We start from the raw sequence: 139,409 nt of genomic DNA, 5'->3' as shown, positions 1-139,409 counted from the left end.
GCCTGCACAAAAACAGTCTCCTTAAAACAGATTTACCACCTATTCGGAGTGCTTAAGGTATGTTGGTATTTGTTTCCCAGGATGCAACGGGTACGAACCTCCAGTCAAGCACAGGCTGGAAATTCCGGCGAACCACAACAGTGAACTCAATTAGAGAAAGACGAAGAAGAATGAAGGAAAAACAATTGTGTTTTATGCTCGTTTTTGCCAATTAAAAAAAAACAAAAGTGAAGGTGCCTTTTTATACTCAAGGGAGGATGTAACAGCTTTTGTATTGAATTTTCGAATTCAATACATTTTAATTAATTGTTATAACAGCCAAATCAATTTAATGAATTGATTTCAATATTGAATAAAAAAAAACGTGGCTGTTACCAATTCTTTGAATTCACATGAACTGTTACAGTAAAAAAAAATTCAAAAGGAATTAAAAACGTGCCTTGCTTGCATGGATGATTTTGGGCTGACATTCGTGTACGCAGGACGCGCGGGCGCACACGAGTTCAACCAAATCGGGCTTGGATTCGCACCACCCCCTGCGCACGCGCGTGTGGAGAGAGCCTCTATCTTTATAATTCTTACTCATGCATGGTTAAGTGTTTATATTTAAACACTAATTCCTATGCTTCTTTTTCCCATGTGGGATAAGACTCATTTCCTTTCAAATTTTCAACTTCAAGGGTGAACTTTGAGAGACAATTTCTCATTCACCCAAGCACTATTTTGAGAAAATAAAATTATACTATTGAAGTATTAACGAAGTAGAATTCGAACCTCACAATATTTTTCACATTTGTTAAGTGAGACCCACTCAAAATGTGCTCTCAAAATAGCATGTTATGCTATTTTTTCAACAAATGCCTCACTGACAATACCATCAGGCCTGTAAATATGGCCAATGTGCACACACCCCCTATGGAAACTAAAACCACCAATACCCAAACCATCCCTCTCCCATGTGGCAAAATTGTCCATAAGGCAGCAATATAAGCTGCCGCCATTAATGATATCGACAGCCACATCAATTTGTGCATCATTGCCAATAATTTCATTAGCGATTTTCGTCCAACAGGAATATTGCTAACTAGTAAAATCACTATGCCTAGGGACATGAACAATGCCAAGATGTTGCAGACCATGAACACCTTAAAGGATGTCTGCTTACCCATAATGCTTTTCCCAGTGTCCTGCTCATATCCCCCCGGGGGATTTATTGTATGAAAAACAAACCAATGAGATAACAAATTAAACAGTAGCTAACCAACGAAAACCAGCTTTTGGAAATTTCAAATGAAATAACAGAAAGCAAAATCAGAAGAGAGATGAAACCAAAACGATAAAAATAAATGGAACCCGAGGCCTGCACAAGACAGTCTCCTTAAAACAGATTTACCACCTCTTCGGAGTGCTTAAGGTCTGCTGGTATCTGTTTCCCAGGCTGCAACGGGTACGATTTTCCAGTCAAGCACAGGCTGGAAATTCCGGCAAACCACAACAGCGAACTCGATTAGAGAAAGACGAAGAAGGATGAAGGAAAAAATAAGTGTGCTTTGTGCTGGTTTTTTCAGGTGTCCTAAAAACAGAAGAGGAGATGCTTTTTATAATCATGTGAGGATCTAACAGCTCATTTGTATTGAATTTCCGAATTCAATATGTTTCATTTAATTGTTATAACAGCCAAATCAATTTAATGAATTGATTTCAAAATTGAATTAAAAAAAACGTGAATAATTGTAAAAGCTGTTACTAATTCTTTGAATTCACATGAACTGTTACAATAAAAAAATTCAAAAGGAATTAAAAATAGGCCTAGCTTGCATGGATGATTTTGGGCTGACATTCGCGTACGCAGGACGCGTGGGCGCACACGAGTTCAACCAAATCGGTCTTGGATTCGCACCCCCCCTATGCACGCGCGTGTGGAGAGAGCCTCCATCCTTATAATTCTTACCCATGCATGGTTAAATGTTTATATTTAAACACTAATTCCTAGCCTTCTTTTTTCCATGTGGGATAAGTCTCATTTCCTTTCAAATTTCCAACTTCAAGGGTGAACTTTGAGAAACAATTTCTCATTCACCCAAGCATCATTTTGAGAAAATAAGATTATACTTTTGAAGTATGAACGGAGTAGAATTTGAATCTCACAATATTTTTCACTTTCGTTAAGTGGGACCCACTCAAAATGTGCCCTCAAAATAGCATGTTATGCTATTTTTTCAACATTTATGCCAGCTGCAAACGTCACTGTGGCTATTAAAACTGCCACAACTATAATTGTTTTAAGTGCATTTCTTAAATCCTCCTTTTCGACTTCGATATGCTTTTCCAGGTTACTTAGGTGCCAGTGGGGGTGATTTCCGGACGAAGATTTAGGTACTTTTTTAGGCATTGAAAATCTTATGCTCTGGCCGGTATCATCTAGGGGTTGAATTTGAATATCTGGGGACACTAGTGGCAACTGATCACAATTCTTAGCTCTTGCTTCTTGTAATGCGGATACAATTAGAAAAGCATCTCTATTACTTGCATCACGCTCAACTATATCTAGAGCAGTGAAACCATTTCGATTTATTGCATTTACTTGTACGCCAAGCTTCAGTAAGTATATGACCATCTACGTCAAGCCAAAAGACAGAGGGAAGCAAAAGAGAGAGAGGAGAAAAAAGAAAAAGAAAACATTAATTTCAGCTATAGAGTCGACTTGAATGCCAAATTCTTCAATGAAATACGGCTAGAACTAAGAACTTACACTAGTAAACTTTCCGGCAGTTGCGAGATGCAAGATGGTGTTGCCATCATTATCTGGCGTGTTCACAAGTTTTGTCATGAGAATCTAGTGCAATCATCAATGAAAGCACATAAACCAACAAAGTATTGGCTCCACTGGCAATGGAGTCCCCTTAAGTGGCTTGACTGGGTTTGCTCCCCAGTTCGAGTCGTAGGGAAGTCGCCTTTGTTGGGAGAACATGTGCCTCTTGGTTCGAGCGGAGACTTCTAGTCTGGGTTGTGGTACGGGCTTAAAGGTGCCTCCCACAGTTGGGGCCCTCCCCAGGATACCTCGTGGTCAAAAAAAAAAAAAAAAAAATCAATGAAAGCACATAAAATCTAAAGTTTTGATTGGAATTAACTAGGGCAAGACCCCATAAATCACAATGAACTTTTTGTAATGGAAATTCTGATATTTTATTAGACAAATTAAATAGAAGTTTACAACTTTTTCCTAATTGACATGAAGCACAAATACTAGGTATTTTATTCAAACTAAAAAAGTTGATCTCCTTCCTTGATTTTAAAATACGTAAAACTTCAAGACTTGGATGTCCAAGCCGTTTGTACCAAAGTTCTATTGTATTAAAATTTCCTTTTATTGCATTTAATGCTTTCTGATTGCTTTCCTCCAAAACTTAGAGATTGCTGCTTCTACTGCCTTTCGCCAGCACCTTGTTCTGTTTATTCTTAACAATAAAGCCGTTAGCATCAAATTCAAGAGAACAAGGAAAATCATTAGTAAGTTGGGCCACAAAGAGTAAATTCTTTTTCAATTGAGGGACAACAAGTACATCTTTTAGTAATAAAGGGCCATATTTAGTTTTTATAGAAATGTTTCCAATATGTGATATATCAAGTTTTTGTCTGTTACTTACAAAAATCTTATCATGGCCTTTATAATAAAAATTTTGTCGAGTTTACCTGGATCATTGACCATGTGTGCAGAAGCCCCCAAGTCCACATACAAATGTTGATTGTTTGATTTATTGAAGTTCATCGCAGCAAGGGCTTGTGGCACTTCTTCTTGATCCAAATATTCATATCGGCTCCAACATACAGCAGCACTGTGGGCCTTTTTTCCACATATTTGGCAAATAATTATGTCTTCTTTTTCTTGATGGTTGGCAATGCTTTTTGGAGCAGTTTGAGCATTTGAGGCAGTTTGTCTTTTTCAAGAATTAATGACTTTGTTTTTGTTTTGATATGAATGGCTTCCATTTTTGTTTGGGCCCCCACCATTTTGCACAAAACCTCTTCCACGACCACCGTTTCTACCTCCTCTTTGGTTTCTTCCCCTTCCTCTAGCACCAAAGAACGCCTGATTTTGATTAACAAGCGTAACATCTTCTTGTTTTTGTACCATTATGGTTTGTTCATGATTCTGAAGGGCAAGGATGAAGTGCTTTAAAGTTGGATATGGAGGCTTAGTTAGCATGGCAGTCTTGAAATCCGCGTACTTAGGCCCGATTGTGTAAGTTGGAAGACTTTGTCTTCATCAGAAATTGGTTTCTCAATTGCTGTCAAGTTGTCGCACAATGATTTGAATTTCTTAAGAAATTCTTCGAGCTTGGTATTTCCCTTTTTAAGGGAGTAGAGGCTATCCTTCAACCAAGATTCTTGTTCCTTGGTGGTTGGAAGCATCTGCTCTTCAATGGAGAGCCATACTTCACAAGCGGTTTGGCCTTCTACAATCAAGCTCAGAACATCTTCAACCATCATCCCTCTAAGCCATGTCATCAATAATCCATCATTATTCATCCATTGGATAAATTCCGGATTTATTATTTCTTTCCCATCTTGTGTAACCATCTTCGTTGGAGTCTTGTCTTTTGCAATATGATGCTCCATCTCAGGGCTTTTGATTAAAGGAAGGACTTGAGACTTCCATAGAAGATAATTATTTGATGTGAGTTTAATAGAAACATGACTGGCACATTGATGAAAGGATTGAATGGTGAGTTTTGGTTCTGCAAAATTTTCAGCCATCTGCTCTGATACCATAAAAGATAATTTGATATAGATTAAATAGCTGAAGGAAAATATTATTTCTTCTTCACTTCTTTTCTTTAGATGATCCTATACAATTTATACAATGATAAGGAGGTATTTTAGAACTATGTTAGGACTTGACATAGGAGAATTTCCTATTATATCCACGAAGATTGTGATTTGAGAAAGTTTAGGCTAAAACTAATACTAGCCGTTGTTGTTAAGTCTTGAACTTGGTAAGCCTTTAGCTGGAAAATTTATTCCTTCCTTTTGTAGAGTTCATGATTGCCTTGCTGTCATTGTCTTGATTGTGGTTGATTTGAAATTGATTCTTATCACGGTTTAAAAATACAAATTATTAAACCTAACAAGTACCACCACCAAGTTAGCAAAAAGTACCTAAATGCCCAGCTGAAGCTGCAACATGGAGAGAGGTGGTCATGCGTGCTTGTGGATAAATAGTCCCGAGCTGTTATTCACATTCCCAGTTGGGAATTGGATCCAATCCAACCTTGCAGAAAGAGAGCACTCTGTTTTCAAAATGGATTAGTGCCAGGTACTTAACTGCGGTCATGTACCCTTTGGTAGCATTTGTAACTCGTAACTGATACCGTACAAAATGGCTTTCATTTTTGCTATAACTTACATTAAAATACATAAAAGACTGAAAAGTGCACGGGACTGGACTACCCAGCATGCTATCTGATAATATTAACGATACGTAAGTTAGCAATGCTCAAGAAGTCACTGAATCCCAGTACATCCCTTATACATCTAGTACAGAGCGTAAACTGCTTCGTAAGAGTTATCAAATTCCGAATCACTAGATTCGTAGCTCTCTTTCTGCATCATCTGCCTCTCTGCAACCAGGCTAGTGCTACTATCAGGGATTCCATATTTATCTAAGATTTTCCTTGATTTCCTTATTCTAAGCAAATGCCTCACTGACAATGCCATCAGCCCTGCAAATATGGCCAATGTGCACACTCCCCCTACGGAAACTAAAACCACCAACTCCCAAACCATCCCTCTCCCATGTGGCATAATTGTCCATAAGGCAGCAACATAAGCTGCCGCCATTAATGATATAGACAGCCACATCAATTTGTGCATCACCGCCAATAATTTCATTAGTGATTTTCGTCCAACATGAATATTGCTAACTAGTAAAATCACTATGCCTAGGGACAGGAACAATGCCAAGATGTTGCAGACCATGAACACCTTAAAGGAGATTTGCTTACCCACAATGCTTTTCCCAGTAACTTGGTTATATCCCCCTGGGGGATTTATGCCAGCTGCAAACGTCACTGTGGCTATTAAAACTGCCACAACAATAATTGTTTTACGTGCATTTCTTAAACCCTCCTTTTCGACTTCAATCTGCTTTTCCAGGTTACTTAGGTGCCAGTGGGGGTGATTTCCGGACGAATATTTAGGTACTTTTTTAGGCATTGAAAATCTTATGCTCTGGCTGGTATCATCTAGGGGTTGAATTTGAATATCTGGGGACACTGGTGGCAACTGATCACAATTCTTAGCTCCTGCTTCTTGTAATGCGGATACTATTAGAAAAGCATCTCTATTACTTGCATCACGCTCAACTATATCTAGAGCAGTGAAACCATTCCGATTTATTGCATTTACTTGTACGCCAAGCTTCAGTAAGTATATGACCATCTACGTCAAGCCAAAAGACAGAGGGAAGCAAAAGAGAGAGAGGAGAAAAAAGAAAAAGAAAACATTAATTTCAGCTATAGAGTCGACCTGAATGCCAAATTCTTCAATGAAATACGGCTAGAACTAAGAACTTACACTAGTAAACTTTCCGGCAGTTGCGAGATGTAAGATTGTGTTGCCATCATTATCTGGCGTGTTCACAAGTTTTGTGGTGTTCAAAGTCTCCATCAAGTGCTTTACGGCTTCATATTGATTGTTCTTGACTCCAAGATGCAGAACTGTCTCTCCGTGTAATGTTCTAATCTCAGAGGACTCAAGGTTCACAGAGAGTATTTCGTCAATAATGTTTACCCTGCCTTTGATGGTAGCCCAATGCAGTGGTGTTCGACCTTCATTGTCTTGCGAAGAAGAAAGGTCAGGATCCATCTTTAGCAGCTCTCTGGTTATCTCTAGATGGCCTTTGCTGCTACACAGGGTCAACGGTGTACGGCCGTTGGGGTCTTTTTTCCATGTGAATTCTGGCCGCGCCTCTAGAAGTTCGTTCACAATTTCTACAAGGTATGCATGATAGGAACTCGGTCATGGCTACTAGAAAAGCCAAGATGCCAAATTTTGACGGCGATGCGGATATCAATACGGTACAACAACAGCTAAATAACGTCGGTGATGCCTAAATTGATAACTGTTTAACAAAGGGAATGACTCTTTCTATGTTTTAATCGTGTTCAATTTTTACTTAATTTAGCTTTATATGGTGTTTGATTAAAGGATCGTTTCATATTTTAGATCACTATCATGTAACATACTTGGAAGTTAAAAGAGAAGTTTATGGATGCCTGTATAGAAGACTTTTCACGTATCTTTGTAGTAAGTATATTTTCTTAAAATTGTTGTGGACAACGACTTCTGAAATGGTAAATGATCATAGTATAATGTTGTTTAGTACAGCGGCTTCCCCTCCCCATAAAAAATCTCCTCCATTTTTTAAGTCTTTTCAATATTGAAACCTAAATTTTCATTCCTCACTCCAATACAAGAAATATTATGTATAATATTGTGTAAAACTTATACTGTGGTAAGAAAAATTTTCTTTGTGTAATGAAAAACAAAAATATGAATTGAAGAGGTCTTATATCAAATAATGTTGAATTAAAACTATGTACTCTTTAAAACACATCCAAAGGAAAAAGAGTATTGATATTTAAATCGAAGATTCTAACACGCTAACAACAAACAACTATAAAATCATATAGGGTTATAGGATTAAGTTAGAAATCAGCATTCTTTTTCATTTAACACTAACAACATTATACGATTTTACCATTATTTCTATTGCGATTATGTCTCCCTTAGGACTCTTTTTTTGGGGGGGGGGGGGGGGGGAGATTGAAGAAGAGTAACACGTGAGAAGACATAGAGGCCCACCGTTAGATTTATTTGGTCAAACTTTGGTATAAAAATACAAATTATTAAACCTAACAGTTACCACCACGAAGTTAGCAAAAGTACCTAAATGCCCAGCTGAAGCTGCAACATGAAGAGAAGTGGTCAATCCATCATCCATCTCGAGCAGCGACACCGATGGATAGTTGAGCAGCTGCTTGACAACATCAAGCCTCCCTCTCTCACACGCCACATAAAGCGCACTCTCCTTGTTTCTATTCATCTTGTGAACCACCCAAGAATCAGTCTCCAGAAAGAGCCTCACAATGTGTAGCCTCCCTTCTCTGCATGCTTCATGCACTGGAGTCTCCAATTTTTCATTCGTTGCCGCCAACATCTCCGGACACAACTTCAAAATCTCCAACGCCAACTCTTCGTGCCCATAACGTGCTGCTAAGTGTAGGACTGTGTTCAAAGATCCAGGAACAGTTTGTTTGATTATTTCCTCATCTTTTTGAACCAGATTCAGAAAATTTGGTGTCTCCCCTTTGAGTACGGTCTCAAAGAGGCGTTCGTCCATTTCTCAATAACAGAAGTTGCAGCTAGCGAGCTACCGGGAATTGGGTTGATGAGAGGAGAATTTAAATATTTAATTATAAAGAGACAGCAAGGCTTTGTTTTGACTTCGACAGACTACGAAATTTCCCTGTCATTGCATAGGCACTAGTAGTGGGGTCTTTTTAGATTTCTCCGAAAAACAAATAACTTTAATATCTAAACAGGAAAAATCAAAATTTCAGGCTTGACTACTGAGTCACTGTTCGCAATTGAGACGCGAACAAATGAGAGGAGGCACCATGAAATTTCTCCATGATTGCACACGTTTTAATTTAGGAGTCATCTTAATTTTGTCATGATCCAACCTAAACCTAACAAGATATCATCCACTTTGGGCCTTAACAAAAGCTGCATGGTTTTGTTTTCAAGGTGTCCATACATCCCAAAACGCGTCTTGCCAATTAAGGTGTGGATCACCCCTTATAAAATCAGCATCTCTCTCATGTTTTGCCGATGTGGGATTCACCTAGGATGTTACATTTCGCTCAAGAGGATACGAGGAGCTGCTCTGATACCATAATGTCATGACCCAACCTAAACCTGGCAAGATATTGTCTGCTTTGGGCCTTAATAAGACCCGCATGGTTTTGTTTCCAAGGCATCCATACACACCAAAATGTGTCTTGCCAATTAAGGTATGGATCACCCCTTATAAACTCAGCATCTCTATCGTGCCTTACCGATGTGGAATTTGCCTAGGATGTTACAAATTTCGTTAGAAAGTAATATTTTACATATCTCTAGTCCTACATTTATAATATAGTCAATAGTGAACCGGAATAACAAAAAGAGTAGTGCAATTAGCACCCTAAAAATCCTCAGAAAAATCACTTTTAAGGGTATTTTCGAAAATGCACATTAAGTTTTCAATCAAATAATATATTTCTTTGTCTTTCTCACTCTAACTCTTTTTCTCTCTCTATATCTAAGATCTCAAACTCTGTACACTATTTACAAGTATTTGGTTTTTTATCTACCACCATCTTTTTTGTTGCTTGTTTTCTTTATAAACAAAACCTAATATTGTTTCTTTATTTAGTTTCTTAAGATTTGAAAATTCACCAAACATACACAAGTTTAATGGTTTCCACTCTCTTAAATGGGAATATTGAAAATAAATATGGCTATAATAAGGATATGCAAAATTAAGGAGCTAGCTTTTTTATTTTATTTTTTACAAATGCAAGTTTTACAATCACAGAGAAGATATATCTAAATGGGGTGTAAATAGTTTTAGATAAGAAAGAGATTATGCCTTAGTTAAGGATAAATAAATAAAAATAAATAAAACATAATTTTATAAAGTATTATGGGTGTCAATAGCACCACGTATAATAAAATTTCAGACTTGAATATTCTTGAGAGACACCATTCACATTGTGCGGCCACATATGTTTTTTGTTCACTCTTAACTTTTAAAATGAAAAAAAAAATCTATTAACTGATTGTATATAAATGCCTTCAATGACTCAGATTGAAAACATTTGACATGGATAGCAATCATATTGTATTTGCTTCAACTAGTTAATTATAAGTTTAGCGTATTCAGGTTTTGAAATCTCTTTGAGCCACTTTTTTATTTGTGACTCATGATTCACCATTTTTATTCATGTCAAATCAACCAGTTAACGACACAAAACTATTTAAAAAAATTATTTTTTATAGTTTTATTTCTTGTTTAACTTTTGAAAGTGTAGTTAAGACTGTTTTGTAGTAATCGCTGATGTAAAAGAGTTTTTATTTGTTATTTTATTGTTCAATTTGTTTTTAGGTGGTATTGTATTTCACTTGTTAAATTAAATTTAGATTGGTGTTAAACGAATTGGATCCAATGATTAATGGGTTAAATAAAGTAATCCTCTCTAATATTGTAAGGTAGTCAAATTAGTTGTAATGATTCAGGTTAAAATATAAAACATATATAATAATCACGTCGTGTATGTCTAATGACAGAAATGAGTTAGAGATTGTCAACCCGAAACCAACGCGATTGGAAAAATCAACACAAAAATAAAAATGGAAGCCCAATTTGAACTCAATTAGTGTTTTAAAAGAAATGCAGACCTAAACACCATGCAGAGCTGACTCGTTAGGAATCATTTGTCATCCTTAGTAATAATGACAATGAAGAGAAAATATATATATATATATATATACACACATACATACGTACATACATACATATACTCTAATTTAGAATTTTAAAGTGCAAAAAAATTTAAGAAAAGGTATAAACCGCATGGTCTTTAAGTTTCAAATTTCTTAAACACCATAATTTTAAAGTTTTATCAAAATTTCCATCACTTTAAAATTCTAAATAAGATCAGGATCAATATTTACAAGCTTTGTATTATACAAATAGTAAATTAAATTAACTTAACTTATAAGCCAACTAATGCTTATCATATACTTTAATACTGTAACTTTTAATTAAATTACATTGCTCAAATTTAAAACCAAATATGACTTTAAGATTTTTGCTATGACTCCACAAACTCGGAGCCACTGTGAAGTCATGGACTTAGAGAAGATGAACGACACACCATTTAGCGAAATGTCTTCAATTCGACAAATGATGAAAAAAAAAAGGGTCCTCGACTTGGAATTAACCCTTAAACTAAAATTATGTAAAGTTTCTTTTTGTCTTTTTTTTTTCTTTTTTGGCCATTGGAAAAATGAAAAAGAGAAGGGAATATATATATATCGAAATGTCCTTAATTTCATGACTAACGAAAATAATGTTCGGAATTTGATGAATGTTGAAACATGTATCCTCGTGTAAAAATTAACCTGAAACTTATAAGAAACTTACTCTTTGATTTTTAGAATTGCCATCTTTCTGGAGGCAATTAATTCCGCTATCCCATCGAAATATCGTCTCCCTCTAATAGTTAGTTGAAGATGATTACGCTTTTGCGTATTTATCTTTCCTAGGCTCATCATGTCATTTTCATATAATTAAATTAGAGAATGCACCAATCACCATCCGAGAATGAATATGAGAAACTACCTTTGCGGACTTATTAAATTACTAAAGAAACGGGGTGTACGTAGGAACTGGCCTACAAGTCGTAGCAAGAGTAGGCCCCCAGTGAATATTATCGAACAAGAAAGTCAGAAAAATACAGCTACGCCATTCGCCCGTAACCTGAATCTTGGTGACGAACGACCTGACTTCATAACTCATCGAGTCTTTTTTTTTTTTTTAATTTCCCTTGAAAAAATTCTCTATCCATTTTCTTTATTTATTTATTGGGCTGACCTTGCTCTGCTTCGAGCCCAATTGTTGGCATTAGAAAAAGCATAATTTCTCAGACCTTTGTTGTCGTTCCGAAATCAAATCAGCCTATACCTACCCCAGCTGCAGGTCAGCTAAAATTCATTATTAGCTCACAAGCAGTATCCCTAAACAAAGCACGAAGCTGACCTTCCTGATCAATTTGCACTTAATGCATAACCACCATCATCAATGCGACCCTCCATTTTTTTTTTTTTTTCAATTTAGCATCTTCACTCTTTTATTCCTACAGTAACATAATCTAGCTATTTATAGAATATCAACAACCAAGTGTTGTTCTTGAGATAAATATAGAATCCAAGAACCTCTGCACATGTACGTGGTTACATAACGTTTTTATGTCGTCTTTTGATCCACTCAATTCATTGAGATTTGATTATTTTACCCATACAACATAGGAACCATCAAATTGTTTTAAAAACAAACACTAAATACATATAATCTGCTTCTAGTTAGAAATGTAGTTACACTATTGTAAAAGTAAAATGCTCTTTTTTCCCTTATTTTTTATGTCGTCGTAAACCAACGCACCCCAACCTTTAATCAATTAAGTCTGAGATTCCCAGGTTAATTAGAAAACTTTCGTTAAACACAAGTCATAACACAGTGTATATAATTATAGAAAGAGTACAAAAATTACTAGTAAAAATGGTCCCTATGTATCTGTTATTTCGTATCGTAAGTGCTGATAATCGCATTTCGCAAATTCACATGGAATATTTCCGCGAATGATATTGCTATGCCTTTGCTACAAGTATAAACTGTCTGATTTTGATCACACGCAGATTTAAGAAGGTTGTTGGGTTAAAACTTTTAAAATTTGTTTGACGATTCACATGCAGATTTTGATCACGTTCATTGTCATGCGAAGAAGAAAGGTCAGGATCCATCTTTAGCAGCTCTCCGGTTATCTCTAGATGGCCTTTGCTGCTACACAGGTGCAACGGTGTACGGCCGTTGGGGTCTTTTTTCCATGTGAATTCTGGCCGCGCCTCTAGAAGTTCGTTCACAATTTCTACAAGGTATGCATGATAGGAACACGGTCATGGCTACTAGAAAAGCCAAGATGCCAAATTTTGACGTTGACGCGGATATCAAAACGGTATAACAACAGCTAAATAACGTTGGTGACGCCTAAATTGGTATATGTTTAACAAAGGGAATGACTCTTTCTATGGTGTAGTTGTTGTGCACGGAATGCGGAATCAAGCGCACCAAATAATTACTGAAAAATAAAGGACACAAGAATTTATGTGGTTCGGTAATTAAACCTACATCCACAAAGGTAAAAAAGAATAATTGTTTATTTAACAATTAATAGAATACAATATTTGAGTAACGAATCTCACTTCCCAGAAACCCAAATATACCCAGTACTCTCACACTCTGCAGGAAAGATAAATTCCACAGACACACTTCTCTCACTTCTCTCAAAAGCTTAGAAACTTATAAGCTTAACAATTTTGGGATGATTTAGAATGGAAGAAGTGCCATCTATTTATAGGGAAAATAATGGCACTATTACACCAACCCCTTTACTATTTCACCTAACCTAAGCCAATAGTTAATGGTGTCCATTTGGCAAATTTGACAAATTTGCCAACTTTCCATTTTTTCTTCAAATGTTTGGTAGCCATTTGAAATTTTGCATTCATTTTGAATTTCAATGTCGCGTGCATGACTTTTCAATAATTCTCCACCTCGGCGAAAATTTGTCCAAATCTGAGCCGACTACCAACGAACCCTCATCCCCAAAGTGATCCTTCAATAAGGATCCAGAATGGCTGTGTCGTTTTGACTGCCTACGTACCCAAAATTTGGGATCAAGCCAACCATAGTTCAAAATTCCCAAAGGACATATCTTTAACACAATCGAAGGATTTGAATTAATTTCAAGCAATGTTGAAACTTAACTCCAGAAACTACCTTCGTCAACATATCTGATGGATTATCTTTGGTATCGATATTTCTCAACAACACAACACCGCTCTCGATAATCTCTCTCACATAATGATATTTCACATCTATGTGCTTCGTCCGAGCGTGATATGTTTGATTCTTCGCAAGGAATATCGCACTTTGATTATCACAGAAGACCGTAATGTTCTCCTGGATTACTCCCAAATCACCTAACAAGCCTTTCAACCAGATAGCTTCCTTTACAGCTTCAGTTGCTGCCATGTACTCTGCTTCCGTAGTGGACAGAGCAATTGTCGATTGCAAAATTGACCTCCAGCTAACCGGACCTCCACCCAATGTGAATACGTAGCCCGTTGTTGATCTTCGCTTGTCAATGTCTCCAGCGAAATCAGAATCACAATACCCAACACATTATTGACCACAATCCTTCTTGAACAATAACCCAACATCAATTGTCCCATACGGATATCGAAGAATCCACTTTACTGCAAGCCAGTGACTTTTACCCGGATCGTGCATGTATCTACTAACCATGCTTACTGCTTGAGATATATCGGGCCTTGTACATACCATAGCATACATAAGACTACCCACAACACTAGCATATGGAACACGAGCCATGTAATCGCGCTCCTCTTGAGATTTAGGACATGAAGAAGAGCCTAATTTGAAATGAGGAGCTAGAGGTGTACATACCGGTTTAGTTTTGTCATCCATACCGAATCTTTCTAGTACTTTCTTCAAATAAGACTTTTGAGTCAACCATACGCTCCCATTCTTCTTGTCTCTACAAATCTCCATCCCAAGTATTCTCTGTACATCACCCAAGTCTTTCAGCTCGAACTCAGAAGCCAGTTGCTTCTTTAATCTTTCGATCTCATCTATATTCTTCGAAGCTATAAGCATATTGTCGACATAGAGTAGCAAATAGATAAAAGCTTTATCTGGTAGTCTTCTAAAGTAAATACAATGATCGTGTTCACTTCTGGTGAATTTCTGCCATTGTATAAATTGATCAAATCTTTTGTACCACTGCCTTGGCGATTGCTTCAGTCCGTACAAAGATTTAATCAACCTACACACATGATTCTCATTTCCAGCAACTCTGAAACCACAAGGCTGAATCGTATAGATTTTCTCCTCCAAATCTCCATGTAAGAACGCCGTTTTAACATCCAACTGAGCCAACTCTAACTCATATTCTGCAACTAAGGCAAGTAGGATACGAATGGAAGTATGTTTTACAACTGGAGAGAAAACTTCATTGTAGTCAATACCTTCCTTTTGAGCAAAACCTTTTGCCACGAGCCTTGCCTTGTATCGAGGAGTTGTTTGATTCGGAGATCCTTGCTTTTTGGTGTAGACCCATTTATTGTCAATAGCCCTTTTCCCCTTTGGTAACTTTACAAGTTCCCAAGTTTGGTTTTGAATGAGAGATTTCATCTCTTCCTCCATGGCTAGCTTCCACTGATCACTTTCACCACTGCGTAATGCTTCACCGAAAGTGTTGGGGATGTCATCATCAATAACTGGAAGTGCATAGGCTACCACCATATCTTTAGTAAGCTATCCGGGTTTCTTTATCTCTTTTTTTGGCCTCCTTGTTGCTATAAAATCATCATTATCTACATCATCAATTGTTTCTTCATTTTGTGGGACATCAGAAGAAACAACCTCTTCTTCAACTCTAGGTGTCACATCCATAGTTGAACCATTCATTGATGTAGAACTAACTGGTACATATGGAGTTGCATCAAACTCCACCCGCTGCAATACCTCTGTGGTCTTGTTCTCCACCTGCTGAGAACTTGAAGCTTTTATCATTGAAACTTCATCAAATGTGACATCTCTGCTACACACAAACTTTTTGTCTTCGAGATCTCAAAGCTTGAAGCCCTTTACTCTACCTTTGAATCCCACAAAGATAGATTTTCTAGCACGAGGATCCAGTTTACCATCTTTGACATGATAATAAGCTGGACACCCGAATACACGAAGGGAATCATAGTCTTGTGCATGCTTTCCAGACCACATTTCCATAGGAGTTTTACCTCCAATTGCAGCAGAAGGTAACTGATTTACCAAGTGACTTGCGTAGCTCACAGCTTCAACCCAAAACTTTTTATCTAAACCAGCATTAGATAATATACACCGTACCTTCTCCAGTAAAGTACGATTCATACGCTCAGCCACACCGTTCTGTTGCGGAGTATGTCTCACCGTGAAATGTCTTTTAATACCCTCGTTCTGGCATACTTGCAAGAATGAATCAGAAGTATATTCACCCCCATTATCAGATCGTAATACTTTGATCTTTTTGCTAGTCTGAGTCTTCACCAATTTCTTCCATTTCACGAAAATCTCTAGAACCTCATCCTTTACTCGCATGGTGTACACCCACACACGTCTAGAGAAATCATCAACAAATATAACAAAATAATGGCTTCCACCAATTGATGTAGTCTTGGTTGGTCCCCATACATCACTATGAACATATTCAAGGATCTCACGAGTATCGTGATTAGCTGTACCAAACTTGACCCTTGTTTTCTTGCCTACTACACAATGCTCACAGAAATTTAATTTACAGGTTTTGGTACCTTTTAAGAGTCCATGCCTCATCAGAATTTGCAAAGACTTCTCTCCTGCATGTCCCAGTCGTACATGCCATAGCTTGGTGGTATCACTGTGCGCCTCAACAACATTTGCTTCATCAGTTGTACCTCCCTTCAAATAGTACAGATTGTGACGCCGAACCCCTTGCAGAATCACCATAACCCCATGTGTAAACTTCATTGTGCCATCTTCAATGGTAACTTTGTAACCTTTAGCTTCCAAAGCACCCACAGAAATTAGATTTTTCTTTATCTCTGGAACAAATCTAACCTCTTTGAGTTCTCTGACCATTCCATCAAACATTTTGAGCCGAATTGTTCCTATCCCCATTGTGCGACAAGGTTGATTATTCCCCATCATAACTGCACCGGATTCCAGATTACGAAAATCCGTAAACCATTCCTTAATAGGACACAAATGATAGGTTGCTCTAGTATCAAGTATCCACTCACTCGAACTAGCCACGTATGCTGCAGGAGTAATACTTAGTGAATAATCAGAGTTCTCATCTTTCCGTGCCATATTTGCTGTTGCTGGTTTCTTCCTATCTCTCTTTTGAGCCTTTGGACAATTTTTTCTCCAATGACCCTTTTCATGACAAAAGGCACACTCATCTCAAGCTATATTTCTGCTTCTCGATTTGGATCGAGAATTCTTTCCACCACGCTTCTTTTATTTCTCCATCGCCCAATCTCTACTCACCAAAACTTCAGACGATGCTCGTTCAGAATTTTTATCATTATTCTGAATCTCCAAACTAGTCAATGCTGTGCAAACATCTTTAAAGACGATCACACTCTTCCCATATATCAAAGTAGTCACAAAATGGCTATATTCCTCTGGTAGTGAGTGTAACAGAATCATAGCCTTGACTTCATCTTTAATATCTTCATCAAGATTCTTCAAATCAGCAAGTAACTTTTCAAATCTTGAAACATGATCGTGCATTGACACCCCAGACTTCATTCGAAAGCCATATACTTGGCTCATTGCATGAAGACGATTTTCAGGACTTTCACCAGGTACTTCTCTTCCAATGTACGCCACAAAGTCACTGCACACTCCTCATCTTTCACCAAGTATTTCACCTCCTTGGTCAAACAAGATCTGATCTGACCACAGGCTTTCTCGTTCATACGATCCCAAATTTCTTCATCATACAAGTGTCTTTTATTTTTCAGAACAACATCGAGATCGATTTGAATAAAGGCATCCATAACTTCGCGTCTCCACATGCTGAAGTTGATTTTCCCATCAAACTTTTCAACATCGATCTTCTAGCCTCCTATAACAGGTGCTGAATAGCGATTTGACAAATCTCGCCTCCCACCTGAAGTGTCTCCTGAAATAGTCTCAGTAGATCTCTCCCCAATTCTGGAAGTTTCACCTTCTACCATTTTTCTCAACGAACTATTTCCACTTGAAAAACAGCCTTTATGATGTTAATTTCGCGTGAATAAATGCACCAGAAAAGTTCCCAGGAAACTGGACGGGAACTCGGTCCCAATTAAAAACCAGAATCCTTAGACTCTTATCGCCTTTTTTGACAGAACTTTCCTAGACATGCAAAAATACACACTACTTACAATAGACTGTCTCCCAAGTACAAATGGCCGTCTCCATCGTATTCGTGAATAGTACCGTATACGTGAACAGTACCATATATGTGAACAGTACTGTATCCCCCCAAGTACGAACCGTCGGCTCTGATACCACTTGTTGTGCACGGAATGCGGAATCAAGCGCACCAAATAATTACTGAAAAATAAAGGACACAAGAATTTACGTGGTTCGGTAATTAAATCTACATCCACGAAGGTAAGAAAGAATAATTGTTTATTTAACAATTAATAGAATACAATATTTGAGTAACGAATCTCACTTCCCAGAAACCCAAATATACCCAGTACTCTCACACTCTGCGGGAAAGATAAATTCCACAGACACACTTCTCTCACTTCTCTCAAAAGCTTAGAAACTTATAAGCTTAACAATTTTGGGATGATTTATAATGGAAGAAGTGTCATCTATTTATAGGGAAAATAATGGCACTATTACACCAACCCCTTTACTATTTCACCTAACCTAAGCCAATAGTCAATGGTGTCCATTTGGCAAATTTGACAAATTTGCCAACTTTCCATTTTTTCTTCAAATGTTTGGTAGCCATTTGAAATTTTGCATTCATTTTGAATTTCAATGTCACGTGCATGACTTTTCAACAGTAGTTGTGTTTAATTTATGCTTAATTTAGCTTTACATGGTGTTTGATTGAAGGATTGTTTCACGTTTTAGATCACAATCATGTAACATACTTGAGAGAGAAGTTTATAGATGCTTGTATAGAATACTTTTCACGCATCTTGATAGTAAGCATATTTTCTCAAAATTGTTGCGGACAACGTCTTCTTAAATGGTAAATGATTGCGGTATAATGTTGTTTAGTACGTGGCTTCCCCTCCCTCAAAAATCTCCATTTTTTAAGTCTTTTCATTATTGACCACCCAAATTTTCATTCCTAGACCCAATATATGAAATATTATGTGTAATGAAAAACAAATAATTTTATATGAATTGAAGAGGTCTTATATCAACAGTGTTGAATTAGAACTATATACTCTTCAAATATATCCAAAGAAAAAAGAGTATTAATATTTAAACCGAAATCAGCATCATTTTTCAATTAACACTATAACATTATACGATTTTACCCTTGTTTCTATCGTCATTATGCCTCCCTTAGGATTATTTATTACCGTTGTTTCTATCGTCATTATGCCTCCCTTAGGATTCTTTATTATTTTGAAGAAAGAATTGGGGGCAAAGTGAAGGAGTGTAATGCGTGGGAAGATATATAGGCCCACCCTTAGATTTATTATTGGTCAAAATTTGGTATTAAAATACAAATTATTAAACCTAACAAGTACCCACCACCAAGTTAGCAAAAGTACCTAAATGCCCAGCTGAAGCTGCAACATGAAGAGAAGTGGTCAATCCATCATCCATCTCGAGCAGCGACACCGATGGATAGTTGAGCAGCTGCTTGACAACATCATGCCTCCCTCTCTCATACGCCACATAAAGCGCACTCTCCTTGTTTCTATTCATCATATGGACCACCCAAGAATCAGTCTCCAGAAAGAACCGCACAATGTGTAGCCTCCCTTCTCTTCATGCTTCATGCACTGGAGTCTCAAATTTGTCATTCGGTGCCGCCAACATCTCCGGACACAGCTTCAAAATCTCCAACGCCAACTCTTCGTGCTCATGACGAGATGCTAAGTGTAGGATTGTGTTCGAAGATCCTGGAACAGTTTGCTTGATTATTGCTTCATCTTCATGAACCAGATTCAGAAAATTTGGTACGTCCCCTTTGAGTATGGTCTCAAACAGGCGTTCGTCCATTTGTCAATAACTGAAGTTGCAGCTAGCAAGCTACGAGGAATTGGCTTGATAAGAGGGGAATTTAAATATTTAATGATAAAGAGACAGCAAGGCTTTGTTTTAATTTCCAACAGATTACGAAATTTCTCTGTGATTGCATAGGCACTAGCAGTAGGGTCTTTTTAAATTTCTCCAAAAAATAAATAATTTTAGGGTTTGGCTACGATGGAGTTGCTCTAAGGTATAACACTTCTTCGTAACTATACGATTAAGGTTATAATGAATTTTTTATTATTTATTATTTTATGTGTGTCGTTGAGATTCATACTCTACCGTAAATTTACTCCAACACAGCCATAACCATAATTTTAATATCTCTTGACCATTGGAGTCACTGTTCACAATTGAGACGAGAACAACAACAATTTTTTCTCTTTCTTTTGGGGTTAATAACCATTTGAGAGACAAAAGAGTTGACAAATAGAAGTTGTTCCAAAACTAAACCGGAGGCCTAAAGGGCATGCAAATAGCAATATTATATATGTCCATCAGTGTGTGCATTTAAAAGCTCCTTGCCAAATTATCAGAGTCCTTGAACGCAATTTGCTTTGCTATAATATTTAGAAGCATCCTGTAAGAATATATTTTTTCATGCAATTTTTTAAAGTTCCTTAAGAAATTTCTTACATATGCTTAATTATCTGCAATGTATTCTTTTTCTTATTGAATATTATATTAACACAACATCAATGTTTAAGCCCAAAAGGAGCTGTTAAGCCTCCAAAATAATAAAAAAATGTTCACCTAAAAAAAATAATTTACCACTTACAAAGAGTGATTCCCCTATGTTTTCTTATTTCTAGAGCAAAATCCATTATTCCCCATTTAATCTCTACTCTTGTGACTTCTGTATAACTAAGTGAGAATAAGACGACAAGCCCCAGTTCCCAAATATGTCGAAGCCCAACAATAAGCATTAAGCACAGCCGACTCAAATTTTCTTATACTTCACTGTTGAGCGAAAGGAGAATCAAAGCCGTCAGATTCAAAATCTCGTAAAAAGTTATTACAACTTTTTAACTATTGAACAGCCTCCGGAGACCCACCCTTCAAGAAGCAGAGCACTCTGTTTCACCCCAGCTGTATCAGTACTTCTTTACTGTACAAAACGGCTTTAAAACTTTATGGGGAGATTAAAAAAATTTCCACAAACGACCGTCAACGAAATGAAAAGTCCATTAGACTACCCAATATTCTAATTAATAACATCAATGATACAAATATTTCAGAAAGCTATGTAAATCTGTAAAATCTAATACAAATGGTAACCTCCTTGATCAGAGCTATCAAGATCCGAATTACTAGATTCGTGACTGGTTTTCTTCATCATCCGCAGCTCTTCAACCCTGCTAATGCTACTGTTAGGGCTTCTATTTTTCTCTTTCATTTTCCTCCATTCCCATTTTCTAAGCCAATGCCTTGCTAACAATACCCCCAGGCCTGTGAAAATGGCCAATGTGAACCCTCCCCCAAGAGACACCACTGCCGCAGATACCCAAACCATCCCTCTCCCACGTGGCAAAATAGTCCATATGGCGGCAATATAGGCTGCCGCCAAAAATGACACGGACAGCCACATCACTCTATGTGTCACCACCAATAGTTGCATCATTGATTTTCGCTGAAAAGGGATAATGCTGACTAGGAAGATGACTATGCCTAGTGACAGGAACAATGCCACAATGTTGCAAACCATGAAGACTTTAAAGGAAGTTTGCTTACCCACAAGGCTTTTCCCACTAACTTGGTTAAAGCCCCCAGGTGGGTTTATGCCAGCAGCAAACGTAACCGTAGCAATCAAAACCGCTACAATTATAATGGTCTTGCGCGCATTTCTTAAACCCTCGGTTTGGAGCTCAATCTGCTTTTCTCGGCGACGACGGTTGCGGCGGCGGTGATGTCGAGATGGAGATTCTCGGGGAGCCCTTCTTGGTATTGAAGATTGTGCGCTGATTGGGCTAGTGTCGCCTATGGGTTGAATATCGTGTGGCGACATTGGGGGCAACTGGTCACATCTCCTAGCCCCTGCTTCTTCTAATGCAGGTACAATTTGAAGAGCACCTGAATTACTTGCATCAGACTCCACTACGTCAAGAGCAGTGTAACCCTTTCTGTTTATTGCATTTACATCCACGCCAAGCTTCAGTAAGTAGATGACCATCTGTCTCAAAGGAAGGGAAAATTAGTTTAATCTTCAACGAAATATGGCTAGCCCAAATCAGCAATGGGTAAAAATGCCTAAGAGAACTAATGAAGAGAATCAACACGTAAAGAACTTACCGTAGTAAGCTTTCCAGCAGTTGCAAGATGCAATATTGTGTTGCCATCATTATCTGGCATGTTGGCCAGTTTTGTGATGTTCAGAGTCTCCATCAAGTACTTAACGGCTTCATACTGATTATTTTTCACAGTAAGATGGAGAACTGTCTCGCCATGTATGGTTCTCATCTCAGCTGACTGGAGGTTCAGTGAAAGTATCTCATCAATAATGTTGATTCGGCCTTTAATCGCAGCCCAGTGGAGTGGTGTTCGACCTTCGTTGTCTGGCAAAGAAGAGAGGTCAGGGTCCAGCTTTAGCAGCTCTCGGGTTATTTCTAGATGGCCTTTGCTGCAGGACAGGTGCAAAGGCGTGTGCCCATTCAAGTCCTTTTTCCATGCGAATTCCTGACGCGCCTCTAGAAGTTCCTTCACAATATCTGCAACATGCATCCTACAACTCAGTCATGGCCACTTGAACCAAGAAAGTTCAGAAACTTCTAAATCATTTCGTTGGATGGAGTCATCACCATCGCATCAGCACTCCACCATCCAAATACATTTCACCATATATATAAACCATGAATAAAATTAATTATTATGATTTTGAATTGCAACTAGGCATTAGTGACTGGTAATGTGTTGACGTAGTAGTGATGGACTGATGACACCACTTTCTATATGTTATGTATATGATTATTTATTTTAACTACTAATTAATTTAATTAATTGGTTTAACAATTTCTAAAAATAAATTTGTTGGATCCCAAATGTTACAGTACTTATTAGGGTTGTCAACTACGTTTATAAAAGCCGCTAATATATTCTATTAAATTAAAAGAGCAGGCATCAAAACTGTCGGTGATGCTTAAATTGACTGCTAATCACCAAATCAAACGAAAGAGTCCTTTACCTATGTCATAGTCCTCTTCAATTTAGGCTCAACTATTTTCCTACGGTGAAGTACTATTTGTAACTTATATAATTAGCAGCTAACTCATTATTAAGATTTTGTGACTTAATTATAATAATACAGTGACACCCACAACTATTATCTTGTCATTATTCAGTGACTAGTAATTAACCGGTCAACTTTGGTGTGCGGAACTGCCAAATATAAATAGCACAAATTCTCAAAATTTGCAGAAGCTACCATTACCATTTTACCAAGCTTTAGCAGATAGCGAATATTAAAGTTACCTAAATGGCCAGCCATAGCTGAAACATGAAGAGAAGTAGTCAATCCATCGACCTCCAATATCAAAAGCGATGAATAATTCAACAACTGCTTCGCAACATCAAGCCTCCCTCTCTCACAGGCCACATAAAGCACACTCTCGTTGTCTCTATTCAACTTATAAATAACCGAAGGATCAATCCCCACAAACAGCTTCACAAAGTTTAGCCTCCCTTCTCTACATGCCTCATGCAATGGAGTCTCCATTTTTTCATTCTCCGCCGCCACCATTTCCGGACACAGCTTCAAAATCTCTGAGGCCAACTCTTCGTGCCCAAAACGAGCTGTTAAGTGAAGGATTGTGTTCAAAGATCCTGGAACAGTTTGCTTGATTTTAGCTTCATCTTGCTGAATGAGACTAAGAAATGCTTGTGTGTCTCCTCTAAGAATGGTTTCAAAGAGGTGTCTTTCCATGTATGGATTAATGGCTTCGATTTCCATGTTTAGATTAATGGCTAAAGGCAATAGTAATTGGAGAGGCTGCTATGGAGAGATGTATATAAAGATTGATGTGAGAGAAGATATAGCGAGACAGGAGGCTTTGTTTTTCCACAAAGTGTAGGCACCATGAAATTTCTCCATGATTGCACACGTATTAATTTAGGGGTCATCTTAATTTCCTCGGAAAGTAATATTTTACATATCAATTTTATGAATCTTCTGGTCCTACATATATCTATACATATGGTCAACAGTGAACCGGAATAATAAAAAGAGCATTGCAATTAGCACCCCCAAAAAATCCTTTAAAAAAATCACTTTTAAGAGTATTTTCGAAAATGCACATTAATTTTTCGGGGCCGCCTATGTTGCAACAGTTGCAACATACCACTATTTTTGTCATTTTGTAATTTAACCATTAGATCCAAGGTAAGAATGACAAAAACAACTCCAACGGCATGGATGTATTTATTTAGGTTATTTTCATTGCAATCCTCTTGTTTTCTGAAATGTTAGGAAAAAATATAATTATTATTATTTTATTTATTGACTTAGTTGTTAAACGATATGAATAAGAAAGAAGGAAATTTTAAGAGGACTTTTATTATTGATATTAAGCAATTACAATGCATGATTCAATACTTGTTTATAAGAGCCACAACCCGTTATATATAAAATAAAGCTTATGTTTGCGTCCTAACTTCAGAAAGATAAATAAGTTTATTTATTTCATAAATTCATAAATATTTCATAACTATTTAATTATTACTATCATTTCTGGATCTACTCTCATTATTTAAATTTATTATTAATTATATTTAATTATTATTTTTATATTAATTATTAATATAATATGATATAATAAAATCATATTATAAAATAATTTATTTTTAATATTATAATTATTATAGTAAAAATAAAATATAATTTAAATATATTTAATGTTTCAATTAAGGCAAAAGTTAGCACATTGTAGTGAATTATATAATTGACCACAATCTATCTTTCAAAACTTCCAAACATAGGTAAGCAATATATTAATGTGAACAATATTATAACAATATACAATATTATGTTCCAAACACATTCTAATTGTGCATTTATTAAATAAGAATCGAAATGAGCTAGAATCGTAATAAAAAATTTGAATCAGAATAAGTTATTTACTTGAGTTGTAGAAATCGGAATCGGAATGAACAACATTCCCATTGATGTGTTTACTTTATTTTATAATTGAAATAGACTATTATAAGTTATTAAAATACCCTTTATTAATTGTGTCCCTAATATTATTTGTATATATTATAACTAAAACAATAATAATAATAATAATAATAAAAACTAAAAATAATAATTATGACAATAATGTTAATTAAAAAAATTAATAAAATTTAACAATAATAATAATAACAACAACAACAAAATTAACTGAAATAATAATAATAATAATGATAATAATAAAAATAATAAAAATTATTAATAAGTTTTAATAATAATTGTTAATATATATGTTTCCATAATGTTGATTTTGATGATAACAAACAAGATTAAGAATGATTAATCTTTTAAGCTCAAATTATTTTTTATACATTTTAAATAAATCATCATTTTTACATTATAAATGTTTTATATTTAATGGAAAAATGATTTATGAAATTAGTTGTTTTTCAAGTTTATGATTTAATTGAAAGAGTTTTGAAAACTTTGAAATCAACAAGTATTACTTGAAATTTTGGAGGACTTGTTGAAAATTTTTTATAGCATTTTGGGCTATATCATAATTTCAGAAAGTTTTAGGAATAGCAAGCATTGTTTAGAGATTCTGAAATTGGACCTATTTGCAAAATAATATAATATTTTGGGTCATAATACAGTTTTATAAAATTTTAGGATCAAACTGTAATTTTGAAAAATAGTGCACTGTACCGGTTACTGTAGCAAGCGGTTAACCGGATGTGACAAACGGGTAGCCAGATTTTGGGCAGTAAGCTTCTGGAATGAAAGCGGCTATCTGGATTTCGAAAGCAACTAACCGAATTTCAAAAGCGGATAATTGGATATAAAAAGCGGCATGCCAGATATTCTGAAATTCAAATTTTTATTGTAACAGTAACATAAAAGTAGTTAACCGGATTCCATAAACGGTAAACCGGTTATCACCAAAATGTGCATAACGACTAGTTTTTGAGTTCAAACTAGATAAACTCAAATCCAATTCATTTTTGGTAATCTTTGCAAGCATAAACAAGTGCACACAACTTATATTGAGCTTCAAATTCGAAAATCATCATAGATTAAATTTTCATTGAACTATCATTTGTATATCCACTCTTAAAGAGAGTTTTATTGTTGTAATTTTTATTTCTCATCAAATTGTGAGTGTACAAGTGTGAGAAACACTTGGGGTGAAGAGATTAGGGAGATAATCTCTTGATTGTAAAGGTTCATTGACATCTTGAAAGTCAATTGTAAAAACTTAAAGCCTTAGGAGACTTGGATAGTGAAATCCTCAAGCGGGTGAGCTTGGAGGTGTGGACGTAGGAGGGGATTGCCGAACCACGTAAAAATTCTTGTGTTTGTTTTCTCTTCCCTTACTCTTTTAATATTGTGCATGATTGAATTTATTGTTCTCTATTCCATTAAGGCGTTAGATTGATTTGTTATGCGAATTGTATTGCATAATTTTTAAAATCTCAATTCACCTCCCTCTTGGGTTGCCTAGTTAGTATTTTAATAATATTATTAATAAAAATAATGACAACAATAAATAATAATAATTAAAATAATAAAGTTAATATATTTTAAAAATAACAATAATTTTAATCATATCAAGATAAATATTAATAATAATGAATTAATTACGGTATAATAACAATTAAAATAATAAAAGTAATAAATTTTAATAATAATAATGACAGTAATATACATAAATAATAATAATTAAAATAAATAAAATAATAAAATTTAATAGCAATAATCTTATATAATAATAATAATAAATTAAAATTCTTTTCAAATGCCATTTTATCCTAAAAATGGACTTATATGTAAAAGTCTGTAACTTTTAGTGCCTATTGAATTTTATAGAAAATATAAAGTAGTGTAGTGTAATCAAACATAAAAAACAAAAGTCGTTGTATACTGTAACTGTTGCAATATAGGCGGACCCTAATTTTTCAATCAAATAGTATATTTCTTTATCTTTCTCACTCTAACTTTTTTTTTCTCTCTATCTCTAAGATCTCAAACTCTGTACACTGTCTCCAAGTATTTGGTTTTTTTATCTACCACCATTTTTTTTGTTGCTTGTTTTCTTTAAAAACAAAACCCCATATTGTTTCTTTATTTAGTTTCTTAAACTTTGAAAATACACCAAACATACGAAAGTTTAATGGTTTCCACTTTCCACTCTCTTAAATGGGAATATTGAAAAAAAATATGGCTATAATAAGGATATGCAAAATTAAGGATTAGCTAGCTTTTTTATTTTTTATTTTTTCAAATGCAAGTTTTACAATTACATAGAAGATATATCTAAATAGGGTGTGAATTGTTCTAGATAAGAAAGAGATTATGCCTTAATTAAGGATAAATAAATAAAAATAAAAAATAAAAAATTTATAAAAGTAATAGGGGTGTCAATAGAGCCACTTATAATAAAATTTCAAACTTTTTTTTTTCAGACTTGAATATTATTGAGAGATACCATTCACATTGTGCGGCCACATATGTTATTTGTTCACCCTTAACTTTTAAATGAAAAAAAAACTATTAACTGATTGTATATAAATGCCTTCAATGACTTAGGTAGAAAACATTTGACATGAATAATAATCATATTGTATTTGCTTTAACCATATAACAATTTTAGCGTATTCAGGTTTTGAATTCTCTTTAACCCACTTTTTTATTTGTGACACATGATTAATCATTTTTATTCATGTCAAATCAACCAGTTAGCGACACAAATCTATTTTTTTAAAAATTATTTTTTACAGTTTTATTTCTTTTTAACTTTTAGAAGTGTAGTTGAGGCTGTTTTGTAGTTATCGCTGATGTAAAAGAGTTTTGATTTGTTACTTTATTGTTCAATTTGTTTTTAGGTGGTATTGTATTTCAATTTTCAAATTAAATTTAGGCTGAGGTTAAACAAATTGGATTTCATGATTAATGAGTTAAATAAAGTAATCCTCCCTAATTGTGTGAGGGAGTCAAATCGGTCGTATTTATTCATGTTAAAATATAAATTTATGAACATACATAATAATCGTGTCGTGTCCAAGGATAGAAACGAGTTAGAGATTGTCAACCCCAACTCAACATGATTAGAAAAATCAACACAAAAATAAAAATGGAAGCCCAATCTTAACTCAATTATTGTTTTAAAAGAAATGCAGACCTAAACATCAGCCAGAGCGGACTCATTATGAATCATTTGTCATGAGCTCAACTTAGAAAAATAAATCAAATTAAAATTAAAATCTTTGAAGCATAAAAAACCAGGAAACTTTTAGGTTTGCAATGGGGAAGAATTCCAACCTGGATTTTTAATCCTCATTAAGAATAAAGCCAGTACAAAATTTTCAGATTTACCTTTCGCCCTGCAAAACTTATCCGAACTAGCTTTTTGTCCATTCTTAGTAAAATCAGCAGACACAGAAAATTTTTAGGTCGCTTCTCTAATTGGTACCAAAATTTGCATCGGCAATAGGAGTTGAGAAAAAATTCGTTTACTTGGGGAATAGGACATGAGAGAGCTTGGTATCTTTAGAATAAAAGCTTCGATAGTCGAAATCCTGAAAAACAATAGACCCATCAATGGTGGTCGGGGGTATTATCGGCATAAATACTCTAATGATGAAGTCAAATATCGAGAGTGACATGATATCAAATGTATAACTTTGATATCTGTATTTTTGGGTGGTGACCTCTTTATATAAGAGAGATAATCAAGAGTATAATTGAATTAGGAAAACTTATCTATTATCTCGCTAAATTCAAGTTGACGAGGATTACGACTTATACTATTCATTCCTCTTTAGATTAGAATATGTTATAGATTTGGATTATGGGCTCGAGGTTGGTAAAAATATAGGTATAATAGCATTCATTACTAAATCTTTAAAAGGTTGGGCATTTGGATGGTACTGGTAGCGGCAGCAAAAGGCTTTGTAAATCGCAGGGGGAGCAGCAACAATGCTGCGCCGTTGTACTAGTTAAGCGTTGTTCGATATTGAGTTGCTGTAGAGTTATAGTTATTATGGAAAAAGACAATAACTATGAAATTAGAGTTAATTCTGTGTAGTAAATATGATTTTTTGAATAATAATTTTGATAAAAATAATAAAATATTATAAGCTTTTCCTTATATAAATGGAAGATTAAATCAACTTAACTTTTAAGTTAATTAGTGTTTACCAAGTATTTTAATACTTATATAAAAAATAATAATTTAATACTATAACTTTTAATTAAATTACAATTGTTCAACTTCAAAATAAAAAATGGCCTTAAGATTTTTGCAATGGCTCCATAAACTCGGAGCTACATGGAGTCGTGGACTTGGAGAAGATGGACGACGCAACGCGGCTTAGCAAAATGTCCTCAATTTCACTATTGCCCCCTCCCAAAAAAAAAAAACAGTGTCCTCGACTTGGAATTATCCCTTAAACTAAAATTATGTAAAGTTTCTTTCTTTCTTTTTTTATTTTGGCCTTTGAAAAAATGGAAAAAAAAAGAAAGAAAAAAGAAAAAGAGAAGGGAAGGAAAAAAAAATGAATTTCTGATTCTATCCTTTAATTGCTAACTTTTGACGGCTGCATTAACGAAATGTCCTCAATTTCATGAGTTACGAAAATAATGTTCGGAATTTGATGAATGTTGAAATATGAGCAAAAACTAGCCCGAAACTTATAAGAAACTTGCTCTTTGATTTTTAGAATTGTCGTCTTTCTAGAGATAATTAATTCCATTATCCCGTCGAAATATCGTCTCCCTCTAATAGTTGGTTAAAGATGATTACGCTTTTGCATATTTATCCTTTAATTTCCCAGGCCAGGTTCATCATATCATTTTCATATAATTAAATTAAGGCTAATGCTAAGTTACATGCATGTACCTTACACCCCTCTCACATAAATAGTGAATGATGTGGGTCCATTTATTATTTATGTAAAAAGGGTGTAAAGTACATGCATGTAACTTAGAAGGATCCTTAAATTAAAGAATGCACCAGTCACCATCCGAGAATGAATATGAGAAACCACCTTTTACGGACTGATGAAATTAATAAAGAAACGTGGCGTACGAAGCTACTAGCCTACGAGTACCAGCAAGAGTAGGCCCCAAGTGAATATTATTGAACAAGAAAGTCAGAAAAATACAGCTATTCGCCCGTAACCTGACTCTTGATGACGAACGACCTGACTTCATTCATAACTCATCGAGTCTTCCTTTTTTTTTTTTTTTTAATTTCCCTTGAAAAAATTCTCTAATCGATTTTCTTTATTTATTTATTGGGCTGACCTTGCTATGCTGAGAGCCCAATTGGTTTGCATTAGTAAAAACATAATTTCTCAGACTTTTGCTGTTGTTCCGAATTCAAATCAGCCTACACCCACCCCAGTTGCAGATTAGCTAAAATTTATTATTAGCTCACAAGTAGTGTCCCTAAACAAAGCACGAAGCTGATCTTCCTGATCAATTCTGCACTTAATCCATAACCACCATCATCAATGTGACCCTCCATTTTTTTTCCCCCTCAATTGAGCACCTTCACTCTTTTATTCCTAGAGTAACAGTATCTAGCTATTTATAGAATACCAACAACCAAGTGTTGTTCTTGAGATAAATATAGAATCCAAGAACCTCCACACATGTACGTGGTTACATTTTGTTTTCACGTTGTCTTTTGATCCACTCAATTCATTGAGATTTGATTATTTTACCCATACAACATAGGAACCATCAAATTGTTTCAAAATCAAGTACTAAATACAGATAATCAGCTTCTAGTTAGAAAATAGAAATGTAGTTACAACACAATGTATATAATTATAGAAAAAATACACCAATTACTCGTAAAAATGGTCCCTATGTATCTGTTATTTCGTATCGTAAGTATATTGATAATCACATTTCACAAATTCACATGGAATATTTCCGCTAATGATTGCTGTGCCTTTGCTGCTATGCCAAGTATAACCTGTCTGATTTTGATCACATGCAGATTTAAGAAGGTTGTTGGGTTAAAACTTATAAAATTTTGTTGACGATTCACATGTGCTAGTTAATATGTTACGCGTTTGATTATATCTACAGATGATACAACAGCAGCTCTAGCTCTCCAATTAAAATCTCTGACTGTTTTTATTATATTACCAAGTTGTCATTGTTGATTTTTCATTATACCCCAAAGGTTTTATTGTTGTTGATATCTCAAATTTATTTTACAATACTATAGAAATATATATATCATAAACTAGAAATCACGAATGAGAACTATAGAATCAGTAACGAAATAAACTTGATATTTTAATTGTAACGTAATCAGTTTTGCCTCACTGTGATGTAGTTGATGGAACATTATGATGAAAAAAAAAAAAAAATCCGTGCAGCTAGCTTTCATTTCCATTCCTGGTGTGTCCTTAAATGTGGCAAATTAACAAACAACATATCAAATTTGAGTTCTCAATTACATAACTGGCCAACCTAACCGCATCAATGTGTTCTTAAAGACACCATCCATCCAATCAATTTTCATATAAATTAATCTATAATATAGAAATTTTATACTAGCCTAAACACATCACTCTAGCTTTGCTACATAATTCTCCTAATTTTGAATTTTTCTTCGTCTCAACTGCCATGGAATTCTATGGCAATAGGAAAAGTCTCTTTGGCTTCATGGATGAAGAAAGAAACTCAATCCAATCACCTGCTCGTCTTTCTACCAGAAGCCATCAAGAAATGTGCGAGCAAGACCTTGTACTCAGCCCTCCAAGGCCTTCTAGTACTTCCATGGTGTCGCTATTGCCCCCACCTAGCCCGGAGTCACCATGGACGCTTTCTCCTCTACAAACCCCATCACCTTCCATCCTCTACAGCTGCATTGCCTCGCTTCATCGCCACGAAGGCAACATCTACTCAATCGCAGTCGCCAAGGGCATGGTCTTCACTGGCTCCAGTAGTACCCGTATTCGTGTATGGAGGCAACCGGACTGCGTTGAGCGTGGCTTCATCAAGGCAAGGCATGGAGAAGTTCGTGCCATTTTAGCTCACGGTAACATGCTTTTCACCACACATAAGGATTGCAAAATACGAATTTGGAACTTCACGGTTTCGGACAATTTTCGAACCAAAAAGGTCACAACCTTGCCCAGAAGAAGCTCATTTCTTTCCTTCTCCAAATCAAACACCCAACAACAACACAGAGATTACGTATCTTGCATGGCATTTTACCACGCAGAGGGGCTCTTATACACCGGCTCGTTTGACAAAACAGTGAAAGCTTGGAGGGTTTTGGACAAAAGATGTACATGTGTCGACTCATTTGTTGCACATGAAAGTAATGTCAATGCAATAGTAGTGAACCAAGATGATGGGTTTGTTTTCACTTGCTCTTCTGATGGGTCGGTGAAAATATGGAGGCGTGTGTACAGAGAAAATTCTCATACGCTCACAATGACGCTAAAATTCCAGCAATCCTCAGTTAACGCCTTAGCATTAAGCTCATTTTTCGACAATTATTTCCTCTACTCAGGTTCTTCAGATGGTTCGATAAACTTTTGGGAGAAAGACAAAATGTCTGGTGGATTTAACCATGGAGGGTTCTTACAAGGCCATCGTTTTGCGGTTCTGTGCTTAGTGGCTATTGAGAAGTTGATATTCAGCGGCTCAGAGGATACAACGATTAGGGTTTGGAGGAGAGCTGAAGGAGGTTGCTACCATGAATGTCTTGCGGTGTTAGATGGGCATAGAGGGCCTGTGAGGTGCTTGGCTGCTAGCTTGGAAATGGAGAAAGTTGTTATGGGGTTTTTAGTTTATAGTTCAAGTTTAGATCAAACTTTTAAAGTATGGAGAGTTAAGGTTATGCCTGATCAGGAGAAAACAATGTGCTTGGATTATTCCGACTATCACAGTAACTCGAAGACGACCACTACAAAAATGGACTACGAGATGAGTCCTGTGTTGTCTCCTTCATGGGTTGAGAAGAAGATGAAAGCCAGTAATTATTTTCAATAAATCAATACGATCATTATCTAGTTCAGTTCCTCGCCAATTAGCAACGTCTTGTAAAAATTGAACAACTGAGTTTCATTTATTTGCTCAGCTTATTTGAAGTACTCCATTTAAATCTTTGATTTATCTTAATTACTTATAATTAATAAGTTGTTATTAGTGACCTAACTTGCTTAATTTTCAACTAGTTTTATTTGGCCAGTTACTTAAGTTTGAATTCCGAAGACAAAATTAATGTAGACTTTGTCCACCCATTTATATTTGTAAATTAAAAAATATATATCTTAATTACTTTTTAAAGAAAAGAAATCCTAACAGAGATAGATGATTAAAAAAATTGATTTGAATTTTGTTCACCTCTCTATGTTTTTGAGAATACTATTATAACAATTTAAACGTAAAGAGTAAATAAAAGGAAGACAAAATTAATTGTAACAACATATAATGAATGTAACAAAAACGATTACACAATACTATGTTATAATTTATTCTGTCTTCATTCAATATCTTTAGCTTTTTTTTTTTTAAAGAAAGAAAAAAGTCTTAGTTACTTATAAAAATATGCGGAAATGGTACTGTTAGTTGCAGCTCATTATCCCCAATTTGTTAGGGCATTATGGCATCTCTGTCTTTGGTGGCTCTTAATAGCTAAAATTGAGTACATTGTTAATGCATGCTTGAATTGATATTAATTTTCTGTTATTTACGAAGTACGGCTCCAATATGCTTGGTTGGCCCATCAATACCCCTATGTTAGAGCAATTCAATTTTCAAACCTAACCGATTTAATATTTTGATTCACAAATTGCTTATAATTTACAAGTTGGCATATTTCTAATTAGATTTCTGAAGCTCTATCTAACTCTACCAAAATGCAAATTTAGGCTCCATGGTTATTTAGATGTTGTAACTAAAAATTGAAATACTAAATATAATGTATTATGCTTTTAATTAATCATATAAAATAATAAGACATACTGTCAAAATTAAACTGTACGTGTTTACTAAACACATTGGCTATATAACCTACAAAGATGCAAAGGAATTTCATTATCCTTTTTTTTATCTTTTGTAATTAAAGAATTTCATTGTCCTGATTATAAATATGTAATGCCACTTCTAAAAGGTCACGTCTTTCTTCTTGCTCCTTACGAAGGTTCCTGCAGTTGATCGATTTAGAGTGTGTTTGGGAGTGAGGTGCTGTAACTTTTAAGCTACAGCTACTGTGGAGTAAAAACTACAACTGTAGAGTAGAAATTGGGAAAAAAAAATTTGCTAAACTGTCAAAACTCAGGTACAAGCGTTACCAAACACCTTAGTAGTTAGACTTTGGCAGCCCAACTACCTCACCACACTCCCAACCGGGCTATTAGAAGATCAAGTGCAATTTCATCTAATCAACTTTTGGGGAGAGGGAGATTAATCACAAAATTAGAACAGAGCAGCCAAAATGACAGCAGCCAAAAAAGTTCTCGGATCAATTAACAAGACCTGCACCGAGACTAAAAGTACACCAAGAGAGAAACAGCAGCTTGTAATATTACAGGATTCATACACATAAGACACACGTGGTACATCATTCACTTAATTTAACAAAATAGTGACCCACAGATAACACCATGGTCCATCACGCCATTGGATTCGGTTAGTTAATTAAAATCTGGCTTCCTCGTACGGAATGGGAACATGAGACCTGACGATGAAGAACTGTTCATAAATGAAGCCAGCAAGCCCACCTCCAATGAGAGGGCCAACCCAGTAAACCCAATGATCGGTCCAGTCTCCGCTGACCAAAGCCGGTCCGAAGGATCGTGCCGGGTTCATTGAGGCCCCGGAGAAAGGTCCACCGGCCAAGATGTTTGCCCCCACCACAAACCCAGTAAGCAATGGGCCAAGCCCATCAATTGATCCCTTCTTGGGGTCCACGATAGTGGCATAGACGGTAAATAGCAAGGAGAATGTCAGAATAATCTCCCATATGATCCCTTGAAAATAGCCTACGCCGCTAGCCAGAGTGTGGACTGGTGTACTCTGAACAAAGCAAAGAAGAAATTAAAAAATAGAACCACTGAAAAGTTGTGTACAATGACCAAAAGCCCACTTGTTCCCACTTAACTTGCTTGCATCCTATTAGATTATGAAACAATCTTATCACTGGCTCTTAATTTAAAATCTTTTAAGTATACTGATAAAAAATAAAATCTTGTTTAAGTATATTTTGGACTTACCAATCCACCAGTGAGATAACTGAGGAGAAAACAAGCTGCTGAAGAAGCTAACAATTGATCAATCCAATAAAGGATGGATCGGAAGAAGGTGATGTGGCCACCGAAAAGGAGGCCAAGAGTAACTGCCGGGTTAAGGTGACCACCGGAAATGTGGCCGGCGGAGATCATGACGGCCACCACAAAAGCATGAGCCACGGCCACAAAGAACAATCCCACTAGAGCATTTCCCACAAGCTTATCTGTCCGTTGAAATATTGAAACATACAATAGAAAGCTCATAATTATACGTGTTTCTTCGAAGCAAGTTTTTTTAACATAATGAAACTAATAAATTATGAGTACCTGCAGCCATGGCAGATCCAACTCCGACGAAAACAAAAAGGAAGGTGGTGATGAACTCAACGACGAGGGCCTTAATGCAGTCGGGCTGCGTGGCCTCTCGGTGGCTCCCTAGGGCTATTTTTGCCATGATCGCCGGACGATTAATCGGAGACTATAAGTATCTAATCCGCGATTAATTGCCTAGAACGAATGTTCAGCTATCTTGGTTTGGCTTGGCTAGAACGAACCTTATAGTGTTATATTTATAACCATTTATGAACTACATTTCTGTACTTAAAACTTATTTATACTTAGTTTAGCATGTTTCGTAAAATCGTTTTTAAATTATTTATATTTAATTGGATACCTGAGTTTTTGAGTTTAAATCTTGAGAAAGGTTAAAAAAAAAAAAAAAAAAGCTTAGCATGTAATATATATATAATTTTTTTTTTTTTTTGGGCCAAAAATAATACTTGGATACATGATAGTAGTTGACTTGAATGTAACAGGTGGATCCGGACAAATAATGAATAAATAAAAAATGAGTGTTATTTGAAACGCTTGTCTTGGAAATTAATTTAGATATATGGTAAAAATACGCAATAGGAAAGCCGCATGCATGTATACACGCGCGCGCGCGCGCCGTGAATGCATAAATTAGGTATGCTATGGTTGTCCAAGAACGTCAGTTTATATAAAATCAAAATTTAAGTACAATAATTAGTTAAGCTGTGAATGTAAATGGCGAGATATTGGTCTTTATTATTGTCACCTCTCACTAGTTGCAATGTTTAAGGTATTTTATATTAACTTTAATTTATATATATTATTAATCATTTTGCAAACCGTGGCTATGCACGTCAGTCGTCGAGTCAATTGCTATAAAGTCTATGTATCTGCCCAAATTAAAAACTTTATACACCTTAAAACACAATTGTTTAGTTAAGACAAAGAAATTGATCTTTTGGTAAAAATAAAAGAATCAATATATATATATATACATGTCGAGGAATTTAAAAGAGTGAATAAAGAAACAAATGTATGGCCGGCCTTCTCATGAATTGGTCTTAATCTTGATATTCCTTATAGATACTAGTAGGAGTGAAAATTTGAATGACATTTCTCAAGTTGTATCTCAACTTCTCCAATCTCTAATAAAGGTGGGATGAAGCAATAAATATTTTTTTTAGAATATATGAAATCAATCATTAAATAAATGAATTTTACATCAACATTAGGAATGAAAATATTACGGTTAAGAATTTAATTTTTTTATATTTAAAATAGGCTACGTAATATACACATAATCTAAAAGATAATGGTCGTTGTAAGATGTTGTAAATAATTCATGAGTAAATATGACAACTATTACTAATAACTTAATTCTATTGAAGGTATCATCGTAGTATTAGTGAACTTTTTTATTATGATAAATTAACGGGATGATATCTTTAAATTTAATTTGTATCCATAAATTAATACGACTCATTTTAGTAAATGATCATATCAAATAAAATTTTCTTTAGAGTTTTCTATAATTTTCTCTTTTAACTCCTTTACTTCCTTACATTTTCTTTTCACCTTTCTCAACAACCAAACACCCTAAATTGGGAAGAAAATAATCATTGAAAATAAAACCTCCTTCAATAATTATGTCAATGGATCGCCACAAACAAAAGCTGTCAATACGTTCGTGGATCATAGAAATGTCATACTTGTTGGTCAACTACTCAAGCCCCACGAACCCTTTGTGAATCTTCTCCTCCTCATTCTTTTCGCCTTTTATTTTCCATTTTAAAGTGGATAGTTTGGGTTTAATCATTCACCGTCTATGCTTTTACGTACAAACGCTAGCCGATCAATTAATGGTTGATTGCTTGTGATATGCTGAGTGGGTTTGATACTTCAACTTGTGATGTATATAAATTGATGTTAAAGAAATTGTCATATTCAAATGAATGTGTTCTTGGCCTTTTGAGTGTGGACTTTAGTGTTGTCTCTGTCATTTCCTCTGTCCAGGATAACTTTTTTGTACATGTTTTATGTCCATTTGACTTTAAAATAGTGGGTAATCCAGCAAAAGATTCTCTTTACACAACTTGAAAATTCAGTGAACGCGATTAATTTTAGATGGAAGTGTATGTTGTTATTGTAGCCATGCCCACATTCTTAATCATGTTCCTCAACAAATTAAGTATATGTATATATATCTATGGAGTATTGAGGTGATCAATACGAGCTAGGGTTTCGGCAAATTATTTTGTTATTGACTAAACCTCGAGCTCGATATGTTTTTAAAAATATTCACCCACCTTCCATCTCATCCCATATAAAATTTAATCATTTTTCCAAGTTTAAGACTGCGACAGAGTCAAACCATTAATCTCAAATAAAATTAATTATTTTTCTACTATTAAGAGTAAGGTAGATTCAACCCAAATTTCGTATGATCGAGTAATTTTTAAATAACTTTATTTAGTTGGTTATTTGAATTTATATTATAGGAGAATTAAATTAAAAAAATTAATTGAACTAAGCCAAAAATGATTATTGAAAATCGAACTCAAGACCTAAATTTTAAGAAAACAATTTCTTACTATTAGAGCTAAACCTTAACATCTAAATGACTCTTGCATACTTAAAACTGTTTTTATTTTTACTCTCTTTAAATTAGAATTAAAAAAAGGGGGTCAATTAGATTGAAATGATGCTTGTTACAATGAACTCGACCTTGTCTTTAGACTTGAGCTCAACTTTTATAAAAATAAGTTTGACGTTCGAAAAATAGTGAGCTATGATGATTGATGATTTATTCATTTTCTTTATGTTACTTTTCAAATCCTTTCGTGATGAACAAGAGGGAAGAACATTAAAATTAAAAAAAAAAAGATATCGTTCATGAATTATTTGATTGTTGTAAGAAAGTAGTGGGCACTTTTGTTTTCTAGTTCATGATGAATCCACCCTATAGTGCATAGTGTATGACACAATAATTTTAGAAGACAAAAGAGAATACTATTTAATGAGTTTTAAAGCAAAGTCATGCACGTTCCAATCGCTCGATTGGCTGATTTATTCTTTGTACTCACTCACAGATGCTCGGATCCATAATTGCTTATTTATGGATAATAACATATGACCCCTGCATTATTACTTTTAATCGAAGAAAGGCATGGGTTTTCTATTTTGATTAATTACGTCCTAACTGCAATTATTATTTTTTTTAAAAAAAAAGCGAATAGAAATGTCCTTAATCAACAATTACGCAGTGCATAATACATTAAATACCCATAAAAATTAGGATTATTTTTTCAAAATATTTTACAGTAGCCTCATTCGGTCTACTGTAATTTTACGCTTCACCGAATAAATATCTTCAATTAGCTCTTTTACATTATTATCTGCCACCACCATATTTGACTCTTTCAATTATTGCCAATTGAAACGAAGCTTTCACCGGTTGGTCGCTGCTATGCTTTTTAAACGAATTTTTTAAAAAAAATTTGATTCAATTGGGAGCTTGATAGACATTTATTAAAACGCAGGTAATCTGTTGATGATGAATTATATTTGATGTTGCAAAAAAAAAAGGTATTTTTAAAGTAGTATTAATTTCTGTTGAACTAATGGCTGTTATAGAAGTTGTGAAAGTAGTAAACGTTCTTCTATTCACTTAAATTATTTTGGGTTCGGGTCAATCTATAGAACTCAAACAGTCTCAAATTTAGAAGCTGATTGCTACCTATATTCGCTTTGATATTTTCAGCCCATTAGAATTCGGGTCACCAGATAATCCGACAACAATAAAAGTGATTGAAGAGCAATGTTACATTGCTAAATTAAATATATTAAAATATTCTGTCTTTAACTATTGCGATATTCATTCGTGAATAATGTTATAATTTATTTTTTTAAATAGGATACAGTACAGCTAAGATATTTAAATAAGAATTCAATCGAAAGAATAGTGCTATGTTTAAATATTGCAAAAACTTCACAAATTATAAAATTTTATAATCCAATATAAGAAATGATATATCATTAATATAAAATCTCATAAAATATTACTTACATAATGTAGAATTTTTTATGATTTAATTCAACTCATCATTATATTTTCATAGAATAACATAGATATTACATATTTGACGACAAATTTATCAGGACTCTATTGAGATAGATTTGTTATGATGCAATGTAAGTATCTAGTTGCGTGATAAACCAAACTTATCTCCAAATAATTGAAATAAATCTACATAAAGAATTTGAACCTCTAATCACGTGTGGAAATGGAAATAATTTACCATTCCCCCCCCCCCCCCCCCCCCACCCCCAAAAAAAACGATGTTTAGTTATATATATATAACAACAACAACAAGAACATACACAATATAAATTGCATTACGGAAGACCTATAGTCCAATAGATAAAATCTTAGCAAAAGATTGTAGTTTTTTTAAATTTTTACTTAATTTTTAAATTAAATTTAAAGTGTTAGTATAAAAAACCACATTTAAACCAAAGTTAGTTAGTGTGAGTGGTTCGACACTCTCACTCCTTAAGAGAGGTCAGTGGTTCAAACCTCGCTCTCGTATGAAGTCACCACTTTGGCGAGCACTTTATTCTTTACGGGCCGACCTGGTACGAGCGGGGATTAATCTAGGTTATGGTACGGGCTTAAATGTGCCTCCCACAGTTGGGATCCACTTAGAACCACCTCGTGGTTTTAATTAAAAAAAAAATCACTTTTATCTGATTGTGATTGTAGATTAAAATTCATAATAAGAGGATCTTACATATTTTTTTGAAAGAAATCATCTTAAATATCTAATAGTCAAATAATAAATAACCTCTTTTTCCATATTAGTGGGTTGGTGTAAGTGTTCGATTCCCTCCTTGTACATTACTAGGTTTGTATCAACTCAAGTAAATTCGACTTGTTTTAAGAATAAAGAGATTGCGTCAATTGTAAAATTTACGTAAGAGGTTCAGTTATTATAAATAAATGGGCCTAGTAGACTAATAGTTTCGTTGTATGGGCCCAATAGCCCAATAAGATATTTTCATACAGCCCATTAGAGATCCAATCACGCATATTGCATCATCCAATGGCATTTGACAGATTGACACCTGATGATAAACTGAATCAAAGGAAGCAAATAAACTGCAGGCACAGAGAGAGACACTCACGAGAGGCAAAGAAAATGCTGAGAACATTACCAATTGCTTCACCTTCTTCTCTCACAGTTTCCACGTACAATAAAACTTCTCTTCCTTCACAATCCTCATTGAAATTATCTCCTTTCTGCGTTAACAATGATGGCGGTAACAACATCTCTTGCTGTTACAGTACTTCTCGGAGACTCGCTCTCTTTCAGCTCGGTGCTGGTAAGCACCCCGCACCTCTTTTATCTTATTTTCCATGCTTATAACCCTTTAGTGAAAATGCCCATGTTTCCCATTTTGGTTATTTTTATGGCTTGTCATATTGTTTCTTGTAGTTTTGGATTTTATCTTTTGGGGTTTTTGTCTTTGCATTTGAAAATGTATGTAGTAGGAACGGGTTCTCATTTAATGACTAATTATCGTTTCAAAATTGCATTTTTATTAATCAGTAGCAACCAGTGCAAGGTATGTGCAGAATTGTTTGAGAACAAGTAGTTCATAGAATTACAAGAAATTAAATTAGTTAATGTTTAGTACTCTCTAGTATGGCAAATTTGTGGTCTTGGTTTTTGTGGCAATGTAATATGAATGCAAGCTCTTATAGAAACTGATTTGGCAGTGTTGATAAGCGATATGTGTCACATTTTGAAAAGAGTCAAAGAAAATTAATAGTGTAGGACATGTTGCAATAATATGACATTGTCACATGAGTTTTTGTATAGGTTGTATAGGAGTTTTTATTCCTTGTATTATTGTTTAGGTGATCAGAAAATCAAACCTGCTGACTGCCACTGATTTCTGCTTTACATATTCGTTAATTGAAGGTGTCAAATTGGATTTTTTCTTCTCTGCTAATGAACTTTATGTGGTTGTGTAGCTATCCCGCAGTCACATTTGTTTGGTGCAAAAGCATTGAAGTTGTTGAGAGCAGAAGGAAGTACAATAGAAGCCAGCACGTCTGGGAATATGGCACCAACAAGCAACACTGTTACTGAGCAAAATGTGTTAGATTGGGTTAAAAGTGATAAGAGAAGAATGCTTCATGTTGTTTATCGTGTAGGAGATTTGGATAAAACTATTAAGTATGGCGACTTGCTTTAATTCTATATTTCAGTATTTACTGTTTCCTGATGTTGGATTTATGAAGAATAGAAATAGTTCATTAGGTTGTGGATATTGCAGATTTTACACTGAATGCTTGGGGATGAAGCTGTTAAGAAAACGTGACATACCAGAAGATAGATATACCAATGCATTTCTTGGATATGGACCTGAAGATTCCCATTTTGTTGTTGAACTTACGTACAGTAAGTAATCTTCTCAGCAAGGAAGGGGGGTGGGGGTGGGGGAAGTAATCTTTCAATGTCAGTGTCTTAATGTTCAAGTGAATCCTGTCCGACAATGAAAGTGAGCAAAATTTATGGTAGTCTTTCGTTTTATTTTTTTCAGTAATATAATTTGGTGATACTTTCGCAGACTATGGAGTCGATAAATATGACATCGGAACTGGATTTGGCCATTTTGGTATTGCAGTGGAGGATGTGAGTTTTCCTCTTCTTATATAATAGCTTTCTATGTGAAGTCAGACTATGATACATGCTTCTTTATACTGCAGTTCTGTATTTCAAACATTGTTGTGTAGGTTTCAAAAACAGTAGATCTTGTAAAGGCAAAAGGGGGAAAAGTGACCAGGGAACCTGGTCCTGTTAAAGGTGGCAATACAGTCATTGCTTTTATTGAAGATCCAGATGGTTACAAGTTTGAGCTTTTGGAGAGAGGGCCAACACCTGAGCCCCTATGTCAAGTAATGCTTAGAGTGGGTGATCTTGATCGTGCTATAAATTTCTACAAGAAGGTGAGCAGTATTCCTTATAATACAGTCATAGAAATTGTCATTAAAACTTCAAAGTTTTAGCTGCTTATTAATCTCCTTTCACTGTAAATTGCTTGGTGTGGTTTCGTGCATACTTAAAGGCTTTTGGCATGGAACTTCTGCGGAAAAGAGATAACCCTGATTACAAGGTAAATTCATATCTACTGCCCCCTAACAAACTTCAATAGCTGTCTAGTCTGTAGATGTTTCTTTATCATAAGAATAAATGTACATATGTTGATCCCACTACATTGGTCTCTTCATGAATCATGACCAATGCTTATTGCTGACATAAAGGGATGTTGCAAAACATGAATCTTATATAACATCTTTCATTTCCACAATTATTTGTTACTGATGCTCTATGTATTTGGATTTGTTTGATTTTGATGGACTCAGTATTAGTTTGTTTCTTAGTTCCTGATTTAGGATGCAGTCCTTTGTTTCTTTATTCAGACCAACTCCTTTTTTCAGAAAACATTATCTACTGTGCATGTATCGCACAGCTCTTTACGTGCTAATGCCAATGGTTCTTGGTTGCTTTAGGTATAATTTTTGTGTAATTTGATGTCATCTCTGAGTTAGTAAATGATTTTTAAATACATAAAGCTAATTATTTGAAACGAAGGAATTTAGTTCTGTGACAAAATGATATAGCTGTTTTAATAATTGCCTCATTTTCCAATAACCTTGCTCCCAGTCTCAGCATTCTTGACGTGAGAAATTCGTATCAGAAAAAGAGCATTACTGCTTTTCATCTCGTCATTTCTAGGTACTGTGCACAAGTTGGTGATCTGTTTGATTTTTGCTGTGCTTGCTTTTCAGTATACAATAGCTATGATGGGCTATGGTCCTGAAGATAAAAATACTGTGCTGGAACTGACATATAACTGTGGAGTCACAGAATATGACAAAGGAAATGGTTACGCTCAGGTAAATTCTTCCTTCACCATTTACTGCTGTATTTTAGTATTTGAATTCGAGCAGTGTGCGTGTAATTCTTGGTAATTCTTGGTAACTTCGCTTGTTTTAATCAGAATCCATTTCGGACCCTTAAAAAAGTTTTTCTTGACCATTATTATAGGGAGACTGAGTTTTCAAATTTTAACAGATTGCAATAGGCACAGGTGATGTTTACAAGACAGCTGAAGCAATCAAACTGAGTGGTGGAAAGATTACCCGTGAACCCGGGCCCCTGCCTGGTATCAACACAAAGATTACTGCTTGCTTGGATCCTGATGGCTGGAAATCGGTATGGCTTCTTATATCTGGCTCTTTTTCCCCTTCAGATCTTTTAGGAGGTCATAGTAAAAAGGATACAGTAACTGAGATGTATAAATACTATGACTCTGAAAATATTAGTGTTTTGAAAATTAAGGATATGTAGTATTCAGGAAAGGAACTGTAATGAGAAGAAAATTATATTGTGGTATAGAGACAAGTCTGCAGAGGAATTTTCTTGCAGACTAACTAGTTTCTTGAATCTAACATAAATTGTTTTTTGTCTCACTGATGAATTTCTCCTTGGAAACTTTATGCTGACTCTAAACTAATCTGGATTTCTTGTTATTGGTTTCAATATAAATAGTCGGTGCTAGACTTTAGTGTCAACCCATAACTGTGAAACTTGAAATTCTGGAAGTTTATGCAGAAATAGTGATACAATAGCTTAAGCAACACATATTTTGGAGGTTATGTTTATTTACAGTATGTGATCTTGCATATTTCATTTTGCTTACATTTTTCTCTCCCCATCCTGCAGGTCTTTGTCGATAATCTTGACTTTCTCAAGGAGCTAGAATGACCAAGACATCATTGTAGCACCCACACCACTTGTTGAATCTAAAAGGATTCATGACAATTTTGTCTATTAAAAAGTTCCTTCTGCTAGACTTTCTATGTTTATAATCCCCCATGACAGAATGCTACTTATCCCAATTCATAGAATTCTTTCTGTAACAGATTGTTGTAAGTATATTCTTACCTTTTAGTCAATATGTGCACAATAGTTCTGAAACACATTCAATTCAACAGGTATGCAAGATTCAAAACATAATCTTCCATCCAAATATTAGCTTTTGTCTCAGAATTATCTTAAGTTGGCACAGCAATTCAAAATATGCTGGATTCCATCAACCCACATCTGTTTGTCACCTTTGTCTCTGCACTCAAATTCAATTACTCTATCAGCTGTTTTTATCCCAAAGTAAGCTCTCTGCTCGCTGTCGTCTTCACTCTCCCTTGGAGGCCATCTTGGGATGTCACATATGACTGCAGAGACTATACCTGCAACGACAACAATTCTTAAGTTGTTGATGAGCTGAATCAACAAGATGCATGGGTAATTGTTCAATTATTCGCTATAAGACTTAGCTTACACTTTTTCTTTTTTGTGAATGCTCCTGCCATGTGCTTGCTTTTCAGTTTGGCTACCACCTGTTTTTTTGAAAATTGAAATCATTTTGTTAGTGAAAAATAGTAATATTATTCACAAAGAAAGAAAGAAAGAAAGAAATGCTTCATGGTGAAATCTAGATAGAAAGCTCCTAATTTCAGTCGGATTTGGCTGTCATCACATTCATTTCTTAAGTTCTCCAAATATCATTGCATAGATCTGTTGGTATCTTCTTAATCTTACTTGCAGATTTGAATTAATGTTGAAAGAAACTTGCTTCCAGTGTAAAGCTCCTGCCAACCACATTTTACAATAATTTAGTTAATAAGTTTTTTAAATATTATTACAATATATGAGGTTACAAATTTAGTATCTTAGTGGATGTATACCCTTCCTTGTGCGTTTGAGAAGTTCTCCCCCTTTGGAGACAAGATTCAATGCTGCTGAAATGTTTGATTCTTTGCCTTCATGCCCCTTTTCCTCGGCCAAAGAAATGGTTGTCATCCCGTACCCCTTCTGCAGCCTTGCTCTTAAGGTTGCAGCTCCTCGTAAGGCTGCATAAACAAGCGTCTGATTAATTAGACAGTGCTCTAAAACCATTTAAGAATTCATTTTGAAGTTTCAGAGGTGTCCCTCCGAAGCTGCACTTTTCTGCAGCGAGAATGAGCATTCTCATTCTATTTCGTCAACTTTAGATTGATTGAATTAGAAAGAGTCTTTAGAAGCAACTGAAGAAGTATTTTTATACCTGTTGCTGCCCCAGCGGTTAGGGTCATGATATCCCCGTTAGTCCTTGCATTAACTGCTGAGTTGACAACAGTTAGGATTTGATCATGATCAGCCCCCATGTCCTCTGCAATCTCGATGCAATGAGATGCTACCAAAGCTGCTGCTGATGCAACTGCAGCTGATGTTTTGCAAGATGACTTCTGTTGGACGGTTGTCATTTCTTGTGAGGTTGTAGTGGCGGCAGTGATTGCTGCAATGGCAGCAGCAACCCCCACCACAGATACAGCTGCGTGTAGTTGAGCGTTATGGGCTCTGATCTCCTGCTTCTTCCTCTCCTTCTGATCTTTTAACCATCTGCCCATTGTTCGCCCTCTCATTATACTCTTGTATAGCTGCCGGAGAGCACAGAGACATATAAGGATTACTAAGATGATGGGCTAATTGATGAGCAAGATAATGTTGGATGAGATACCCCATTTTTGAGCAGCGGTTGACTGGAAAGGAATTCTGGGTGGAGTGCTTGGTGAAGTACAAATATTTCCTGTACAGAGTATGCTAATGACTAACTTATTACCAAGCAAATGCATGCTGCTTGCACAAAGAAAGAAAGCGTAGGAGACAAGATACCCTCATTTCTTCACTGTCTCTGGGAGAAATTGGAGCGCTACCCTCATTAGCTACCTGCTGATGTGAAGCAAGCTGCTTTTACAATCTTTGGGTATTAGACGTGCAAGAATAACACCAAAAACAAGTTGAAATACAGAAAGAAGAACATAATGGGTCTTAAGTCTTACAGATTCTGTCAAGGCTGTGGAGCTTGCACCACAAGCCTCAACGTCAGAAGACGGAGGTGTCTTGTCAATGTCAGGACTGTTTAAAGATACATGAGTGGTTGATAGAGCTGTGGAGAGCTCCATAGCCGAGAGGCTCCATGATCTTGCCAGGAACTCCATGGACTCTGTAGGAGTTTCAGGTGGAGCACATGATAACGGCAGCCACTTTGCAGGACCATTTTCGTCTATATTTTCCAGCTTTTGCGATGAGCTTTTCATCATGCATGAGCTCACTGCTAACACCAAAACATCATATAAATTAGTTCAAGTTTGCTCTTCTAGTCTATTAAGAATCTCTTTAAAAGATGAAGCTTACAATCACACAAAAGCTTACTTTCAAACTGCCCCAACTTTCTCTCGGTTGAGTTGGAATCTCAAAACACGCAATAAAGAGTTGCCGAAGCAGAAGAAACAGTTCGGTATTTAACCTGGAAAGCTCCATGAGTCCATGTTAAAAAATAATAATAAAATAAAATAAAAAAGTGAAGTTACATTTAGGTGCGGTACAAGAATTCTGAGGACTTGAATCTCACTCTCGCTTGTAGATAGATTTAGATTATATTCATTTAAAGAAAAGAACATGATACAGGAAATATCCCTTATTAAAGCCAGTTTAGACTTTTATCTTTGTCCTCGACTAAGCAGAGAATGTAGCGTTGGTTTTGCTTTCATTTGCGCTTTATACATAAAGGTGCTGAAGGCCACTTTTTTGAGCGGCGAGATCATCATGATTTTGATTCTCCTTTGTCACCATTAACACTGTCTAAAGCGAGAACACGGGGCCCTCGCTGCATATCCTCAGGGCCATTCACTACACGACACACTGTTTAAGAGAATTTTCACTAAGTGCTCTGAAAAATATGAGAGAAAATATATTTATTTTTTTAATTTTCTTTCCCAGAAAAGACGTTTATCATGTTTCTGATTCCGAGTGATTGCAGAGTTTGGTCAGAAGTCTTGGCAATGCATGCAGTTGGTACAGCTCCAGTTTAACTTTGCATTATTGCACCTTTAGCTAAAGGGCTTCAAAATTTTCCCTTGTTTTCGTCTTTTCATGATTTTTTTTTTTTTTAAAAAAAAAAGGTCAAAAAAAAAAAGCATTAAAAGATGGGACATGTACGCACAGAAGAAATATGCAAAAGACTGAAGCAATGGCAATTTTTGAAGCTCACCTCTGTCCCACAAAACGCCCTGTTTTGGTCTTTGCCAGTTTTTACTAGTTACCAAAAAGAAATGCAATTTGCGAAGCTTCCCACTTCCACTCTCCGCAAAACAAGATATAAAAATATCAGTTTATCCTCATTTATCATTAAGAATTTCTTTTTTTTTTTCATCAATTTATCCCTAATTACCCAACTTTTAAATGGTAAATGAGGATAAATATTACAACAGAATTGGCAATTTAATTCTTTGAGGAGCCACATATGATCGCTAGTGCGTTTTATAGCACTCAATTGAAATCTGTTGTTGGGGGACACCGAGAATAAAAAGCCTCTGGAGACGGAGACTGAGTAGTCCTTCTTTCTTCTTTATGGACACTTATAGCGTTTTCCTTTGAGACGACCCCATGGGACTCGAAAATCGAAGCCTCCGAAGAATTTTTCTAGTGAAAGTCTTTTTCGCGTCAACTCTTTTATCGTCCTCCGAAGGAGTGCACTCCAAATCTTTACTACTAGATCCCATTTCCACAGTCCAGTTGAAGATATTTAATCATGAAATGATTGAGTTAACCCAAGTCCTTAAAGATGAGCTTATAGACTTCCGAGGTTGATTACCTCAATATTATAAGCTTACAAAGGCTAGATTCTAGAAAGACTACGATCGATAGTTATAATGACTTGTATAATTTTATAAGTTGGCTTGGCTTGGCCATCAACAAAATTAACAATTTTTATAAGCTCCTACAGAGTCTTATCTAAGAAAAAGAAAAAAATCTTGTCTGCTCATAATGTGCTGCACCCCTCCACTAGCGGTGTGTGTATTATTATAACACTTTGCCATGATTACCAGCAAAATGCACCAAAGACGTACTCAAGATTCTCAAACGTTTAAGTTTTTACACCCATTGCTTAGTGCTCGAACAATTGGGTTCACCGTGAACGTTCATCTGACGTTCAGAGAAAAGTGGAGACTGAAGAGGCCAATTCGAGACCCCAGCCTCTATTGAGGCTCTTTTCTCTTTCCAGAATAGTAAAATGTCGTTTGTGGGAGTAAATTTCCGAACAAGTATCAATTAAATTTCTGAGTCATTCTATAAATATATGTACCTGGAATCCACCCCAACTTATAATATACATGAAGATTAAGAAAATAGGGCTGCAAAAGCATGAAAGCCAAGTACTACAAACATAACAAAGTCGAACACAAATCATCCTGCATTGTAGTTAACGCCTTAAAAAAGATAGCTTGGAAGATAAGAGATCGACGAACTCCAGTAATCCTTTATTGGAGAAATTAATCAATTATATATAGATCCACACACAAATACCTGAGCTGAAAGGACTCTTAATGCTATTCAGAAGCTAAGACTGCAACCCAATAAGAATAGAAAGCTAGTTACCATTTTGTTATCTTTTTTTCCATTTTTCTTTTGTCACTTTTAATTTTTCATTTCTCCATCATTAATCCCTGATTCCGTTGATGACTACACCTCTTGGCTCTGGTAGTCTCTTACAACTCGTTCAACCAAAGTACTGTGAATCAGCATTTAATGTGGATATATTAAAAACCTTTAGTCACTATGTCCCATGACCAGTGGTATCTAATAACACAGGTTGTCTTCCAAGTGTGAACTTGAGGGTTTTCTCATCTTTGCTAAGCAGAAAGAATTGACTGAGGCCAACAGCGCAAAAAGGGGTTCAAAAAGGTAACCTCTTGATCTGCAACAGATGGAGTAATATCAAAACTTGCCGGCTTTTCTCCAGTCCCCAAGTGGTAACTCAGGGCAAGTATACTATGGCTTCATTGATCTACTTCAGCAATCTCCTTGAAGCTGAAGCTTCTACAAAGAGCCAAGGCACGTGATAAGCTTTGATTTAGTGTCTCTGGATGCCTTAGCTGTTTGTTGCCTCTTTTTATGAGTTCTTTGACCCTGCAACACTGACAAACATCGACTCGTATGAGCAGCAAACTCATAAATAGAGAAAAATCAGATCATGCTTAATGCAAATTAAACTGAACATGAACATGGGGTAACAAACAGAAAAAGACATTCATTATCAAAATGCTCTTCAATTCAAACCGATAAGAGTGTTTCTTGCACAAACCTTTCTCATTTGGTGTTATGAAACATCAACAGAAGTCAAGGGTTTATTGACAACTTGCCAATACCCAGTTTTCCCTAAAAGTTACACTAAACTAACATGAATCAATTACCAAATAACAACTGTGGCTTCATTGACAACTTCCCATAACCAGTATTCCCAAAATACAGAATAACATGGATCTGACACTTCTTTACAATTGAAAGGAATGAACTTCTCTTCCCAAAAAGTCACTACATTGACAAGACGCCCTCTTCTTGTTACAAACTGTTTTTCAATTGTCAAATTAAACCAAGAAAATCTGTAACACAAAGCAGAACAGATAACAACCCATTGGAGTTCTGGTGTTCTGGAATTTGAGGATCAAGGCCTGAATACCAATTACCACCTTTACCGAGCATAGGATTGCATGTCCTCAATAATCAGAAATCTATCCCATCCAATTTCAAAGATCAAACTTTCCAATTAATAACAAGTTATACGGCCACAAGATACTCATTAATAATCAGTGATCTACCAAGCAAGCAAAGATCAGTTGAATAAAACAAGTATTTTTATTTTTATTTTTATTTTTTGGGAAATGACGAGCAATTTTCAGTTAAATGCTCCACAATGGCAAGTAACATATTTCTGATTATTACAAAAACAACAATGCCACAGATGCAATACCAATAAGAAGAAGAACAAAGCATAGGACAGCAATACCTGAAAGTATTTACAACATAAGGTTCCCTACATCCAGACACCAAGTAAACATGGTGGCTTACAGGCCATCTTGATTTCACATTAATAACTCTGGTGACTCTTCTCATTCATCAATTAAACCCTTCACTCACAAAAAATCTGTATCATATAATATCAAATCTCGTAAATAATGCCCAGAACAGAAGACATCTCTTCATTATCCAGTATAACAATAATAGTGAAAAAATCCATAAGAAAGATAATCTGGTACCTGAGACACTAGATTAGTCCTTTTTTCAAATTCTGAAGGACGTGGGTACCTAGATTCAAACTGATCCAGGTAAACATCCAAGATTTTATTTCAAAAGCCATAAAGCAACAATATGAGAGTTAGAGAATCCTGAATTGGATAAGACAGTTTATCAAGAACAGCATGTAACACAAAAGACTTCTTATCATCGATTAACATGAGAATGGAAGAAACACTCTACATATAATCCATTGAATAAATGAAACCACGGTTTGATGGGCCAGATCATGGCAGCATCCAATCTGCTTGTGCTTGTAGTCACCTTATAAAAAATTACATCATATGATCCAGCAAATCTTGCAGCAAAGAATTCAAGCTAGCCAAACTTCCTGACACTTGCAACATAGATTTTCCAGATTCCTTCAAAACCTGCAGCTGGAAATATACCTTGCAAGCCTTAGTAAATGATGAATGAATAACAGAGTTTACAGCCAAAATGGAACTTAACCATCGGCAATAAGAATGTCAGCACAACAGAAACACATAGAATTGCTCAGCAAGATGTAAAGTTCCAATACCTAGTTCAGAAGAAGAAATTCATTGTTACAATGGCATCCAACTGCTTGAAGCACCGGTTTTATTCCCATGTCCACGACCAATATTTGCAGCTTCATCTGGTCCCTCGGGTTTCTGAAAATTTCGATTGAAGGTACTGGGCAGAACAAATGAAGCAGACGGAATTGATGCATTGCCCATACTCTGCAACAATCATAACATTTGGTGTTATTTACATTGAACAGTTATACTGTGATACTGAATAACAACAAAACTTTTACACACCCATAAAGAAAATATTATGCAAACAAATAGGCAGATTCTAAGTAGTTGGAGAGGGTAAAGAGTAGAAGCGAATGAACCATGATATGACTACAGTGTACTATGACTTGGACTTAGATCCTCTCCTAACCTCCTTTTTCCTAGGCTTTTATTTTAAGCTTCTCATGACATGTGGCATTCCAAAGACTTATTTTACTCAGTTTTCTATCATTTTTTTCTTGATAACTATCAAAAAACAATGTTTTGACTTAGGCTAATCTACTTTATAAGCAACTCCTGGTTCATTCAAATATAAAACCGAAAAAAAGATCACCTCAAACAACAATCTTCAAACAAATTTTCTTTAAATCACTATTAAACAATGACTTTCACAGCATGAGGGAAAATATAATGCAAAATATATCTTAATACTGTAAAATAATATAAATGCCACATGTCAAGATGCATTCTAGCTTCCAAAAATTAAGGTTAGGTGGAGATCTTTGTCCTATATGACTTACATGTTTCCCAAAATGATGATCAGAACTCATTTTCTCAGCTACTGATGGCCTATGCTGCATATCTGCATCTGGGCGAGCGCGATTATATGATCCTCTGCACTCCAGAACCTCTGCTGAACAAGAAGCGTCATTGACTCCTAAAATCCAAAAATGAACATAAGGCATAGTGTGGTTTATAAAAGAGCATTTAGTCACCTAGAATTAATGCATACCGGCCAAATATAAAAATTACATAACAAATTATATCCATACTGAAATGAATACAAATTAATGGACAAAGGTAGGAAATAATCTTTTCACATCAAACCCCACATCCAGAATTACACAAATGAATTTTATTTTAGATGTTGTCTTTAGGTTTTGGATTGGTTTGGTTTATGCTGCAGGGGAAATCCTAGTGAAGCAATGGTCTAGTCAGTTAGGGGCATCATCATTGTCAAATAGAACATGCAAATTACTCCAGCGTAATGGAGATAAAATTTTAAGCAAGTGATCAATTGAAGGGTCTCAGATCTTTATTTTGTTCATCATGATTGAAGAGTCTCATATCTTTATTTTGTTAATCATGATCAGTAATTGGCATTTTGCGAGTACCAATTGGAAAAATAAATGACCCATTAACAAAGTAACCCCAAAGCTTACCTTTAAGCTTATCAGTGCGCATTGGCATTACCCGACTGTTAGTCACTCTAGAAGCTGGCAGCAAATCCTGAAGAAATCCATGTGCAAAGAACAAAATCACATGAGAACAAAAGCAAGTGCAACTTGATTTAAATAAATGCTTCGTCTGATCTATGCATCTATCAATGATCCAAAATCATTTTTTTTAAAAAAAAGGGAAAACAAAAAGGAGAGGGTTAAGAAGAAAACATCATAGAAACTTGGATGGAATGCTATCCATCCATACAAGTCTTAGAAGGTAATTGATTGGAAACTAATAAACAGATCATAATGGAAATAATAAAAGATTAAAGAACCTGTGACTTCGTCTTTTGTGTCTGCTGGTACTTGAGAATGGTCCAGTCAAACACAAAATCAAAATCATATCCTGCCAGATATGGGAATAATATACAAATCAAAAGTGTATCTATGGCAATGAGCTATGAAATAAAGTCTAAAAAGGTCTACAAGAACACGAAAATATATATCTATGCCAATGTATAGAAGACAAAAGAGCTAACACAACCACAAATTCTCCAATTTTCATCAACATTATTTGCAAACTCACTGAACATGTATATAGAAAGCTCCTGACAGCCTAAGTTGAACTCGGGTTTTGTATTTGTACCTTGATGTTAGGTGACTACAAGGTCATGACTAAAGATATTTATGCTAATATATAAAAGGAAAAAATACTAAAATAACCACATATGCTTCAGTTTTCAACTTTTCATCAACACTATTTACATGCTTGCTCAATATGTACAAAGAAAGCTCTAGCTCCAGCCTAGGTGGAACTCAAGTTGAATTCTTTTATACTCAATTAGATAAAAAACCATCCTCTTGAAGCACAATGTATAAGGGAAATAAGTTTGAGCTTCAAATTGCATGAAGCCCCATTCCAATGAGATCAATGAGGCTTCTCAAAAAAAAAAAGAAAAAAAGAAAGAAAGAAAGGCAATATAAAGAAGGTCAATTAATTTGTATAACACATCAAATCATCAGTGATGTATCATATTCCTCTACATACATTGAAATGAAAAACTTTTTTTATGTTTATAATATTCGTTTGAAAAGTGATTGAATGAAGAGAACAATAAGACATGATAAATTGAAGTAGCAGACTACCTTCTCGAGAAAACAAGTCACGGAACAAACGCTTCAAGAATCCATAATCAGGCCGCTGGTCAAAGGTTAAAGATTGGCAATAATGGAAATAAGATGCAAATTCCGCAGGATGAGACTTGCATAGGACCTGGAAGAAATAAATGAGATGTCACATGGGAAATTGCACAAGTCTATGTAGAGGAAAAGAATTGCCAGAAACCATTGCAGTTCAGAGTATAACAACGTAAAAGGGACACTGCTCTTAATAATACAAATAAAGTTTTATTCGAGAAAGAATCACACAACATTTCCAAAGAAAAAAGGTGAAAAATATTACCCATTAGCTGTTAATATTATTGGAATCACTTCATGTTATTGCATTTTTTGACATTTATATAAATTTTAAAGCTGATGAGTTGATGAATATAACAACTGGATGATTATTGCTGAGCGAATTTGGAAGAAAAAAGATCAGTTTCAAGGAAAGAAAATGTAGAGTTTAAAATCTTATTAATAAGTAATATGAGTTCTCGAATTGCAACCAGAAATAAAAACCAACATACCTCAATAGGTGTTGATACCTTCTTCTCACATATTTTGTCATACTTTTGCTTTTTTGTGGCAGCTTTTAGACCCTGCCAAGGGAGGCTAAATGCAGAAATCATTCAACTAGTGTCATACAGTCCGAATCACATTCCAGTTATAACATCGCAATCCTTCAAAGCTAATTAAATCACAGTGGTAGAAACAAATAGATAGGATTCCTGGTACTGGAACAGCAATGAATGCAGAAGTGCATACCTTCCTCGTAAAAAATACAACAGAACATAGCCAAGAGACTCTAAATCATCCCGACGGCTTTGCTCTGGAGAGACAAAGCAGAAAATTAGAAATGCCACAGGGATCTATCAAATATATGAAAACAGAATAAGAAATATCTCTACTTACCAATTCCTAGATGCGTATTACAACTTGCGTATCGAGCAGTCCCTGTTAAGTTTTTGTTCTCCCTGTATGCATTTATAAAGGGAAGGAAAACAAAGAATATTTAGCCTATTATGGCATGAATATTTAAATTAACTAGAAAAATGCAGAAGAAAGAGCTAAAAGCTAAGACCACCAACTATTTCACAGGAACTTGGTAATTGAATTCATACCTGTAAGGAATATGCCGGTTTGTTGTGGGGTCCCGATACTTTTTTGCAAGTCCAAAATCAATAATGTAGACCTAATGATAACAGATAAAGAAGGAGAGAAAAAAAAAGGAGATAATAGAATACATGTGTAATTAAGATAATATAGAAGGACCTCAAGGAAGAATCATTACCTGATTTGCTTTCCTACCAAGACCCATGAGAAAGTTATCAGGTTTGATGTCTCTATGCAGAAACCCTCTAGAATGTACGTATTCTATTCTTGCAATCTGCAATTAAGTAAATCCAATAAATTCAAGTACCCCAGTATACTTGCCTTGTTTTTCGTCTATTTCTTATTCTCCTCTTCATCTAACTTTAATAGAAAAAAAGTTTTATCTCGCTTTCTACGATACTAAAATGTACAAAAAATTTGTCAAAGATAGATTACCTATAAAAATAAATAAAAATCACTGATAGCAATGATGAATATATTAGCTAAATACCATTTGATCAGCCAACATCAAGACAGTTTTCAAGGAAAACTTCCTCCTGCAGTAGACAAATAAATCTTCAAGACTTGGACCCAGCAGGTCAAGTACGAGAACATTGTCCTCCCCGTCTACACCATACCACTTAATATTCGGAATACCACCTAAAGTAGAAGAAAAAATGATAGTTAAAGTATGAATAATAACATGGACAACATGGAAAACCACTAGTCTTATCTTACTTCCTCCTTGAAGAATCTTATAAACCTTGGCTTCATAAAGCAGTTGCGGATGTTTTGTCCCGCTGTTTTCCTGTGAACCAAATGGAAAAAACAAATGTAGCCAATATCCAACTTCTCCAAAACGACTATACATTTCTCTTTATCCAAATTAAAATAGCATGCATAATTCGGCAAAATTAAACATTTATGAATTAGTATAAAACGGTTAATAGCGGTAAAATATTTGAAAATTTACATTAACACAACCCATTGTGTTGTTCATACTTACAATCTTGACCGCCACAATTTCATTGGTGTCGACGTGGCTCGCTGAAACAAATTTTCAAATAATGAACGAAAAAGTATCAGCATCGTCCAATGGATATTCATTGATTGTGGAAAAATTAGAAATTTACATACGCACCAAGAAATATTTCACCAAATGATCCGCTCCCAATTTTGCGACCTAACTTATACTTCACTCCAATAATTCTCTCCATCTCTTTCTCTCTTTGATCTGAAAGTCTAAATTGGCTTGAAATTTTGAGAGAGGGATTAGGGTTTCTGTCTGAGGATTTTAGATGGACAGAGGATTGTTAGAGAGGAATCGGGAAGACGGAAGAAAGCGCGGCGCGGGGTAAGTTTTGTAATTTTGAAGAACACTGCTGGTAGAGACAAAACGAGCGGGGTAAAGGGGGGGAAATTAGAGATTCGAGAAAAGTGAGGAGGCTTTTGTCATTTATGAAAAATATAATGAGATTAACGTGACCTCGTAGTTCACATTTCACGATTGCCTTTTTGAAAAATCACGGGGTATCAAGACGGTTACATTGATTTAGAGGAAGAAAGACGGCGCAATTTATTTTCAATGTAGTAAGAAACAACAACAGATTTAAGTAAAATTGCATCAAAAGCAAACTAACTGAAATCAAGACTGATGTTCTTTGATCTCAGTGCCCTTTTGACGGCATTTGAAATTACATCACTCCATGCTTTCATTTGATACGATCTAACATGCTATTATGGAATCGAAGAATGCAGCTGTTCAGACTAGAAAGTAAGATATGGAAACTAAACAAACTACAAATAAGCCAACATATAAGCTCTTAAAAATCCATAAGACACATTGCCCTTCAGACAAACATCATTAACTCGGGCCTGCTATATACGTTACTCTGCTCATCAGCCAGGGTAGGATAAGCCGCCACAAGTGCGTCTTGCGCACCAATATACAGTGAGTTGTAAATCTTCCAGTACACTTCTCTAACCTTCCTTGCAGGATGGAAAAGCCCCTGTAGGCAGTAGTTTAGCACAACAGCAGCACCCAGGGCAACCCTCATCCCTTCAATAGCTTCCATGACTGCATTTATTACGTGAGGGGAAGTCTCAAAAATGTTAGGCCACACATAGTTCAGCAAGTGGACGAGAGCATCCTCACAACCCAAACCAGCAACTCCCAAAGCCATGTGCTTAACTGCAGAAGCTGCAGTCTGCCTATGAACCAAATCTCTATCCATCAGGGCATCTTCAAGCAATGGAGTCACTGCATAGATATAGTCTTTGCCCATTTCACCTATATACTCGAAAAGGAAGGAGAGAGACTTCAAAACACCATTCTGCACATTAAGCTCTGGCACACGGTACTCGTTCATTAGGGCTGGCAAAACGGTGAAAGGTGAACATGTTTCAGCAACAATTGCAATTGCCACGGTCGTGCAAACACGGTTTTGACGTTCCTGAACCTTGAGATTGTTCAAAAGAGTAGCCAGCACATCTTGTGGCCCAATGGCTTTAGCAATGTACCCAAATGTGTTCACAGTAGCTCGTCGAATACCCTTCTTGTGGGCTTTAAGCATCTCAAGAAGCTCAAAGCAAATCCTCATCCACTCTCTAGCAGGCACAAACTCAGCTCCACGATCAGCAATCCGACCAACAAGATCAATGCAGTTCTCCTGGACTTTCTCATGTCTATTCTTCAAAATTGGAGTCAATCTAGGAAGCAAATCCTTGATAGGTGGGGTCATCTTTGTCATACCAATAACATTAACAATGGCCTTCAGGGCTCCCAAAATTGAACCCAGAACTTCAGGATATTCTTCTCCCAAGTACTCGTACAATACAACACCAAGGTGACCCATCAATTGCTCCTCGTGGCACTGCTTCATTACCACAGCAATCCTTGAAATAAGATCAGCTGCCTGCTGCCTCACCTTAGCACTTTTGTTATTCAAACGCCACTTTATGGTACCACAAATCTGCGGAAGGTAAGGTTTCACTCTCTGCCCAAGAGAATTTACAACTGCACCAAAACCATTAAGCATCACATTGGCATCATCACTGGTCTGCTCTTGGAAGGCATACAGAATTCCATCAATAAGGAGCTCTTCCAACCTAGCATCAATATCAGATGCGCCCAAGTTTGCAACCACCTTCTCAATTGTTTCCATAACCATTCGCCTGTAAGGTTCACTCTCATCTTTCAGATCCTCAACAATTCTCCCTACTATATCAGCAACACCAACCTTGTTTGCAATCTCCACAGTAGTCTCCACAAGCTGCTTATAATTTCTCCTATCTAAAGCCATCCTTCTAACCCAGAAATTGCGAAAGAACTCTGGAAGAATATCACTTCGAATATAATCCGCTTCCACACCCTCAGTACTCACACACTGCTTCACAACTTTCAACACAATTTTCTTCATTTCTTCATCAGGAGACTGGAACTCACGAATTAGAATAAACATGACTTCCTTAGTATAGTAGCTGGCATACAGTGCATCCATAAGAGGAATGATAAAACCAATAGCCTTCAAAAATGCAGCCAAGACCTTACCACGGTGGGACCTGATACCCTTCCACAATGGCTTCAAGACTGAGTCAAAGCTCTCAATACCATATGGGGCAGCCGCCTCGGCAAGAGCAGCTAGAGACAAGGCCGTAATCGTCCTGACCTTCTGATTTTCATCATTAAGACCATGTTCTATAATCTCCACAAGAGACCTAAGATGCGGAAGGACAGCACAGCCAATCAAGATAGCAATCTGCTGAACAATCTTAATTCCAGTGTGTCGTGCTTGCCAAGATTTCTTACTTTGGCAAACGGCTTTCAAAAAGGGTAACAGAGCAGGAATCCCAAGAGCCGAAGCAACAACACTGAAAGCCCTAGCAGTTGTGTTCCTAACATACTCATCAATATTATCAATATCTGGACGCATAGCAGCAATCATTGTTGCCAACCCCGCAGCCTTACTCAGATTGGATATAATTTCTCTTCCCTCCACACGGGCATAATAGTCCTCATCAATCAACAAAGGCTCAATAACGACAAGAATCTTATGCACATAAGGCCTAACCAACTCATCTAACTTATACAGCACCCTATCAATAACCTTAACCAAAAGATGCCTCTCCTGATCTTCTAAAGTGGGTTGCATAAGTAAAGGTAGAATACGATTAAACAACGGACCTGCACCAAACTCTCTTGCCTTGTCAGTAAGCTGTCTCAAAGCAGTCTTCCTCTGTGGAGGAGTGCCATTCTTAACCTTCAACAAAAGCTTCATAATCTTTCTCTCTTTCTGCTCATCCGGCGACAACTCCTCCTCCTCATCCTCATTCAGCAAAGCCCCAAAGTACTGATAATCCTCCGGCTTCATAAACGGCAAGCCGCCAGGCGCCTCTTTAGGCACATCAAACTGCTGCCCACGATTCTCCTCAGGAATTTGGTACAGCGGTGTCCCTAATGGTGTAGGAGTTGCTAACAATTTCCTGGCTGGAGTCCTTATTGGCACATAGGATGGTGGTGGATCCAAAATCTTATACCCTTCTTGAGGAAACATAGCATCAAGCTCTTCATCAGTTAACGGCCGGTTTCTTTCTTCAATATCCTTCTCCCATCTCATTAAATTATATTGCTCAGGCGTAAGTGCTCCACGAAGATTAATAGCACTGGGCGTTGGAGTTGCCACGTCAACTGCACCCACAGGAGTGACACCAGGAGTATAAGCAGCCGCAGGCGTGGCTCCAGCCATAGGGGTGGCACTGCCCATGGTGGCAGGGGTCTCATCCCACCTAGAACGCTGCCGCTTTGGCGTAGGCGTGGCTAAGCCTTTAGGAGTAGCGTCCCAAGTCATACCAGCAGGAGTGGCCCCCGGAGTGACACCCCCGGCTGGGGTACCATCCGAATCAGCCACCCTTCCAGGTGTCGGTGTCTCATCCCATCTGTTTCGTCTCCCAGCAGACGGAGTCGCATCAGACACTCTTCCAGGCGTGGGAGTTGCGTCCCATCGACCACTCACACCTGGTGTCGAATCCGGTAAGTCCCAATCCGATGAGGCTGCTTCTGGTTTAGCCTTCTTGGCAGGTGCTGGAACGGCCTCATCCTGGGACTGATCCCACCTATTCCTTCTTTTGGACCCACTTTCAGCTTTGGCAGCTTCTTCCTCTTCCTTCTTCTTCTGAGCAATCTGTTTCAAAGTTTCCTCCCTCTCTCTCATATGAGCTTGCTCTCTCATCACTTCAACATATGTCCTCACACTCGGATCAGGCGTCTTCTCCCCCGCGGCAAACGCGTCATGCCTCTCCGGCGAAATCACGCGCTGCAACCTCCGTCTCCTATACTCATCCTCACGGTCAATAATCCTGCCCGGCTTCTTAAACCCTAAGTTATCATTACTACCATCGTCGTCGCCTCCACGTGGCATCTCATTTAAGAGAGACTTGGGGGCTGTGTAAGACGCGAGTTTCCGAGCAACCTCAGAATCAATGGAGTCGACATTGGCATCGTCCTCGTCGTTGACAGGAATCGAACTGACGTAAGCATCGCGGTCGGTCCCGCCGTAGAGATCGCGATCGAAGGTCAAAGAGGTAAGTGATGCGAGCTCTTGCTCCATTCGTCGTCGTTCTTCTTGCGTCTTCGCGATTTCTGGGTCCATGATTCTTGATTTAATTTCTCAAAGACTAGAGCAGAAGTGAAATTAAGAAAGGAACAAAACCTTATAAAGATTTATCTAAATGACAGGGCTATCTAGTGGTATTTCTGGTTCTACTTCTTTCTACTTTCTAGGGTTTGAGGGGCAGATTAAAGCTGAAGATAATCGGCCATTGGGGGGACTCTTAATGGGCTTCAGGCAGCATGTTAACCGTCTTAAGGAGGTCGGTGTCGTTTTATAAATGGGCCACTTGGGCTGTTCTTCGGCCCAACTTCATGTATTAAAAAGCCCAAAAACAAATTAATTTGTCTGAAGTGGCGATATTTGTTGTCCCCTTCTTTTTAAATCTCATCAGCCTTTTTTTCTCGTTAACTGCATTTATTTCCCAAATTACCTTCATTAGAAAACAATTAAACCTTCTTTTCCCTAATCTCTCTTATTTGCTCTCTTCTAAATTTCCTGGATTAGGAATGAATCGCAGCAAATCTGTCATCTGGGAACCTCTCACTTCCACCTTGACTGCATTGCCTTCATCATTCTTCTTTTCTTTTCTTTTTTCTCTATCATTTTCTTCTAATTAGACGAAGGTCATATGTTTTTAGTATTCCAAGAGCTCTCTATGCTGTACATCTTGAGTGACAAATCGGCATACCTAGGAGTTGGACACAATAATGAGGACCACTGGCACGGGCTAATTAATCCTCATTCTTTGATCAAATTAATAATCCAACAGAAGAGAGGGAGAGCAAATGAGAAAGAAGTTTATAAAAATAAAAAAAAAATCACTATTTTTTTTAATAAAAGTAAATTCAGAAATAAATAGATTTTAAATAGAAAGGGACTGCTGCTGAGATAAGTAGGCAAATCGAATATCACTAGAGTCGCCATATACTGGAACCGCATCTCGCATAATCGTGAGTGCTGCTGCCTTTCCGCTTGGCTAAAAGTGATAAGACAGGTTTCTTTGTAAGCTCCACGTTTAATTAGTTAATTGTTAGCATCAATCTTTCACTTTGTATCAGAGATAACCAGTTAACCACATGTTAGCAGGCCAGGGGTGAGTAACATTCGGCCTGGCTGACCGGTTTTCTGGACTCCCAATGTTACATATACCGAGTTCCTTCAGTCGGTGGTGAGTGGCAACATTTTCTTTCTAGTACTTATCACTCCGAAGTCCGAATATATAATAGTCTCTAGTCTCTACAAACAGAGAGTGAAGAATCAAATGGAACGTCCTTCAGATGAAAAGAAAATGGTCAGAGAGACCCTATTGATCAACAAAAACCCAAAGGGTGGTCTTAGAACCTTGCCTTTCATCATTGGTAATTATAAGCTAGCCCCCAATACCCACTTTTATCTGTGCACATGTGTTTTTATATTCTTTGATCAATTGTGTTTTTTTTTTTTTTCCCTCTTTTGGTTCTCCTCTTGGACAGCTAACGAAGCATTTGAGAACATGGCGAGTAACGGACTGATGCCAAACATGATACTGTATCTGTGTAGAGAATATAACATGGAAACAACTGCAGCAACAAACGTACTCTTCATCTGGACAGCTGTGACTAATTTTGTCCCTATTCTTGGGGCCTTTCTTGCCGATTCTTGTATGGGTCGGTACCCGATGATCGGTTTCGGATGCATCATTAGCCTTTTGGTAATCTTTCACTGCCAAATTATACAAAATCCTTATATAAAATATAGATTAAAGGAATAAATGATCGGTTAGACGTGTTGCTGTCGTATACCAGGGGATAGTTCTTTTGTGGTTTACGACAATTTTCCCACAAGCAAAGCCTCCAGTTTGTGACCAAATGAGAAGCGGTTCTGAATCCGCTACAGCGTCCCAATTGATGCCTTTGTATTCGGCTTTTGGTCTCATGTCACTTGGAGGCGGCAGCATACGGGCATCCTTTAGTATTTGGTACTGATCAATTGGACAAGGGAAACGGCGCCAAAAATGCAGGTGCCTTGCAGAGCTACTTTAGCTGGTATTATGTCTCAACGGCTGCTGCTTCCATGCTTTCTGCAACTTTTATTGTTTATATTCAAGATAACTTGGGTTGGAAGGTAGGGTTTGGAATTCCTGCTGTGATAATGTTGTTATCGGCTCTTTCTTTCTTCACGGCCTCTTCTTTTTATGTCAAGCCGAAAGCTAACACAAGCTTGATATCTGGATTAATTCAAGTCATTGTGGCCTCGTATAAAAATCGAAATATGAAGTTGTCATCTCAAGCCACAGAAGAAATGTACCATAAGAGAAAAGGATCGATGCTTCTCGTGCCAAGTGAAAATTTAAGGTACCAGTTGCTTTGAGGTGCTACTAAAAAGTGAGTGAAATAATTTACTTTGTAATACACAACTCTTTTGTGCATTTCTAACCTAAATTTTCTTTAATTTCCAGGTATTTGAACAAAGCTTGTATCATCGATCAGGCATCCCGAAGAAGACTCGACCACAATGCCCTGGAGTCTTCGTACGGTTGATCAAGTGGAGGAGTTAAAAGCATTGATCAAGATAATTCCAATGTGGTCTACAGGAATAATTCTTGCCGGGACCATGAGTCAGAGTTCATTTCTTGTACTCCAGGCAAGCTCCATGGACCGACACATTTCTCCTAACTTCGAAATCCCTTCAGGCTCCTTCATTATATTTCCAGTTATCACCGTAACATTATGGATTGGTTTCTACGATCGTATCCTTCTGCCTTTAGCTTCGAAAATCAAAGGAAAACCGTGTCAATTAACCGTGAAACAGAGACTGGGGATTGGATTACTTTGTTGTACTGCATCAATGGCAGCATGGGCAATTGTAGAGGGTATACGCCGCGAAACTGCAATCAGTGAGGGCATTTCAGATGACCCGCGAGGTGTGGTGAAAATGTCGGCAATGTGGCTGTTACCTTATCTCGTGCTCTGCGGATTGGCTGCAGCTTTCAACGCGATTGGGCAGACAGAATTCTATTACATTGAATTGCCTAAAAGCATGTCTAGCATAGCTTCCACACTTCTTGGAGTGGGGATGTCAGTGGCGAGCTTGGTAGCGAGTTTTGTAATGAACACAGTCGATGATATTACAAAGAGAGGAGGAAACGGGGGCTGGATTCCTAGCAACATCAACAAGGGTCATTATGATTACTACTACTGGCTTCTTGCTGGTTTGAACATGGCTAATTTTATATATTTTCTTGAGTGCTGCAAGGCTTATGGTCCTTGTAAGGGACTTGTCAGTAAACCGTTAGGTGAGAAGGATGGCACGGATGAGGAGGGGTGATTCGTGTAACATAATTTCACAAATGATAGCTAGTCTCGTGTACATGATATAAAGAAGTGATCTGTTATCGAGCTACTCCCTTGGGAATAATTACAAGAGTGTCTCTGAATACTCAGAAATTTTATATCTATCCGAAGCGAGTTTTCAAGAAACCACGCTAGTTTTAGCAGAAGCTGCTCTCCAAAGCCGTGTCGATTGGCTGTGAAATTTATCAAATGTTTGATAACTCGGTCTCTGTTTGTTTGCCAAGACACCGGAGAGAGTTTGAGAGAAAATTCTTTGATTCTTATTTCTCTAGTTGTTAGTGAATCTGATTAATTGTGATGAAGCAGAGGAAGTGAGCACCTGATTGTTAATGTGTGTTGTACTGTAGCAGATTAGCTCCCTGGCTCAGTTTGTTATAGCTAGCTAGCTGACGTGGCTCTATCTGTTATTTTGGTTATAAGAGCCACTACGTGCATGTGTAACAAATCATTAACAAGGAATTGATACTTGTTATATAAGTGTGTAAATACGTTGACTGATAGATAAGAAGAATAAAGTCTTCAGTTTATCAATATTTTCTTTCTCTTTCATTTTAACTTTCTCGTTTACCAAACACAAACTCTGTTTATCGTTTACCAAACACAAACTCTGTTTTCTTTCATTAGTGAACTTTGAACACTTTATAACCAATGTCTATATATAGCAAATCACTGGAGTTAAACAATATTTGGGCTGCAACTGAACAATGACTTTTTTTTCTCACTTGCCGAGCTCACATATTTGCACTCACTTTCACTGCTTGATCATTTTATTGTTAGTACAAATTATCAATACAATTTGACACAAATCGCCATCAAAATTATCAAATTTCACACAGCAACTTATTCACAAATACATTCTACTTCAACCAAATTTCTCGATTTTTTTTTCTTTTTAAGTAAAAATTCATGAGTTTACTCTCTCTATATTTAGGATAACAAGTGTTTAACTAGGGATGGCAAAAATCCCCACGGGGACGGGTACCCTCGGGGATTTTCCCCATTCGGGGAGGGTACGGGGAAAATTTTTTACCCAATTTTTTATTCGGGGAGGGGACGGGGATGAGGTGGAATCCACATCCCCTACCCATTTCCCCATTTTAATTTTTAATTTTATTTTTATTTTTAAAATTACTAATAAATAAATAACAAAATTATAAATATTGTTAAAAATAATAAATATCAAAATAGTTGTATGTTGGGAAAGTGGTCACCCTTTGCCGGGAATTAGTTGAAGAGTATTAATTGAAGTTTTCACCAACTGTTTATTGCTTTGATTATACTGGTAGTAGTTCTTCTACTAGATCTACAGGGGATTCTTATAAGAAAGCAACCAAATGGATGATAGGTTTTGATGATTATGTAAACAATGGAGATTGTGCAGTTGTTGCAGATGAATTAGATTCATATTTGGATGAGAAAGTTATACCTCGGATGGAAGATTTTAATATTTTGAGTTGGTGGAAGACAAATGCTAATAGGTATCCTACATTAGCTCGAATTGCTAGAGATATTTTGGCAATTCCAATTACAACAGTTGCTTCTGAATCAGCTTTTAACACTAGTGGTAGAGTTGTGAGCCCATACCATAACAAACTTCATCCAAGCACATTGGAGGCCTTAATGTGCTGTCAAAGTTGGTTACGAGCTTACAATAGCGGTATGAGTTTATTTTAATATGATTAATTTAAAATCGAAAATAAAAAAAATGTATTAGACTATTAATTATTCGGGGACCGGGGACCCTCGGGGATCCCCTATTATTATTCGGGGAGGGGATGGGGATTCTCTCAAGCAATTCTGACGGGGACGGGGAGGGGACGGGGACATATGTAAAATATCGGGGATGGGTATGGGGAGATTGGTCCCCTCCCCTCCCCTCCCCATTGCCATCCCTATGTTTAACTCTACAAAAATAATAAAAATATAAACTTTTGTATAAAATTTTTATGTACAAATTGACATGTCCTTACACTATTGATTAGATTGACTAGAATTGCGCCATATGAAAATTGTGTATTTTGATAGAAAAAATTGTACCGCGTATACTAGAGTCGGTGTTGCCAAAAGTACCCGATTCCAAAATCGTAGCTGACATTATTTGACCTGCTTCATCGGTAGACATTTGCGAAATTATGATAGAAGGCTAGAAGCTCATTCACATGTATTGTAAGTATGCAAAAATTCATAATTTAATCCATCCTACTTCTAAAATCTGAAACACATATCAAACATCAAAACTGCATAATAATCATTTAAAGAAAACTCAAACTATATTCTTACCTCCTGACTCGGCAATGGGATATCTATGATGGTTTGAATTCTCAACTTAAAAAATAAAATGAGAAAAACTCAATAAATGATATGTAAAATAACTATATTAATTCCAAAGATAAAATCATTTAAAAATATGAATTTTGACACACAGAAGGAGAGATGAGGAAACTGTGTTGAATTTGACAATAACATGTAGTAAATTTTTAAATATGGTAGTTGTTAGAGACTGGTCAATGACTCAAAAACCTTGGATGGATATAAAAGTATATATATAAATATTTTAATTCAGGATCTTCAACTTTGATTAAAGTCTAAGAAAGTTATTAAGCCACTAAAGTGTATTTTTTTTATTTTCTTTCCCTTATTTTTTTCATTTCTTTGACTTTTAATTTCTTTTGCTTTTACTAGAAAAAAATTTGGGTCAGTTCCAAGAAGTTTTTTTTTTTTGTCTAATTTATTTTCTTTTCTTTATTTTTGATAGGGGTGAGCATTTACTTTGGTAAAGCCAAATCGAACTGAAATTAATCAATTCAGTTTGGTTTGATTCTAAGACAAAAAACTGAATAGTTTAGAAATTTAAAAATTAATTGGTTCTCACTCGATGCGGTTCAAAATCGAATCGAACTAAAAAATAGATCAATTTACAGTTTAAAATTAAAACTATTATTTATCTATAAACAACAACATTTATTTATTATAAAATTATTTTACATTGATATTTTTGTTTAAATCATGAATTGTAGTGGTTACAATTGAATTTAGTTAAAATGGTAGAAATCCACGTTAATCCCTATATTTTAAAATTTAAAGGATGTGGCTATTTGAACCCACCAAACTACTCATTAAACCCATTTAAAAAAAATATTAAAATACCCTTAAATAATATTACAATTATGGACATTAAAATCTAGTAAAAAAAGGAAAAAAAAAAACATAATTTTTACTCTTTGAACCCATCTTTACATTCAACATAATTTTGTTAAACCCTAATCATATTTTTGTCAAACCCTAATCAACTAGAGACATGATTTTTCTTCCAAACTACATATTTTTGTTAATTAGGCTCATGTGATTAGATTCAGGATAATAAAGTTGGTGGTTACATCTTTGTTTTCGTTTGACAGTGGGCAACAATCAATGACAAGTAGTGTTGTTGAAAAACTTCTCTAAACCACTTCTATGCACTTCAGCCCCTGTCGCCATCAAAAGTTGCAGTGAAATATTGAGAAGGTAAGAACGCTGAATATGCAGGGGAAGAAGGAAAAAAGGGAGGGTCTCTTGGTTGCTAGGCCAAATTACAAGAAAGCCTACATGACTCTGAAGAATCCAGTATCTTCTGCCATTGACATGCCTTTTTCAGAGCCTAAGGGATCTTAAATAAATGGAAATTTAAAGTACATAAAATGTCATATATTTCTATTGAAGAGATTGTATTTACACATTTTAAGCAATAGTCGGCAACATTGATCATTTTTGAATTTCTAAAAACTGGAGTGTGACAACAAGAGTAATGAGTAATTACAAAAAAAAGACAAATAGTGTTGTATACAGCCATAAAGCGATTCTTATTTTTGCCATAAAGCAATTCTTTTTTATGTTGGTGATTACTGCACAAGCAATGATAGATATTGTTTGTTTGTTGCCTCCATGAAGAATTTGTATAATTTTCATCTTGAATCAAAGGTTGAGACATTGTTAAATGGTGTAAAATAGGTTGAAAAAGGTCTAGTAGTTACTAATTGTGCTGTAATAAACTTCTTTTTGAAAAAAAAAAAAAAGATGAATATGTGTTGTAACTATTTTTTTAGAATCATATTCATAAAGAAAATCTTCAGTTTAATGGGAAAAAAAGAAACATTTATTAAGGGTTTATAAATGAATTTAATGGGTTTAATAAGTAAAAATAGTATTATTATAAAAAAAAGGGTTTAAGAAGAGTGTATTGGGTATTTATATAGGTTTATTGAGTAAAATTTAAAATGTTAAAATTTAAATGTGGGTTTATTTAGTAAATGAGTTTAATGAGTAATTTAGTGGCTTCAAATAGCCTCACCCTAATTTAAAACATAATTTACGACGCCCCTATTATTAAATATATTACGTTCCTACCCTTAATTTTTCTTTTTTTTTTACAATAATATCCTTACAACGGTATTTTTGGGATATTAGTATTCAACGATATTTTTATGTCAATATTTTTGAGATAATATTATCATGGTCGTTGACGAGATTTGTACCATTTTCAAGTTGTTGAATACTGAATCTAAAAACATTTATTAAATAAAAACTTAATTTAATTATTTTAATAAAATTTGTTTCAATAACACCTTAACTAACCTTTTTCTTAAATGCTTCTATATTTTATTTTCATATAGCACAATATAAAAGATTTTACCATCTCAATTAGATAAAACTCACAGCCGATTTTGCTTTAGCTTCCCCCTTTATTTCTTTTTTTAATAAAAATATCATTTCAAATAAATTTATTTATCTTCACATCTATCCTCAATGATATTAAAAGAAGAAGAAATTAATTATTAAATATGGGTAGGTGTAACAAAATGTGCAAGTTAGGTATTTCGTTGCTGACAAACTGACAGTTCCAATGAGCCTCTCTCCTACTCCGACCGCTCCGTCGCGACTTGCTTGTCACATTTTGCCTTCATTCTAATTTGCCTTCCTGGAAGCATAAGGAAAAGGTAAACATTATGATAACAACGCCGGGGTATTTGGTAACAACATAATGGTCGATTAAAGTAGAAATGAATCGATCGATACACTGGTTATAAATTATTTAAGGGTTAGGAACAACTTTGTTCGAGCACTACTATCAATTGAAAGCGATAGAACCAAGAATGGGTAATGGAAGAATAGTATGAGAAATTCATGTCGAAACAGTAGTTTTGGATTGATAGAAATTGAAGAACCAAAAATGTTTTGAATGAGAATATGAGATTAGAGGCTCTCTCTAAAAATTGAAGTTACCAGTGGATGTAAGTGACCCAAGAAATAATGTCAGCCGTTAGATGAAACAATCTAACATCGAACGGGTTTTGTCAAATACAGAAAAAGAAAAAATGTAGTGCGGTGCAACGGTTGCAGCAACAGCCAGATTTGCATGCGGTATCATATATAAATATGATGATGACTCCAGCAACTCCTGCAGTCCGGCTAGCTAGTTATGTACTTTTTCACAAAGGCAATCGCTACCGTGGAGCTGTTCCGTCGTTGATTAATAACGATGACCGTCAGATTACATTAATAAGCACATATTTAATATTTATATTTAGGGAAATTTGTAACCTACCCCCAAATAAATTGACATTTTGCACCGCGTCCCCAACAAATTTGACTTGTTGCACTGCGCACCCAAAAAAATTGACATTTTTGCACCACGCCCCCAATTCCGTTATTTTCTAAGTTAAGTTTAACGGCTCCGTTTAACTTTTGATTGAATGACAAAAATGCCCCTCTATGTAAAAAAACAAAATTTTTAGCTCATTTAATTTTTTAAAGTTTTTTTTTTCAATTGCAATAAAAAAAAAACAATTCTTCTTACATGTTCATTGTCACCACTATTATTTTTTCTTTAATTTTTTAAAGATTTTTTTTCAATTTTAATAAAAAAAATTCTTGTTACATGTACATTTGTCACCACTATTATTTTCCTTTAATTTTTTTAAAGATCTTTATTTCAATTGCAATAAAAAAAATTTCTTGTTACACGTACATTGTCACCACTATTATTTTTTCTTTAATTTTTTAAAGATTTTTATTTCAATTTTAATAAAAAAAATTCTTGTTACATGTACATTTATCACCACTATTATTTTCCTTTAATTTTTTAAAGATTTTTATTTTAATTGTAATAAAAAAATTTCTTGTTACATGTACATTGTCACCACTATTATTTTTCCTTTAATTTTTTAAAGATTTTTATTTTAATTACAATAAAGAGAATTCCCATTAAAATTAATTTAAGGAATAAACTTCCAATTTTACCCCTCCACCGTTAAACTTAACTGAGAAAATAACGGAATTGGGGCCGTGGTGCAAAAATGTCAATTTTTTTGGGTGCGCAGTGCAACAAGTCAAATTTGTTGGGGACGCGGTGTAAAATGTCAATTTATTTGGGGGTAGGTTACAAATTTCCCTTATATTTATGATCGTATGACTATCAGCAGTATTCCACCGTGGAATAGTTCCAACAAAACTGAACCCTTTCATGAATACTTATGTACTGAAAATAACAAAAAATTAAATATAAAATGAATACTTAATTAAAAAATTCTATATTATAATGAATTTTTATTTGTCTTGTAATTTTTTTTTGGGTAGTGTGCTATTTTTTATACATATATCACTATTGAGGAGGAAAATCATAACAAATTAACATTTACTAAGATTAGTTCCTGTACGAACAACTTATTGAACTTTAAACTCAACAACTCTTTAACCAATTTTAGGACTAAGGCTAGTGCCTACACCAACAACTTATTGAAACTTACTTAAACTCAGCTAACTCTTTAATTATTTTTAGGACTAAGATTATTTCCTATACTAACAACTTATTGAACTATCTCAACCACTCTTAACTATTTTTTGGACTAATTCAACGAACACCAAAAATAACAACTTAATACAAGCCGCAATATTGGTTCTTGTCCTTTCTTCGAACAATTCATGGTATCACGCTTCTCCTTTCTGTAGAGGTTTTTTCTTTGATTTCTGTTTTTTTGTGCTCATTCTTCTACAAGACTGGTATGTAACGTAATGATAAAAACTTTATAGAGGAAGAAGCCGACACATGCCAATTGGTAAGCAGGGGCAGGGCAAATTCTGAATTAAAAAATTATGACATTTTAGTTTAAGACGTGGCTATTTGAAACCATAAATATACTCACCAAACCCATAATTTAATAAAAATTTATATTACAAATACACCAATCAGACGAAATTACTATTAGATACATGATAAATCACTATAATTTTCATTTATTTAATGTATACACAATTTATCTTTTAAACCCATCTTTTTAAATGATTCCCATGAAATTAAAATGTATAAATAGAATTTCTCGATGATGTTGCATGAGTTTTTACAATATTAATAATAGGATTGTTTAAGCCTGTGGACCTGACCTGAGTGTTTTGATCTTTATCATCCATTTTATATTGTAGATAAATAAATAATTAATTAAAAAGTAACATATAATCTTTTGATTGCAAGTAAATGTAGTTTTTTTTTAGTTTTTTCATTAATTAGAAAAGAAAAATAACATTGAAATAAATGTACTTAACTGTTTCAACAATACTTTAGACAAAGATATTCCTTAAGTCTTATAAAAGTTTTATATTGTACGAATAAAATAGCAAAATCATTAATGCTTAAACATTAATGATCATAGAAAGCATTGTGTAATAAATTATTTTATTTATAATATTAATGATATTATATAAGTCAAGAGTTAGCGAGAAGTTTTTTAATCAACAACCATATTTAAAAAATATATGTGCATATAATTACATGATGACTTGGACATATATTTTTAAGGAAGATCTATTCTATTTTAACTTAATTTTTTTGTACAAAAATTAAAGTATTATTTCACGTAATTTAATGGTGAATGATTTAAGTTCAAAATATTACTTTGATTTTCAATATTAACCATTAGATTGTGAGAGATTAATAGCTCTTTTGTGACAAAATTTTAAGTTAAAATAGCCCAAATCATATTTTTGTAATGAAAGTGAAAATGAAAATGAACAGAGATTTTTTTTATATAATATTTCTTTGAAGGTAGGTTTATTTGAACTCTAAAAATAATTTAGGATTCATTTACTTTAACCATTCATTAACAAAATTTAGATAATCAAATTTTACTTTGAACATTCTTTCAAACGCCAAATTGGCCCTTCACAAACACTTCTATTCGATTAATTACTTTGTTTCTTTTTACACCCGCAAAAATATTCCACAAAAATAATCCAACAAACCTATAATATGTTTGCACCTTTCTTTTCCATTATTGGTTTCTTTCTCGTTAGTTCTTCTTTAATTTGTCTTGTTCTTATCTTCATATGTGTTGATGACTGCAAAGCTAGAATTATTTTTGTTTGTCGTATCCATGGATAAGAGAAATCAATTAAAAAAAATTGAAATTCAAACACCAAGTTTTGATTGGTGTAATTTATTGTTTTTTGTGATTTGTTTAGGCTTTCAAGCCAAATCTTTTTCTCTTCCTCTCTCTTCTTCTTCTTCTTCTTCTTGACTTTTTTTTTTTAATAAAGTAATGGTATGCTTTTTGTATACTCACTTTTAATAATTTATGACATTCATTTAAATGAATGTAATTAGTTATGTTCTTTATTAATATTACACAACATATAAATTTTACACTTACAATTTATATATTTAATTTGGGTTAGATAATATATTAGATATCATATCTTACATTATATATTTAATTTGGGTTAGATAATATATTAGATATCATATCTTACATACATAGCATTGCAAATTAAAAAGAGGGTTGAAAAATGATTTCTAAATGAAACATATTATTCAAGTGAAATTATTTCAAACTATAAGGGTGGTTACAATTACTTTATAAAAATTATCCACCTCAGTAAAGAAACCTTTTAGAATAACTATTAAGTAATTTACCTTTTTTAATATAAATATTGTGAACCATTGATTGAAAAAAATGATACAGAATTGTTAGATTATTGATGTTGTATAAAAATTAGGGCATCATAGAGTAACTTGTTTAAATATACATTAAAGATTTTAGGATGATTAAGGTTTGAATCCTTTAAACAATGGGTATAGGGGGTTCGAACTTTCACATCTAAGGGAAACATCCATCTTGGAAAATTTTTATAAAACCTAAATTCAGGTTATTAGTGAAAAAAAGAGGAATAAAACTCATTTTCAAAAAATTAGTGCGAGAGAAAAGAAAAAAAACTAAAAGAAACTATATCTAACTAATGATTCAATGGGAGTATGCAATCAATGTAGAAAATTCCTTTTTAGTTCATAGTGATTTTTTGTCTTCTTTATTTTCAAGTTTAGATCGAATTTACAGAAAGTAATAAAAAGAATGAAGGAAGGAAAAAACATTTTGGTGTTTGATTTTTATGTTGCTGTGAAGAATGATAGAGAAAGAAGAAGTATTCATTTTATTATTGCATAAGATTTTTTTATTTAACGAAAATGAAAATCAAGAGAATGAACATTTAATTATGGTTAATTAGAAATTATGAGAGGTTTATAAAATAAAATGTCATTGTTTGAATTTTAGTAATGGGTGTATTAAATAAATAGGTTTATTGAAGAATTTATGAGTTTAAATAACGTCACCATTTTTAATTTATGCTTTCTAGCCACTGCCCATAAATCCTAAAGTTAGTGACCAATTTACCCCTCTAAAAATTACCCTTTGAGAAAATTTGTATCTAACATATTGAAAAAAAAAAAAAGAAATCATACATAATTATTGTCGTTGAAAGTTGCCCCGGTAAGTTAAATTACTGGCTCCTTCGCTAATGGAGTAGTAACATTTACCTAGACACCAAGAGCATGTTTCATACAAACACACCAAATGTATTATTTACTAGAATAATATAAAAATTAGAGGGACCTAGTTGTTATTTTCTCATTTTATGTTGGGTGATGATATTTCCGCACTGTAAACTCACCCCACTTAAAAAAAAAATTATAATAAATTTATATTATTTTTAATAATTTCAAATAATGAACAGATTTTTTCTTTATTTTAAAATATAATGTAAAATTGTTATATAATTTTTTTTAAAAGGTGTCGAATCCACATAAACTATGGGATAAAAATATTCTATCCCATTTATTCCACTTTTCTCCTTTTTTTAAAAAATAAAGAGGATGGTAAAGTACAAATTCAATTTTTGATCCTTTATTTTCTTTAAGATTCAAATTCAGTAACCAACTAAATAAACTTAGTTGAAAACTATTCAACTACACTCTTGGATTTTTTTCATGTAACTTCCCACTTTCCACAGTATAACTTCCACGTTTAACGGTTAACAACTCAAATCACCCCCATCTCATCATCTAATCACAGATTGTTTCCTAATCTTTTTGATTACCGCTATTATTATTATTAGAAGATATTTTCCCCATGCGCAAGCATATTCAATTATTCATTATTAAATCAGTAACATCACCGATATGCTTTCACTTTCTTCTGTAAGTGCCGTCCGCATGCACGTTAGCATTTCCCATTTTCGGTGACTACTGCCAAAACTCTCTCACCACTCACTAGTACTTATTATTTCTCTCTGAGTCAAGCAAACACCAAAAAAAAAAAAAAAAGAATCAAAATGGGAACTCATTCAGAGGAAAAGAACATGATAACAGAGCCACTCTTGATCAACAAAAACCCAAAGGGTGGCCTCAGAACCTTGCCTTTCATCATAGGTAAGTATTTCATTTAATTTAAACCCACATAAACATTCCCTTTTTTTTTAAAAAAAAAAAATATTTTTGCTAAATATGCGTATACTATATGCATGCATGTCCTTACACTTTAATTGATCCATAGTGACAGTGTGTGTGTTTTTTCTTCCCCTTCTTTTGAATAATTTTTGTGGACAGCAAATGAAGCATTTGAGAGGATGGCGAGCATGGGGCTGATGCCAAACATGATCCTGTATCTGTGCGGAGAGTACAACATGGAAACAACCGCGGGAACAAACGTACTCCTCATCTGGACAGCTGCTACTAATTTTCTCCCGATTATTGGGGCATTTCTTGCCGATTCTTGTGTGGGTCGGTACCCAATGATCGGCTTCGGTTGCATCACTTGCCTTTTGGTATGGTGATCTTTCTCCTTCTCGGTTCACATCCATGCTTGCGCTTTCAATTTTAGTGGCCCATGATGTGATGTTAGCCTAAAGATTATAAATTTTTGTATAACGTGTCTTTCTTTATTATGGGTGTTGGTATTTTTTTTAAATATAGATTCAAAATTTTACAATATTATAAAAGTATTCGAGCTTTTAAAGTATTATTAAAGCTTTTTACAATATAATCTTGTAGAATGATTTTTTACAATTTAATATTATCAAACACCCAATTTATATTTTAAAAAATAATAACGTCTGTATCTAGAAATGATTATTTGTATAATAGGATCATTTTTGTTTTTTGTTTTTTTGTTCGTATCTTTCCTAAGTTTTTGTCAATAGGCCTACCCCCTCAATGTGCTTATCCTCAATAAGACAGATATTTGGGGCGGTAAAATTTATGTTTATTGCCTTCATTGTAATATAGCACCAAGTAGCTATCAACTTTAATTAAATTATGCTTTGTTGATTAATCGTTATTAAAATACTACTTTAATTCTTTCTTATGGTCTGCTGCAATTACGTACTCTGCCCGTCACCCACTTGACTCTTGGACTAAGGGTGGCAAAAATACCCGCCCGGTCCGGACCTAGGCGTTGTGGGCTGGGTATTACTAGGCTCGGGTATGAAGCCGGACTGGTTTTGAGCATCACTTGATAAACCCGAAATCTGAATTTTATTAAAAAAATAATAAAATATATATTATTTTAAATATTTATATTTATTTGACTCATTTATTATACATATATAAAATTTTAAACACTTAAAGTTTATATTTTTATGTCAAATTTTATTAAATAAATTTAAAACTTATAAAATTACCAAAAAAATAAAAAAAATACACATATAATACTAAAAAATATAAAATCCGGGTACCCGAATTAAAACCCGACCCGGGCATCTAAAAATTACATCCAGGCCGAGTCCGGGCGTCGGGGTTTTGCCAAACCTATCCTGAACTAAGATCCTTACAGTATCAAGGGTTCGATATTAACTGATAAGAGTATTGGACTAGGTAGCTGGTGTATGTTAACAAATTAACATGAATAAAGATTAAAAGGACTAAATGTTTGATTAACACTTAACAGGGGGTGGTTCTGTTATGGCTGACAACAATTTTATCCCAAGCACAGCCTCCGGCTTGTGACCAACTAAGAAGCGATTGTGAATCCGCTACATGGTCTCAGTTGATGCTCTTGTATTCAGCTCTTGGGCTCATGTCACTTGGAGGCGGTGGCATACGGTCTTCCTCTTTAGCCTTTGGTGCTGAACAGTTGGAGAAGGGAGACGAAACCAAAAGTAAAGGTGCCTTACAGAGTTACTTCAGCTGGTACTATGTTTCTGTCTTGGCTTCATCTATGGTTGCCGTAACTTGTATTGTTTACATTCAAGATAACTTGGGTTGGAAGGTAGGGTTTGGAGTTCCTGCTGTGATGACGTTGTTATCAGCTCTATCTTTCTTTCTGGCTTCTCCCTTTTATGTCCAGTCGAAGGCTAACACAAGTTTGCTAACTGGACTAATTCAAGTCCTTGTGGCCTCATATAAGAATCGACATATAAAATTATCATCTCAGACCACCGAAGAAATGTACCATCCCAGAAAGGGATCAATGCTTCTCGTTCCCAGTGAGAATTTAAGGTATCAGTTGTTTTCAGGTGCTGCTGATAATGAATGAGATAATCAATTAGGATTCTTACATGCAATTTTTTTCTTTTTTTTCCCTTCTTCTGTCTAGGTGTTTGAACAAAGCTTGTATAATCAAACATCCTGGACAAGACTTGACTCCAGATAGAAGAGCCTCAAATCCATGGAGTCTTTGTACAGTTGATCAAGTAGAGGAGTTAAAAGCATTGATCAAGGTAATTCCTCTATGGTCTACTGGGATAATGATTGCTGTGACCATCAGCCAAAGTTCATTTCCAGTGCTCCAGGCAAGCACCATGGACCGACACATTACTCCCAACTTTGAAATCCCATCGGGCTCATTCGGAATATTTACGATTATCACTGTAATATTATGGATCGGTTTCTATGATCGTATCCTTCAACCTATAGCATCAAAAATCAGAGGAAAACCGTGCCAACTAAGGTTGAAACAGAGGATGGGGATAGGACTGCTTTTCTCTACTGCATCAATGGCAGCATGGGCAATTACAGAGACTGTTCGCCGCAATATTGCAATCAACGAAGGAATTTCAGATGACCCGCGAGCTGTGGTTAAAATGTCAGCAATGTGGGTACTACCTTATCATGTGCTCAGCGGCTTGGCCATGGCTTTCAACATGATTGGGCAGATTGAGTTCTATTACTCTGAATTGCCGAGAAGCATGTCTAGCATAGCCTCCGCACTTCACGGATTGGGGATGTCAGTGGCAAGCTTGGTAGCGAGTTTTATAATGAATGCAGTCGATGAGATTACAAAAAGAGGAGGAAAGGAGGGCTGGATTCCCAGCAACATCAACAAGGGTCGTTATGATTACTATTACTGGCTTCTTGCCGGGTTAAACATGGCTAGTTTTATATATTTTCTTGCTTGCTGCAAGGCTTATGGTCCATGCAGAGAAGAAGCGAGTGAGGCCTTAGATGAAAAGGACGGCATGGAGGAGGAATGTTAGTTCATGAATCACAATTGCTCGACAATGTCTAAAATTATAGTAAGTTCAAATACAAATAGGATGAGCCCAAACTCACTGAGTAAATGCAAATAGGACCAGCATTGTTATGTTTTGTAATCAATTTTGTGTGTGTGTGTGTGTGTGTGTGTGTTTAGTCAGTTGACTTTATCTTTAACCTTCCTACTTGCAATTCTCTTTTATCCTTGGTGCCATCATAATCGTTGCTGTAACCCCGGCCTATTTAAAAATCTCCCAACTTACAATGCCATTAAATGGCATAAAGTTCAGAAATGAAAAGCTTTAATCTTCTTGGACTAATAAATGTAGAGAAACGTGTAAAATGCACAGCAGAACTGTTTTCAATGCTGCACTTCAGAATACAGGACAATGTTTGAACTATTCAGCGGCTGTAAACTTAAATCTTAAGGCAACAAGCCTTTCAATCGAATGGCTCATATCAAATGGCCCTTGGAAGGACAGTCCCATGATTCCTTATTCATCTTGATGACTCATCTGACATATCAGCAACTCTTCCAGTCTTCCTGCTAGGATAATAGTCATTCCAAGGTCATCATCTGACTCAATGATGATAATTTGTTAATCGACAATAGGTCGAACAACTAATTCATTCTAAGTTCAAACAAACTCTTTGCTCCGTCTGGTACTCAGATTTCAGTTTACTCCGATCTGCAACTGCATACATGTCAATATACACATGAAGGAGATAAACCTCTACTTGTTTAAGACTAATCGTCTCTCTCTCTCTCTCTCTCTCTATATATATATATATATAATTTTGATCTGCTGTACCGCGGCCCGTCGCGCACTGTATCAGCCATATAGGGGCCAACTGTGCGTAATACCTTAGTCCTCCCAAGCCCCAGCCAAGCTGTTCATGTTCACTTTCTCAAGGCTGCCAGTTTTATGAGAGGATTGGAATTTTAGTCTAAACAAAAGCAGAAGGACTATACTTGCCATACTTACCCAAACGACGAAGCCAATAGAAATGCGATAACAGGAACCATGTTAAGGAATGCACGTAAGAATGTAGCCGAGGCAACAAGTATTGTGTCATTGTTAGCCCTCAAATGGATCAACATTTTTCATTTATCATCAGCGATCATAACCATTTAAAATGAACAAATTAATCGGGGGAACCCCAATAATTGTGGATATTAGTACTAACCAAATTATGTAAGTAAAATAATTTTGGTGATTTTAATTATTTCATTTGCGAATTTATAGGAGAGAGAAAAGAAGAAAGAGAATTAAACATTAAAGAGAGGAGAGAGAAAAATATTAATGAAATTAATGACGTGTCGTTTAATTTTGACCCTTCATTTTAATCTAATCTAATGGTTGAAAAATTAGTTTTAAACTTGTATTTAAAAGTATGTCTGTTAAACATACCTCATATATAGTCATTTTTTAATGAAGGCATCACACTTTGTTAAAGTGAAAATGTCACTAACAAATGAAAAAGACACAAATTTAATATACGGTATATATATATATATTATTTTCTTTTTAATTGTGGGTCTTTAGTCTCAATGGGTAGGTGGGTACAGTCAATATGTATATTATTCTACGGTATTTTCATTTTTAAAAACTGAATTTTTAATATAGTTTTAATAAAATTTTAAATACTGTTTTAAAAACTGTATTTTCATTTTTAAACACTGTTTTAACAATATTATAAACTGATTTTTCAATTATAATTTACAACGTTATACAATCCTGAATATATAATTAAAAAATAAAAATACCTGAGAATAATATACATATTGACGGTACTCGCCTACCCATTCAGACCAAGGACCCACAATTAAAAATAAAATAAAAAATAAAAATAGTAATATTTCTCTTATCGTTTTCATATGGAAACGTACCATCTTTTGTGCATTAATGTTAAAATGTGTTTTTTTTTCCCTTTTACAAGATATGCCATATGGGGGGATTCTTTAATACTCTACCTGCTAACTTGGATGACTGAATAGATAAATAAAAACCATTTAAGCCCAAAAGATTTTTGTAAGTTGGGAAACACTATTACCACCTTGCCTGTTGGTTCGTTGAGATCTAAGGAAATACATCGAACAAGTATATGAAAAATCACATGCTCCTTTTGGTTAATAACATTCAGTCAAGGAACTGAAAAGCCCAGAAAGAAGTGTTTGCTTCTGGAGGAGAACGCTAACGATAGTTGATAGGCATGTTTGTTTACTGCAGATTCCAAATATACCTTCGTGCTTCTCAAGGTATCATCACCACCTTCGACTAAAAAACATAACAGTAGTAGTGGGATCTAAATGTTGTTTCCTCTTTTTTTTTTTTTCTTTCAAAATCCGTTCTGTGCGATCTGAAATCTTTTGAGATTTTACGTTCAGACATTTATATTACAGGCAGCACAGAGGTCTACTTAATATGTACGGAGAAATTCATCTTTATTTAAAGAAAATAAACTCTATGGAGATCAAACTCATTCTCTAAATATATGTCAAATATATGAGGCCATGATTATCTTGGAGCTGCTCTAAGATAGAGCATGAATCATAGTCAAACACGCAAAGTGATAGATACTAAAATATACGTTATAATTTTAATTATATGGTTACGAATGGGTGCTCTACCTTAAAGCAGTTCTAAGATAATCGGACTCAATATATGAATACCATTGGGTTACATGTCCAAATAAGAATTTATGCTTTATATGTAATGGCGGAGTCACATAGGGAGCAACGAGGACAATCTGATTCTGAAACTTTTTTTTTTTTTTTCAACTAAAAATTTAATTTTCCCCTAATAAAAAATTTAATTTGGCCCCCTAACTTTAAATAATACAAAGAAAAGGTTAAAATTTATATTTTCATTCCCAAATCATTTTAGATGAGTATGTTGAATCTAAAATAAAATAAAAACACTTGGAAAAAAATCAAATTCCTTTTATAATATTAAATTCCTACATTCCTCAAAGTAAACTCCACATCAAATGGTTAAGATTTAAAAACTCAGCATTTGTTTTCTTGTTTTATTCTGAACTCGGCATCACCCCCACTAATGACAGATTATTTACTAATACAATTAGTCTTTCTATTTACTAATATTTAATCCTTAAAAAAAACCATTTGATTACAGTTGTTATTATAATAAAATAATTCTAAAGCCTCAAATTAATTATTATTCAATTAACAGCATTAACTTCCTACATTCCACCGAGTAGGCTCCCCATCTAATGGATAAGACTAGAGATTTAAAAACTCAGCATTTATTTTTTTTTGGCTTTATTTTGTTTTCAAGATAACAACTTGGCATCAACCCTACTATAATGACATTTTGCTAACGCTTAATCTTTTAAGTTACTAATATTTAATCCTTTCAAAGGAAAACACCTTTTAATTAAAGTGGGGCACTGATCAATTCGATATGGTTCAGTTCTGAATAGAACCAAAATGATCAATTTTTATTTAAATTCAAATATATAAACGAAACTAAATTGAGCCATACCGAAGTGATTTGGTTCTCAGTTTAGTTCGTTTTTCTTTTATTTTAAAACCATAAAATTCTTTGTGTTTTGTGATTTTTTTTTAATTTTCATTTTTTAATGAACCGATCAATCTTTGTTAATTTCTTAAATCGAACTGAATTACTAGTTTGATTCGATTTTTTTTTTTGTAAAAACTGATTTTTTTCCCACCCCTATTTTTTTATTACCATTATTATAATAATATTATGTGGCCACAAATTAATTATTATTTAAAGGGAATTCCTAAGTTACATATAATGCATCTTACAATTTTTGTTTTATTCTTCTTGGCTAATTTCATATAGATCCTTTTAATTTTATCTATTTCTAAATTTTATAGTTATGGATGCATTTGTCTTCTTCCATCTCTTATACATCTATTTTTTATTCTTTCTAGAGTTTTATTTATTTCTTTAAGTAATAATAAATGATTATCAAATTCGTATAAGTCCATAAATTCGGAATAAATGTTTGGTCCTAAATTTATCAATCCTATCATTTCATCCTCTAACAAATCTATTTTCTGGTTTATCAAATTTATATATGCATTTACTGTATTTTCTCATCCTAAGAGTAAATGATCTATACAGCTTGCCAGTCCTTGTATTGTATTAACAGCCTGCTGATTCATAATGTTTCTGTTTTATACCAATATATTAAAAAGTTTATAAGTTTATCTATAAATTTCATTTTCTTTTCTATTAAAATTTCACCACCTGTTGTGTCTATAAATCTTTCTCTAAGTTTCTCGGTTAATTCAAGTTCTATATTTCTTATATTATTTTTATCAGTTTTTAATGCTTTTATCAAATTTTTTATTTCTTCTTTATTATATACCTTTAGTGTATATAAACTGTTAACTATTCCTTGTATAGGATCCATGTTTTATCTTTAGTGTACTGGCTCTGATACCATTTTCGGGTGTACCATGTATAAAAAACAAAACAAACAAAATTACATACAAAAACAAAATTACAGAAAAACAAAATTACAGGTTTATAACAAAATCTCAACAAAACACAGATATAGTATACTTTATTTACAATAAAATTCAATGCTTAAAATTAAATTAAGAGTGCAGTACAAATTTTATTATTAATTCAACAAACTAATATATATATGATTAACATATCTGTGTATATCCAGTATGTCTTATGAATATGTTTTTATGTACTTTAATTTTTTATAGAAACGTACGTGGCGTTGTTCTACCTCTAGGTACAACTATCAAAAGTAGCACTTTGGACCAGTAGCCCGCAACCCGAAGAGGTTTCCAGCCGATATACTTTTCATACTTCTGAGGTTATATTTCAAATTCTCCGTTATCTGAATCATAGATATATGAAGGTTCAGCTTTATAAATTTTTTGCTCTAAATAGGCTTTTGCTATATCTAGTCCTTCTTCTATTGTTAACATAATTATATTATGTTTTAAGTTATCTATTTCAATATCGTTTATAATTTTTCTTTTTATTTCATGGGGTAATTTAAGTGAATCTACTGCTAGTAAGTCTTCTGTCCTAACAAGTTCTTGTTTACTAAACAGATACGAGCTCTGTTTAAATGATCCTAAATTAAAATCTATTATCATCATGTATTCATTATATGTTATTTTTGTAGTTGGATTTATCATATATTCTTTAGATTCTCCTAAATAAAATCTGTGATTCATGTTATAAATTAAAAGTTTGTTCCATGATTAAGAATTTGCTCTTCCTCCATAAATCATTCCATCAACAACCTCCACCAAGAGATAAAAGTTGAGTATTATTACCTAAAATATCTTTCCTTCTTTCCCTTCCGATCTCCTTCCAGTGACCTTCAGCCTGGTTGTCCTGTTCCCTCAACGGCCTCCTGCCTCAACGGGATATGTGGACTCAGATGGCTTTACTGTGTGGATTTTGATCGTTTTAGTAAAGAAGTATTAGATAGATTTAGGTTTCTCTTCTTTTTCTCTGATGATGTTTGTTTTTTGATCGATGATGTTCTGATTTAGGAGTTTGAGCAATAGGTGTTTAGAGATTCATTATTGAGAGAGTTTTTGAATTATGTGGAATGTTTGCGAGATCGGTCTCGCTTTATTTTTTCTTTTCTTATTTATAAGAGAAAAGTTTTACATTATTGGTCTATGACGTTAGTGCTTACATCATTTCTATATTAACGTCATTGCTTACATCATTTACATTATTAAAATATTTGACACCGGTTCTCCTTTTTTCTGTTGCCAGCCATATGTCTCTTCTTATCTACCACAGGCTTCTATCTGTCGTGCATCTTCTTTTTATCATGTCTGCCACGAGCTTTTATTTGTCGGGCATCTTCTTTTTATCATGTCTGCCACGAGCTTTTATCTGTCGAGCATCTTTATCTCCATGAGCTGATAAGCTTGTTGTAGAGTTTCACTACTACTTGGGAATCTCATGGTGCTTATTTCATTGATGAATTCCAAAAGGATGTTTGGGGGTGTATGACAATCTTCTGAAGTAATAAGGATGTAATTTTGAAAACGGATAATTATTCTATAATTCCTTTTATAAAGGTCCTTGGCAATACTCCATATGGCTTTGATTCCTCGAGCTCTATGAGTTCTGATCCATGTACTGGTTATTTGAGGAACATTTGTATATTCAGTTCCTACTTCCAGTTGGAAATTTTTTGTCATATGTCCCACTGAAATCATATAATATGCTTGGTATTCAATATTTTGATGGTATTCTGGACTAATGGTGTAGAATTTTAGATATATGGATCTTTTTTGGGCAAATTTAGAAACTTCTTTGATTAATAACTCATCTAAACTGGCTTTGCTACCATTATATGTCTGGATATACTAAATCTAGGTATCCGTATTTTGCTATTTTTCCAACGAGGAGAGGATCTGATCCTTTTATGACTATCATTCTGGGGTATATATTTTTTCCTGGGGCTTTAAAAATGGTATTGTTGTGGGAACAAGTAGAATATATCCAAGTAGAAAACTGTTTATATTCTTCTTCTCTTGGATTTAGAGGAGAAGGTTTTTCTTCTTCTAAGGGAGTATTGTTTATTTTGATGAACTTTTTTGAAGAAGTTGATTTTGGTGATTCGATTTCTATGGATATGGTTCGGCTAAATGATGGGTTAGAGACTGGTTCTTGTTGTGGGAGTGGTCCACTACTGCTTCCTATATTTATTGGGCTACTGTTTATGGAAAGCTTTTTTGTTAGGTCGTTTATATATGACTCCAACAAATGTATTCCCTTCTCATGAGCCTCTGCGACTTCCTTCATGTAATTTATGACATCGAGCATGTCAGATGCTTCAGTTTTGAGGCTTTGTATTTCTGTATTTATTGCAGATATGGTTTTATTTACTTCTGTATTCATTCTCCAAATTCTATGTTCCTGCTTAAGAAATCTACAAGGAAATTGTTAGTTCCTTTTATATGTATAATTTTAAAATTATAATAAGATAAATAAACTTGCCATCTATATAATCTCCTGTTTTGGGGTTCATTTGGTAAAATTCTACTAATAAGTGAACTTACTTGGGAATTATCTATTTCTACAATAAACTGTTTTTGGAGTAGGAATAATGAGAACTTTTTTATTCCTTTATATATACCAAGGAGTTCTTTTTCATGAACAGGGTAATTAACTTGAGCCTGATTAAATATTCCACTTGTATACCGACATATTTCATTTATATCAATTTTAAGTATTGCTCCCCAATATAAATCAGATGCATCAGTTTGTATTATTAACTTATCATTTTCTTCTGGTAATCTTAATGCTGGAAGGTTTTTACATTCTTCTTTTAGATTTTTTACAGTTTCTGTATGTTCTTCACTCCATCCTCTAGTATTATTTTTCCTTAATAATTTTTGAAGTATATTTCTCTTTTTTGCTAAGTCTTTTATAAATCCTTCTGCATAATTTAAACATCCTAAAAATTTTTGTATTTGTTGTTTATTTTCCAATTTATTTGGGAATTCTATAATCTTTCTGCCTATATGACTCTGAAGTCTTATTCCTTTTTTTATCAAGAATCATTCCTAAAAATTCTATTTTCTTGTGTTCTATGACCGCTTTTCTTTCTGATAGCACTATTCCTTCTCTAATACATACATTAACAAATTCTTTTAAATGGTTTCTATGGTCTTCTAATGTTTCTGAGGCAATTAATATATCATCAACATAAACTATGATATATTTATAATCTCTAAATATTTTATTCATTCGGCTTTGGAAAATTTGAGGGGCATTTTTTAGTCTAAAGGGCATTACTAACCATTCATAATGTCATTGTAGGGTGCTAAAAGTTGTATAAGGAATAATGTGTTCTTCCATTTTTATTTGCCAAAATCCTGATTTACAATTAAATTTTGAATAATATGTTTTATTCTTTACAAGATTTATTAATACTTCTTTATTTGGGAGAAAATATCCATCAAATTTTGTATATTTATTTAGTTCCTTATAATTTATTACCATTCTTGCTTTTCCTCTTACTTGTTCTGCTCTTTTCCTAACCATAAAGGCTGGGCTATTGTGTGGACTATTACTAGTTCTAATTAATTTTAGATTTAATAACTCTTTTATTTGGATTTTAAACTCTTCTCTATCTTCTTCAGTGTACATCATAGGTTTAAATCTTATTATCCTATTTTCAATCAATTCTATTTTTGCTCTAGGGTGGTCTGGTTTCCATAATGCTAATGGGTTATCTTTATAAACTTGTTCAAGTTGCGACTTTATTGTTTCTAATTGTATACTATAACTTTATCCTTTTTGGATTAAATAATGTTTTTCATAAATAAACTTATCACCACGCTGAGCTGGCTGAACTCTGTAAAGTTTAAATTCTCGAGGGATACGAAAAATATGATTACAAGGTGTTTTTAGGGTGATCATATAGGTTGTTTGTTGATAATATTGGAACTGTTGTATAAAATCATTTCCTAAGAGTATATCACAATCCATTTGGTCATATTGGAATATTTAATTAATATGTACGATTTTACTTCCTAATAATATTTCAAAATTTAGTAAAGATTGATTTACTTGTTGTTTATCTCCTGTTATTCCAATAATTTTTAATTTTCCATTTAATTTCCATTGATTGGATAAAAAGGATTTCATAATTGTTATTTCACTACCAGTGTCTATTAAGGCACATGTATCTATATCTTTTTCTGTTATATTTATTTGTATATAGATGGACATATGGTATTTTATATAAGCTTGTTTTAACATGTTTCACATATTATCTTTCGTCCTTCTATTTGTAGGGTTATTTTATGCTTTTCAATTTTATAATATTCTAAATCATTTAAAAAGCTATTTCCTAGTACTATATGTTTTTCTGGATCTGTAGTCATGAAGGAGTCTATGTAACAAGATACTATTATCCTAAATCCTTCTATAATTATAGGGACTTTGAATTCTTGTTTACAAATATGTTTATTACCATTGAAATCAGTATATTCATACGAGATTTCTTTTTCTTTTACCAAGAGTCCTTTATTTTTAGTGTGATTCATATTATTATGACTCGTACCGGTGTCTACTAATATAGGTATTTTTGTTGTATAATCTATTCCATTAAAATATTGTCCAAGTATTTTTATTACATTATTAGTTGTTATGGATTTCACTATTTGTTTATCGGTACTTAATCTTCTAGATGAACTTTCTCTAACTAAAGTTCTTCCTGCAAAGCTTATAGGTATGATGGAGTTTTCATTATTATTATCTAAAAATTGTTTTCTATCATCTATACTTAATTCATAACTTATAGGGATTTTGTAGTCTTGGATTGTAGGTTCTATAAACGTTGCTATGTCTTCACATTCTTTATTTATTTCTATATAAGGTTTATTTCCATATATTTCTCCGTAATTTGAGTTACAAAAGCTATATAATGCAGAGTAATGTATTGTCATTAATCTATTTCCTTCTTTCATTAGGTTCTTTTTTAATAGTTTAAAGTGTCTTCTTTCATTAGGTTCCTTTTTAATAGTTTAAAGTGCAAACTTAGTGTCTCATCTATATTTTTATCTTTTATGTGCACACAATATCTAGGGTGACAGGTAAATAATAATTTGGTATAACATAAATTTCCTTCTATTGTTCCTAAATGTCCTATACTAGGATCAGTAAATCTTTGGTCATGTAGTGATAAGACTATGGGGCTATCTATTCCTTCCTTAAAAAGAGATTTTATTAGGATTGTAATTTCTGCCAGATATACATATTGAATCTTTTCTTTTGTTAATTCATTTTTTATTTTCCTTAATGCTAAATCTATAGACCTTTTATTTATTAAACTAAATCTAATATTTCCTTCAGCTTGTGTGATTGTTACAGCTTTTTCTTGTTCATAGTATTCATACAATACTATTCGTTTTCTTTTGAATATATCTCTAAGCCGATGTATTATTCCATATTCTGGTTTTTTCCATATTTTATTTTCAAAAGTTTTATTATATTTTTCCTTATTAAAAGTGGCAACAAGACTATATCCACTTTTATTTTCTTCTTTTTCTATTTCTTCAATTTCAATTTCTTTTTTCTCTATAATTTCTTCTTTATTCTGATTCATCTTCTGATTCTATTTCCATATAAACTTCTTTTCCTTCATAATCTGATAAATCACTTATTTCTTCTAAATCATTTCTTACATTTTCAAAATCTTCTATTAAGAGTCTAACTTTCTTTTTTGTGCAGTCTGTACTAATATGTCCCATTTCTCCGCAATTCCAACATTTACATTTAGATTTATCTAGTATTTTTCTTTGATTTTTATACTTTCTTTTATAATACTTCTTTTCTGGTTTTCTGTATTTTCTTTTAAAATTTTGGTATTTTTTATATTTTTTCTCTTTTTTATATAACTTCCTTTTTTGTTTATAAGGTGTATAACATCCCTATTGGGTTGGCATTTTTGTCTTTTCACAACATATTTTCCCTATATTTTTACTCTTTTTCATTAAACTTCTTTGAATACATATTTCACTTAATCTTATATTTAAAAATCTTATTCTAGATCCTAATGTATCTGGGAGTCTATTATTAATAGTACTATATTTTTCATATTCATTAATAAAATATCCATTCCAGGGATATGGTAGTTTGGAATAATATAAATTTTTATAAATATTTTCATCTTCATGACTCATAAATTGAGTATAATAATATTTATTAAATTCACAAGTATATTCTTTTACAAAACACATATTACAGATTGTTAGATTTATTAATTTCATCCTTGCTTCTAATTTGTCATTTTTTGCTTCATTTTCAGAATTCTGTAGCCAGTCTTCCCCTAAGAATTCACTAGCAATATATTCAATTATTCTTTCAATTCCTAATCCTCTATCTCTGCGTAGTGCTATTTTAGTTGAATCTTTTATTAATTTTTGTGTATCTTTACTTAGCCCTTTTCACCAATTGAATACATTCCCTGTGAAGCTTGCTATTAAAATATCAGCAAATATATTTATTTTTTCTTCTTCAGATTCTACATTCCAATCATCTTTAGAACCATTAAATATAAAAAATAACTTCATTTGCATCCCCCATTCTACTAAAGCTTTTCGGGGATCTATTTTACAGTCTAAATCTAAAAATGTTCCTGCATTGCTTATTGGTGTTAGCTTATCATTATTAGGTTGATATTCCTTTTTCCAAGGAGTATTTTTAATAGGTGGATAATATTCAAAAAATGGTCTATTCTTCTTTTTGTTTGTTTCATATCTATGACTTGGTTCTCCAACATTAGGTTTCATCTCTGGACCTCTAGCTGTATTCATTTTTATACAGTATTCTTTTTCAAAATCTTCTAGATCACTAAAGTTTATATCACTAAATTTTTCAGTTAATTCTTCTAATGTATCTTCCATTAATCTGAATCACTGGGAGTTGTTTCTTTTATTTCCAATTTTTATTTTCCCTTTTCTTTATTTTTTAATTCTGCTTTTATTTTTTCTGTTTCTTCTAATATTCTCAGATATTGAGTTTTTATAAACCAATCATCATAGCTTCCTGTTTGTGGTTTTTGTATGGGTTTCTTAAAACTTATTCCAATTATTCCTGATTTTAATAATTCAAAATTTTCCATCTTTTTATTTTTCTTTTGGCTCATCTGTATTACAGATATTTCTATCTTTATTTTTCCTATTTCTTGTTTTATATCCTTTATTTCTTCTTTGAGATTTAAAAGTATTTCTTTTAATTCTATTAATGTGGTTTCCATTAAGTTTAGGGATACCAATAGATATTTTCTCTTTTTGAATGTATGTTTAACTTAGTGTTAGCCTTATTTAAATGGTAGCATAATTCTTGGGCCAAAATTATTTATTATTTAATAAGTAGCATCTTCTACTTTTCTATTAGCGGTGCTCTCCACGTATGCATGTTAATCAGTTAGCATTTCTCACTTTAGCTATTAAATTTGTTTATTGTCTTTGACAACCGTTTGTGGGTCAATTCCAAAGTAGGGATAGCGAAATTAACCGTGAATCAGTAAATTCGCTCAAACCCATCTGTTGTGGGTAATTTTGTAGATTAGTGGCGAGTTTGATATTTTAAATTTAAATTTACCATAAATTATTGGTGGGTTTGGTATCAATAAAATATCTCATGAATACTCTGTGTAAGCATCCACTAACCCACATTCATTATTTTAATTATTTATGCTACTAATTTTAATAACAAAAATTACATAAAAAATTTAATCATAAATATGTGTTAGTTAGAGTTTCTAATTTCTAAACTTAACCTATCACATTGCAACGTACACACACACACACGCATGTACACACACAAAATAATTTTTTAATAAATAGAAATTTTATAATTTTCAAGTTTAATATTACTATATTTTATTTTAAGTTGATTTAATGATTTGAACTTGATGATTGCTTATTAAAGTTGAGTTTTCATTTTTTTTAATTTACTTGTTAATGTTGTTGATAATACTTGTATGTTGATTAAAAGATATAGTAAGGTATTGATATTAGTAATGATGATTTGCCTACAATAGAAATATTTTGTTTTAGATTAATATATTATGTGTATTCATTTTAATGTTGAAATTTTAATTTCTTATTTACATTGATAAAATATACAATTGAGTATTGTATGCAGATTTTTTAGTTTATTGTTATAAGTTTATAGTTTGAATTATATAATTTATGTTTTTATGTACTATTAAAAGTATTTTTTTAATATTTGTGATTTTAAATGAAAAAATCTGTTAAAAAAATTTGTTGATGGTTGCTGGTGAATTTAGTAATCGTTAAAACCCATAGCGGGTGGATTTTTTTTTAAATAAATAAAAACCTATCGCAAGCTGCGGATTGTGAGTGAGTTTGGTTAAATTTTTTTACAAGTGTGGATTTGGTAATGACAAATTCGCAACGGGCGTTACCGATCGCCGATCTCTATTCCAAATGTTGGAAAATGGAGCAATTGATTGTTTTGTTGGGATAAGTTTTTCAAGGGACAGCATTCTTTGGCTGAGATATAAAGAAGGTTCAAATTAACAACGTGCTTTTATTTGTGCTCAAATTGGAGTTTGGTGGGTGTCGCTTGGGGGCCTACCTAATAATTTTCTCAGTGAAAAAACAAAAAAAAAAATGTTATAATATATTATCACAGCCGGTGCTCTCCCCATGCTTGTCGGCATCTCCCACCGTCGAACCTGTCATTCTCTCTAGCTATTACGGGTACCCCATGCTTTTTCTCCGAAGACAGAGTCTCCTTCAACGCGAAGAAATAAAAGAAGACAGTTGTTTCCCCACAAATTTTGATAAATTCCTTCACTAAATAACCCTAGCTAGTTAAAATTATTTAGGGACCGAAACATCTTAGTATTCAATTTACATAATGCTCGCCACCAAGTCCTTGCCTTACATTAATAAAATTGGGATTGCAAGTTCTAGTCGTCGTGTAGACTCAAAATTTTCTTTCTATTCCAGTCTAGTTTCAATAAAATATAATAAGAGGCTTAGTTTTTCAGACAAATAGAAAAAGGTTTTGTGTATCTTTTAAACTATGAAAAAAAAAATTGTAATAATGAAACAAAAATAAATAGTATACAGTAAATATAATTTTTAAATAATAATTTTAATAAAATTAATAAAAATATAATAGATTTTGTTTTATCATACAAATAAAAACTTATATCAATACAGCTTCCAAAGTACAATAGTTAATTTTTACCAAATATTTCAGTACTGTAACTTTTAAACCACAGCTATCCAACCTCAATTCCAAATAAGTTCAAAAGTAATAAATGTTGTTTGTTAATTTACTCATAAAATGGGGATATATATTTCCCCCATTTTTTTTTTGGGGGGGTTTTTTAAGTTTTAACAACACCCCTATTGGTTTACAATTTTTTTGGTCATAATTACTATTCTAACCTCAAGATCTAAGCTGAAGTACTGATTGTTTGTGGAAGAAGATGGCAGAAAAATGGACATATCAATTTTTACAAAGTAATTGCGAAATTAGCTCACTTTTTCAGAAATTTTAACGGGGAGCATTTGAAACTGAGGGTTTCCTTTATCGTTGGTGATTACGCCGCATTACCAGTATTTTTTAATCTTCCGATTACCGTTAATATAATAATATTTTTCATGAGATCATATGCATGACATCATCCATGTTCAACTTTTTTGTCAGTGCTCTCCACGAATGGACCCTTAAACAGCATTTCCCACTCGCACCTCATTTTGAGTGCCAAAGCTGATCTCTACCCAATAATTCGGATTCTCTCCGAATATACCTCCACGTACGCAAAGACAAACTCAACACTATTATTACTGTTAGATTGTTTATTGTATTCAACTTCAACTTCAACTTCAACACACTAATTATTATCATTTATGGAGTAAATTTGAAAAGATTAGGAAAATGAAAGCATGGGATAATTCTTTCCAGAGTCTCGGATAAGGTTTCATTTCGATGGACATCGTTTTTTCACTTTCTTTCTGTTCTTTTTAGAAAAATAAAAGGGGTTGAAGTTAACAACGACGTTTTTTTTGCACTCCATTGAGGGGGGGGGGGGGGGGGGGGGGGGTGGTGGTGGGGTTGGCCTAGGCGCAGACTGACTATCATTTTCAGAATAAATTAATATCTACCAACTAGACCTAGATATGAATTAATTGTCACGGCAGATTATCTCTGCTCCCTACTCAGAAAGAAAGGAACTTGCAAGCAAATCAAAGAGCAGCAACATGATCACAGAACCACTCTTGATCAACAAGAACCCAAAGGGTGGCCTCAGAACCTTGCCTTTCATCATTGGTGAGCAACTAAAACTTAATTTGATCCCACAACAACTACATATGCATGTTAACTTGTTTGCTAATCTGTGTCTGACGGGGGACAGCAAATGAAGCATTTGAGAGGATGGCGACTGTTGGGTTCACGCCAAACATGATACTCTACCTCTGCAGAGAATACAACATGGAAACAACTGCAGCAACGAACATAATCTTCATCTGGACGGCTGCTACCAATTTTCTGCCGATTGTTGGCGCATTGCTTGCCGATTCTTACGTCGGACGCTACCGGATGATCGGCTTCGGTTGCTTCACTTGCCTTTTGGTTGGTAATCCGTAGTCCGATATCTATCACTTTCCCTACTTACTTGCACGTTAGCATTACTATCCGTATTTGATGGCCCCATCTTGCCTTGTGTTGTGTGTAACTGTGTGTCTGCAAGTGGACCTTCCTTTTTCAATCTCTTTCTTTGAGTTTCTTTTGTTGCTTTCTTTCTCTTCCCATTGGTCCAAGGCCTACGTTTTCTTCCCATCAATTAATACAGAAGTTGTCATAGTTAGATATTTATGCTCCTGTGCGCCATAATATTTATGCTTATATCATTTATTAATTATCGCACTTATTGGATTTTTGCATCAGGTAGCTATCAACTAAGAGGATTAAAAGAATAGTAGCTATCAAAATTTTATTATAATCCTTTTTTATTGACAGGTGCAATTACACCAAAAAATAAAAAAGAAAATTAATTGAAAATGGTATCAAAACCACTTCTAACTGAAAGTGTGCAAGTAGTCACACCTAGCGAGGACCCCTAGCTCAAAATCGTGCCATCTACTTAAGAGGATTGACCTTCTTAGACTCCCAAGACTCACTTAATTGGATTAGATTACTGATGTACGTTAGATTAACATTTAGATAAAGGAATAAGTGATTTTTTTTTATATAACTTATCTAATAATCATAAGTACTTATTTAATTTTATAAATTCTTATCAAAATTTAAAGATTAAATAAATTATTTTGCCACTATTAATAAAAGTTTAAATTTTAAATTTTTGTGAGTTTTTATTGGTTGAAAGTTTTTCTTAAATGTTATAATGTTTAGAATATCTTTTACTCATTTAATAATTTTATTTCATTATTTTCATAACATAATTTTAAAAAATTTATCTATTAAAATAATTTTATAATATTTAATAAAAGTTTTCATTAACAACTAAATAATTAATTTTTTTTTTTTTGGTTATAAGTTCTATTTATAAAAGCTCTATTTGAAAAACTATACTAAAGAAAGCCTAAATGTCTAATTAACACTTAACAGGGGATGGTTTTGCTATGGTCGACTACAATTCTACCCGGGGCGAAGCCTCCAGCTTGTGACCAACTAAGAAACGGTTGTGAATCCGCTACATGGTCTCAATTGATGCCCTTGTATTTTGCTTTTGGCCTCATGTCACTCGGAAGCGGGGGCATACGGTCTTCCTCTTTAGCCTTTGGTGCTGAACAGTTGGACAAGGGAGACGGCACCAAAAGTAAAGGTGCCTTACAGAGTTACTTCAGCTGGTACTATGTTTTTGTCTCCGCTTCATCTATCGTTGCCGTGACTTGTATTGTTTACATTCAAGATAACTTGGGTTGGAAGGTAGGGTTTGGAGTTCCTGCTGTGATAATGCTGTTATCAGCTCTTTCTTTTTTTCTGGCTTCTCCCTTTTATGTCAAGTCGAAAGCTAACACGAGCTTGCTACCCGGATTAACTCAAGTCCTTGTGGCATCGTTTAAAAATCGACGGACAAAGTTACCTACTCAAGCCACGGAAGAAATGTACCATCACGGGAAAGGATCAATGCGTCTCATGCCAAGTGAAAATTTAAGGTATCTGGTGCTACGAGATGTTATTGAAAATGAATGATATAATAATACACTACAACTCATTTGCTGCCATGCGTTTCCAGGTTTTTGAACAAAGCTTGCATGGCGAAACATCCTGAGCAAGACTTGACTCCAGATGGAAGAGCCTCAAATCCAAACAGTCTTTGTACCGTAGAACAGGTAGAGGAGTTAAAAGCATTGATCAAGGTAATTCCTATATGGTCTACTGGAATAATGATTGCTGTGACCATCAGCCAAAGTTCATTTCTGGTGCTCCAGGCAAGTTCCATGGACCGACACGTTACTCCCAACTTTGAGATCCCATCTGGCTCCTTCAATATATTTGCGATTTTAACTCTGACCATATGGATCGGTCTCTATGATCGTGCCGTTCTCCCTTTAGCATCAAAAATCAAAGGAAAACCTTGTCAACTAAGCTTGAAACTGAGGATGGGGATTGGACTGCTTTTCTCCACTGCATCAATGACAGCATGGGCAATCGTAGAGGCCGCTCGCCGTAGTATTGCAATCAATGAAGGAATTTCAGATGACCTGCGAGCTGTGGTGCAAATGTCAGCAATGTGGCAACTACCTTATCTCGTGCTCAGCGGCTTGGCCATGGCTTTCAACATGATTGGGCAGACGGAGTTCTACTACACCGAGTTGCCTAAAAGCATGTCTAGCATAGCCTCCACGCTTTCGGGAGCGGGGTTGTCGGCGGCAAACTTGGTAGCGAGTTTGATCATGAATGCAGTCGATGATATTACCAAAAGAGGAGGAAATGGAGGCTGGATTCCTAGTAATATCAACAAGGGTCATTATGATTACTATTACTGGCTTCTCACAGCTTTGAGCATGGCTAATTTTTTATATTATCTTGCTTGCTGCAAGGCTTATGGTCCTTTTAAAGGACGAGTCGGTACTGCGTTCGATGATAAGGACGGCATGGAGGAGGAATGTTAGTTCCCCATTTCTCCGCAAAGTCTAAAATTGTTTGTAGCATGCACATAACTAGGACTCTGCGAACTCTTTTTAAGTAATAGCAAGTACGTCAAATGCACTATAGGACCAGCGCTTTGATGGTTTGTAATAGTATACTCATCGTCATCTTTCCTAATAGAAATTCTGCTATATTGTAATTTTAAGCGATGGTTGTTATTACATTCTCCTATAGATGCTTTACAAAATGCTCCTCCGGGAATCAGGCTACAGACCAGGGGGTTTAAAGAACGGAACAGAACCAAACAAGCCGTCCACGTCAACAGGAACATTAAGAGTGCGTCTAAGAAGCTCTGGTGTAGCAGTCTTAGCTTTCCAAGTATTGAACCATGGTCCTCCTCCAACTTCTAATGCCGCCATGTCACTTGTAACGTCCAATATCATCTACAGTTTTAAACAAGAGAATTGCAAAATAAGCCGAAAAGAAGTTGCATTTCAAAGACCAAATCCTATGAAAGCAGAACACACCTTTCCCTTGGTGCCATCATATCTTCGTTCCCATAGTTGCAATGTTAGCTCACCAAAACAAGTATCTTTACAAGCTGGAGCGAGGCCAGCTTCCGAAGTTGGAGCACGCAATGTTGTGCCTGGATAATTTGTTGTTGCCTTTAGCTCAACCTGACAGACAATAATAAATAAATAAACTTGTCTAAATCAAGACTGAGGCTCAATTCATAGGAAGACTACTACCAAAAATAGGTTTGTATTGTCATCTTTGGGACAATTATATAAGAAGGAAGAACACATAGGCAAGAGATAAAATTACCATATGTGTCTGGTTCTCAGCAGCAAAGTACCAGTAACCCCATTGCGAAATCTCCCAACTTACCACACCATTCCATGGCACAAACTCATATAAAATTCCATCATAGTGTATTCCAATCTGCACAGTGAAGATGTTAACATACGTGTGGAAGAAATTGGTCCCTACTTGTTGGAGACTGAACAGATGACTGGCTCCGAATATATCAAGGCAAAGTTAACTACAATTTGACAACAAACCTAAGTTCAGGCACCTAAGTCCCCTTGACAGTATGGTACACTATTAAGTCAGGTCAGCCACATTAATGTTAACACATCAAAACGTATGTTTGTGCTTATATATCATGTATGCTCCTTAGCTTCTTCTTAGGGGAGACCGTACGTATTCAGAATACAATAAATAGACAGCATCAAAGAAAGAAAGGTACAGAAATTGCCAAGGAAATTACCATTGCAGCATTTTCAAAGCTGTCCAATACAGGTAGTTGCCTCAACCCACCACCTGCTGTCAGAGCAACCTCTCCAGTGGCACCTTCAAAGACATTACACTGGACCTGAAGAATCGCATAGGCAATTAGAATTATAACACACGGGTAGTTAAGCAATCCATCTACAAATCTATCACTGTGAATCTACCAAATAAAAATAGGTTTCACCCAATTAACAACCTAATTGGGCTTCCATGTGAGGAAGGTATGGCTAACTAAAAAAACACTGCAATTGCACGTGGGTAACAAAAAGAAAGAAAGTTATCTTATGCATGGAAAATATATCTTATAATAAAGGACTTCTAAGTGTTCTTGTTGTCTCTTGTTATATCAGTTACAGAATAGCTTGAAAACCTCCTGCCCTCCTTAACCACAATTTCAAATGATCCTATCAGGCGGAAAAGAAAAATGCAAGGGTGAAACTTGTGACTAATGATTCAATTAGTTTCTAAGTTTAACATTACCACATTAACACATAGTGAGCTAAAACATACCCAAAACCACTTTCTAGGGAAGGCTCCACCCCAATTCTTTTCTGAATATGAAGGAGCATCTTGAAATTCAAACCTTTCGCCATCCCACTCTATCCAACCTGTTATTCAAAGTCAAATCTGGAGACAAATCCCACAGCACAGAGATTTCTAATACAAGCCATTCTAAATTTCAGCTAAGGAAAAGTACATAAAAGACCCAGCAAAATGTGTTTGCTTGGGAAAAATAATGATATGTTAACAATTATATTACTACTTTTTTTAAAACCCAAAATTAACAAAATCATCATTAAAAGCAGGAAAATAAACCAATTAATAGAATCTATAAGTTTAAAAAAAGGAGGAGACAATAATGCCTGTTGAAAGTCCGCCTGCCATGCATATTTGCCAATGTGGTTCGAATACTGGAAAAGCTGCTAGCCAGCCTGCTGTTGAATTTTGTTTTGACCCAACATTACCCCATCCATAAACAGGCCGAGTACTGTATTCCCAACGTGCAGATTTCACAGTTTCAGCAAAATTTGTCCTGTAGTCAGAATCAAAGTCACGTCAAAGTAAAACTGGACTGATAACAGAAGAAGGGATGATTTGCCCTGGTGGAGAAAAAGGACTCGTGCTTGTAAGGTGTAAATTTTTTGACAGGAATTTTACAAGAGCCTGTATCTTAAGAATACATGCCACCATGAAGATCTAGTACAAGATTTCAGAAGCGTGAAGAAGGGATTTACCCTGGTGGAGAAAAAAAAAAGATTCATGCTAAAAGGGAAGTATAAAGAAAAACTATACAAGTTATATTTTTGACAGGAAGTTTACAAGGGACTGTATCTTAAAAGCACATGCCATCATAAAGATCTAGTACAAGATTTCAAAAACATGGGATATGTGTAACTGGAGAAGTTACCTTCCATCATCATGAATACAACCTTGGTGCCACAGTGGGGTGACTTGAAAACCTTCCGACACTCTTCTGTTAAATTCCTGCCAAGAGAAACCATGTAAAAGCAGATAAGACCCCCTAACCTGCAAACATACAATGAACGACAACACTTCCTGTGTGTTCTTTTCACTGTGAAGAAATTAATCTCATTTGATGGAGAAGAAAGCAAGAGAGGAACAAGGGCCAACACATAATAATCAGACGAGGAGAATCATTACATTATCAGCAACCCACAGATCACATATATGAATATCATATATTTGGCAAACTTCCAGCACATATAGCAATCAAAATCATTTAGTATCCCAAATAAGGGTTTAATAAATCATAATCATACCAGGAGAATTGCATAATGTCAGTTGCACACAAAAATGGTTATTTAAAAGGAAAACGAGGGCGAAATGAAAATGGTCTTGACATTGCAGTTGAAAGAACAGAATGGGGTAATGTATGTTGTTAACCTGAGGAGGAACCTCCTTAGTTGGAGGCTGTGAACCTTTATCAGCTCTGAAAGTATTCCCCAGCATCAGCTCGTGCCTACCTATGGACAAACAACATGTTAAGTAAACACTGACCACAATGACTTATGGTAAAATGATTGTTTTGATGATAAGAAACCAATGTGATTAGTCCTTCGGCATCAACCCAAATGCTATACCGGTGAGCTACATCCAATGTAAGCCCTGGTTCAAATCATAGCAAGTCATGCACAACCATTCTTCAACATAAACATTAAAAAGGGCAGAAACTTACTTCCCCAAAAGTTTGAAGACTCTTCAGAGTAATGGCACATATACTTGTCATCGGCGCCAAGAATTTGAACCCCAACTCCTGTAAATCTAGGTCCATGCTGTGCAACTTCCAATGACGATAATTTTTTCTTAAATGCAGGATTCTCCACCGAATAAATAATGCAAAAGCTTTGCTTTCGCTCTGGAATTGAGACCCTAAAATACCAACCCTCAAAAAACCTACGAGTACTCCCATCAAAATGGTACCTGATTCAAGTATTCATCAAAGCACATAAAACTTTAATTAAATAAAACATTTTAACAAACCAGTTCCTAATTGTTCAATTGATCAAATACGTAACCTCCTCCAAAACTACATGCCTTTAGTTAATTTAAACTATATATATATAAAAGAAAATTAATAAGAGTGAGGTAAAAAAAATGACCCGCTGTGAGGAGTTCGAAGCTCTCGATTGCGTGGCGTTGGCTTATAAACAGGATTGACGGAGACTCCGCCCACAGTTTGAGCTGAAGAAGCCAACACCAACACTCTGTTGAAATGACGGCGTTTTGTATAAAGCAAGGGTCTAAGAGTAGAGTCGAGGTGCTCTACAGTTCGGAACCCTAAGTTTTGTGAGAAGCAAAGATTTGATTCCATCTGAAAACAGAGAAATGGGAAGTGAAAAAACCGCGGGTACGCTGCTGCTAGTGCGTATGTGTTTATTTCTTTACCCAGTAATTAGGTTCTGTTTATTCTATAACAAATCTAATACTTTTAAACATATATACACACGCAGTGAGGTAGAGGGGAATTTCATTTCGGGCGGCAATTGAAGCAAGTGTCAAACGAGTGGATCAGTTCAGACTTCAGAGGTGGCGTCACGTGGACGACGAGCAACCTGACAAAGAAGACGATGCTATTTGCTACGTAACCCGTTTTCGACTCGATTGTGGGAGTGGGTCCCTTAACTGATCTGTCAATAATTAAGTGGCAGGAGCAGTACCCGACATTGTAATACGGGCCGGGTTATGTGCACAGAAAATTTGTGGGGAAGTTGACCTAAAAATTTTTGTAATTGTAAAATCTTTTACAATTTTTACAATTGGCTCTCTAAAATTTTTCCTATCATAATTAACTAAACACAAAGTTTCTTCCCTAAATTATCTTTATATATTAAATCAAACACAACTTTTCTTCTTCCTCTTTATCAAATCAAGCTCAGCCTTGCACTCTTGAATCATCACTGGCAAATGGCAACGGCAAACGACGACGGCGAATGATAAAAGTAAATTCTGATCAAATACAGCTGAATTCATTCGAATCCAACACCAATCCGATACGATTCTAATAAAGTGAAATAGAGTCCAAAACTTAGGTAAGCTAATTGAAAGCTAATTAAAAAGAAATTAGTTTTGTAAAAATATTGCGTATTAAGTGTTTGATGAAATGTTTCTTAAATTGTTTTTACTTTGTTTTTGCATCACCGAGTGTTAAGAGGTGTTTTGTCAACTTGATTTCGTACGACAATAGAGTTTTAATGCGATTGTATGTTGGTGCGATAGACGCTTGTCACACTAAATTTGTGCGACAGACAACCTGTCGCACCAAAAGTGAGCTGCACCGAAACTGTCTCTTGGTGCGACAGGCTGCCTATCGCACTAACTTCATGTTAAAAATAAAAATGTAACTTAGTGCAATAGTTTGTGCGACAGGCAGCCTATCACACCAAGCGCGTGGGACAGGCGTGAGCAACAAGCCCGAGCAACAGGCGCACGAACTAGTCTGTCGCTCGCGCCTGTCACGCAAATGAGGTGCAACAGGGATGCTTGTCGCCGGGATCATGTGCGACACGCGCGATGCCTCCCGGCACCAAGCTCACGCCAACTTCAATCTTCACCCATGCACCACACCAACAACTTCACCCATGCCATCAACATCACAAACACTTCAATTTTCACTCACCATCACCAATACAACAAGAAAACCACAAACATAAAAAGAAGAATAGAAAATAGAACATGCTTCAAAATCTAGGGTTTTTGAACTAACCTTTTATTTTGGATCTTAACCGAAATTTTGGTGATGTTGGCTGCCAAGGATGGACTTCGGAAAGCCGCCAGCGATGAGTGACTACCTTGGGAGAGAAATTGTTGGTTAGAGAGAAAGAGAACAAGCAGAGAGAGGAAGGTAGGAAAAAGTTTGGAAGGTTATATGTGAAAATTACAAAATAAATTAGGTTATTTTTATAAATTTCCCAAAATTTGTTGAGATTTACTCTCCACCGAAATGCAAACCACTCATAAGAGTACGGTGATTATTAAGTATATAAAAATTAGTATAAAAGATTACTTATTAGCGTTAGAAGATAAAAAGAAAACTTGTTACAAGACAAAAGGAAAAAAAAATTACTCTAAGACAATTTACTTTTGTGTTATTTTTTAGAATAATGATATAGTAACGAACTTATTTTGTACAAACTGATGTATCATGATAATATTGATTGAATTAAATATCACTTGGGCACATGATTTGTTTTTATTATTTTATATTTTCATTCAACCAATGAATTAATGACACGTCAGTTTGTACAAGAATTTGTGGCTGTATCATCATTCTATTTTTTATACTTATATTGCTACAAATATAATTATTCGTTAAGTAATTATTTATTTTGTCTTAATGTTTTCATATTACTAACCATAGTTAAAAATAGTAAGGGGCTATTTTTTTTTACTTAATTTCAATAAGTTAATTTATTATTTTTTTTTGTTTTTTCAACTTAATAATAATTTTCCGCCATTAAGTTATTAAACCGTTTTTTTTTACTTTTTGTTTAATATAAAAAGTTTGAATTATATCATTAAAAGATATTATCTAAAATGTCCCTATCTAAAAGTTAATTTTCACCCGTATCTAAATAAAATTTAATAATTAGCATGATTACCGATCTCTATAACCCGTGATAATATAGTACACTAGTAGGCTATTATTATTCTTATCTTTTTACTTTCTTCAAATTAACATTATTTATCTTCATTATTTTTTCTGAATATTTTTCATATAAAACATTATAAACTACAATAAAATTGATTGACATATACTAATTTAGAATATGAAAGGGTTGTTTCCAATAGAACATAATTTAAGTTATGATACTACATTATTTTATTTATATTTTTTGAGATGTTTATTATTTGTTTAACATTTATAATATGTAACAGCACAAATGTAAAAATATTAATTTTTAAATTTTTTTTATGTTAAAATAACAAACAATATAATATTTATTTTTAGCGATTAAGACAATAAAACAAATATATCATTTAATTTTAGACATTTAATTCTCTTTAAAATTCAGACATTCAATTCTATTTAGAATTCAGACTAATTCAAATGTATTCAAATTTCAGACAAATAAACAAACACCACTAAGACTCCTTAAGTCCTATTTGGCATTAAAGTGCATAGCTTTTAGACTAGAACTGTTGTGGAAAAATTTTATAATTATAAAATAAAAGTTGATAGTGTGTAACAAATATGACTTTTAAATAAATTTTTAACAAAAATAGTAAAAATATTTTATATTTTTCATCATACAAATATGAGATTAAATCAATATTTCAAGTCACAACAATTAGTAATTACTAAATATTTTATTGATGTATCTTTTAAACTATAGTAACCGAATGTCAATACCAAATAACGTCTTAAAAGTTATTTTTAAAATTTTTTTTTTTTTGTACACTACTAGCATTTGGACACTTACAGTATTATTTGACACAATAGTTGGACTGTTGGCATCTCTTCATGAATATCATAAAACTCCTATTATATTATAATTACATTTAAGGACAGATAAAAAAAATAATTCTATTTATATTACTCACAAGATTTAGTATAGTGATTGGTTCACTTATATTTTATCTCTCTTCGATTTGAAAACCAAACGTCACTCGTGGACAACACATTCGACACTGCTGGAATCAGTTTTTTGTGATCTATCCAATGGTGGCTTCATTGGTGTCAAAAGAGCAGAGGGATGCCATAATCGTCGGTCAAGGTTGCGACAACATGATAAAGTTGCTGTTAGATGGTGGCGATTCAAAGTGCACTGCCAACTGAACAGGGAAGCTACTGTGACAAAAGATCCGATTATCTAGGCGATGCATATATTGTAAATCAACACCGTGTAATGGCAACGTTGCCTAGCTTGAGACACAGCCAACTTATTTTTGAATGCTCGGTTTTTAAGTTCCAGGTGGTGTATTTTGGCAACGTTGCCTAGCTTGAACTCATAGTTTGAACTTGAGCGCTAAGCTTTTGTAGCTTAGAAGTAGTTTTCGTCTTCCTCTCATAACTAAACCAGTTATCACATTTTTCATATTCCGGTTTGGACTTATAACTAAATCTTATTGTTAAATTGCTATAAATATGCAAATGATTGAAATTGATATAAGACTAAATAAAATTTATTTATACACAAATTTATATATACATATATACATACATACATATATATATATATACACACACAAAGATATATATGAAATTATAATCAGTATTAAACTGATTCTCAAAATTAAATTTAAAAAAATTATTCATTTCTTATTTTTTTCAAAATATATTGTTGGATGCAGTGATTTTAACAATTTTTCTTTTAAATTAATTTTTAACTTTTTAAAGTTATTTTTAATTCTCCTTAACCAAGCCCTTAGTAAATTACTAAATCACTCATTAGTTGATTGGCAAGCATCCCCTTCACTTCATTTTATTTAGGTCTGTTCTAACAATTTAACTTTACTATTGAGAAATCTTTTTTTATTCTTTTTCTCAAATCAGTATATTTTTATTTTTATTTTTATTTACTGGGCTGCAACAATCTTCACCCCTACGTTAAAACCATTTAAGAGAAATCATTTTTCATTGTAAGAAGAAAACAAATGTAATAAAGAGACAAATATTTCGATTATCCGTGCTAATTCTATTACCAAGCGAAATAGGAGTGGTTTGCCTGCAAATATATTAGTATTAGAAATGAAGTATACATAAGAGAAAATAATAACAGTTGGTTCCCAATTTTGTTGAAAGAGCTCGCGTCCTGCAGCTGATGGCAGCACGGAGAAGCTACGTGAACGGATCGAAGAGGTTCAACATCGTTGAGTGATGACCAGCAGCAGAGTATCGAAGCGGTTCATGGCGCGTCGGGCCTTTACTTTAATATTGGAGGTCGAACGCTGATACCATGGCTGTGCTGCGGAGACAACAGCAATGGCTTGACTCGTCAGCACGCAGAGAATTAAAACAAAACCCAGTTCAAGATTGGCCGCCAGTGTTTGAAAATAGGAAGAAAGTGTCGAATAAGAGAGGCTGTACAAATCAATGACAACGATGGAGACGACTGACACAGAGAATGATAATAACATAGCAATCAAGAGGAGGAGCACAACCACCAGAAGAGCGCACGCAATGAACGTGCCGTGAAGAAACGCCAGAAGAATTAAGTCTAAGTTGGTTGCTGGCGTCCGTGCCATTATCAATTTCTTAGTGAGAGAAATCAAAACGATTTGCTTATTTAGCTTGGAATGGAGAATCAAAGTGCTTTGATGTGAAGAAACAGAGGAGAATAAAGTAACATGTCCCCCCATTCCATGCAAAGAATTAGAATCTGTGAAGGAAATGAAAAAGAGAGACGTCGACAGCAGGATTCGAACCTGCGCAGGCAAAGCCCAACAGATTTCGAGTCTGTCTCCTTAACCACTCGGACATATCGACGCTCGAGTGAGTGTTTTGTTAACCTTTATTCATGATGTTATTTTGACAAATTTATAACGGCCCCGTTGTTTAAAGGGCAAATTTTGGTCTCTCGAAGTAGGGGTTATGCAGTACGACTAGTGTCATTTTCTTCAAGGGGGCATAGCTAGCGAATGAAACTTTTGACTTGAGGCTTGAGTTCAGTGCCACGACTAGAGGAACCAAAATAATCATGTGTCAAAGCTAAGTAAAGCAAATGTAGCTAACACGGTCTTAACCGCGGAAAGGAGATGTCTTATTAGTATTAGCAATTTCAGGATTGTTGCTCCAGCAAGCCAGGACATTGCCAAGACACACATGCTGTCTTATTATTAGTCTAATTCTGTGGTTATTGATGAAGATTTAAAATCTTATCACTATACATTGCCAAGACACATCCGCGACAGCATACGTATTTACTAAGTAAACACTTGAGAGCACCAAATAAATGGTTAAATCGCTTTCAGTTTTACACAAAGTAACAGCTAAAACCAAGAAAACGAGACGGCACTGGACAATTACACAGTTTCCATGCAAAGTTACAATTGGGGACGGTTTGCAGTTCGACCACCCTATCCTTCTGCAAAAATTCATTTGTTCAAACAAACCAGTCAATGCAGACAATCTATCACCCTTGCAACTGTACTGAAATATGTGTGTGCTTTTTCTGCAAACACTTTCAGATGTTTTGGCAAAGAAGGAAAATGAACTAGCCAAATGTTGACATCAACGCGACATCTCAGCAAGGCATCTGCATAAATATGGGGTAAGTTGTACATTGTAACTACTACCTGGATCATCAGTGCTATGACTGTGCTTCTCAATTGATTCCTCCTACAGAACAAACTAAAAGGCAATCAACATGCAAATCCACAGAGGTGGCAATAGGGGATATAGCATATAAATAGACATGTCCATGAAGTATTTCTTGTTTCCATTTGGCAATTAAACATCTAGGAAACGAAAATATATGAACAATTATGAAATTCAACTACTCGAGAATAGTGTAATAGTAAACAGAAACCAAAAAAAAAAAAAAAAAGTCGAAGAATTTGCCATTTACCACTCAATTGATCCCTTTCACATCAAGAACTTCTTGCAAGTGGGGCCATGACATCAAGATTATTCTTCAAGAACCATTTCTGAGGATAGAAGGCATTAGAAGACTCAAGAGGAAGAAGCCATGCCATGATTCTGGAGCACTCCTCCAGCAAACCCTCCATTTGGCTCTCATCTTCCACTATCTGTTCAACAAATGTGCTCGCCTGTATATGAAACTAATTAACTTACTAGTTGAGTCAATCCAAAGGGTGCTGTAAGTAGAGCGACATGTGTCAGAGTAGCCCTTCAGAGCCTACAAAGATACCGTAATCTAAATATTTCCTTTCATGGAAGGAAAAGTTTCACTCTAGCTTCTAGACACTACTGACTAATAAGCTAAGGAGATAAGCTCATCAACTTTCCAAAAACAGAATTGTTTGGAAATATACTCACTCCCTGCCTCTTTTCATTTCCGCAAAGATGAGTGCAAGATAAAAGTTTATTAACAGAAATGATACTGAATAATTGGCCACAACTTTCCTTTTAAGGAAATCTGTTACCTCTTATAAAATCTAAGTCATTAGTGAATTAATTCATGCCACAGACATCAAACTGGTGAGCCAGAAACTGTCGTAGCAAGTTATTGAGTTTCTTGATAAATTACTTGTAATAAAAAGGATATTGTTGCTTTAACATAATACTCGTCTATCATTATAGCTTGATCTCTTTTTATTTGTCTCATTAAATGGTGTCATTTTACCGAAAACAATGAGGATGATGAGCAGCCAAAGATGAATGAAGAGACACTAACTTGGAAACCATCCTTGACCGTATCGACCTGCCTAATAGGTTCAAGGGTTGGTCGATGCCATCGCTTTGGATCCCAGAGTATTGTACTGTTGAAGGCAAATCCCGACATTTCAGCATGGAATCTCCGGAATCTCTCTCTTGGTTCATTTACATGCCATCCAATGACTCGAGTTCCATTACAAATAGGGCCCTCCAAGATTGTATCCATTTTGTTTTCTGATAGTTTGGCCACTGTCCATGTTCCAAACCGCCTGCAAGTCCAAAATAAATGATGTACAGAGGAAAATATATTTATTACTAGTGTATGCGTTGAAAGCACACTAACAATCCATCTGTCATATCATTGCTGTAGAACCTAAAACCAATAAGCAAGTGCCGTAAGCGGAGTGTGCTTAGCTAGGAACCATGCCAAAATAAAGATATATATATAAAAAAAAAAAAGACAGAAAAAGACATAAACAAAAACAAAACAAAACAAAAAAGGGACCCATGGCTTTGAAACATGTGGACAACACATGATTAATTAGAAGAATATGAAAAGGAAAGACTCATATCATTTCTGATAACTTATAAATCAAACAAACATGTCGAACGAGTTCAGATAGATTTGCCACTAGAGCTGAGTATTCATATTATAGAATCTAATTAATATAGAACCAAGATATTGTAGCTCTAAAATTATTTCACCTACCAATAACAATAATGATTATATTGAAGGTTAAAGTCAATCAATCCAAAGACAGTTAACCATCACTGACAAGTAAAAATCAGCATACCTGATCTGTCTTAGTTCCTCAAAAAGATCAGTTAAATAGATGTTATTTTCATCCGCAAAGTAGACAATCCCATCCAGATGGTGATTTTCAATGTGAGACAGTGCCACATTCCTCTGGTGGACTCTTGTATCCTTCACATCAGTTAAATTTTTTTTGCATACAAGGTGCCTGTACATAACCCCTGTTCTCCTAAGTACATCAGCAGTTTCCTCAGATTGGGATGTCATTTCTACAACTATCCACAATAGAGGAGGTTGGACCATTCTTAAAGTGTGCGCCAAACGGTTTAGATAATAAGCTTGAAATGGTTGAGCATCTGTCGGGGTCACAATTATGATAAGTTTCCGAGATACCAAATCTGAATCTTGGGGAAGTGACTGGTTAGCAGAGTAATCATCCGAGAGCACATCTCTTAATTCACGTATCTCTGCTTGTGACTCTAATGTGGCATTATTCTTGATACCGTCATTATCTACAGTTACGTTTCTTGCCATACCATCATATGTTTGAGAATTGCCAAAAGCATAAACCATCTCAAAGGTGAGTGCCTGTTGCTTTGACATGAGATTTGTTGACAAATTCATTGAAACAAAAGGTGTGAGTCCAATGAACACCCCAACCACAAAACAAATCAAGAAATGAAATAGAGCTCTCCGCCAAACTTGAGCCTTTGGTCTTGCCCTCTCAAGAGGCCTCGAAGATCTTGGCGATGAAACACCAAAAATCAAAGCTTGAGAGTCCAACGAACTGTGTAGATAAGATAGCAGTCCACCCGAGGATGCTGGGTGGTTCTGAGTACACGATGAAGACTTGGATAAAGGAGAAGCAACTTGACAAGCTTCCCCATTTAATAAAGTTCCTGCTCTCGGAACTGGAGACATGGTCCGTCTAATAGATGCCATTATAACAAAATCCAATTCAATCTCAATACTCAATATCTCTCACTATCTTAATAAATTAATCAAATCAACACTATGCAATGGCATTCCATAACTACAAAATCTCGAACAAGCTCATACTCAAAAAATGCAAATTTCTCCTCATCTTAACAATGTGTAAAGAATCGAAGAACTTACAGTCAAGTTTTTTACTTAATTCACGGTGAACTTAGAAACAAACCCATCAATGCTACTTCAAATCAACCAAACGACGAGACTCTGGAGCAAAACACTCAAAAGATCCCACTTCAAACGAAATGCGTAGACATATTACCGGGCACTGCATATGGGTTTTTAACGTTGTGAGCAAAGCAGCACGGACGAGACAGAACCTACAGCGCAGTGTTGTCCCCTAGAAGAAACGCCGCCGTTTGGGGATCTATCTTCCCATAAAGTTTGGCAGAAACTTTTGTCAAATCGAGCGAAAAATATAGGAGCTCGAAAAGTGTATTGGAATCTAAAATCGAGTCTTTGAGTAGCGTACAAATAAAAAAAAATAAATAAATATATGGAGAAAGTGACAGTTCATAACACTACCAAAGTCTCTTCCATTTACATACAATAAATCGAACAACACAGAGAAAAAAAACAGTAGATTTTTGTTTTGCTTTATGTCTGGATGATTATGACACCGGCAGTTTCATGGAATTTTGTATACAACCGAGGTCAATGGTTGAGATTTTGAGACCTGTGCGGCACGGCCACCTCTATTTAATAATCTCCCTCCGTTAAAAATAACTATAATTAAATTTATTAATTTTGTAATTTTGCTTGAATAATTAGGCTTAATTTTGGTGTTCAATCACTTTCCACAAAAGCAAAATTAGCCAAGATTGTAATGATGAGGCGACATAAAATTTGTACCAAAAAAGCAAACGCCACGTTTTGACTCAATTTACAATTGTTGGGAATTATACTCATACTGATTTGGTCAAATTTCGTCATTAGTGTACAAATGCGTCATTGGATGACACTAATGTTGCCATTTCTACTGATGATGAGTTTATTTATTTTCCTTTATATACAACGCAATCTATGAAAGATACGTTTTATAATTGATAATGACTGATGAAATAATGTTGACGTTTGATGAAAATACGTGGGACAATTTATACTTTTCTTATATAGGTATTCAAAAAAAGTATAATTTTTTTTTCCTTATAATTGGAAAAAGTATTAGGGAATGGTAATTGTGTAACAGTTACGCAATTATCACAATTAATTGTATATGCTTTTGTTATTTTCTTTCTGTTATGTATAGTTTTCTGATTTTGTTATGAACGGTGAAATAATACAATAACTTATTTTGTAAAAAGCGAAAATTCAAAAAGAACGCTACACTCATAAAGAATGCTACATTTATAAAAGAATATAAAATGCTACATATAAAGAATGTTGCATTCATGAAAATATATAAATTAGGTGGTAGGATAGACAGCACGAACACGAGTTTCATACAAAAATATGTTAGGTTACCATATTATCATAGTATGAATAAACCAATGTTGGGCTCACTTTTTTTTTTAAAGTATAAAAGTCTAAATATATGTGTGTGTGCGCGTCTTTTTTTTGTAAAACAATAACTCAAAAATCTTAAAATTTTCCATCAAAAAGGAAAAAGAGCCCAAAAAACGAATTCTTAACATTACAAAAAAAAAAGTTTCCTTTGTAAGCCCAAATGAATAAATTCTCAAGAATCATTAGCAAAATTCAAATTATTTAACAAACTAACAATAGCTTGTATTCAGTTGCGTTGCAGAAACTTGGACCATAAGTGATGTTTATCAAAACATAAGGGGAGGTTATTATAATATCTCAGAAGTTGAATTAATTTTTTTTAAAGTTTTAATTATTATTAATTTTTTAACCAGAAGCCGGCTTTGATGTAAAGGAAACACAGTTCACTCACAGGTTCTTCTTACAGATTCAAATAATAACAAACTAAACACCTCGTGTTCTCAGATCCGTCTCTCGTCACTGGAGACGCAGAGAGAGATTAGCAATTGCCATCAAACATGGCGATTAGGTTCATAATTTTAACTCTACTATTTTTATCATCATGTACAATCCCTAGCTTATCGCTTTACGAAGATCAAGTCGGTCTCATGGATTGGTAAGCTATCAATTCTTCTCCGTTTATTTATTAAATTTATTCAACGATTGCGTATAACGATGAAACGTTGACGTTTTGATTTGTTCTTTGTTTTTTTCAATAATAATCAATTTAGGCATCAACAGTACATCGGAAAAGTGAAGCACGCTGTGTTTCACACACAAAAGACCGGAAGAAAGCGTGTGGTTGTGTCCACTGAAGAGAACGTTATAGCGTCGCTCGATCTTCGCCATGGAGAAATTTGTTAGTTTATTTTCCTCCTCTGATTGTATTTGAGTTAATTGGTGATGCGTGAATGGAGTTGTAACCGAGGTGTTTTTTGAGTTTTAACAATAACGAAATTGGATTGGCTGGTGCTGTGCAGTTTGGAGACATGTTCTTGGGATCAATGATGTTGTTGACGGAATTGATATCGCATTGGGTAAATGTGAGTAATGGCACGTGGAATTATTGCTTTTATCATGTGCTTAAAATAAATCTATGTTTGCTACTCTTGTTTTATGGTAATTAACTGTCGATACAATTTGATTTTTGTGCTCATAGTTAGTCGGTTAATGCCGGATTTCTTTTAATGACAACATAAGGCATTATCCGCGTAATAGTAAATGTTTTTGTTCTTTTTCGAATGACAATGATACTGAAATTGCCGTCTTGTGCCCATTTATTTTACTCGGTTACATAGTACAAACATAATCATATGTAATTGGCCTTTTTAACCTTTTTGAATTTCGTTAGCCTTGAATATGTACATATATTTTTCCCTTTTTGGCATTAAGTAGAGAAGGGGCCAGTCGAGATATATTGATGAAGTATTCTTGAATGTTTCTTTCAATTCTTTCAGATGTCATCACACTTTCATCGGATGGAAGTACTTTAAGAGCATGGAATCTTCCTGATGGGCAGATGGTGTGGGAATCTTTTCTTCGGGGTTCAAAGCACTCAAAGCCGTTGTTATTGGTGCCAGTGAGTAATAACATCTAGTGACATGTTACATTAACTGGAATATTCTACATTGAACACCTTTCAAATTTCTGCTTGTGGTTTTGTTTTTAACCTCTCTCTCTCTCTCTCTTTTTAAAGAAAAAATTCCAAACTTGAATTGAAATCATTTTTTCATTTACAAAATTACATACTATCCACATCACAGAAAGCTCTTATATTGGACTGGTCTTGCTTCACCTTTCATATTATCTTGATTTCCTCCCTTTTTGAAATTCCCTTTCATTCTCTTGAATCTTCCTCAGGGTAATTTACACAGCTCTGTGACTTTTATAGCAATTCATGCCAATTTTTGACTAAATATGTGGTTAACTGAAGCTGCATTATGCAGACAAATTTGAAAGTTGACAAGGACAGTCTGATCCTTGTTTCCAGTAAAGGGTGTCTCCATGCTGTTTCAAGCATTGATGGTGAAATTCTTTGGACCAGGGATTTTGCAGCTGAAAGGTTTGTCTAATTTGGAATATTGTCTATCAAAAATTTATTTTCTAGTCAAACTTTCTTAACATCGGAGAGCTATTGATACATTGTGGTCTCTCTTTTTGCAGTGTAGAGGTTCAGCAGGTAATTCAGCTTGATGAAAGTGATCAAATATATGTGGTAGGATATGCTGGTTCTTCTCAGTTTCATGCATATCAAATCAATGCTATGAATGGGGAGTTGCTGAATCATGAAACTGCTGCCTTTTCTGGTGGTTTTGTCGGAGATGTTGCATTAGTTTCAAGTGACACACTTGTGACTCTAGATACCACGCGGTCAATTTTGGTAACAGTAAGCTTTAAGAATAGGAAAATTGCCTTTCAAGAAACACACTTATCAAACCTTGGTGAGGATTCTTCGGGGATGGTGGAGATATTACCTTCATCACTGACAGGAATGTTTACTGTAAAGATCAATAACTACAAACTATTTATAAGACTGACCAGTGAAGACAAGTTGGAAGTTGTGCATAAAGTTGATCATGAAACAGTTGTTAGTGATGCTCTTGTATTCTCTGAGGGTAAAGAAGCATTTGCTGTGGTTGAACATGGAGGCAGTAAGGTTGACATTACAGTGAAGCCTGGTCAGGACTGGAACAATAATTTGGTTCAAGAAAGCATTGAAATGGATCACCAAAGAGGGCTTGTCCATAAGGTCTTCATAAACAATTACCTCAGGACAGACAGGTCTCATGGATTTAGGGCTTTGATTGTCATGGAAGATCATTCACTTTTGCTGGTGCAACAAGGTAAGATTGTCTGGAATAGGGAAGATGCTCTTGCCTCAATAATAGATGTGACAACATCAGAGCTCCCCGTGGAGAAGGAAGGTGTATCAGTTGCGAAAGTGGAGCATAGCCTCTTTGAATGGCTTAAGGTATGAGTTTCTGGAAATGGTAAATTGAGATCATGTTGGTAAAGGAAGCACCGATTACATTTACTCTAAATAAATTGTTAATTAATAGTTTTCATATCTGATCTTTAATTTGTTCAGTCAATTCAAAGATAAGTACACCATTTCCGTGCCATCACATAATTTATTGTAGTATGGAGCAGACAAAATTCTTACTACAATATGTGTCTTCTTGGTAAAGCATAAGCTGGTTGGAAGAGTGGCTTTGCAGTATCATTGTCTTCAAATATAATACACTTACTGCTGTCATGCTTCAGTCCAATTTTCAAATATAATACATTTACTGCTGTCATGCTTCAGTCCAATTGAACAAATATAATACATTTACTGCTGTCATGCTTCAGTCCAATTGAACATGCATATCTTTGACTTGATTTCCTTCTGCATTTGGATTTTGACGTTCTTCTGTCGTTCTAAGGGACACATGCTGAAGCTTAAGGGGACCTTAATGCTTGCAAGCCCTGAGGATGTGGCAGCCATACAAGCTATTAGGTTGAAAAGTTCTGAGAAGAGCAAAATGACCCGAGACCACAATGGTTTTAGAAAGTTGCTGATAGTGCTCACTAAAGCTAGGAAAATTTTTGCCTTACACAGTGGAGATGGACGGGTTGTTTGGTCTCTCTTGTTGCATAAGTCAGAAGCATGTGATTCTCCAACTGAGCTGAATCTGTATCAGTGGCAGACACCTCATCATCATGCAATGGATGAGAATCCATCTGTTCTTGTCGTTGGCCGCTGCGGAGTTAGTTCAAAAGCACCAGCTATACTTTCTTTTGTCGATACTTACACTGGAAAGGAGCTTAATTCATTCGATCTTGTTCATTCGGCAGTACAAGTTATGCCACTGCCGTTCACAGATTCAACTGAACAGCGTCTACACCTACTGGTGGATGATGACAGGCGGATTCATTTATACCCGAAAACATCTGAAGCCATAAGTATTTTTCAGCAAGAGTTTTCAAATATATACTGGTACTCTGTTGAGGCTGATAATGGCATTATCAAAGGGCATGCAGTAAAGAGTAAATGCGCTGGTGAGGTTTTGGATGATTTCTGCTTTGAAACCAGGGTTTTGTGGTCAATTATATTTCCAATGGAGTCAGAAAAGATCATTGCAGCTGTTTCAAGAAAGCAGAATGAGGTATATTGTCTAAAACTGTTTTATTTGTTTTAAGGTTTTCTTGTCAAATGTGCAAATGCCAACGCCATTTTCGTGTTCTCCAGGTTGTACATACTCAAGCAAAGGTTACATCAGAGCAGGATGTAATGTATAAATATATATCGAAAAACTTGCTTTTCGTAGCAACTGTTGCTCCAAAAGCCAGTGGTCATATTGGATCTGCTGATCCAGACGAGGCATGGCTGGTTGTATATCTTATAGATACTATAACTGGTCGAATATTGCACCGTATGACTCATCATGGGGCACAGGGTCCTGTCCATGCTGTGAGTTCGCTGCCTGTTTTCTGATTTACCTGTTCATATGTATACGATTTATTGGTTCAATTGTTTTTTCTTTGGGGTGTAGGTTTTGAGTGAAAACTGGGTTGTGTACCACTACTTCAATCTTAGAGCCCACAGATATGAGATGTCAGTCACTGAGATTTATGACCAGTCTAGGGCGGTATGCCTATGAACTTTAATCTTATAGCATTTTTGTTATCTTTGATTGTATGAATTCATCTTTTTTTTAACTGAGTATTCTCACAGGAAAACAAAGATGTTTTGAAGCTTGTTCTTGGGAAGCATAATCTCACTGCACCTGTTTCTTCATATTCACGACCAGAGATTACTACTAAGTCTCAGACTTACTTTTTCACCCATTCAGTGAAAGCAGTTGCAGTAACATCAACTGCCAAGGGTATAACCTCAAAGCAGCTTCTCATTGGTACAATTGGTGATCAGGTTAGTTAAGTTTTTTAGCAAAACCAGATTTTTCTGTGTTGTTGGTTTTTTTTGTTTTTTCAATACATAATTAGACTTTTTTGCTGTTATTTTGTTTTGCAAAGATTGATAGATATATTTGAAATGATGCTCCGTTTCTTTTCTGAACTATCTTATAGGTTCTGGCACTTGATAAGCGTTTCCTGGATCCTCGCCGATCAATTAACCCTACTCAAGCTGAGAAAGAAGAAGGAATTATACCTCTTGCAGATTCATTGCCAATCATTCCTCAGGTCAGTTGCCATATTGTTCTACCCCATCAACTATCAAGCTCTTTGAGATTATTGATTCAATATTCTTTTCTGAAGCAGTTATGACAGTTAATACACTGCTGCTTTAATGAACTGTGGTATGCTATGTTTACCAATTCTTGAACCTTGCGATGCATTTGCAAGCTGTGGGGAGTGTTTAATTGGAGCTTACGATTGGCTGTGTTACTTTTGAGTTTGTCATCCTGCTCGTCATATTTTTTTGCTTCAGCATGTTATTTTGTTAGGAAAATACCCAATTAGGTTAGTAATTATTCTTCATTGAGAGTATGGTACATTGGGGGTGTGTGCACCAATCCAATGGAATCAAATCATATGTATGAAAATGTACCACATACCAAGCGGTTGTCCGTGCATCAAGTGTAGGGAAGTTTTTGAAGTTTGGTTTTTGCTTGCAAGGATATGCTAATTTTGCTTCTTATAACATGATTCTGCACATGCTGATTGGTACAACAAAACACTGATTGTTAATCCATATTGATTCATAATTGCTGCTGCAGTCTTATGTCACACATTCCCTCAAGGTGGAAGGTCTTCGAGGCATACTGACGGTGCCTGCCAAGCTGGAATCAACCACGCTCGTTTTTGCATATGGTGTGGATCTCTTCTACACTCGACTAGCCCCCTCAAGAACCTATGATTCACTCACAGAGGATTTTAGTTATGCCCTACTTCTCCTTACAATAGTTGCACTTGTTGCGGCGATCTTTGTGACATGGGTTTTGTCCGAGAAGAAAGAGCTTCGCGAGAAATGGAGGTGAGATAGTTTCAATTGTAGCAACTACTAGCAAACCTTGTACCCTAACTTTTTTATATTTTTGGGGCATACGTTGGTCTTTAATTGATTTAGATCAGATGATTTACTCCTGACTTGTAAGTTATCTTAAACTGTAGCAATTTTACTCGAAAAGGCAATTTTTTTGGTCACAAGCTTCGGAATGGAATATTTAAATCCAGAGGTCTTTTCCTCAATCTCTTGTAAATCTGGCTTTGCAAAGACTAAAAGCAGTATTTATTTTAGATCCGCCAGTTCCTACTTGTTAAAGCAATGGTTTGAATTTGATGATGCTGTTAATTCGGCTAACAATGCTATCATTCTAGCCATTACCAATGAGTCGAAAATAATTAAGAGCCTTATGAATTCAATGAAAAGTTAAAAACTGAAGCAGAGGATTATGAATACAGACAGCCAAACATGACAACTAAAATGAGCTGCTGCCTCAAAAGCGAGTATCAATCAATCAATCTTCCCGACTGCGACACTGGGCCACCGGCCATGTAAGTCTAATGCCATTCTGGAGTAACAGTTACAGTGTCACGGCGGGTAAATTTTACTCGGTGGCCAGCCTATAATCGCCTCTCCATCATTATCAACTTGGTACAGCAGGAGGAGGAATGCAGGATGGGACATCATGTTTCATTGATTGAAAATGAAACCCATTTAAATTATTATTGTAACGAACAACTGCTGTAGTGGCAGTAGTACTGTCTCACTGAAGGACCCTGCAGTCACCAGCATCTTCAGAGTCACGAGCACCCCATACGCATAACCTTAACCTACCTTCAAACGCACAATATCCTCCTCCTCCTCAGATTTCACCTCCATAATTTTAATGATCTGGCAAGCAAATGAAAAGTCACCACCCGAAGCTCAAAACCCAGCCACGTCCCCTTTTCTCTTGTGGCTTCTTTTGCCACTGCACTCAATCCGTACTCAGCCCGACCAACTCACACTCCCCTCCTCTCCCTCTCACTCCCGAAGAACCCCCGCCTCCGCCTCCGCCTCCTCCTCCACCTCCACCGCCACCACATCAACCAGAATCCTCGTCTTCGTCTTCGTCCACCTCCCAAAGCTTCACCCAATGGAAATTCCCTCTCCCAACTTCCCCACTCCACCCACGGTTCCGAACCGACCCGAAACCCGAACCTGACCTCCCGCCTAAACCTTTACCACCTCCCATTCCCTTCACCAGCCTCCAAGAGCTCTTCCTCCTAGCCGAGCTCCAGCTCAGCTCCGGCTCAGACTCCGACCGGCTCGCCGCCCTATATTTACTCGAACGCTCGCTCTTACCCAACCCGCCGTCGGATCAAGCTTGCCAGCCAGAGCTGATGCGCGGTGTGGTTGGTAATCTGAAAAACAAAGCTGGGGCAAAACCGGCGACGAAAATTCTACTAGCGCTATGCTTGGCGGAGAGCAACCGCCGCGTTGCGGTGGAGGCGGGGGCCGTTGGGGCGGTTATTGAGGTGGTGGCGGAACTGGACGCGGCCGCGGGGGAGAGAGCGTTGGCGGCGCTTGAGCTGATGTGCACGGTGGCTGAAGGGGCGGAGGAGACGCGTGCGCATGCGCTCGCGGTTCCCGTGATGGTCACGATGATGGGGCAGATGGCGGGGAGGGGGAAGGAGTATGCGATTAGCGTTCTTGCCGTGATTTACGGCGGAGGCGATCAACCAGTGCTGGCAGCACCGCCGGAGGAGGTGGCACGTGCGGTTGAGCTGGCGTTGCAAGGGAATTGTACTCCTCGAGGGAGGAGGAAAGGGACCCAGTTACTGAAGTCGCTTAAGGAGTACGGACAACCAGATACGACACAGGATGAGATGAACGGCTGTGATTCGTAGTTGATGATTAATGAACGTATATTATTGTGTGGACTCTTATAAATTATCAAAATTAAGAAAATGTTATGTTATTATTTATGTTTTTATGTTGATAAACTTATTATTACTTTTTGAAAAATTATCATTTGTATACTTTAAATTTACTCTATTAAAAAAATATTATAATAATACATTAACTTAATAAGAATTTCAAGTAAAATAAAGTATAACTCCAAACAACAGAAAAAAGAATTCCTATAAACTAAATTAATCTGGACATTTTATAAATATTGTCACTATCTCATGAAAGAAGTTTATGTTTGTTTCAATTTCACATAAGTGAAATGACATGATAGTGTAAAAACGACGTGTCGTTTTTATAGTTATTTATAGGACGACATGTTGTTTTATATGGAACGACATGTTGTTTTTATGCAGACAATATATTATTTTTTATAGAAGTTTCTTCTATCTTAAAAAGATAAAATTATTCTTATGATATCACTACTTATAAATGGTAGCTGATGAATTAGTGGTCGGTAAGTAATTTTTGTCAACTTAAGTGAATGATTAATACACTCTTAAAATATTATAGTATTTTTAATAATAAAGTAATTTATGATATATGAATAATAATTTCTATTACTTTTTAGTACATGCTTCATAATTATCACCATTAAATCAAAAAAAAAAGCAAATTATTGCTCTAGGTCCAATTTACAAGAAAAAAGATTATTAATGTATGAAAGTCACCAATGACATTTAAATTTGAAAATTGAAAGGAGTGGGTCTGAACTCTGAAGAAACTGTCGTTGCGTAACAGACTCACCTGTGGTGGGGTTCGACATTCGCAGGGCAAATCGTTGTAGCCTTGTAGGATTTCGGTGACTGCCTGAGCCTGACTGGAGACGCCTGATGGGCCCGAGAAGAAGATGATGACTCATAATCGGCCGAATTAATAAGAAGAGAAGTGCTTTCCACACCCATTTAAAATTCTTATAAGACCTCACCTTTGTAATCATAATTCTATTGCTAGAGAAATTACACAAACGGAATGAATAAGAATTTTTTTAATATAATAAGATAAATATGAGTTTAATTAAATTTAAAAAAAATTTATACTTGCAAATCATCAATCCTCTTATCTTATTATAAAAAATTAATATTTAATTAAATTTTATTATAATCTTTCGTGTTTTCCTGTAACCTTTTTTTTTAAAAATCAAAATAGGAGTTTTAAATAAGTGTTAGAAGCTTTACTCTTACAAAAAAAAAAAAAAAAAAGTGAGATGGACCATACGATGAAGTGATGAGACCCAATTGCATTATTTTTGTTGGTCCACTTGCAGCTAACAGACAGGGGCAGTTCAATCAAATTTAGGCGGGCCTTAGGGCAAATTATTTTAGGTTAAACCTTCTTAAAAATTTGGTGAAAAATATATGTATTAATTTCATAATAAATTTTTAATTTTAAATAATTTTTTCTAACTTTTTTATATGTATAACTTTTATATTATGAATTTCACTAATATATCTTAATCGATACTATAGTTAATCTGTTTAATTTTTTTTTTTGAAATAGAGTATTTAAAACTCCATCATGTTAAAAAATTAAGAGATAACAACCTACGAATACTTGATTTTTTTTTAAAATAAGAATAAATTAAACAATTGACGGAGAAAAATAAAACCTAAAATTAACCTTGACTTTAATTACCACCAATCATGAATAGTAGAGAAATAATTTTTTTTTTTTGGCCGGTAAGTAGTGAGTAGAGAAAACCATTAATGTAGATCCCCCCCCAAAAGCACAAAAAAGCGTTGAACGTGTATGGTGCTTTTGTTTTCGGAGTAAACTTATTAACGAATAAGTTAGAGGTTCAAAAGAAATATATAAAGTTTTAATTGTAACGTATTAATTTACAGTAGATAGAGATTTTGTGGGATCAAGAATATTAATTTTAACTTTAATTTGAGATATTTTTGGAGTAAAACAATGAATTATAATGTTAAATAGGTATTTTTGTAGGAAATGGATAGTTCATTTAGGGAAAAATAGTTGTAATGCAATAATACAATAAATGAATATAAAATAATAATTGAGTTGACTCTAAATTTAAGAATTCATTTTCATTGTTTTAATTTTAAAAAAATGAGTTTATCATACATTAGGGACATTCATCAGTAGCGGGGCCTTATACAACCATTTAAGTTGCCTAGGAGAAAATAGCAACTTCTTGCTAATAATGATAAACATTTGATACATTTTATAAATATTATCTTAATCTTAATCATCTAAATTTAGGAATTCATTTTCATTGTTTTAATTTTTAAAAAATGAGTTTATCGTACATTAGGGATATTCATTAGTAGCGGGGCCCTAGACAACCATTTAAGTTGCCTAGGAGAAAAGAAAATAACTACTCTTGCTAATAATGATAAACATTTGATACATTTTATAAATATCATCTTAATCTTAATCATTTTTACAAGAAAAATAATTTGACTATCCAATAAATGAGAATCACCACACCAAAATTTAGATGAAAATATTAAAATAATTTGGTTATATTGACCTAAAAACATTTTTAACTTTGTGTCGCGCCGTGCTTAATAACAAGCTTGTTGGACCGCTTCAAAATTTACAAAATATTATTGCTTGATTATAATATCATTAAGAAGTTTGTTATGTTATTCATACATTATTTTATTTGTTTAATTAAAGATTTTAATGTCATTCCAAAATTTTAAAAAAAATTTATTGGTTTTTGAAATTTAACTTCTTAAAAAAATATATTAATAAATCACGTGAATTCTATCGTGTATTTAATTCAACCAATGATAATATGTCACATCAATTTATACAATATTATTTGTATCATTACTCTTGTCCATATTATAGTGCTTCAAATAAATTATCTACTAAGAATAAAATGTTATTTCTATGTATGATAATTTCTCAATGTATTATGTTTTTGGGTCATTTTCATTGATTCTTGCATGCATCAGGCATAATCCATCATATTCAATAACAATATCTGCTCAAAGCAACACGGACCTCGTCTTGAGCCTATGCTGTGCTCCGACCTTTCAAATGTGCTATCATTTAAAATTTATTTAATTTTTCTTAACATTTTAAAAATCGAATGGCAGGATCGAAAACCTCTTTGTTGTTTAATGTCATTTTTGTTTTTGTATAATATAAATTGTAACTTTTTTTTTTAATTATTGGTGAAAGCATCACATTAACATATTGGTATTGAAAAGGTCTCATGTGGTATCATAATGGCCACTCAATTGCATTATTCTAAAATTAATGATCTATAAATATGTAAGTGGTGGAATGTAATTTGGTAACATTACGTGCTAACACATGGTGGTAATGTTGTCACCTAGAACTTTTTGTATTTCTGTATGGTAAGGATCTAATGAGTCTTTTTCGGAGGCACCGACGACAGCAGAAAATCCAAATAAAATCATAGAAAATTCAAATTATAAAGAACAATAACTATATATATGTTTGTGTATAATCTGCCATTTAATACAAAAATTTTGATTACAGAAATTGCTTTTGCGTATCTCTGCTGTTATATATTATGTTAATTGATTGAAAGTCAAATAAAGAACTCTTTTGACAATGAATTGGTATAATTAGCTGGCTTGATTATATTGAGAATCATGATATGTTAGAGATATTGATACCATTAGCTGGCTTCGTTTTGCAGATCTCTGAAATTTTGGTTCAAATCTTTTTTATCGCCGCCCCAACATTAAACAAGAGTTGCATGTAATTCTCTAAACCCACCACTCGTTTCGGCCACTTATTTGATTTTGTATAAGTAAATCTTTTACAATGTGAACAAACATTCACTAAAAATCAACAATCATGACACATAACTATCATAAATAAATAAATAAATAAATATTATTGTCGTTCGCAAGGCCCCCAATAGCTTGTTCTAGAGTTCAAAGCAACTCTCATTTTTGGCTTCAAAGCATTACCGCCTTCACACATGGTCTCATAAATTTCCATTCATCTAACTCAACAACCAACACGTACAGTCCAAAGCAAAAGATATCTAGATGAATTATTTCTGGAACCTCATAGGCGTCGTGCACGTAGTGATCACATGGGGCTCACTATCAACGATCGAGGCCATGCCGCCGCCCCCGCCGGTTCAATGCAACCAAACCGGCGGCTGCATCCTTAAAAACGCGTACGGTGCATGGGGTGACAGAAAAGATTGCCATGTTTCAAATGTAACGTACCCAACAACCGAAGAAGAGCTCCGTTTGGCCGTGGCGCATGCACATAAAAACAAGCTTAAGGTTAAAACAGTAAGCAAATTCTCGCACACAATACCAAAACTGGCCTGCCCTTGTTCGCAGTCACAAAGCACGTTACTCATAAGCACAGCTAAGCTTGATTCCAATATTGACATCGATGTGGCCAATTTGGCCGTGACTGCAGACGCCGGCGTGCCGTTGCGGCAATTGATTGATAGAGTGGAAGAAGAGAATTTAAGCATAGTGGCAGCGCCGTACTGGGAAGGTGTGAGCGTTGGAGGAGTGATAAGTACGGGGGCACATGGAAGCTCGTGGTGGGGAAAAGGAGGGGCTGTTTATGATCACGTTATTGGGCTGAGTCTTGTTGTTCCGGCGAAAGAAAGCGAAGGGTATGCCAAGATTATCAGAATTGAAGCTAACGATCCTCTTCTTGATGCAGCAAAAGTTTCGTTGGGGTTGTTAGGTGTCATCTCTAAGGTCAGTTATTATTTTTTTTATAAATTTTTTGTTGTGTTATGTTTTGGATTTAACGATGATACTATAATATACTGTTTTTATGGATTGTATAGATAATTATAGTGCTTTATAAAGGGATAAATTATCATTTAATGAATTAATTTTTTTATACAATATTGTCCTCTATTTTTTAAATAATGTTAAATATTTTGTCCGTCCTTCTACCATTTAAATGTTATTTTTAAAAATAAAAAACAGTGAGCAATGATCAAAATGTTTATCATTTCTCATTGAATGTTAGGATTTTTATTTTTATTTTTTTCCACTTAAAAAAGTAACTAATAATAGGAGTATCCCTACCTTCCAAATTATGTTTAAAATATGGGGAGTAAATAATCAAAATGAGGCATAACCCGGCAAAAGGATAATTAATTACCATTCTAAAAGTGGAATCAACCAATGTCCACAATTACAAATATACTTTTTCTTTTTTTCGAAAGTCAATGTCATGTGTTCAAAGTTTGCTTTTTAAAAAACACACCTTTGCTTCCAAGTTAAAAAAAAAAAAAAAAAAAAGGAATCAAATGAACATGGTTATGATTAATACTGCCTAGTGGATTTATTGATTGAATAAATATGCATGTGAAACAAATTACAGGTAAAGCTCTCACTGGAACCGGGATTCAAAAGAGGCATAACATTTAATTTCACAGATGATGCTCACATTGAAGATATATTCATGGACCATGCAAAGAAACATGAATTTGGGGACATCACGTGGTACCCATCTAGACGTACAGCTGTTTACAGATATGACGACAGAGTTACTTTAAATACACGTGGTGATGGAGTAAATGACTTCATTGGCTTTCAAGACACTTCTATTTTGATCTCCAAATCAACTAGGGCTGCAGGTAAGTTCCAGTATTCATCTTCTGTTTAATATCTTACAGTGTACAAGAGAGTCTGATGGTCTAAATTGAACCATTCAATTTAGTTACCCTATGATTAGTCGCTTTTTAAATATATATGTAAGCTTCAAATTTTATCAAATGAGCACATATATAGATGATATGGAACGTCTGTCACAAGTAATAGCTTATATTACATGAGATTGTCTCAATAATACTACCTAATCAAGTCAAACCATGTGACCTAAAATTCTTTTTTCTTAGTTTCATGATTGATCTATTTCTAAAGTGCATGTATAAGTGTCCAAATTTTATTGAATAGGTGCACAGATAATAATGCGGTGCACCTATTTTATGTTTAAATTAATATTAAAATTTTGCATTTGTATGTATATTTTATAATTTAGATTTAAGGATAGATCAATTTGGCCATTTATAAGGGACCTACATTTTAAAATGTGTGAATGTACTGGAGAACTCTTAATTAAAGTTGATATATAGTGTATGTGCTGGCTGTTAATTTGATTATGAAAATGCAGAGAAAGCATTGGAGACAGCCAAAAATGGAAATGGCAAGTGCACACTAGCAGCTACGGTTCTGGGGTTCAAGAAACTAATAGCAAATGGATTCAAGAACAATGCTCTAATCTTCACAGGCTATCCTATAGTGGGTCGCCAAGGAAAATTGCAAACTTCAGGTGCTTGTTTATACTCAAGAAGAGTTGACACCTCTTGTGCTTGGGATCCCAGAATCAATGGCCTCTTCTTTTACGAAACAACTGCAATATTTCCTGCTAACAAGTTTAAAGATTTCATCAGAGACGTAAAGAAGCTGAGAGACCTTAAACCGGAAAATTTTTGCGGGGTTGATAGTTACAATGGGTTCTTGATACGTTTCATCAAAGCTTCAAGTGCATATCTAGGGCAATCTGAGGATTCAATAGTTGTTGATTATAACTATTATCGGGCCGATGACGCTTCAACCCCAAGATTGAATCAAGATGTGTGGGAAGAAGTTGAGCAAATGGCATTCTTCAAGTATGGGGCAAGGCCACATTGGGCTAAGAATAGGAAATTGGCATTCCTGAATGTGCAGCAAAAGTATGCAAACTTTAGCAGGTTTCTTGCTGCGAAGAATCAAATGGATCCACAAAATATGTTCTCCAGCGAATGGTCTGATGAGATATTGTTTGGAACCGAAGCTGCTAAATTCGATGGATGTGCCTTGGAGGGGCAGTGTATTTGTTCAGAAGATAGACATTGTAGCCCAAGCAAAGGGTACTTTTGCAAGCCTGGTTTGGTCTATACTGAGGCCAGAGTCTGCAGGTTTTCACAATCCCCAATGACTAGTATTGTTTGATAAATATGCAGATTTGACGTGGTTACTTTTATTATTTGACATGATAAAAAGTTTCATCTATCATATGTCGTTTGTTTATTTTATTTCTTTGAAAAAAGTTAAAAAAAGAAAAGAAAAGTCAGTTAAATCAACGCAACAAGAAAAATCATAGTTCTTTTTATGTAGTAAAAGATTCATCTTACATTACTTCGAAATCTTTAATTATAAACATATCTAATCGTCTTAATATATCAATATATATATATATAATAAAGATATGAATGAAACGCATTATTTGTTTTGTTGTCGGAATAATATCAACATATGTCAACATAGCTTATGCTTACTGAAAGAGAAAGAACAGAAATGTTTATAATTTATAATAATAAATCAATTGTTCATCTCATCACTGATCTGAGATGACCCATACACATCGATCAACAGTTATCCACAAAAAAACAAATTTTCACGTCATCTCTGGAACATGATTTGGGGAAATGATTTTAGCCATTCACGAAATTTTTGCTCTTATTACGTATTTCAGTTGATTTCAGATGTTACAACAATAAGTGGATAATATAATTAATAGCCATACTGATGCAATGAACAAATAAATACACGCCAATGTAAATGGGATCCATGTGACGAGTAAGCCTGCAGATTGGTATTCATATTTAAGAACACTGCTCCTGCAGAAGACAAAAATAAAGACATGAGCATATAAAGAAACATCACAAATGAAGATGCAAATTAAATTAAATATTTTATACAAATGGATCAGCATGACATGAATTTGTTATAATTGATGCAAAAATTCAAAGACAAGAAGACTCCGTACGTTATAATTGTCTATATATATACTTTCTTTTCAATCATCAGTTCAAACGAATATACAGAAGATTGTCGTTATAACGTGTAAAGCTTTAGTGCATTTGATTGAGCATCGAAAATATATATCATGATGATCAAACGAAACTTAATTTTAATTTATGGTGGGTGGGAGGCCGGATTTAATGAATAAGTTTATTTAGAATAACGAGGAGGTATACGAAAATGTCATGAGGATTCTTCTTTATGAGATCAGGCATGCAGCCACTTAACAGTTTACTTTTCATAAAATGAAATTACAGAAAATATGTAGAGAGAAAACCCATACAAAAAAAGAACAAGAATAATTTTAGGAAAGGATTTTATTTGAAATTTATCCGAAGCTCTTGTAACCCTAGGGTTTTGGTTAATTAATAGTGTTTTACTCACATTCAACTGATCAACTTAATACTGTGCTTTCATCCAGCTGATAGAGAGAAACAGCAGACTCCCTTCATTTTGTCATAAAAGTTTGGAACATATTTCAATCTAATTAAATATAAAAAGTAATAATAAAGCCCTTTTTTTTTCCACAATCAAGTGCTGCAATTCGTGAAACAACAGTCGAGAGAGATTTTACAAGTAAATGCATGGTGGAAACAAGTGTAGAAAGCACCAAACCATGGGCCAATTGGACACATAGAGAGAGAGAGAAGAGAGAGAGCATGCATCTGACTTTGTAGCAACTGGACGGTATATATTTTGATTCTTGAACTTTGTATATCTTTATCATCAGTGACTACCTACCTCTGTTCATTTTTTATTTATTTTTTATTCTTAAATACAAATGTCTGTACTTCAACTTTATATATATGCTCCATTAGCCATTAACCAACCGTGATAATGAGAACAAATTTGTGTACATACGGTTCAAATCCGCTGATGAAATGAGTATCAGAAAAATCAGTCTACGTCGATTTGCGTCACAAAACCGCATCTTCAAAAATAGAATATTTATGTATATAGTGCTGACTTGATCCTGAAACTTTAGAAAAGCTTTTAAATCATATGATTAATTTAATATTATTATACTACAAAATCACGTGATTTAATAACTTTTTTTCAAATTTTAACAAAGTATAGGATTGTATATTGGATCATTTCTATATATGTGTGTGTGTGTTCTAATGCAAAATCCCTAATCATATTAAAATCAAGAATAATTTAAAAAGGCAAAATAAATATAAACTTCAATATAATATATTTTTTCTTGTAGTGTATTAAAATTGAGTAATGATACAGCCACAAACTCTTGTACAAACTTATTTTGAACAAACTGACGTGGCATTAATTCATTGGTGAATGAAAATATAAAATAGTAAAAACAAATCATGTGGGCCAAGTGATATTTAATTCAACCAATCTTATCATGTTACATCAGTTTGTACAAAATAAATTTGTACAAGAGTTTGTGGCTATATCATTACTCATTAAAATTTATATTTTTTTAATCTCCTTATCTTTTTCGCTTATCTCTTATTTTAATATGGTTAGGAATCCATGATTGGAAATATATATATATATATATTCTCTAATGAGGCTATCCACACTTTGTTAAAGTGATGATGCATACTAAAATACAAAAAGTATAAATTTTAATATATTAAAGACTGTTTTTTTATCTGTTAGTGACATACTCATTTTGTTAAAATAATGATGTCCTCATTAGATGATGATGATGATTATTATTATTATTAGTGACGTATTATTTTTTTTTCTAGTGAGGTTATCTTCACTTTCTTAAAGTGAGGAGATGTACAGTAAAATACAAAATAAATATAGATTTTAATAAATTGAAGACTGTATTTTTTTTTATCTATTAATTTATTAAAATATGTATTTTTTTTGTCAACTAATGATATTTTTGCGAGAGAATATATATGTGTATATGTTAATTTTGTATAAAACATTCAAGACAGCTACGCTTGCCAAAACATCTATAATACATTTCCTAAAAGGTATCTTTTAATATTTTTAACCGGGTTTCATCATCAAAACATGGATAAAACATTTTCATACACGTAAATTGACATTGGCATTTGATCGCCCCTTCGAATTTCTAATGAAATAATCATTGTCTTTTAAGCCACAAAAAAAAAAAAAAACCTGAAAAAAGAATTAATCAATGGTCCCCCATTGGTTTAGGAATTTAGCAGCAGTGTCATTTCCATATTCATTTAGGCAATCAATTGAACACCATTTAATCCCATTAAGAATGAAATTCAATTGATATTGAGTAGGATCCGATCTGGGTTTTCTTTTAAGGACAATCCATTGACATCAAACAAATTTTCCAGGATAAAAAATAAATAAATAAATAAATCCGGCAGAAAAATCCCAGAGAGACATCGAAGCAGTATTCTCTGCATATTGGTGCACAATAAAAAAACTTTCATCAAAGGAAAATCACATTAAATAAACCATGAGACCTCTTTTTTTTTTTTTTTGCCCTCTTTGTACTTTTATAATGAAAAAATAAATAATTAAAAAAGATAACCGAGGCAGTCTTATTTCAGCTACAGAATCTCATTCTGCCCTAAGCTCTTGTTTCTTATAAGTCTGTAACATAAAGTTATTATCAACTCCAAGTTTATTGATGGAAATTGAAACACAAGCATCTGCATATAAATATCAGCCGATGCCCCGTGCTTTTGTTTTCCCATTCCCCCTTCCTGCTCAGGGATGGAACTGAAGCACAGAACATTTGCAGTAACAAAACAAGCCTTGTGCGGTAGTAAATCAAGATACAACACCAAAACAAAATTACACACATTTAACTATATTCTGGAATGTCAAGGTGTATGGAAGTATATACAGGCCTCACCCTGCTCCCAGCACATCTTTCGAAGATTGGTTTGGACATTAAAACTGCCCATTATGATTGAAATTGAATACTCCCCATAAAATTATCAGCTTGCACACGGCATAATGCTATTAGCTACATGGTGTTTCAGCACCCTTCTCAGTCGAAATGAAATCTCAAACTTTACCTGCTGACATAAAAATATATAAAATCCTGAGTGTCTTGCAAGAAAAAGGCTTTGTGAATAATTTGGAAGGATGAGTTCTATAATCATCAGTTGAGTAAAGAGGTGAATTTTTAACCTTTCATAGCAGTTAGCTTCTTTTGTCGCTTGCGTCCATCCAATTTGATTAAGCCAGGTCTATTCTCAGAGAAAACTGACTTTCTATATTTTAGGTCTTCACCTCTGATCATGTAAATATTCTCATCTTCTGGCATGCTAAAATCGGCAGGGTTTCTATTAACACTGCATATTTCAGTCTTGGAGCTGCTTTTCGGAGGCAAAACAGTGCTAGTAGTATTGCAGGACTCCAGCTTATGTTTTGTTGCATTTTCAATCTCATGGAATGTCAAAGGGAACACCGCAGGATCTGAAGTGCCAACGAAAATTTTCTGCATGTTAGGTACAGGAATATTTCCTAGACCTCTGCCTGAAACACCAGTTATAAACACCGGTTGATGAGATCTGTTGTCTTTATTTTGTGAAGGTGAATCTGAGGCTTTTGCCTTGTCTCTCTCCTGGCACCTCAGGGATGCTTGACCTGTAGAACCAGTAATCTTCTTGACAACTTTATCATGTTGAAATGAAAACCCAGAAGCACCAACTGTTTGAATAGCAGGAAAACATTCAGGAGAGCTCTGTGAAAGGTGATTTTTACCATAATAATCATATTGTGTAGGCTTCATGGTACTGGTGGTGTTATATGCTCCAGATGACAGGCCAGAGAAGTCCTTAGAATGATGATCATGAGGAAGGGAAGATCTCTTGAGGAACTTACGGTTCCCATCAATGCCAATTGGTGCACCAGACGGCAATTGTGCATCCATGAGGCTAAGTAGATGCATAGCTGGAATGGTTTCATTAGAATACACATCTAGAGGCCTTGATCTGCTATGTTTGCAAGCAAATGGATACTCTGCATGTGGCCTGCTGAGAGATTCAGAGTCGAAGGTCCTACTATGCTTTTCAATATTGGTGACATCAATGTTCCAAAAGTTCAGATCATGATTCCCATCCACATTACCCTTGTGCAGACTAGGACAATGAGAAAGCATGTCTGCATTTGTAGATTGACTGGCATGCTTTTGATGAATATCATATATAAAGGGCGGGATCATGGATGACCAAAGATGAGCAGTTTCTTTACCCTGTTGTGGAACATTCTGGCATGAGTTACAACCTCCCAATGTCTGCAAATTAGTCTGAGAGGTCCTGTGCCCCAATATATTCCCAATCCATTGGCAATTTTGAGAAATACGATGTTTGCTGGAACTTGTATCAGAAAATTTGATTCCATTTGGTAGTTTTCCTTGACAATGAGCAAATGGCATAAATCCTGAAGGGCAATGAGTTTGTTCCAATGGGCTCACGTTAAAATGTTTTCTACCAATATGAGGGAGGCAATCAACTGACTTTCGTTTCCTAGTTCCACCATTTTCAGGTCTTGCAATCTTGCCATTTCTACCAATTTTAGCTAGAGGTTTTGGTTTTTCAGGAGTCTCATTGGACAAAAAACTCAACTTCTCTTTTGCATAAATCGGAGCATTACTGTGGTTGATGGTAGTTTCTAGCATTTTTTCATTTTCAACATCAGGTAGACACCTCTCATACTGATTCTTTGCCATCAGTTCAACAATTTCCATAGGTATGTCGTCTGGAACTCCCTGTTCAGACACTTTATCAGCTTGTTGATCACTAGGTTTCATAGTCAAAGCTGAATGTTCATTCATTTCTGTAGATTTCCCTTTGTTACCTCTACTGCAAAAATCCTGCAAATAGTAGTTATCATTGTCTCAGAACAAAGTGTACCAAAAGCACTGACATGTCATATTCACAGAGACAACAGAAAAATCCAGAAGGGCAACCAAAAATAGATGGGCAAAATTTGCTGACACAAAGCTCAAAAGGGACTCCATAAACATTTTACAGTGCCAAACCACTAAATGTTGAGGCAGTGATGTATTTTTTTTGGTTCATAACTGGGAAAATTTTGCTGATCCAAAGTTTGGGTTTGGTTTGCACTCAACAAGACCTTGTACGCATCATTTCCAATGAACTATTCAATAAAGAAACATAAGACAAAAACTCCCCCAGCATTAATAATATATAGAGCAGGGACTGATCACTATACAACAACATAATATCAAAAAAGGCTAAAGGTGAGCTAAATAAAACTTAAAAAAAAATGAAGCAATTCTCCTTCAACTAAGATGCTAAACAGAAATATAACAGAAACTCAATACAGCAGCACCAAAAAGACAAGGATAGCTCATACCATTGGCTGCATCAGAGAACGACCCCCAGCATCCACCTGAGGAGTGAACTTCTGCTTTTCATTTAGGAAAGACATTCTATAATTTTCCCTACTGAGATCACAATGTACTCCCTTTCGAAGAAATGAAACTGATTCTGATTTAGAATGATAATCGGAATCCCCTACACAGTTTGTCTGGATATCTTTTCCCATGACCCCATTTTCTTTTGAACTACCCCCTTGCCAAGGAAACTGACTGTGTTCTAGTGGAGAAAAATATTTGCTTTCATATCCTTGTGTGGTGAAGCAGCTATTTAGAGAAAGTTGCAGCCCTTTTCCAGTGGTGGCATCTTGTGATGATTGAAACGGAGAAATTGTTGAATGCATCTGCTTGATCTCTACATCTTTTCTTCTTGCTGGACCTTCTTTCAGCATGTCACTACTCCAAGGGATTAGAGGAGCCTGCCATTCATCAAATTGGGTCGTCTTGCTTTTCTTCTTGCACACACTAGAACTTCTCTCTGACTTCTGAGGAGGCAAAGCAAAAGGATACATTCCCCTGCTTATAAATGCAGTTTGTGCCGATTCCAACAAGAAAGAATCAGAAGGACTGTCGTTGTTAGAATCTCCAGTTCTATCTTGCATATCTTCTAGCATATTTCCTCCGGACGGTGCTAAGGACAAAAATTCATCAGCAACCAGGCTCTTATTTCTCTTCTTACCTATAGGACTTCTATCAAACCTGAATTTGTTCAAACGGCTGTTTACACCAATATGTAGGTCTATATCAGCATCTTCTTTTGTATCCAAACTTGCCAGTGCACCAATGGTTTCTGCACTTTCAGTGCAGGTACTATTTTTTCTATGGAAATTATTCGGGGAGCTTTTTTCTAAGGGATCCGGTTCTTCATCATGAGGGAACTTCCTTTTCTTATTTTGATCCAAAGGCCTAATAGAATTTCCTTGGGCAGCCCCCTGGGGATCAGAGAGTATATCTATCCCTGCAGACGAACCAGGAACAGAATTGGAGGGAGAACTTTCAGTCCTGGTTAGATTAGCTTTTACATCCCCATTTTCAGCCAACAACTCAGTCAGCAGACGCACTTTTCTGGTTTTTCTTCGATGTGAACCACTTGAGCTATCATGATGATGGTCCTGCAGATCATGTCCAGACAATGTCTCATCACTATCAGATGGTGCATTATCACACTCATCTAGTTCATGAGAAGGATGTTCAATTGCAAGATCCTTGGCAGCAGCAAGCACCTCATCAACCATACCAACTACTCTGGATGGCCCACAAGCTATCATTAACTTCTTATTTTTTTCCTCCGCAGAAGGTTGTTTACCTGTTTGACAAATTTCAACGGAATTCTTAAACATGTATTTGAGTTTTTCATTAGAAAGCTCCATCTCAGCAGCTTCATGACTTTCACAGTTAGGTTTGCAGTATTTGCAACAAATCCATTGCAATTTGTCTTGAGAGATACTATTTTATAAATCACAACTATTATCATAGCAACAAGTACACTCCCAGCTTCAGTTTAGAAGCTGGTAGTATTATGTAGCATACTTGATTAGCAATTCCAAATAATTTTACCTATTTCAACAGCATGATGTCTTCCTGTCATTAACCCAGAAGTAACAGCTGTTGGGGCACCAGCTGATTCAAGAACTTCATGATTCATCTTATCTTCAGGACAACTCTCATCCACTGGGGGAAAAAAAATTCAAACAGATAATCCAACATAGAGAATAAGTTAGCATAATGGAATGAAACCTTGTATTAAACTATACCTGTGGCAGGAGTGTTAGTGGGTTCAGATTTCTTTCTATTCTTGTCATCGTGTGATGGAAGACAGCAGTCATTGACATTCAGGTCAGTGGCAATACTAGCAGTAGCATCAAATTTTCTTCCAGCAGAAATATTCAGTTTTCGAGCTTGCCCAATAGCTGATTGCAGCATTGCAGCATCCCCAAAGGATGACATATGGGGACAAGTCCCAGTGGATTTAAAACTAGTACTGCTACAATAATTACAGCTATTTCCATAACCATAAGTGTTACCTTCAGAACCCAGTTCCTGTAAGCAGTTTTGGCAACGCCACCATCTGAACTTTGCAACATGTAAGGGAGGAAGTGCATGTGTTTCCTCCTCAGGTTTATTATGATTCCCATCTAAAGCAAATGGCCAACATAACTTCCAGTTTTTCTTCCGAACTTCAGACACAAATCCACTGCACTCAAACAAGGAGAATGTGTAAGGAAATCTTCCAATGTGAATGCTCAAGTCAATATTCTATGTCAAACACAAAACTAACACTTGACAAAATAACTCTCTACACAATTGCAAACTTATATCTGACATGTAATCTCCTTAGCTGTCCAGATTAAATCAGCAACTTATCTGTAATATGAATATTTTCACAACTGTCCTTGCTGCCACCAAATTAGCTTAGGTCTCTCAATTTTTTATTTACACTAAAAAAAAAAATCTCCATTGTTGAAAAATAACATGCTCATATTTCGTCATCAGGTGTATATCAGAAACATACACACTAAAAATTCACAAACAAAAACTACATGCGACTGGATGTGACACAGAAATTCGCTTGAGCCTGCAGTGTTAATGCACAGCACATGCACAACACATAACTGCAAAGAAAACTTTGGAGTCATAGTCATATTAAATTGAGAAAGCTTACCGTATAGAAAAATGCTCACACTTTCCTGCATTAGCTTCATCATTATTAACAAGATCTATGGATATCGAGTCAATCTTAACAGATGATCCCACAGATTTTGAGACAAGATCCGAGTCATCAACCTGATGATTCTCCTCCCCCACAATGTTTCTCTCCATATTATTAGCAACTAATGCGCAACCTGAACCTATTCAATCTGCTACGCACACAAATCCGAATATTATTTAGTTACAACATTACCATATGCTAATATAGGTTAGTAGGCTACAGTTTGATGATATCAGTACACATGGAAAGCAATAGTAAACATCTTGAGTGATCAAGTACACAAAAAGATCTAAGGCAAGGTATCAAACAACAAAGTTTTGAGTCTACCACAAACCAACAATAAGGGAAACAGGTTGAAACGCCAGTATGTAAAGTGATTCGACACATAAAATAGCATCTAGTATAAACAAAGCACTTAATACTCAAAAGGAACAAGATTTGAAACCCTAGTTTTCAATGAAATCAAACGTGAACATGTTTGCAGTCACTAATTGCATGCTTTAATTACATTACTATAACCTATGTAGCTAAACCAAGTCATTATAGATGGAAAGTAAATCAATAAAATAACACAGCTAAGACAAACCCAACTTAGGGTTTCTAAGATGAATCCATAGACTGTGCCTTAAAACAAAAAGTAGTGTTAATACTCTCAACATAAATGATATAAAACAAACCCACTTCAATACCACCTCTAAAAAATTCATTACATGGTAAAATCATTAGCATCAATTCCTAAAGAAATAATTAGGGTTTATTTTAGTTTCAAAATTCACAAACAGTGAACAGTCACTAACATGTTGTAATACGATAAAACAATCGAAACAAAACATAAAATATAGCAGAAGTGAATAGATTCACTAACAAAAACCAAAACCCAGATAAGAAAATACAAAGCAATGGCTGAACTTGACGTACGAAACACAGTGAAATGACCAAAATATCTCAAACAAACGAGCTGGAGCTCGGACGAAACTAATCCGAGTCACCTCGAAACAAATCAGAAACGCGTAAATGGAAACAAAACCGATTAATTGGAGTAAAAAAGTTACCTTTACTGAGTTGACTAGGAGTCAAATCAAACTCACGTCGACTCGGTTCCGATTCTCCACGGCCGGTCATGAAACCAGCACCATCAAATAAAGCATTTGACGGAGAAGAAGAAGAAATGCGTACTGATACGAGATTCGAAGCTTGTTGTGTAGAATTAGAGTGCGAAGTTTCGAGAAACCCTAGCTTTTGAAGCTCGATTCTTTAGAGAGAGAGAGAGAGGTGAGTGTGTGCGTTAAGAAAGAGAGAGAAGGGGGGGAGAGAGAGAGACAGAGAGAATTATATTATCTTTTGTCCAAATAACCATGACATGCCATGTCATAAACTCATATGTCTCCAATTTATTTATTTTTTTATACAAACAACAGATACATACATGTGTAGGTATAGAGAGAGAAACAGCTAAAGTTAGAGCGAGAAAGTGGAAACAGCCTATGGATGCTTGCCACGTTGCAAGAAGGTGCGGTTCTTATCACAATCCATTTAGAAAGGAAACCCTAGAGATGAATAGTTGAGAGCACTATTCACCACGCGTCGTTTACACGCTCTGTTGGGGAGGGGATAAAATTAATAGTATCTTTGCCAAGTTATCTAGGATCAAATATGCTTTAGCACAAAAATTTGTTTTGATTAGATCGTGTAATGCACGAGCGGCGAAGGAGAGTGGAGTTAGTTCGGGCATGAAACCCTAAGTTAATTTTCTGGCAGGTAATGAGAAGCAAATGAAAGGAAATGTAGTAACCCTAGCCGAATTTTTCAAACATAATATAAATAAATGAATAAATATCTAACCCTAAAGCCCTGCCCTGGCCTAGTAAAATACAAGATCAAATTGTGGCCAATCATGGAAATGCCACACTAGCTAAGATAATGAAACTATTTTTTTTTTAATTTTATTTTTGGGTTTTGCCATTTAGTTGTAATAAAAGTGAGTGAGTGAGCGACACAACTCAACACAATTATAATATTGTCATCCCCCAACATTTATATTAATCCACTTAATGCAGTAACTGTTATCATTTAACATCGAAACTTTAAACTCATCATCTTCTCTAAAAAGCATAATCTCTCAGCGTCATATAAATAATAGATCAAGAGGATGATTGCTTCACTTGTCAATATTCTTGTTGATTAATGTGTTTAATTCATGTGAATTATTGGAGTGAACATTGCATTATTTCTTTCTTTTTTTTTGGGTTGGTTATTTGTATGTTAATTAGTTGAATATTTGAAGGATAGAAATTAGAGAGACAGATAAAGAGATCATTCATTAGGCATAGGTAGTAGGGGTCCCTTTGTTACCATTGGATTTGAGCGCCAATGTTCAGGTATCATTCAGCAATAAAAGCTAAGCAAATGAATGGGAGAAAAAAACAACAACAAACGGTTTTCTTGCACAAATCCCAAAAATAATGTCACGTAATTGTTAACAAGAATAATAGCACACACGAATTTCATTTCTGATCATAACATAGGTTTTTTTTTTCCATTGATGGTATGTCAAGAATGTAACATTGTTCGGTACAATAGCGTCTTTCATTCTCCTGGCTGCTTTTCATTGAATATATATTTTTTATTCTTATGGTGTCTTCAATTTTACAATAGCATATATAATTGTAAATTGAGAAATATGAGCGAAAATCTTAGAAGATGAACGTTAAAAAAAAAAATTGTAATAAAAGGTGATTTGTAGTTTAGTCATTCTCTTTTCATAACTCTGATCGCTTTTAATCTTTTTAGAAGATAACATATGTAAAATTGAATGCCACTTCTTTTTTTCCTCTAGCTATTATTGTTTTAAAAGGACCACATCAAGTTCTCCAACAACAACTTCGTTTTAAGAATCGATCGATGCTTTGATAGGGCTCTATGAGAAGCGACAACGAGACTCATTCATTTTATTGAACAATAGAAGAGAACACTTTTAATAAAGTGATGCCCTTGATTCTTCAGACTCAAAAAAAAAAAAAAAAAAAAGAGTACCCTCTTTGCGTTTCATTAGTAGTTGGTACTGCTGCAATAGGGTCAGTGAAGCCATTGAGATCCGTGTTGAATTTGGTGAAATATGTCACGGATCTTTAAAAAATAAAAATAAATTTATAGCATCTAAAATTAGATGAAAGGGATACCTCAACACTTAAGGGCCCTCTACTTTCAGTGTTTGATATCTTGGTGTCATCATGCCCATAGATATCTAACACATCCCAATAGACAATAGAATAATCTCTTTTATAAATTAAAAACAAGTACTTCCATAACCGAAGGCCACTGTCTCCTCCTAAAACTTATCAAATGTTCATGGCTGGTAGGTAGTTGCTGCCCCCCCCAATAAAATGTTTGTACAATTAAACGTGGGTGGAGCGTATTCTCTATTAGCTAGCAACCTTTTTTTGCCTTTTTCTTTTCTCAGATGATTAAGGGTTGAGTAATAAAGTTATTAAAATGTGATTAAAAAAAGATGAACAAAGAATAATATTGTGACAAGCGAGACTTTATTATATGCATCAGTTGTGGTCCACAATATATAGCTATTTATAGTAGTTACATCTAGAAAAAGGTATTACACAAATTGTCAATTACTGAAGCAGCAGGGACGTTGACATGAATAGCGTAAGGAGCTTAATCTCAGCCTCTGTTAACCTAAATCCATTATGTTATTTTACTTTATTAATTAACGGCTAAAATTAAGCAAATAATAAGGAAGAATATATATATATTGAACCTAAACCTGTGGAAAAGCTTAATAACTAAAGTTGTTTTCAGCTATATTTATTGTTCAACCAAATAAATTTAATTTTGGGTGTTAATTCAATATTGTACAAACCCAGCAGGCAATACTCAACAAACGATAGATTAGCTAGTTTCATGGGGGTCAGAATCTCTATTAATTAAACTGCAGCTTCTTATTTTTATGTCCCACGACCAGATCACCCATATGCTTTAATTTAATTACCTTTAGAATCATACAGCAGGATTTGTGTGGTTACGTTCTGCTTAATTGATCTTGAAGCATATGACTCGGTCGATGATTGCTTTTTTTTTTTTCAGGGTAGCTGTTGGTATGCATTCGTTCATTTTTACAAATTAGCTTTCTCCATTAATTTTCATTGTTAATCCCCCTCCAATTTTTATTGCGTGATTATTATCAATTATATAGTTGACTTGCAGAAGCTCGATGAACTACATATGAATTAAAGAGAGCTTCTTTGGAGCTTATTACTGACGGTAGTCATCAGATTTCCTGGACATGGAAACGTAATAATTTTGATCATATCATATATGATGGGTATCTCTGAATGATCGTATATATATATATATATATATATATAAAGTATAAACCTTTAATAAAAGAAAAGAAAAGAGACACGTACGCTGATAGACAGATTATAGGAAATTTAGATACATACGTTTCTGATTTTTTTTTTTTTTTTGTTGTAAACCATCCGGTGTCCCGCGATCACATTCGATCTTGACTAATTACGATTATGATATTTGGAGCAAACAAACCCGAAAGAGAGAGAGAGAGCGAGAGAAAGGTGGCAAAAGCAATAGGGGAAAAGTTTTCTCAATGAAAATTCAAACCCAGCCGCAGAAATATCGATTAGTGCGTCATCTGGGTCTGGGTCTTCGTCTGGTTCTGGACATGCAATGATGCAAACAAGCTCCAAGCCAAGCTACGTCGTAATGCAGACGTCAATTAACAAGAATACATATTTGTGATTACGGGAAATCCGGACTTAGTCCAAGACGCTGTTTACAGTTTTGTAAATTGCGAAAAAGACAGTTTACAATGTTGCAAATAAAGTGTTAAATTAACTTTATAAAATTGGAGAATTAAAAGCTAAGTCATATCATATATAAGTAGTAAAACAATTAATTAATCATATAAAACTGTTTCAGCACAGGATTATTCAAAGCTAGTAGCTATCTGTGTACATATAGCTAGCTACCTAGTTAGTCTGAGCCAATATCAAGCCTTCATTTCCGATCATATACGGATAGATAGATCCATGCACAGTGATTTTGCAGCACCTATGAACTTTTGCGGATCTCCTCCTGCATACGAAATCTACACAGTAAACCTCTCCTCTGTGTTTTTGCTTCTCATTTTAATGGTTGCATCTGCATATATATAACTCAATATTAATAACACACGATCTATTCCATAAACAATAAATAAACGATATACCCAGTTTTTATATAAAAAAAATCCACCTTTTCCTTTCTTTTTTTTCTTACTTATCTTTTGATTTCAGTTTCTTTTTTTTTTTATGCCATAAATATGAACAAGAAAACTTTATAGATTAGATCACAGGAGAAAGATCTTTTATGTGGGCTATCAAATTCAGGTGCCGCATACCCTTTGTCCCACACACATCTACTTTAGTTTTGTACCATATATATTTTGCTATTCCAAATACTGTTTCGTCCATCATCTATACATCATGACAGATGAAACATGACTCTCTCTCTCTCTCTATCTTTTTTTTTTTAATTTATTAACATAGTAACATTTACACATACATATCCATCTGGGGCTTTGGGCAGCCGAAATGTCTGGCAAATTTTTTTTTTTTTTTTTTGTGGATAGTATAATTTGGAGGGATAAAATAAGTCTTACTCCTTATCAAATCGATAAAGCAAAGATAAAATAAATTAAAATTGATAATTTGGAAAGCCATTTGCATCATAAAAAAAAGGTAAAGCATCAATTTCTGAAGGAGATGAATCCCACTAAGTAAAATGAGCATATTGCTGACTCAAGCTTGTTAGAACATTAGCCATCATTATATTTTCTCTAAAAGTATATGAGTGATCCGAAAATTTATTCAAGAAAGCTGAAAACAAAAGTTTAACCACCTAATGCATAAGCTAATGCATAAGGACCGATGTCTTTAGCTCTTTTTTTTTTTAAAAAAAAGATAAAACATATATAAAACATGCCGATTGTTGATGAGGAAAAAGTGAAACTCTCATGTTATTTGACTAAACTACTAGAAACTCGTTTAATGTTTTAGAACACATCCAAACCTCCTATAGTGTCAAAATTTTTACTGATCTTACCATTTTACACTTGATAGTTGTTTGATATTAATAATATGAATACCTTTAGTTATTAAATTAATTGAATGATTTTCTTAATC

General features: G+C 34.7%; 17 protein-coding genes, 1 non-coding gene and 1 pseudogene across 26 annotated transcripts in view; 8 read left to right on the top strand and 11 right to left on the bottom strand.

The window, feature by feature from the left end:
• Window positions 1-4,620, bottom strand: part of LOC18055343 (ankyrin repeat-containing protein ITN1) — a 4,874-nt gene extending 254 nt beyond the window's left edge. The window contains exons 1-4 of the mRNA XM_006450612.2: window positions 4,258-4,620; window positions 2,753-2,836; window positions 2,232-2,617; window positions 862-1,215 (exon numbers count right to left, since the gene is read on the bottom strand). Coding sequence (XP_006450675.2) covers window positions 862-1,215; window positions 2,232-2,617; window positions 2,753-2,836; window positions 4,258-4,620 — 1,187 coding nt within the window. The remainder of the gene's footprint in view (window positions 1-861; window positions 1,216-2,231; window positions 2,618-2,752; window positions 2,837-4,257) is intronic.
• Window positions 4,621-5,139: 519 nt separating this feature from the next.
• Window positions 5,140-8,428, bottom strand: LOC18055342 (ankyrin repeat-containing protein At5g02620). Its single transcript, XM_006450611.2, has 3 exons — window positions 7,951-8,428; window positions 6,577-6,992; window positions 5,140-6,441 (listed from the first exon to the last, which is right to left on the bottom strand). Exons 1-3 carry the CDS (start codon window positions 8,402-8,404, stop codon window positions 5,536-5,538), a joined length of 1,776 nt encoding a protein of 591 aa, XP_006450674.1. The 5' UTR covers window positions 8,405-8,428; the 3' UTR covers window positions 5,140-5,535.
• An 11,997-nt stretch (window positions 8,429-20,425) lies between these two features.
• Window positions 20,426-23,845, bottom strand: LOC18055341 (ankyrin repeat-containing protein At5g02620). The gene is made up of 3 exons (XM_006450610.2): window positions 23,177-23,845; window positions 22,001-22,416; window positions 20,426-21,881 (listed from the first exon to the last, which is right to left on the bottom strand). The coding sequence occupies exons 1-3, from the start codon at window positions 23,652-23,654 to the stop codon at window positions 20,973-20,975; spliced, it is 1,803 nt and encodes a 600-aa protein (XP_006450673.1). The 5' UTR covers window positions 23,655-23,845; the 3' UTR covers window positions 20,426-20,972.
• A 7,675-nt stretch (window positions 23,846-31,520) lies between these two features.
• On the top strand, window positions 31,521-32,897 carry LOC18055340 (protein JINGUBANG). Its single transcript, XM_024192492.1, has 3 exons — window positions 31,521-31,848; window positions 31,962-32,018; window positions 32,122-32,897. Exons 1-3 carry the CDS (start codon window positions 31,521-31,523, stop codon window positions 32,895-32,897), a joined length of 1,161 nt encoding a protein of 386 aa, XP_024048260.1.
• A 1,364-nt stretch (window positions 32,898-34,261) lies between these two features.
• LOC18055339 (aquaporin TIP4-1) lies at window positions 34,262-35,740 on the bottom strand. Its single transcript, XM_006450608.2, has 3 exons — window positions 35,465-35,740; window positions 35,123-35,361; window positions 34,262-34,925 (listed from the first exon to the last, which is right to left on the bottom strand). Exons 1-3 carry the CDS (start codon window positions 35,589-35,591, stop codon window positions 34,548-34,550), a joined length of 744 nt encoding a protein of 247 aa, XP_006450671.1. The 5' UTR covers window positions 35,592-35,740; the 3' UTR covers window positions 34,262-34,547.
• Window positions 35,741-40,573: 4,833 nt separating this feature from the next.
• LOC18055338 (probable lactoylglutathione lyase, chloroplastic) lies at window positions 40,574-44,504 on the top strand. The gene is made up of 9 exons (XM_006450607.2): window positions 40,574-40,831; window positions 41,487-41,691; window positions 41,792-41,916; window positions 42,086-42,150; window positions 42,252-42,464; window positions 42,584-42,631; window positions 43,308-43,415; window positions 43,594-43,734; window positions 44,245-44,504. Exons 1-9 carry the CDS (start codon window positions 40,648-40,650, stop codon window positions 44,284-44,286), a joined length of 1,131 nt encoding a protein of 376 aa, XP_006450670.2. The 5' UTR covers window positions 40,574-40,647; the 3' UTR covers window positions 44,287-44,504.
• Window positions 44,355-46,889, bottom strand: LOC18055337 (VAN3-binding protein). The gene is made up of 9 exons (XM_024192491.1): window positions 46,868-46,889; window positions 46,401-46,672; window positions 46,234-46,305; window positions 46,079-46,147; window positions 45,626-45,998; window positions 45,267-45,431; window positions 45,121-45,170; window positions 44,861-44,918; window positions 44,355-44,768 (listed from the first exon to the last, which is right to left on the bottom strand). Exons 1-9 carry the CDS (start codon window positions 46,887-46,889, stop codon window positions 44,572-44,574), a joined length of 1,278 nt encoding a protein of 425 aa, XP_024048259.1. The 3' UTR covers window positions 44,355-44,571.
• Window positions 46,890-49,027: 2,138 nt separating this feature from the next.
• On the bottom strand, window positions 49,028-56,426 carry LOC112095489 (casein kinase 1-like protein 3). 4 transcript variants are annotated; one of them, XM_024177491.1, is made up of 18 exons: window positions 56,010-56,426; window positions 55,875-55,915; window positions 55,607-55,676; window positions 55,380-55,528; window positions 55,068-55,163; window positions 54,898-54,968; window positions 54,689-54,750; window positions 54,542-54,605; window positions 54,304-54,388; window positions 53,762-53,888; window positions 52,951-53,021; window positions 52,616-52,682; window positions 51,974-52,110; window positions 51,215-51,395; window positions 50,959-51,071; window positions 50,658-50,717; window positions 50,408-50,545; window positions 49,028-49,538 (listed from the first exon to the last, which is right to left on the bottom strand). In XM_024177491.1, exons 1-14 carry the CDS (start codon window positions 56,083-56,085, stop codon window positions 51,240-51,242), a joined length of 1,272 nt encoding a protein of 423 aa, XP_024033259.1. In that variant the 5' UTR covers window positions 56,086-56,426; the 3' UTR covers window positions 49,028-49,538; window positions 50,408-50,545; window positions 50,658-50,717; window positions 50,959-51,071; window positions 51,215-51,239. The 4 variants fall into 4 exon arrangements, with proteins under 4 accessions (XP_024033259.1, XP_024033257.1, XP_024033260.1 ...); XM_024177489.1 differs by having other exon boundaries at window positions 50,408-50,528; XM_024177492.1 differs by having other exon boundaries at window positions 50,658-50,706.
• Window positions 56,427-56,487: 61 nt separating this feature from the next.
• Window positions 56,488-60,699, bottom strand: LOC18055335 (splicing factor 3B subunit 1). The gene has a single exon (XM_006450604.2). The coding sequence runs from the start codon at window positions 60,514-60,516 to the stop codon at window positions 56,719-56,721; it is 3,798 nt and encodes a 1,265-aa protein (XP_006450667.1). The 5' UTR covers window positions 60,517-60,699; the 3' UTR covers window positions 56,488-56,718.
• A 1,039-nt stretch (window positions 60,700-61,738) lies between these two features.
• Window positions 61,739-63,783, top strand: LOC18055334 (annotated as a pseudogene).
• Window positions 63,784-74,443: 10,660 nt separating this feature from the next.
• Window positions 74,444-77,585, top strand: LOC18055332 (protein NRT1/ PTR FAMILY 1.2). Its single transcript, XM_006450602.2, has 4 exons — window positions 74,444-74,541; window positions 74,719-74,936; window positions 76,058-76,608; window positions 76,706-77,585. Exons 1-4 carry the CDS (start codon window positions 74,445-74,447, stop codon window positions 77,583-77,585), a joined length of 1,746 nt encoding a protein of 581 aa, XP_006450665.1. The 5' UTR covers window position 74,444.
• Window positions 77,586-92,196: 14,611 nt separating this feature from the next.
• LOC18055333 (protein NRT1/ PTR FAMILY 1.2) lies at window positions 92,197-95,394 on the top strand. Of its 2 annotated transcripts, XM_024177526.1 has the most exons (5): window positions 92,197-92,402; window positions 92,488-92,705; window positions 93,702-94,252; window positions 94,333-94,429; window positions 94,529-95,394. In XM_024177526.1, the coding sequence occupies exons 1-5, from the start codon at window positions 92,333-92,335 to the stop codon at window positions 95,210-95,212; spliced, it is 1,620 nt and encodes a 539-aa protein (XP_024033294.1). In that variant the 5' UTR covers window positions 92,197-92,332; the 3' UTR covers window positions 95,213-95,394. The 2 variants fall into 2 exon arrangements, with proteins under 2 accessions (XP_024033294.1, XP_006450663.1); XM_006450600.2 differs by having other exon boundaries at window positions 94,333-95,394.
• Window positions 95,257-99,600, bottom strand: LOC18055331 (tocopherol cyclase, chloroplastic). 2 transcript variants are annotated; one of them, XM_024177527.1, is made up of 11 exons: window positions 99,451-99,600; window positions 99,104-99,315; window positions 98,680-98,924; window positions 98,388-98,467; window positions 97,891-97,967; window positions 97,346-97,515; window positions 96,993-97,090; window positions 96,460-96,564; window positions 96,015-96,131; window positions 95,717-95,866; window positions 95,257-95,632 (listed from the first exon to the last, which is right to left on the bottom strand). In XM_024177527.1, the coding sequence occupies exons 2-11, from the start codon at window positions 99,313-99,315 to the stop codon at window positions 95,456-95,458; spliced, it is 1,431 nt and encodes a 476-aa protein (XP_024033295.1). In that variant the 5' UTR covers window positions 99,451-99,600; the 3' UTR covers window positions 95,257-95,455. The 2 variants fall into 2 exon arrangements, with proteins under 2 accessions (XP_024033295.1, XP_006450664.1); XM_006450601.2 differs by having other exon boundaries at window positions 99,104-99,600.
• A 4,748-nt stretch (window positions 99,601-104,348) lies between these two features.
• Window positions 104,349-104,430, bottom strand: TRNAS-CGA. Its single transcript has one exon. It is a non-coding gene; the product is annotated as a tRNA-Ser (tRNA).
• Window positions 104,431-104,694: 264 nt separating this feature from the next.
• Window positions 104,695-108,704, bottom strand: LOC18055329 (probable beta-1,4-xylosyltransferase IRX9H). Of its 3 annotated transcripts, none has more exons than XM_006450596.2 (4): window positions 107,076-108,704; window positions 106,301-106,550; window positions 105,512-105,713; window positions 104,695-105,294 (listed from the first exon to the last, which is right to left on the bottom strand). In XM_006450596.2, exons 1-3 carry the CDS (start codon window positions 107,975-107,977, stop codon window positions 105,534-105,536), a joined length of 1,332 nt encoding a protein of 443 aa, XP_006450659.1. In that variant the 5' UTR covers window positions 107,978-108,704; the 3' UTR covers window positions 104,695-105,294; window positions 105,512-105,533. The 3 variants fall into 3 exon arrangements, with proteins under 3 accessions (XP_006450659.1, XP_006450661.1, XP_006450660.1); XM_006450598.2 differs by having other exon boundaries at window positions 104,695-105,282; XM_006450597.2 differs by having other exon boundaries at window positions 104,695-105,199.
• A 1,191-nt stretch (window positions 108,705-109,895) lies between these two features.
• LOC18055328 (ER membrane protein complex subunit 1) lies at window positions 109,896-115,593 on the top strand. The gene is made up of 12 exons (XM_006450595.2): window positions 109,896-110,126; window positions 110,242-110,369; window positions 110,491-110,553; window positions 110,968-111,089; window positions 111,457-111,572; window positions 111,674-112,481; window positions 112,936-113,658; window positions 113,742-113,963; window positions 114,046-114,141; window positions 114,228-114,422; window positions 114,581-114,694; window positions 115,231-115,593. The coding sequence occupies exons 1-12, from the start codon at window positions 110,029-110,031 to the stop codon at window positions 115,489-115,491; spliced, it is 2,946 nt and encodes a 981-aa protein (XP_006450658.1). The 5' UTR covers window positions 109,896-110,028; the 3' UTR covers window positions 115,492-115,593.
• A 274-nt stretch (window positions 115,594-115,867) lies between these two features.
• Window positions 115,868-117,387, top strand: LOC18055327 (U-box domain-containing protein 26). The gene has a single exon (XM_006450594.2). The coding sequence runs from the start codon at window positions 116,360-116,362 to the stop codon at window positions 117,344-117,346; it is 987 nt and encodes a 328-aa protein (XP_006450657.1). The 5' UTR covers window positions 115,868-116,359; the 3' UTR covers window positions 117,347-117,387.
• Window positions 117,388-121,231: 3,844 nt separating this feature from the next.
• Window positions 121,232-124,357, top strand: LOC18055326 (L-gulonolactone oxidase 3). Its single transcript, XM_006450593.2, has 3 exons — window positions 121,232-122,089; window positions 122,727-122,982; window positions 123,519-124,357. The coding sequence occupies exons 1-3, from the start codon at window positions 121,409-121,411 to the stop codon at window positions 124,337-124,339; spliced, it is 1,758 nt and encodes a 585-aa protein (XP_006450656.2). The 5' UTR covers window positions 121,232-121,408; the 3' UTR covers window positions 124,340-124,357.
• A 3,315-nt stretch (window positions 124,358-127,672) lies between these two features.
• On the bottom strand, window positions 127,673-134,559 carry LOC18055325 (protein EMBRYONIC FLOWER 1). 2 transcript variants are annotated; one of them, XM_024177545.1, is made up of 7 exons: window positions 134,268-134,559; window positions 133,168-133,366; window positions 132,260-132,699; window positions 132,063-132,176; window positions 130,484-131,811; window positions 128,291-129,977; window positions 127,673-128,175 (listed from the first exon to the last, which is right to left on the bottom strand). In XM_024177545.1, the coding sequence occupies exons 2-7, from the start codon at window positions 133,323-133,325 to the stop codon at window positions 128,165-128,167; spliced, it is 3,738 nt and encodes a 1,245-aa protein (XP_024033313.1). In that variant the 5' UTR covers window positions 133,326-133,366; window positions 134,268-134,559; the 3' UTR covers window positions 127,673-128,164. The 2 variants fall into 2 exon arrangements, with proteins under 2 accessions (XP_024033313.1, XP_006450655.1); XM_006450592.2 differs by having other exon boundaries at window positions 133,168-133,363.
• Window positions 134,560-139,409: the final 4,850 nt, after the last annotated feature.

This window comes from Citrus clementina, unplaced genomic scaffold, assembly GCF_000493195.1.
Source record: "Citrus clementina cultivar Clemenules unplaced genomic scaffold, Citrus_clementina_v1.0 scaffold_1, whole genome shotgun sequence".
NCBI classification, from domain to species: Eukaryota; Viridiplantae; Streptophyta; class Magnoliopsida; order Sapindales; family Rutaceae; genus Citrus; species Citrus x clementina.
Note: the sequence above shows the minus strand (reverse complement) of the source record. Positions and strands in the feature narration are given on the sequence as shown.

What these genes read in the sequence shown, in the direction of transcription:
- LOC18055342 (XM_006450611.2), bottom strand. Translation starts at nt 8,404, where the DNA reads ATGGACGAACGCCTCTTTGAGACCGTACTCAAAGGGGAGACACCAAAT. An exon ending in AGCTTCAGCTGGGCATTTAG is followed by an intron (nt 6,993 to 7,950) that starts GTACTTTTGCTA and finishes CATACCTTGTAG; the next exon opens with AAATTGTGAACGAACTTCTA. An exon ending in CTGCCGGAAAGTTTACTAGT is followed by an intron (nt 6,442 to 6,576) that starts GTAAGTTCTTAG and finishes GGCTTGACGTAG; the next exon opens with ATGGTCATATACTTACTGAA.
- LOC18055341 (XM_006450610.2), bottom strand. Translation starts at nt 23,654, where the DNA reads ATGGAAATCGAAGCCATTAATCCATACATGGAAAGACACCTCTTTGAA. An exon ending in AGCTATGGCTGGCCATTTAG is followed by an intron (nt 22,417 to 23,176) that starts GTAACTTTAATA and finishes TGCATGTTGCAG; the next exon opens with ATATTGTGAAGGAACTTCTA. An exon ending in CTGCTGGAAAGCTTACTACG is followed by an intron (nt 21,882 to 22,000) that starts GTAAGTTCTTTA and finishes CCTTTGAGACAG; the next exon opens with ATGGTCATCTACTTACTGAA.
- LOC18055340 (XM_024192492.1), top strand. Translation starts at nt 31,521, where the DNA reads ATGGAATTCTATGGCAATAGGAAAAGTCTCTTTGGCTTCATGGATGAA. An exon ending in CACTGGCTCCAGTAGTACCC is followed by an intron (nt 31,849 to 31,961) that starts GTATTCGTGTAT and finishes ACCACACATAAG; the next exon opens with GATTGCAAAATACGAATTTG. An exon ending in ACAATTTTCGAACCAAAAAG is followed by an intron (nt 32,019 to 32,121) that starts GTCACAACCTTG and finishes TTTACCACGCAG; the next exon opens with AGGGGCTCTTATACACCGGC.
- LOC18055339 (XM_006450608.2), bottom strand. Translation starts at nt 35,591, where the DNA reads ATGGCAAAAATAGCCCTAGGGAGCCACCGAGAGGCCACGCAGCCCGAC. An exon ending in TGGATCTGCCATGGCTGCAG is followed by an intron (nt 35,362 to 35,464) that starts GTACTCATAATT and finishes TTCAACGGACAG; the next exon opens with ATAAGCTTGTGGGAAATGCT. An exon ending in GTTATCTCACTGGTGGATTG is followed by an intron (nt 34,926 to 35,122) that starts GTAAGTCCAAAA and finishes TGCTTTGTTCAG; the next exon opens with AGTACACCAGTCCACACTCT.
- LOC18055338 (XM_006450607.2), top strand. Translation starts at nt 40,648, where the DNA reads ATGCTGAGAACATTACCAATTGCTTCACCTTCTTCTCTCACAGTTTCC. An exon ending in CTATAAATTTCTACAAGAAG is followed by an intron (nt 42,465 to 42,583) that starts GTGAGCAGTATT and finishes GCATACTTAAAG; the next exon opens with GCTTTTGGCATGGAACTTCT. An exon ending in ATCCTGATGGCTGGAAATCG is followed by an intron (nt 43,735 to 44,244) that starts GTATGGCTTCTT and finishes CCCATCCTGCAG; the next exon opens with GTCTTTGTCGATAATCTTGA.
- LOC18055337 (XM_024192491.1), bottom strand. Translation starts at nt 46,889, where the DNA reads ATGGACTCATGGAGCTTTCCAG. An exon ending in CCACAGCCTTGACAGAATCT is followed by an intron (nt 46,306 to 46,400) that starts GTAAGACTTAAG and finishes TTGTAAAAGCAG; the next exon opens with CTTGCTTCACATCAGCAGGT. An exon ending in AACCGCTGCTCAAAAATGGG is followed by an intron (nt 45,999 to 46,078) that starts GTATCTCATCCA and finishes GCTCTCCGGCAG; the next exon opens with CTATACAAGAGTATAATGAG.
- LOC112095489 (XM_024177491.1), bottom strand. Translation starts at nt 56,085, where the DNA reads ATGGAGAGAATTATTGGAGTGAAGTATAAGTTAGGTCGCAAAATTGGG. An exon ending in AAATTGTGGCGGTCAAGATT is followed by an intron (nt 55,677 to 55,874) that starts GTAAGTATGAAC and finishes TTTGGTTCACAG; the next exon opens with GAAAACAGCGGGACAAAACA. An exon ending in TTGTATTTTTTACGAGGAAG is followed by an intron (nt 54,389 to 54,541) that starts GTATGCACTTCT and finishes TTCTGCATTTAG; the next exon opens with CCTCCCTTGGCAGGGTCTAA.
- LOC18055335 (XM_006450604.2), bottom strand. Translation starts at nt 60,516, where the DNA reads ATGGACCCAGAAATCGCGAAGACGCAAGAAGAACGACGACGAATGGAG.
- LOC18055332 (XM_006450602.2), top strand. Translation starts at nt 74,445, where the DNA reads ATGGGAACTCATTCAGAGGAAAAGAACATGATAACAGAGCCACTCTTG. An exon ending in AACCTTGCCTTTCATCATAG is followed by an intron (nt 74,542 to 74,718) that starts GTAAGTATTTCA and finishes TTTTGTGGACAG; the next exon opens with CAAATGAAGCATTTGAGAGG. An exon ending in GTTCCCAGTGAGAATTTAAG is followed by an intron (nt 76,609 to 76,705) that starts GTATCAGTTGTT and finishes TCTTCTGTCTAG; the next exon opens with GTGTTTGAACAAAGCTTGTA.
- LOC18055333 (XM_006450600.2), top strand. Translation starts at nt 92,333, where the DNA reads ATGATCACAGAACCACTCTTGATCAACAAGAACCCAAAGGGTGGCCTC. An exon ending in AACCTTGCCTTTCATCATTG is followed by an intron (nt 92,403 to 92,487) that starts GTGAGCAACTAA and finishes GACGGGGGACAG; the next exon opens with CAAATGAAGCATTTGAGAGG. An exon ending in ATGCCAAGTGAAAATTTAAG is followed by an intron (nt 94,253 to 94,332) that starts GTATCTGGTGCT and finishes ATGCGTTTCCAG; the next exon opens with GTTTTTGAACAAAGCTTGCA.
- LOC18055331 (XM_006450601.2), bottom strand. Translation starts at nt 99,315, where the DNA reads ATGGAATCAAATCTTTGCTTCTCACAAAACTTAGGGTTCCGAACTGTA. An exon ending in CTTCGAACTCCTCACAGCGG is followed by an intron (nt 98,925 to 99,103) that starts GTCATTTTTTTT and finishes TACTTGAATCAG; the next exon opens with GTACCATTTTGATGGGAGTA. An exon ending in GCTTTGAAAATGCTGCAATG is followed by an intron (nt 96,132 to 96,459) that starts GTAATTTCCTTG and finishes TTCACTGTGCAG; the next exon opens with ATTGGAATACACTATGATGG.
- LOC18055329 (XM_006450596.2), bottom strand. Translation starts at nt 107,977, where the DNA reads ATGGCATCTATTAGACGGACCATGTCTCCAGTTCCGAGAGCAGGAACT. An exon ending in GAGGAACTAAGACAGATCAG is followed by an intron (nt 106,551 to 107,075) that starts GTATGCTGATTT and finishes TTGGACTTGCAG; the next exon opens with GCGGTTTGGAACATGGACAG. An exon ending in CGGTCAAGGATGGTTTCCAA is followed by an intron (nt 105,714 to 106,300) that starts GTTAGTGTCTCT and finishes TTTCATATACAG; the next exon opens with GCGAGCACATTTGTTGAACA.
- LOC18055328 (XM_006450595.2), top strand. Translation starts at nt 110,029, where the DNA reads ATGGCGATTAGGTTCATAATTTTAACTCTACTATTTTTATCATCATGT. An exon ending in CAAGTCGGTCTCATGGATTG is followed by an intron (nt 110,127 to 110,241) that starts GTAAGCTATCAA and finishes TAATCAATTTAG; the next exon opens with GCATCAACAGTACATCGGAA. An exon ending in AGGGATTTTGCAGCTGAAAG is followed by an intron (nt 111,573 to 111,673) that starts GTTTGTCTAATT and finishes CTCTTTTTGCAG; the next exon opens with TGTAGAGGTTCAGCAGGTAA.
- LOC18055327 (XM_006450594.2), top strand. Translation starts at nt 116,360, where the DNA reads ATGAAAAGTCACCACCCGAAGCTCAAAACCCAGCCACGTCCCCTTTTC.
- LOC18055326 (XM_006450593.2), top strand. Translation starts at nt 121,409, where the DNA reads ATGAATTATTTCTGGAACCTCATAGGCGTCGTGCACGTAGTGATCACA. An exon ending in TGTTAGGTGTCATCTCTAAG is followed by an intron (nt 122,090 to 122,726) that starts GTCAGTTATTAT and finishes AACAAATTACAG; the next exon opens with GTAAAGCTCTCACTGGAACC. An exon ending in CAAATCAACTAGGGCTGCAG is followed by an intron (nt 122,983 to 123,518) that starts GTAAGTTCCAGT and finishes ATGAAAATGCAG; the next exon opens with AGAAAGCATTGGAGACAGCC.
- LOC18055325 (XM_024177545.1), bottom strand. Translation starts at nt 133,325, where the DNA reads ATGGAGAGAAACATTGTGGGGGAGGAGAATCATCAGGTTGATGACTCG. An exon ending in CACTAACACTCCTGCCACAG is followed by an intron (nt 132,177 to 132,259) that starts GTATAGTTTAAT and finishes TTTTTCCCCCAG; the next exon opens with TGGATGAGAGTTGTCCTGAA. An exon ending in ACATCATGCTGTTGAAATAG is followed by an intron (nt 131,812 to 132,062) that starts GTAAAATTATTT and finishes TTTGTCAAACAG; the next exon opens with GTAAACAACCTTCTGCGGAG.